The sequence below is a fragment of the Melospiza melodia genome, chromosome 3, assembly GCF_035770615.1.
Source record: "Melospiza melodia melodia isolate bMelMel2 chromosome 3, bMelMel2.pri, whole genome shotgun sequence".
In the NCBI taxonomy this organism is placed as follows: Eukaryota; Metazoa; Chordata; class Aves; order Passeriformes; family Passerellidae; genus Melospiza; species Melospiza melodia.
The window spans coordinates 22,418,506-22,523,429 of NC_086196.1; the positions used below are offsets into that span (position 1 = coordinate 22,418,506).

A 104,924-nucleotide genomic window follows, 5' to 3' on the forward strand; every position below is an offset into this window, starting at 1 on the left:
TTTCTAATCATCAGCATCCAGGTCGCTCTGAATCAGGCACAAAGCCTATTGCCTGTTGCCCAGTCTGTGTTTAAAGGACACAGTAGGGAACTGCGGGAAGAACAAAAACACATAAAGGGAGCCACTCTCTCACGGTGTGACTGGGAGGGGCACACAGGGTTATTGCAGGGATCAAACCGCTCAGGGACCAGGCTGCAGGTGCCTCACAAAACAACCCCTGATATGCTTGTTTGTGTGAGGTCCACGCAGACAATGCAGCTGTTGTTTAACGTAAGTGCAATATAACATTCATTTACTGAGCGGCAGTACACTTCACAGGAGATGTCCATAATGCTGTACTGACAAGAAATTCCAGGTCTCCCAGCCCTCCATGCAACTTTATCTCCAACCCTGCTTCTGCAGTTAGGATATTTGTGTGAGAGGTGAAGCCAGAAACGTCACCTGCACTTCTCTAGCTGCCATGTGACTGTAACCCTGCCAGATCCATATAATGCAGACACCGTGATAGGCACAGGTTCCCCACATCAGCTTGAGCGGCCATAGTAGATAAAAGGAGAGGCAGATGCAGCCCTGCCCTAAAACACTTGCAGCCTAAGTAGGCAAAGTAAGTGAGCTGGTTTTCAAATGGCCTGAGGGCTGGCCTAACTTTATTCCTGTTGAAGTCAGTGATAAAACTCCCATAAATGGAGCCTTTTGGAAAATCCCACCCTTGGGGCATGAAAGTACTTAAAAGAGGAGACTGAAAATTGTGCAAGCTTTAGATTCAATTTTGATCGGTTTTTATGTGTATTTCAGAGGGCTAGCATGGAATCACAATGAGCAGAGCTCCTGTGTCTTTCTGTTTTGCTCATGCACTTTTCATAAGCAAAATGTGTAGGAAAAATTATACTGTGGTTTTAATTACGCCCCTAAACTGCATTATCACGGGCACACACGTGCTGCATGGAGCTGTGAAGAACTGGTATCATGACGTGTGATAAAGGTTATGTGGCTGATATACCAGTGAATTCTGAAGAAGACAGATAATCTTGCTCAAGGCTGGCACTCAGGTGATCCAGTTTTATTTCTCAGTTCTGGCATGGGCTTCCTGTATGACCTCAGTACAGTCATGTAATTGTTCAGTGCCTCAGTCCATCATCTTTTTAATAGGGTTGCTACTTACTTATTTCCTTTCTCCCGCCCTCTCCTGCCTCACTTAGACTGCAATTCTGCCAGGGAGTGGAGCATTTCTTACCACGTGCAGGGCCTTCATCCAGTACAGTGAGACCTAATAGCAGTGCCTGTAGAGTAATGCAATGCCAATTAAATAAATAAATGAAGATGATAATATCATTTAGGACTAGATTTGCTGCTTGCAACCCAGCCCAAGGTCAAAGTGTTATGCTTCCCTGGAACCTCAGGATGCGCTCCACGTGGAGGTTTCTGCAGGGGTCAAAATCAGCCCCAAGCAGTAGCTAGTTTTGGGAAAGGGCTGAGCAGCAGTCACGGTTCACAGGCAGCTTTCTATGGCTAACTGCTGAAAGCCACAAGGAAAGCCTCCTTGGAGATGTGATGTTGGACTAAGCATCTTCTCACCACGTCTTTTTGTCTGAACTTGGTTTCTGGCTCTTCAATGCCACTGTGGTTTTCCTCCCTACCAACTGCTAAATCATATACATGAATGCCAGTGTCACAATTGCAGAGTGGCTGCTGTCTTTTTGAGCTGCCTAGCATTCCTGTAGGGGCCATGTTACAACAAAAGCCATGGCAAGGCACTCAACATGGTGACCCAAAATGGAGTTGCAGCCATTATTTCCATTACTCGAACCTGCATTCATTCTGATTAATTCAGTGTCTCCTGGTACATTTAGATAACCAGGGGTTAATTGTATGCATACTGAAATGCTGTCCCTTGTAATAAAATCACACTAAATTATTCCTAACTTCAGTGGCGTTTGAATTCAAAACCTAACCAGACCCTTAGGCCCTACTTAGCAGCAGTGTAAGGCACTGACTACGGATCAGGGCCTTGATGTTTTCTAATAAAATGGAATGGTTTTCAAATCTCTCTACTTGTCTATAATGCAATACATCAGGAATAGTTTGATTTGTCTGCTAATTCTATCCAGCAAAGCTTCAGAAGCACACTGCTTCTCAGTCCATGCTATTGTATCTTGTCTCAGAGACAATGCTACTGTTGGACTAAATCTAGTCCACAGTCTAGGTCTCTATCAAGCCAGGTGAGAACTGATACACAGATGTTGCCATGTGAAGTATTTATAACTACATCCATATTAATAGCTTTTATGTTCCTTGGTTTTGTGGGTTATCCCTTTACTCAACCCACAATTAAAATCTTCAAGCAAGCTACTTTGGAGGGCTTTCTGCTAGGGCATGGCCTCCAAGGAGGAGGTACAGTGGCACTGTATTCACGTGTGGACATGTCTGAACATGTTCCTGGCATCACCCAACGGCACAGTCAAAGTTTTCAAAGAATTACTAAATTCGACTCTATATTTTAAAGTTCACCAGAACAGCTTGTACACCAATAATTTATGACCAGTGAAAACAAGTACAGAAAAGAAACAGGCCTAATACAACCCTCGCAGGGATTTACCGAGTACTTGGAGAGGCTTGAGCGCTTTCCCCTGGGCCGGCCGGACAGGGCTCTGCAGCCGCAGGGCGGGCGAGCAGAGAGGCGCTGCCCTCGCCAGGCGCCGGCAGCTCCTCCAGCCCGCCCCGCTCCGGCGGCTCCCCCCATCCCGGCGCTCCCGCCCCGTTGGGGCGGCTCCTGCGCGGCGCCGCCCGCCCGTGGGCGGGCCGTGCCGAGCCGTGCGGTTTGGTTGAGCCTCCTTGCGTGTGTCTATAACTTTGTGTTGCTGCCGGTGGTTGTTAGGAGGCGGGATGTGGAAGTCGGCGGCGAGCAGGGTGACAGGCTGCTCGGGCGGGCTGCGGCGGCGGACGGGCTGGGCGCGGGCGGATCGCTTGCCTCTCGCCGGCTGCTCGCAGGGGGAGCGGGCGCTCTGCCGTTTTCCCATCCTTCGCCTTTAAAGGGAAGGCTCTCTGGAGCTGAAGGCGCAGGAGCAGCAGGAACCATGCAGCAGCGCTGCTTCTTCCTCCCGTGAATTCGGATCTCGATTGCTGCCGGTTGTGGAGGTGGCTCTCGATCCAGCACCCCCCCGCCGCCTCCCGCCCCTCCCGATGTGGCTTTCCCTGCCTCGTCTTCCTGCGCTTTTTAAATGACTTAAGTGAAGGGGGGAAAAACTGTCAAGATGGCAGCAGCAGGAGCAAGGAGGTTATGAATGTGGTGTTGATGCTGGAACAAAACCTATTCTCTTTGGCAGCCCTAGGGAGGGCTTAAAGCTACTGGACCTGTTGGAAGACTGGCGATTTGATTTGTTCCCGTTGTGTTTGCTTTTTCCCTGCAAGAAGGAGGATTTATTACTATTTTTTTTTTTTGAACCGACCAGCCCCCAGGGTGGCCTTCTCCTGCCCCCTGCTCCGCCGGCTGTGAGATTTTGGGGGGTTGCTTGCGCGTGGCTTGGGGGCACCGCAAAGTGACAGGTTTACGCTAGTGTGCAGTTGGATGTATGCTAAGACTTCGGCTCCCTTTAGGGCGTTTTGAAGAAGGAAAAAGTCTTCGGCGTAACCCAAAGGACCGCTCTCCTTGCCTTCCTGCCGACGGAGGGCGCGAAGGACCACCCCCCCAAAAGGCAAGATATCTGCGGAAGCGACGAGGAGCGAGCTCGGAGGCGCCGGGGGCGTGAGGGGCTCCTCTCCCGGCTGGATACAGCGCGGTTCCCGCCGGAGCTACTTCTGCATCCGCATGGAGTGAAACATAAACAAACGCACACACGCACCGCGGGAGCGGCCGCCGCTCCGCCGCCGCGGAGGGCAGCGCCGCGGGCAACTCCGGCACCGCCCGGCCCGTGCTGCCGCCCTGCGCGGCCGCTCCGGCTCCTAATCTGATTTTTTTTTTTCCTCCCTCCCTCCCCTTCTCCCCCCGCCTCCCAGCCTCGGCGTGCGCATCGCCCGCGGGGAGCGGAGCTGGGAGCGCAGCGGAGAGGCGGCCAGCCCTTAGCGGAGCGCGGCATGCCCGCCCGGCAGCCTCCCGCCTGCTAGGCTCCCGTCGGCACCGAGGAGGCGGCGGAGGAGGAGCGGGGTCGGCGGCCGCCCGCCCGCCCCGTCGCAGCGCCCCGCAGCCGCCCGCGGGGGAGGCCAAGATGGCAGAGGCGTCGCCCCCCGCCCCGCTCTCGCCCCTGGACGTGGAGCTGGACCCCGAGTTCGAGCCGCAGAGCCGCCCCCGCTCCTGCACCTGGCCCCTGCAGAGGCCCGAGCTGCAGGCCAGCCCAGCCAAGCCCGCCGGCGAGTCGACCGCCGACGCCGCCTCCATGATCCCCGAGGAGGAGGACGACGAGGAGGAGGGGGGCGGCTCGGCCATGACCGTCGGCAGCGCGGCCCCCGCGGCCGGAGAAGCGGCGGCGGCGGCGGCGACCACCGTCGTGCCGGAGGAGGCGGCGCGGCTGCTGGCCCCGCTGCCCGGCGGCGGCCCGGAGGGACCGAGCCTCTCTCCGGGCGGAGCGGCGGCGGCGGCAGGCGGCGGGGGGCTGAGCGGGGGCCCGGCGGCGGCGCCGAGGAAGTGCTCGTCGCGGCGCAACGCGTGGGGCAACCTCTCCTACGCCGACCTCATCACCCGCGCCATCGAGAGCTCCCCGGAGAAGCGCCTCACTCTCTCCCAGATCTACGACTGGATGGTCCGCTGCGTGCCCTACTTCAAGGACAAGGGCGACAGCAACAGCTCGGCCGGGTGGAAGGTGAGGCGGGGTCCCGGGGCCGCGGCGCTCCCGCCGCGCCGCCCCGACCGACGGGCGGGCTGCCCCTGGAGGATGCGGCCGCGGAGCGGGGTGCTGGCGGCTCGCCCCGGCAGCAGCCCGCCGGGCGCTGGTGCTGGTCGTGCTGATGGTGGTCGTCCTGTCGGCTTTGGTTTTTTTTAAGAGAGAGATTATGGAAAGTTTTGTCTCTTTGCTGTTGCTGTGTACGGGCGGTGAGGGCTATTGACTCTGGGGGCAGAGTACACGCTGGAGCGGAGTTGAGTTTTGTGATGCACGAGCACATAAGCAGGGAAAGAGAGAGGAAGAGAGAGAAAGAAAAATGAAAAATATTTATAAAGTGTGTGGGTTTTGTTTTGCCTTTTTTTTTTTTTAAGTTATGGTAACAGCAGAGGTAACTCATGCTAGAAACGAGCAGAATTGCTTTTATGTATGGTCAGTCTGCGTCTCAAAGCTCAAATACAGAACGACTTTATTCTTTTTGTCAAGGAAACCCGCAGTTTTTTGCCCATGTGTTCCTCAAAAGCAGTAGAGGGAAATTCGGGTTTTTTCATTTCTTCATAAAGTTAATCAAAGCATGGAGTTATTGGCTGTTGAGCCCCTGGAATGCTTGGTTTGCGATTCCTGCCTTGCCAGTGTATGAGAGCACCGTCTACTGATAGCCCAGCATTTTCTGTCCAGCACTGCGACAGTGAGCAGCTAAGAGTACTACGGTTTTAATAAGTGAGGGGGAGAAAAAATTCTGGTTTTGTGGCTTGTTTACTCAGCGCGTGCAAAAGCACGTTGCAGGCAGGCAGAGTTTTACCCTCAAGAAAGAGTCTTATAAGGCCTACCAGGAGCCAGAACTGCACGTAAAGCACATTTGAAGTGATTTCCAGAGCTGCCTTTTTTTTTTTTTCTTCTCGTTTTCCTGTTCATCTGTCAGCGTCTGTTGGATGCCAAAATGTCACGTACTTGCAGCTGTACAGAAATGCAGGTGCTGCTTGACGGCGATACTGTTTGCAGAAGGAAATCCCGGCAAGGTTCAGTTGCTGCTGAGAGCCGATACTAGCGGCGTCTGACACTGAGTTTTTGTGTGCATGGCTGAAGGTGAATTTGCCAGCAAGTTCAATGCTTTTACAGAGAAATTAAATTTTGTAATTGAATCTATCCAGGTTGGATCAGGTGATAACTTTCAGTATACAAATTGGTCAGAAATACTGTACAGATTAAACATTTCTGGCAGTTTCTGTACTAGCAGCCCTGTCTTGTGTTTTGGTGCCTGAGTAGGACTTGCAGCTAGGAATTGAAGTGTGGCTGTATGATTTTTACCTTCCAAATGAAACACAGGAGAGGAAATATTTAGTTGACAGACTTGTCTCAGGCTTGGGAAAATACAAACACAAAGTTTATCTCTGGCATAGCTAGTTGAAGACAAGGCTTTTAAAACCACACATTCTATTTACAGCTTTTGTGTCTGTATTAGGTGTTGAATTTTGATCTGACTTTACAAGTGTGATGCAGAATGTGATAAAGGGTTACATCTTCCAATGACAGCCTGTGCCTTCATAAGTTGTTTGGTTCTGCACAGAAGCAGTGGCTTTAGATGTTAGCTGTGTTGACAAATCCAGCATTTTTATCTGGTACTTTGAATTTTCAGTAAATTCTCAGTATCTGATTCAAATGAAGATTTACCTAACAGTGAGGCTGGCACTGTTTTGAATTTGGTGGCAAAATTACTTTTCATTTTCGCAGAAGCAGAATCTGGGCCATAATATGAAAGTACTTGCATTGATTAGTATCCTTAATACCGTCACAATTTTTCTGACAATTTATACTGTTAATTTGATATTGATTCCTTTGCTAAGCAGCATTAACTGGTACTTGGAGCTAATTAAAATGTTAAAAACTTGGATCCCTTGAGATTCTTCTGTTATAATTTAGCTCAGAAGTTTCTCATAAGCCTTTGGGATGACCTTTCTCAGGAGATGCAGGCACACTGGTAGCAGCAAATTCTGTCTTTGATGATTGTGAGCTGTCTCTGAAGTTAGGGTAAGGCATTTGGTCACGTTAACGGTGGGTGCAGTTGTGTGTAGGTGGTAGGGGCATGCTGGAAGGGGCAAAGGGGAGGTCAGGAGCTAATAATAATAATTTGCCAGACATCTAAAACTGGAAAATGTAATTCCTTAGCAAGGCTAAGATTTCTTTTTCAAGTGCGTATATGTTCAGAAGAGGACTACTTCAGTTTCTTGGCTGGAGAGTAGCTTAATTTGTGCAGGGGCAACACTCTTACACGGGGACTCCATCTTAGTCTCCTGATGTTAAAATACATTATATCTTAATTATCATCTTTGTTTCCTTCACAGGTAATGAATACAACTCTTCAGGAACTAATGTCAGCTTTTCACATTAGACTTCTTCAGATCGCTAGTTACACCGAGACTTTAAATGAACAGAAGATAGTTCTGTGTTAGAAGGCTTTCATCTTAATTTAGAATATTTTTACACAGCTAAATTAATTGTTGAAGGCAGTAAGCCCATTTAACAATATTCTGCTCTGCCACTGAGTGGGAAAATTGTTATTTTAAACAAAGGGAAAAAGATCACTTGGTCTTATTACCTTATGTATTATTATATATGAAATATTAATACTGTTTCCAGTGAGATGTGCCAAACATCATAATCCGTAAACATAGCCAGGATTATTCTCCTCAAACAATTATTTTAAGAACTGTAAATTAAAGTTACAACTATCACTTTTTTTTTCTTCTTTTTTTATTTCCCTGGCTAGGGCATTAAAGCAGAAGTGAATCATTTCAGATGTGGTTAGGAAGGCATATCTTACGTTTCCGGTAATTCGGATAAGGTTTGCCCAACGCACCCCCCCCATCAATCTCCTTTGCTTCCCCCTCCCCCTGGCCCCGGTGGGACACTGGCTAAGCTAACAGTGCCTGAAGCTGACTGGGGCAGCAGTGTACGGTGCAGTGCTGCAGAGGTGCCGCGCTCCGACACTCCTGTGTGCCGCAGGCTGCCCCGGTTGGTACAATCCCACACACTTCCAGACCACTGGAGAGGGTTTCCATGCACATTCCGGTATTGGCTTCTGTCTTGAATACTTAGGGAAGGCCGGTATTTATGTTCGTCATCACCGGAGGGGGGAACAGATCCGAGGGTGAGCTGGTTTCACCCTTGTGAAATTCGCTGTGCCAGGTGACTGTTCCAGGTACTTCACAGAGCTCCTTGATGACTAGATCTTTCCTCATTCAGGTATCTGTTACCCAATCGAAGTCCTGCAGTCACAAAACTAATGTGCTGACTTAAAAACCAAGTTTTATCTTGCAGGTATTTAAGGTGAAGCACTCACTTCCCTCAGTAATCTTGAAATAAGAAACTGGAAAACCTTTCGTTCCATGTACATAGTAGAGATGCCCAGTTTCACTACAGTTTAAGTAATTCCGTACCTCTTCCCACAATGTTATTTTGTAATTTCTTGAGCACTATCTTGTGAAACAGTCTTTTCTACATGGAGAGTACACTAGGGGGACTATTTTCCTCTTTGTTAAGTGATATGGCAAGACTATGAATCTCATCCTATATACAGAGATACCAGCAGTTCCCAAATTTAAATGTAGCTGATTTGCTTTGAATTGTTTTTCATATCAGAAGCCTATTCTGTTTTCCACCTGTTGTATTCATCTTCCCCATAGAAGATAAACACTAGCTGCTGGGATATTTACTTTGAAGGGGAGGTTTTTGTAAACTTCGCAAATTTCTTACCATGTTTTATTGGCCAGTATGTACCAAAGGGCTGCAGTCCCTTTGGTGTACCAAATGCATGAGTCTCTTCTGTAATTACTGAGACTTGAAAAGGCTTGAGAAATTTGCCAGTGATGTAGACAGATGTCTAAATCTGTTAGCCAGATGCTGATATGCAAGATGTGTTGGACTCTTTTTATCATCTTCTTGCAAAGATGTGAGAAGGAAGTAACACCACTCTCTTTCTTCTTACTTCTCCTTCCTTGGACTGACACACAATGTCTTCATCAGGAGTGGCAACATAAAACTGGAGTCTGCGTCAGTTTCTTTTTTTCCTCTATTGACTTATAAACTTCTTTTTTATTTATTTTTGGGTTCTGTTTCCCAATTAGCTGCTAGCAGGAATATTTTTTTCAGCCTTCTGTTATTTTTTTAATATATTTTTGTGTTGCCTTATTCATTTGTACAGAAGGGTTTGAGTTACAAGCTGTAGCCTGATTATTTTAAGTTTTGACCTACCAAGGAGAGCATGGATTTAAGCACGTGAATGGATCCTTGGGACTTCACTGGGATTACTTGTGTGCTTAAACTTGCTGCTTAAGCATCTTACCTGATCAAAGCCTTACTATGTTGTGCTTTAACAAAATACTCAGAAACATTTGTAAGTGACTTTTGTGCTGAGCAGTGTAAGAGATGTGTGGTTCCAGCGGTTGAAACCACCAGATAACAAATGTCTTGCATCAAAGAGGAGTATACTGTAGTAGCACAGTAACAAATGACTTTTTAAACTTTCCAGCAGAAACCATATGTAGGTATTAGCACATATTGTTATTTCATACCTGTAATGTACATCAGAGATCTCACTTTTCCCCAGCTCATGCAGGCAGGTGACAGCTATTAGAGCAGTGAGAGAGAGACCAAGTAAATAGCTCTCCCAGAATCACTCTCATTGTTTGGTCCACAGTGTGACAGTGAGGAGCACCTCTGCTGAAGGATTTGTTAAATGCAGACAGAAACACATCACCTTGGTGAATGTGTTCAGCTGGTAAGAATCACAGGCTCTGATGAACTCAAATTTTGATGCGAATGGGAAACTTCCAATCAATGATGATGTAGTATTGCTGGATAGATATCACTGCCTGGTAGACCTGCATGATAAATGCTGGAATCGATGTCCCTCCATCATTCAGAGACAGAAGGTTACCTAAAACAGTCATGCAGCAATTGACATTGTCTGTAATAGATTGATTAGTGTCAATATTTGTACATATTTAAAATTTGCGCATATTTAAAATAGGAAGCTTGAGACTCAGAGGTTGGCTTCTCCTCTTACCTGTGTGTTTGAAAGTACGCAGTTAATGCCAGTAAAAATTAAATCACCTTATGGCAGCTATATCTGATGTATTGTACTGGCTTGAACAAACACTGTCTGAGACTGAGGCCAGGGAGGAGAAATGTCCTGGCACTGCTGCCCTGGGACATCCTGCCTCTGCTCGGTGTTGTCCTGGTGAAGCGAGCGGTGTCTTACTCTCGAGGCCATTTTGTATTCGGGTCATTTTGGTGGTGCTACACTACTTTGCTGTAATCCTGGGAGATTAGGGGAGGCTGGGCACGTGCTGGTGCATTTAGAAAGGCGAGTGATTAGGGTTAGCTGTGTGGTTTTGTGAAAGCTCTTTGTGCTGATGTGGACAAAGTAGCAGCCCAGAGTGGAAGGTAGGCAGCTCTGGGGCAGCCCCCCTGCACCCTCCCGCCATGGCTGGGTGGGTTTCAGCCAGCTCGCCTGGGGTGCGCGGGGTCAACAAGTGTGAAACCACCCCAGAAAACTACAGTGGGTGTGCTGGCTTCAGAGGGAGGCCGAAGGGATTGCCTTGGAGATAGGGAAAACTGAGGATAAGCAGCCAAAGCATTTCTCTAGGTGGCAGCCTCCTAAAGGTGCCCTGCTAGATTTTGGCAGCCAGCTATTTTGCATGGAAGTATGGAAAATCTTTTGTGAGGATTGTTTCTTATTTGCAATGCAATTAAACCCAGTCTTGGTGTAGTGGCGAATTGCCAAAGGAGAAACTGAAAGTGTTTCCTAATGCAAGTTGCTACTTAGACTAAAGTCTCTGCATGTTCTTGTTTCTCTCTCACTTTTTTCAGAAGCCTTACTTTACTACTCTGTCTGTCACAGAAAATGTGCCCAAGGGCAGCATTACAAAATGGCAATATTAGTTTGCTTTAGAGACAAGGAGCCCTCCTCTTTTGGAGGTACTCTGTCTGGAGAAATGCAAGCTGTGAGCATCCTCCCCGTTGCTGATCTGTTCCTCTTGCCATGGAAAACTGCTATTTTCAAATTGGCTCTGGAAAGGGGCACAGCTTGGCCAGGCCCTGGAACAGAAGGTGCGTTCAGGTCCTGCACACAGTGACAATCCCGATAAAGGCCTGGCCGATAGCAGCACTCAGGGAGTGCAGGGAATTTTTGATGTGGCTTTTCTTGGGACTGACAGTATGTGCGTAGCGCAGTGGTTCAGGAGCAAAATGAAGTGTTCGAGTAATGTGCATAGTCATGCAGTTTTCTGTACTGCTGGCTCAGCACACCATGAGTTAAGTGAAGATTATGCTTAACCTTTTATTTGCTCTTCTTTTTGTGCTTCTACAAACTTAGACTGTTCTGTTACAATTTCCTGAGCGTTGCCACACACCAAGCTTGGAAAATGAGGTGCGTTTAGCCAATTTATGGCCTGACATATGTTAATTAGCATTAATTACCTGCTTGAATAGTCCATTTAGCACTTATTATTAAAAAGTGGCTTGTTTACAGAAGGGGATTTTCCTTCAGAGTGAGATGTTTTGTTCTAACTTGCTTCAGGTGAAGTCAGGTTGGGGTATCCTGTGCTTCTCTGCATGACTGTACCAGTTTCCTGATGTTCTAGTTGTGCATGTGGGATACAGTTGTACCACTCATAGGCACCAACTCTTTACCCATGTGTATTTGGCATTTATTTGACAACAGTTTAGCTTCCCAAGCAAGCTAGCATGTTTCCAAGCATTTTCTGCTAGTGGTGGATACTGCTCTTGCTCATCTGGTTGAGGCAACAGAGAAAGAGCCGTGCTTCTCAGCCTGCCAGGAACTGCAGGGGCGTCTGGAGTCCTGTGGTGATGTGACCCCAGCACCTTTGGGGTGAAGGAGTAGGAAAAGCTCAGGTGTGCAAGGTGGAGAGGGTATGTAGGGGTTGCTGGGGCACACTGTGGTGCCTTGCAGGGAGGTCATCTGCTCTGTGTGGAGGAGGATGGTGGACCTTAGGGCTCCTGCAGCCATTGAGAACAGGACCCTGCTGGAGTGGAGCGTGATCTCCGACAACAGCAGGAGTCTTGCTGTATTCATCAACTACATTAGCCAAGTTATCTCCTGGGCAGTGTGTTGAGTCAAGGTTGTCACAGATCATTGGTCTAAAACCTGTGAGGGTAGTAAGAACCAGAGAGGACATGTTAGATTTCCAAATACCAATATTAAAAAAAAAAAAAAAAAAAAAAAAAATCTGTGCCTCAATTCCCCATATCCCAGTTTCTCATTCCTGTCTTTGGAGACTCCAGGGATGTTATGTCCTGCTTCACCTTCTCCATCCTTCCCACTTGTAACACCAGTGGGAGGGTTGCATGTTACACTTCTGTGGGAGGTAGAGGGCTGGCTTGTAGCTGGCAGTTTTGGCTGGGGATACAGCTAGGAGATGATTGGTCTACAGGACTGATGAAAAGCAAGGCCAGCACAGTGTGAGGAGTTGGGAACAACTGAGTGATTGCATCCATGCTCTGCCTCATCCCTGGGGTGGAATAGCAAGGGAGCTGCCTTCCAGCAGGGCTAGAGAAGAGCATTGCTTTCTGCCAGCGTGCAAAAAGCAGAGTTCTCCTGGTGGTGTGCTTGGCTGTGAAGTCCAGGAGGAGCCCCTCTTGCCCTGCAAAGCCAGAGTCCTTTCTTTGGGCCACCCACCTTGCACATTTGCTCAAGGATTGATATGCTTATAATGCTGTTTTGCCGGGAATTTGAGGGAGGTTGGGAATTAGTAGCATTGATGTGTTTTTAATAACTCTGTCTGTGTGTGTCCTACCTGGACTTTGCTTACAGGGCAATGTTCTGTATCTATATGCTGATACCTATTAAAAATCAAGGCTGTTTAAATACTTTTCAAATACCTTCTTAAGCTTTCACAGACAGAGAAATGCCCTTCTGTGGATTTGTACTAGTAAAGAAATGCCTTGTGAAAATTAGCTCTTATAACAGATTTGTGCTAACAAATTAAATGGATTGCTTGCTCTATCACAACATGCTGCATACTTTAGAGCTGAATTATGGAATGCTGGGTTCTCACATGAACATGTTTATTTGGCAGGGTATTATTTTGCTTTTCTTTATTATTTTTCCCCTGATGGTGAAGTTTCTACTCGCTGCATGTAAAGAGAGGTGTGAGGAGGGTGCATGCTGGTACAGAAGTGTAGAGGCAGCCCACGGACCATTGTTGGAGGAGCTGGTGGAGGAAGGACCACTTCGAAGCAAGGACAGCACTGTGTGGCACCGACAGCTTGTTGTCAGGGCCCCTGCAGTGGGTGCCCCCAGTTTTGGGGGTCAGGAGGCCGTGGGTGCAGGGCTGTGCCTGTGCAGCCCGGGGCTGCTGTACGCCCGGGTGCTGCCCTGGTCAGGTGCGCTTCCGTGGGTGACTCACTGGATCACGCCACTCCTGCGTCCCTTCACACACTGCCCCTGCCGGGCTCAAGGGTGGGTCCCTGCTGACGTCTCCACGCCAAAACCCAGTTGAGAGCTCTGGAATGAGGGCAGGAGGGAGGACTGCTGCCAAAGAAGCCATTTTCTTCCTTTGACAGCTACCTCTAAGGCTGCCTTCACACTGTGTCGGGCTGTGGGTCTGCCTGGGGTTCCTCACAAGCCAGCTCTCAGCCTTGCAGTGTCTTCAGGCCAGCCTGACTCCCCATCCCTGGCCTTCCAGTTCTTTGTCTCTCTCTAGGGAGCAGCGGAGGCCATGGCACTCCCGGGACTGTGATCAGTGGGTGGGACTCAGTCCTAGGAAAGAGTTTTCAGCAGGTTTGCTGGCTCCTGAGTCATGTGAGCAGAAAAGGGCGGGTCTGGCTGCTTGCCAGGACTTGAACAGGGAGGTAACATCTGCTTATCCCAGCCCTAGAGGAGTGGGAGACCACAGATAAGTCAGGAGACTGATGAGGACAGCGTGCTGTGGGAGGACAGATAGAGGAACACCCAAAAACATCAGGATGTGTCTGCTGGGGCTTCACTCTGTGTCATGGTGCCGCGACTGCTCAGCTGGGAGTGGGAACGAAGAAGCGTTGGCATGGATGTGGGTTTATGACCGTGCAGCGTTCATGGGTAGATGAAGTAAAGAGGGCAGGTCTGAGTCTCATCCCTGCTCAAGGCTGTGTCAAGGCAGGAGCACACATTTGCATTAGTGCTAGACAGACTCAAGCCAGCAGTGCCAAAAATCCTGGTTGCAGCTCAGCCTGAGCCCCGTGTGAGGACTGAGTATGACCAGGGAGCGTTAGTAACAGTGTCATACTTAAGTAAACCAAGCTTTGTTTAAAAATGTATTTATTACCTATCTAATACAAGCTGCTTTCCTAGTCTAGAGTCTGCTTTCCTCTCTGACTCTGGAGACCATTTGCCCTTATAACTTAGTGTTTTCTCATGCTATATCATGTTGGTTTCTATGCTTTTTTCCAAAATAGGTTGCAGAAGAATAAATGTATTATTCTAAAGAAATAATTTTAGGATATGGGCCGAACTCCAGGGCCATATTTGTTTTGTCTAGAATGTGGACTGAATTGTCTTGATATGTACTCACATAGCAGTTCTTTTAAATCCTGCTCTATCTAGGGTTTTTTCTCTCCACACTATCTCTTCAAACACCTATTGCAGTTCTCCAAAGACGCATTGTGACCAAGGTTAACTCCACTTTCTTACTTGAAATTTGCAGTGTAAACATACCTTTAAATGTGAGACTTAATCCAGATCAAAAGTTTCTGACTTTGTGTGAACCCCAGTCTTGTGTAAATATATTTGCTAATACTTCATGGAGGATTTATCAGTTTCATGTATTAAGTTCTAGATATGCTTTAGTAAATAAAATTTGGCATCTGACAAGTGAGAACAGTGCTCAAGAAAGAATGTCTTATTGTGAGTGTTTCACAAGCTCGCACATTATCACCACTTCTGCTGACTGGTTCTGTGCAGACAGCAGTGATGTGGTTTCCTGAAAGCCTATAACTTACTGTTTGTTCTGCACAACTGCTCTGAGCCTTGACTAATTTTCAGAGAATGTTTTTTTTCAGGAATTTGTACAAGAAGGTGATGCCAGTTCAAGTCGTGTCCTGAGATGCTTGTAAGCTGAGACATGTGGAGCTGCTGTCCCTGCTTTTGTGCAACATGATCTGTTGTGCCTGAGAGTTTCACTGTATGGGGGAACTCAAAACCGTTTGTGTGAGATGTCAGGTTTCAGGGTGAATGGTGCTTCTTTAAGTATGCATCAAGACCTACAATGGGAGGCTGCTGACCCTTCTATGCCTTTGTAGGACAAGAACCTTGGCACTGATAATGATGCTGCCACTGAGGAGCTGTAAAAACTCTGAAGCATTTTTTGAATTCGAAGCCTCAGCCGAGTATAAGTGGGCTAGATGTAAAATCTTCGATTTGCAAATGGCAGTCATGTCAGAGCTCTGCATGAATTGGGCCAGAGGTTTCCAGCCTAGTTTGTGCAGCAGCCAAAAGCTCTGACCTAGTATTATGTTCATCATGATGTTGACAGTGTGATTTTCACTTCCCATGGCATGTTGAGATTTATTTCTTGCCCCAGTAGCTCTTGCATCCTGATTCATGCATGGCAAAAATACTTCTGATTAAAATGTGCTAGAAGGTTTGCATGCTTGGGGTAGGAGAGAAATTTTTTATGAGGAACTGTACTATATAAAGCTATGGGGAGGGGAGCTGTGGTGCTTAGGAAGGTGTTTGAAAATCAGCAGTGAGGCCATTTTCCATACAAAGAAGAGGGGAAGTGTGTAGTCCATAAGGTAGTGGCATACGGGACTGGGAGGAGGAAGGATTCTCTGAGCTAGCAGTAGGGTGTAAATCAACCTGATGTATGTTCAGAGACATCTGATGTCTACTGGGCCTAGTGGGGTAGCTCAAAGCAGGTGGAAGAAGCATATTGTTTACCTAATTAGAAACATAAATAAAATCTTTCCAACGTTCTTCTAAATTAAAATGCATTTGAAGCATATGTTAGACTTCTCACATTCAGGAAAGATCTCTTAAAACCCCTCCGTTCCGTGGAGGCTGTTTCTAGCCCACTTTCTGCAGGGCTCTGCCAGGTAACAAGCGTTCTTGGTTTGGAGATGGAGTGGGATGTGCATTAGCAGCTGGAGAATGCTGGGGTTCTTCCTGAGTGTACCTGTACTCCTTTTTAATCAGAGGGAAAAGGCCTGCTGTTTGAGATGATAGACCAGGAAATTGGAATAACAAAAGAAAATTATCATTGTTGAAATACTTGAAGACAGGATTTCACCTTTGTATTTATTGAGGAGTCAGTGATGGTGGGAAGCAGGGCCTGGGCTGCAGTGCCGTCAGAGCAGCTTCGTATCTCCAGTGTATTTTAGACACCAAGGAGACAAAGATGATGCTAATTGCAAGAGAAACTACTTAACTGCTTTGTATTATGTGTGAAATGAAGGGGGAATAACGCTGATTGAATGACCTATTTTGACTTTCTCAGTATAATATGTTTAATGTTTTAGTCTTTTTCTGGACAGTGAATTATAATTTCATCAAATCCTGCTGGAAATTAATATGTTGCTGGGGAAAGTTATTTTATCCTCGCAGTTTCAACTGCAAAGTTACATCTTGCCACTTAACTCGGTGGCAGGAGTTTTCTCTTTCAGCTGGAAAGGGCTTTTGCCATGCAACACAGCGACAGTAGTACTTTTTGTTTTATACAAAATAGGGACCTGTCAGGAGGAATATAAAATAGGGCACTGAAGTAGTCCAATTTAGAAGGAGAAAGGGCATAAATCTCCACCTCTCTGATGACAGAAGGCCAAAGTACAGCAGAAATGTTTCCCTGCTTGTAAAATGCCAGATGCCAAATGTAAAATACCAGAGAGGTTGTGCTGTTAAAGGCACAGCTGTATCTAGCATCCTTACAAGTTTTTCAGCCTTATTTTCAATATGTAAGGGGGTTCTTAGACAATGAAGCAGCTCTGTTAGGGTCTTCTCAGCTTATTGTGCAATTACAGAAATTATTTGCTGTCTTGGACCAGTGTCAAGCAGAATAATACAGAATAAGTCCCAACTGAATGTGGGTGGTGAAAGGAGAAAAATAATTTCAAATAAAGAGGGGCATTATCAGCTGAGCAGCCAGTGTTGATCCTATGGTGCTGAAAAATGAAAGCAGGAAAAAGGCGCTTTCTTATGAAGAATGGAAATTTTCTGAAAAGTCTGCTCTGACCAGAGTTTGGTATTCTACTTAAACTTGCAGCAAATTAGCATTGGTGCAGCAGTGCTGTGAAGCACTGAGAGGGAGAACAGAAGTAGGAACTTCAAAAGTAGAAGCCTCCAGAACTTGAGAGAATCTTCAGATTCCTTGTCCATTTTGGACTACGTGACCTGTAGTGTCACTTGCAGCTGCTGAATCCAAGGGTATAAATAGTGAAAAGAACAGTGATTTGGCCAGGATAAAATGTTCATTTTGGGTTTTTCCAACAGCTGTGTTGGGACTTAACCCTGGCAAAAACTTCTCACGTGTCATTGCTGTTCAGGCTTGTAAGCATGTCAAATGACAATGTTCTCCAATTGAAAGTAAGAAAAGAGGGAAAAAGTAGTAAATTGAGAAATAGTGTGTATTTGGTATCTTCTCAGCCCGAAGGAAAAACACTGCTTGAATTGTATGATAGCAGTTGTTTGAGAAATTAAATATGGATTTCCTTCAATTGTAGTTGAATCATGACATCTTACTAAATTTATCCAGCTTTGAGTGCCTGCTTTCTGGTTTTACATTTTTGTTGGTGGCTGTTGGTTGTGTTTGGTTTAAAAAAAACCCAAAAAAACAACATTGTCACAGAGCTGATATTTTCCTTATTTTTTGCAGGAAATTGTATCAGGTATCAGACCACAAATTCTTCTAGGTAATTACAGACTTGTGGGGGTCAGCAGCTTTCTCCCTAGAAGTACCATGAGGCAGTGGGTGGATTTGAGCAATGCCAGTGATGGGCTCTCCTCATTTTCTAGGAGCTGCCAGGGAGATTTTGCATGGTATGACCACAAACTGTAGATCACTGGAGTATCTCTGTGGATAGTTCTCACTATCTTCTGCTTGGCCCTTCACTGTTCAGTGAAGGGCCAAGCAGAAGAACTAAATATGAGCATTCTTTATTTATCCAAAAATCTGCACAGAAAAAAAGTATCAATATAAAAGTCAAGTGCTTGGGAAGTACAAAATGTCAGAAATGAAGCTTCCTCTAGCACTTGAAATTACTTCTCATGCCGACTGTGATGCTGTTATTAGTAAGGAGCTCACAGGCTCCATCCATCCACCCCCGCTCTCCTTGGTGGGCTGGATCCTTCAAGGGGTGCTCAGTGTTTCAGCTCGTCCCCTGTGCTCTCTGTGTGGGCCCTGTGCCATGGCTGTTGCACTTGGCTCTGAGTAAAGAAATACGCCCTTCTGGGTGTGCTTGTCTGTGCCTTTTGCCTCCTCAGTATCCATAGGCTTCCCTGATGAGCCCTGTCCCAGCACCAGATATTCTCCCCTCCCCAAGCTCCTTACTATGTTCTCTCATCCCAGTCTCTTTCTCGTGTGATTCCCTGTCTTGCTCCAAGCATTCCTCCCTCCTTTTCCTGTGACCTTCCCCACCTCTGCCCACCACCACTAGTTTTCGTATCTGTTCTGCTTGTCCCTCTTGTCTGTTTTTTTTTCCCCAGCTCCCCATTCGACATTTCCCCCCTGCCCCAGGACTGTGTATTTCCTGTGTCTTGCTTGCCTATCCTAGACCACTTATTCTGTTCCTAATCCCAGTTTCAGTTCAGGTTTGTAAAGTTATTAGTGCTGAGGAACAAGCCGGGTTTTGTAGTAGGAAGTGTTGGACAATACAAGGTGTAGGTGGGGCTCACAGCACCACCTATAATTTAGAACACTGTTTATATTTTTAACTGATCCACCCTTAGGTAAGCAGTCCTAGTACTGTCAGTGTGCAAATCCTTAGTCATTGGGATAATCCTGTTTCTTCTGCCAGTACTGGGTACTGAGAGGTTGCTCATTTGTGTAAGAGATGGAGGGTTCTGTCTCAGAGAGACTTGGGTGTCTTCTCTGTGGCCTGACCTAGACACCAAACAGCATCTGAGATTCTGCAATTCATGGGGCTACTGAGCTGTCCCTAAAGTATTTAATGGTATAGGTAGTAATTGCTCTTATTTCCATGGTGTGACGGGCTGTTCCTTTTTCCTTCCTCATCTGTGAAAAGAGAGGAGACATTTGAGTACCTCACTAAAAATAGAAAAGATGGAAGGCATAGAAGTGCATGAAAGTGTACAGTCCATAGTCATAGCATATTCTGTGTCCTCCAGTAAGGACCCTCTGACTTGATGAATAGATTTAGACTTGAAAATATAATGATACAGCTGACCTTTTCTGATATTGCTTCATGGTTTCTTGTACCTTCTGCCTGTGATGCTGACTTCATGCCTGGTCTTCAGTGGTTCTGGTAAAATGCTTTCACATCTAGAGAAGCTGATGGCAGTGGTTTTGTTATCAGAATTAGATTGAGAAACTCATACTGAATTGTGGTGCTCGCTAGACCAAGTCATTTATTGGTATGAATAACCCTGTGTTGACCTGTTAAAGAGCTTGGGCATAGAGTGTGTCATCCATGAGACTCTTGTTCCTTCATGATAGAAGTTCAAAACTTTAATCAGGTTAACAGGGTGTCCTGTCCTCTTTCCATTGCAATAAAGTGTGTGCAAACACACATTGCAACAAATAGTGCAAAGGCAAATCTAGCACGCCCTGCTTTTTCTCCTGCAGTTTGTTCTCTGCCACTGCTCCCCGAGCCACTCTGGCAGGGTGGTTGGCTGAGGGGTTTACTTGTGGTAGCTGATGCCTTTCAGGTGCAGTGCTTCATTTTCCCAGGCTATAGATAATGGCTGTTTAGACACAGCTCTCTAGGTCACGATGTATGGGGATTTTCTGATGGTTGTGGTGACCTTGGGGGGAGAATTAGAGTGGATGTAATGTTCCCAAGGACTGGAGACGCCTGTGCCATTGCACTGGTGCACATTGCTGAATCAATTACTAGCATTGGTAGGATTTTGCTTTAGGGGAGCCTCACAGCTATATCACAGTCTTGTTATTAGTAGCATATTGTTAATATGTTTTAATGCAGAGCCAAATATTTGCAGGGAGAAGGAACCTCAGTAGTTGGTTTCTGTGAAGTATTTTACCTAAATGCAGCACTGTTGCAGTGCATACTCCAGCATTCTTTCTCACTTTAGTTTTTAGGAAATTTTTATTAGCTCCTGTGTGGAAATAAATTTGGTATAAAACCGTCATCCTCAGGTGAGGAATTGCAGCATGGTGTCCCTACGTCTTCCAAAGCCATTGATGACAACTAAAACTCTCAGCATGAAGATTTTCTAACTTATTTTGTTATGTGTGTCACTCTGGTGACTCAGTCTACTGAGACATAGGCTCTTGGTGAGCTTTTGCAGAAAGCCTTCCCAACAAACCTGTGCAGCCCTTGAACTAAATCCATATCACCAGCCTCTCCTGCACCCATTGCTATAAGTTTACTGTTTGTAATTGATTGTCAGAGTGTTGCATTTAATTCAGGGGCTGGTAGAGTTTTCCTCGAAATGCCTGTGTAGTGTTAAGCCAGTTAGAAGTTACAAATGTAAATATGTTTACAGAGAAAAGAGGAATGCATGAAAGCTGGCATTGCCTAAACAGCCAAAAGCAGTGTGATTTTATGCTAGAGGGACACTGGAAATGTAGGTTACTGGAGTGTGCTTCCAGAAGTAAATCCCAACCAGAAGCACTTGCAGTCCCTGCCTTCAAATGCACTGCCCATGTGCTGGAGCTGCTGAGGCACCATGGGGGAGAGGGCTCAGGAGTCCGTGGGCATCCTTGTGGAATTTTGTAGGGAAGCTTGAAATGCCAGAGGGAAGCGTCAGCTGTGTCTGAAGGGCTCCCTGTTTGAGATTTTCCCAGGCAGGAGCAGCACAGCTGGCAGTGAAGTGACGCCTGACGCCGGTGTTTCATAACTGAAAGTTCAGCATTTTTCACAAGCTGTCTTCTTTGGGGTTGTGAGCGCGGGCACACGCACACCCCTCGCACACCCCCCGCACGCCCCCCCAGCACATTGTTTACTTCCTCTCTAAGTTCTGGGACATTCAGTACTAAGGAGCATGATACGCTTGCATAAACACCCCAGCCAGATTTATCTCTCAAGCCTATCTTTCCTTTCCCGTCTTGGAAAGTGATTAATCTGCAGCACACATTTTGTTCTTTGATTGCAGGGCATTATTCTGTAATCATTTACAGTTTTGCAGAGCTCTGGCTTGATGGAGCATTTCTGTCATGTAGCCCCTGCTGTTGGCTGAAGCTTTAGCTGTGTAATGCCGGGGGAGCATTACCTTGTGTCTCTGTGTCATGTTACAACTGTTTTCTATTTACATTGCCTGGTTTCTGCCCATTCAGAAACATTCAAATGTACACATTTAAAGTGCAGATAAGTGTCTGCAGCAGCACATGCTGAGGACTGAGGTTTAGGAACAGCGTCAGTACTGCACTGTGCTGGCTGCCAGCTGAGGTTTTCCTTTGCCTTTGTGGAGAGTGGAGAAGTTTAAGTAACTTTTGTTTTTCATGCTGCTTGTCATCTATTGAGCCTGCACTAGTTAGAAGTGGGCAATTTATGTAGATACAAGAATTGTACATATTTCTTAGTGTCTGTGGAAAACAAGGAAGTGAAGAGATTGAAGTTGAATCAAAAATCTGTCCTGTCTGTACTGCAGTGAGGCTTCTCCATGTGCCCATTGTGTATTTTGTTTGTTTGCTAGTGTGCAAGGAAAGAAGATGGAAGAGGTAACAATCTTGAATTAGCGTGATGTGAATTTGAGATAAGGCTGTTGAGCAGAGTTTTGTTTGATGCAACTCTCCATGCTGTAAGCCTCTTGTTTCAGTAGAAAGATGTGAAAAGTAGGTAGAAAAAATTCAAAGAAAACAACGTTACTTTGGGTTCTGACATTGTGGTAATTCTCTTTTTTTGCAATGTATGTGCACCTTTCTGGCCTACAAAGGCCCTGAAATGGATAGGCCTGGTCTAGTCACCCGTGCCAATGAGTATCTTTTTCCAAAATCTCTCAGAAATCTGGCCCACAGCACATCAGATAAAGCATTTTTCTGTCACTTTATGGCAAACCAAAGCCCTGTAGTTACAAGACAGAGACCAGAACAGCGATGTATTGCATGCAGATACCAGGAAAAGCTGAAGGCCTTGCAGGTGCAGCATGTCTGTTAAATGAAATATCCAAACGATCCCATTGAGATCCCAGGAAAAGTTTTGTGTATTTTGCTGCTGAGAGGTCAGGACAAAAAAAAAATAATCTTCCAACAGCCTTCCTTGTCAGTCTGATTTTGAGGGCAGGACAAAGAAGAGGATTTTCTCTGACTGCAAATCCAGCAGTTGTTTTAAATGGGCAGGTGTCAAGAAGAGTACCCTCCTCTGCCTTGGGGATCTGGACCAGGGAGAGCAGCTGCTTCACTCCTCCAGCAATGGGCTGGGAGTAGGAAGAAGAGGAATCACAGACCAGTAATATCATGGTATTTTAGTTTAAACTCCTGTCCCCTGATTTCTGATGCATAGGGGTGTCTTGAACATCTAGTCACAAATGTCCTTTTCCCATCCTAGAAATGTAAATGCCTGAATTCTAAATAAAAGGGAACTTAAAAGCAAGGAGAAGGAGAGCTAGGGATCTTTGGAAGCAGCAGCTGTTTAGGGAAGCTACCAAATTGTGTAAGGGAAGGACAGATTCAGTGTGTGTGCACGTATGAAGGTATCCAACTGCTTGGGTTGTGCTAAAACCCGGGATTAAGGTTCAGTTGGTGCAGCCAGCTTTAGACACTGGTAAGTGAGGGGAGGTGACTCCAAGCAGGAGGCAGAATGGAGTGCAGTGCTGCTGAAGTGCAGCCTGGCAGCACTAGTGCTGTGCCCTTCTGGCATGGCTTGCAGGCCCAGCTTCTGGACCACTGGGAGCTTCCTCTTACTGCACTTGGATATGTTCCACCGGGTCATGCAGTCAGGGTTCAGCTTTGCTCACCCCAAATCCCTTATCACCTCAAAATGATTTGTAACAGTTGTATTTGTTTGTCTTTAACAGCGGGAGATGAACCCCTTTAATCTCTGTTGTTTATGTTACTGTTTATACAGAGTACAGCTGCCCACAGAAAGATTCCTGGGACATACTGGGTTCAGTACAAAGGAGCTTCACACTGAAAACTTGAGGCCCCATTCCATAAGGCAGAAAGGAGCCTCTGCCTCAGTGTGGGTTAATTATTTAATAGTTGGCTGAGTAGGCAGGATGATCATGGACAAGGAATGAGACTGGTCAACTGTGTCCAGCCTAATATTTCATGGAGTAGGATGGGTTTTGCTTGGCCCTCCAGAAGCACCAGAGCTAATGTCATGCTGAAGTTACGAATCGTGTAAAAGCTTGGGGAGGTAAAGAAGCTTTGGATTTCAACACGTTCAGTTATGGAAGAATACATGCACTGAAAGCAAGGTCCTCTTGAGTGGAACACATGCCTCTAAGGAAGGGTTTGGATAAGAACCAGGTGCTGAGAACATCTGTTGGAGCACCCCAACCACTCACAGAGCTTCTCCTTGGAGCTCAGTAAAACTTAGTCTGCTCCTGTGTACAGCCTCCTCCGCACTGTAACTGTGGCGCTGACGCTTTACCTCCCCTCTTGCCTGGTGCAAGGGTGGGTGAAAACAAGGTGTGTTTGCTTTTCCAATCCGTATGGGTGAGTTTAGAAGGTGATGCTGTAGGTATCAGTGCAAAGAGGCCATCTTCCAGATGCAGAGGAGCCACTGGCTCTTTTTCTTGCATTGCATCGCAGAGAACCCCTGAACCATGGAAGTGTCCCATAAGGGTGGAAAAGTGTGCTAAATTGCATGCCACCATTTTATCCTATTTCAGTGCAACTGAAAAGCATGTGTGGTGTTCTTTACCCAAGAAATTTGTCTTTAGACAGACTAAGCTCCACCATTGCCAAGTGCTGCTGTTGTGCACCTGCACAATTTTTGACAGCGATGGCTGCAGTTGGGGCAGATCTTTAGAGAGAACTCGGGCTGTGCTAGCCCTAGTAACATACGTAACAAACCCAGCAGAGACTGGAAAGGGGAGTGGTGGTACCTGAGGAACCACCAGATGACAGGCAGCTCCTCTCCACCACCAGCCCCTGGCTAATTGCTGACTTTCAGTCCTTTCTTTTCCCTAAACTGTGAGGCATCGGAGAAAAGCCCTGCTTATAGGTCACCCACAAGGGAAACTGGACACTAAATTCTAAACTTCTAACCAGGCTAACATTTTACTTCTTCATTTCATGCTAGAGGCTAGTTCTGGTCTTGAAAGCACCTCCTGTGCAATGTAAAACAGGGCCCAGGGAAAGGAAATGAAATCAGAAATGGAGAAAAGTTATTTTAATCATAAATAGCTGTGGTAGGAAGGTAGATGTTTGTATGTGCAATAGTACAGTACCTACTGTGTGTATTTTAGGAGAACCTGAGAATAGCAGCTGTGCTGAAATACTTGGCAGTGAAGTCAAATATAGTTTAGGTTAAAAAAAAAAAAAAAAAGAGGCTGGGGAGGGTGGATTTGCAGCGTGAAGCCTGTCGGTGCTATCTCTGCTGCGTGGCACAGAACAGCCTGTCACTCTGGCACTTGTTTGTGGACACACAGTTCCCGAAACGGGATCCGTCCCGCTCCTATCAGTGTGGTATTGTGCCTGGGTGAATGCCCCCCACCTCCCAAACTTCCCCAAGAGCCACAGTCAGATGGATGACAGCTTTGTTGCTCCAAAGGCTGCCTTTTCTCAAGTGTTGCTGGTTTTGCAGCCAGTGGACCTGTTGAGCTTTAAATCTATACAGCTCAGAAGAACTAAAGCTGCAGGCACTAAATCTGGAGCTCTTGCTAATGTGCCAAGGTCAAAAGGATCAAAACCTAAATTAAACTTGTCCCTGAAATTTGGCTGTGAATCACAAATTCAGGAAGTTGTACATGAAAATCGGTCTGGGCACTATTTCTTCCTTAAGAATCCTTTAGCTAAAAATAATGTATGGCGCTATAGTTATAAATAATACGGGCTTTTTTTTTTCTTCCCCTGTCTAATTAAATTGTTACTCTTGCCACAACGAAAGGAAAGGGAAAAGATAATAACATGAATCTGGTTGAACAAGTACGTAGCTTGCAGGTTTCAGCTAGAGTGTTTGCAGCTGCAGACGATGCTGAACTCTATGCTCATGCGTTTAATTGTCAAAATGAAAAGAGGATGCTCTGGAGGGATCAGCAGTGTTTTCCATGTGTCCATCGTTTGGGAACCCTTTTGAAAGTTCACACAAAGTGGGTTTTTCCTGTACTGTCAAAATACAGAAAAAAAGGAATTTTTATTTTATGGTGATGGGGTTTTCTTTGGTGTTTTTTTATTTTTTGCTAGTAACCGAGTGGATTTTGTAAAATTGTGGTTGAACTATATGGTAGGGTGTTTTGATGGACTATGGTGTCCTACTTAAATGACAAATAGTGGCTACAGACATCTCTGCCATTATACAGTGTGACACTTGGGCAGGTTTGCTGTGGGTAAGTAGTGGATAAAGCTGGATAAATGAACTTTTCTGCATATTAGTTATGGCATTGAGGTGCTCTTTGAAAGCCATGTGGGCAATCTGGCCGTGGCCTCCTGCCTGCTGAACAGTGGTGAAGGCCGGCAGCCTGGTGAGAGTACTTACCATACCTACTGCTGGTGCTGTGTTCACTCCAGGAAAGTTTTGTGTATCTTGCTGCTGAGATTTGCCAGTGACTTCTGGGGCCTTTTAGCAGTGTTCAGGTTTGTGGTGGATTGTAGAGGTTATTGGAGAGACTAACTCACTTGCTTCAGGGAGGGCAATGATAATGGCCAGTGAAAGCAAGTAATCCCAGGAGCCTACGGGACAACGACAGGCAATAACGTGTCTGCTAAACTTCAGGCTTAATCATGACATCTTTCAGGTGGTGAGAAAGTTATTTTCCTCAAATGAGGCTGTGCTGAAGGAGAAAGAAGGATCCTACGAAGCAGAGAAGCTTGCCTGTGTGAGCAGTAGAGCTGAGCACAGGCTCAGAGATTTATTGCACTGAAATTTGCTGTCACTTTAAAAAAAGGAAAAAAAAAAAAGCAGTGAGGCAGCTGCGTTATTTCACTGGCAGTGATGCAATGCTGGTGACACACCAGGACGGGAGGGACCAGCACGTTCTGTGACAGCACAGCATGTACATGGTGTCACCCGAGAGTGCCCCACCAGCCAACAGACCCAACCAAGTGCCAGCATGTCAGCTAGGACTTCATTTCCAAGCCAATATTTATACATAACAGCTGGAAGTATGTTTTTGGAAGTAACCCATCGTGACTGCACGTGTACAATTTCCAAAACAACCCCCTTTTGCCCTTCCTATATTCTGTGCTTTAGGGGGTTTTAGATTTTTTTCCTAAATTTATTTTATTGCAGTGCACTCTTTTTACTAATTTTTCATTCACTTGTCAACTGCTCTAAAAGACTGAAAATCTCATAGGAAAACACCATGCTTTGATAAGGTTGTAAACAGCAGAAATCTTGGTATTAATGTTTACTGCATAGTCCTGAAGATTTCTGCTACCCCCAAAAGTTAGTGATGGCACAATCAAAAAAGACTATTGTAATATTGAAAAGAAAGATCCAAAAAGAAGAAGCTTAAGGATTTTTTGAAGAAAAAAATGCAAAAGGGGTGAGGAAGAAAGCTGCTGGTATATTAAGTGTGTGTGTTTGGTTAAGGAATTGAATGGGTAGCAAATACTTTTCCATGTGTGTGGAAAATATGAGTTGGCTTTTGCAATAGCATTTTATGGGAAGAAAGATCAAGGGTTCAGGAGCTGAAATACTTATTCATAAAATGTAGGGAGCAAAGACAAGCTACTTGTTGTGCTTCTGCCCGTTTGCTGTAAGTCCAATCTAGCTGAATCATTTCTAGGAATGGAGTGGGTAACTGGATTTCCAGCCTCCTCTCTGTCCTTGGCTCCTCTCCTGCATGGCTGCTCCTGATTAGTACTTGTTGTACTGAGCTTTATATGAAGGGTATGTTCCTGTCCACTGCATGGCTAAAGCTTTTACCACCTTGGGATCTACACACAGTCCACTGGAAACTGGATTAAAACAGCCAGCTTGTTTCACAGAGGTTTTTTAACAGCTGTCAGACAGAAGCTGACCTGGGTAGGATTTTGGTCTGGTGCTGGGGAAATGAAAGGCCCTTCCCCATCACTGGTCCATTGCCACACTTTGTGGGTGGTTTCTGACAAAATCAAACCCAACCCAGGCGTTTCCCCTGGTGTTTGAGGTCTTCCAAAATGGCTGAAGACGGATCATCTGCCACATGAAGCCAAGCTTGCTGCAGGTGTAGCTTTTATTTGTTCAGTGAATGTGATTTTTTTATTTGTGTATCTGAAGAGATTTGGTGTTAGGCTGCAGAGACTGCTTGCCTGAAGGTTTTTGCTGTCTGCTCCCTGCACAATGCCCGGACGGTCTGAGCCCCACTCAGCTGCCAGGGTGTGCAGATAGGTGTGTGCCAGGTCAGCACAGCAACCTGGGCTTGGCCCCTGCACAGTCCCGTGCTTGCCTTTGTTTAATCTGGCACCTTCCCAGCTCACCTGAGACATGGCTGTGTGCCTCAGGGTGGGGTGGCTCTGCAAGGCTGCACTGCACAGGGTGGTGGTTTTCCCCTCTTTCCAGTAAGTGTAATGGGAGAGGGAATTAAAACAGCCATTCACAACATTTTTAAGAACTTTTGAGAGCCTCTGGGTTTTCCATGGGTTTCAGGAGAGGTTGATGCTGCATAAAGTTTATCTGCCTGTCAGGAGGCAAAGGGGCTGAGCTGGTGCCACACAGGGTGCATTTGGGTCACTTTGGTTAGGAAAAGCAGCTGTGGTTATCTTGGTGATGAATATAAACCCTTCTGGTTGTTAACTAGCGAGTTTTAGTATTCTGTATTTTTGCACTTCAGTTCTGAAAAAGGTGCAGTTTGGAGCTTCTGATCTTTTAACTCCAAAAGAAGCAAGTGGTTTTAGTAGTGGTCTTGATCCAAGGTGCAAATTATTTTTTAACAGCAAGTGAAGTAGCTTCCTAGACAAAAAAGGTTCTAGGTAAGACTGTCACCTCTGCGTTCTGCAGTTGCTGTGCATTTAATGAAGGTCTTGTGAGGGCTAAAAAAATTGATTAAAAGCACTTTGTTTACCTAAAGATAATCTATGTGAAAATGCCATATCTGGAGGAATTCAAAGCCCTCTGATGATTGAAAGTTTTTTTCATTTTTGTTGATGGTTTTAATCTTAAGCACGATTCCCTTTCACCCCTGGCTTTTCTAGCTGTGCACCCATTTGTGTGTGTGCACTTGTGTGGTTATCAGCACATGTGTGGCTCCAGGTCCCTCGGGGCAGCAGCCTTTCCCTAATGGCTCTGAAAGGGCTCTGCAGAGCCAGGAGGATCCTGAGGATTTGCAGTTCCCACCCTGTTTTTAATACAAGCCTTTCACGGGCCCTGCTGCTGAGGCAGGGCTGTGCCAGGTTGGAGACTGCTCTGCTCTTTGGAGCAGCTCTGGCAGCTCGGGGCTGACCCTGCTGCCCAGGCTGGTGGGGAGGATGCTGCCAGGCCAGGCAGAGCAGCTTTAGTCGGGAGGCTGCCAACTCTCCATCTCCTCTGATGGGGTCTCCCCACTTCTGCTAGGGAGAAAGAAAGAAGATCTGTACTCGCCAGCATGCTGTTGCTGGCACAGAGAGGGCCAGCTCACTCCTCTGTGTAGTGCTCCATTTTGGTGGTGTGTGGAATATCCACCTCCATTACCAGTTCCACAGGCACTTCCTTCCCTTGCTGGCTGCCTCCTGCCTAACCCTCTCATAGAGGTATTTTGGCAGTCATAGGTTCAGCAAGGTTAGGGGAGCACGCACTCAGGCTGAGGGTGTGCTGTCTCTTGCTACAGAGGGGGTTGAATTGTAAGGAGGAGATGGTGGTCGGCCTTTAGGGTGTGAGGAGAGAGACATCTTGGGCTGGCACACTCCCCGTGCAGTTACTGTGAGGCCAAGTTTCTTCTTCAAAGCCAAGAAAATACTCCTCACTGCTCTTACTGCTCACCATGGTGAGCGTGAGTCCTTCCCTGTTTAAAACGTGCATTAATGTTGCAACTGGGCAAATCAGTGGCAGAATGTTTAAGATGGCAAAATGATAATCTGCTCTTGCCTTTTCATGGGCAGAGGTGCCCCATGCTGAGCTGCCAGGAGAGCCTGGCCCCCTTGTGTGAAACATATCAGTGCTGCTATGCTGGAGTTAGGCTGGTTTCTTAGGATATGGGTACTGTGTCCACCAGGACTTCTGTAGGCATTTGGGGGATCCATTGGTGGAGACTTCGCCATCTTCCTCAGGACTCCCATTATCATGTGAGGAGATGTCTGAGTCAGGAACTAGAGAGCCAGAAAGGGAAGAGTGTAAATGCATGTGATATTTCAATCTGATAGCATGTCTGTGTTTAAATACCTTTTGGCTGCAAGAACTTGTCTTTCATACCTCATGCTGTCATTTGAAGAAATAAATAGCAAGAGATGGGACTGAATTGTTTTTTAAGTATCTTAAAGCTAGCCAAGATATAGATGTTTCCAAGACCTCTGGCAAAAAGAAATGAAATCGTTTTAATCTAGTGTATTAGGATCAGAGGCAACCTGTCTTTAGGAACCTTCTGCCTCTTCTTCCCCAGTTACCTGGGGAAAGCAAGCCTCTTTCTTTGGGAATAAATAGTTCTTTCCAGTGCTGGGACACAGTTGTCCAGCCTTCCTATCTTTGCCGCCTCCAGTCAGAACTTTACTGAGGGAGTTGTGTTTATTCTTTTCAGCCCGTGCTCGTTTCAAATTAGTGCTGTGTTTCCACATAGAGTCAACTCAGTTCCTTTGTTATTATCTCTAATATGTGAAGCAATTAAGCTTGTTGAATATTTGCAAGATGAGCGAAATCCAAAGATGTTCCCCTTTCTTCCAGCCTCTTCCACATTGTGCAAGTGGTTTCGCTCAGAAGAGGCTGCGCGTTTCGGGAGCTTTTCTGTCTTCCTTGCGTGTTGGGCCAGCAAAATTTTAATCCTAAAGGTTGTGAAGGCAACTGCCTATGTGCTGCTGGAAGTGTTGCCAGGTGTGGGGTGATCCTGCCAGGCTGTTTGAAGGTGGAGGATGTTGACATGGTCTGGTGGGGTGTGATTTACAGCTGTCCTCCCTCAGGTGGGAGGTACCAGGGACAGTCAAAGCCGTGGGACTCAAAGGCTCTGTTCACTGCAGAGTGCAGGCAGGTAACTCAAAAACCTGAATGTTTCCTTTGCAAGACCTTAAAAATTTAATTCTGTTGTAGACAGTTAGGTGTATTCGGAGCAAACAGTCAACAGACTGAGTGTTTTCTGCATTGTTTACCTGTAGCAAATATTAGAGGGTTACAGTTATCATGGGATCACTGTTTTTGTCAGGATACTTGTCAGCCGCTTCTCTGTACCAGGATGAAGATGTATTGATAATTATATTGGTGCATAATATGCTAGGTGAACTAATTCCTGCTCAACAGAAATAATTCAAAAATCATATTTAATGGAATGGTTTTGAGAACGCTTTTGTAATCCTTTACTTATTTTAGGTACTTCTCAGTGATCTGGTTTTTTTACCTTCCAGTAGCCTCTCTCTTTTCTTTGTCTCCAGAGATTATTTTTCTGGGAGGTTGTTTCATTAGCCCAGTGTGTGTGGGGTCATAGTTGTCTACCCAACAGTAGTTACTTGGATTCTAAGCAGGAAAAAAAGAAAATTAATTTGAAATTTCATAGTTGTCATTTTTATTTAATCTAAATACAGCTGCAGGATTATGACAGAAGTCTTATATGAAGCTAATATTCCACATATTTTTGGTTTAATGCAAGATGTACTTCTGTCTTCTGACTCAGAAAAGAGGGAATGAAAGTTGATTTAATGTCATAATGTGACATCAGTTTTGGACTACATCTCTGTTTTTTCACAGAAGACTGAGAAGTTCTTAAGGAACAGTATGAACAACTTTCCCAGACAATAAAAGTACATACTGAGATTTTTCATTTACTGCATTTAGGCATCATTTCACAAACTCTTGCTTTAGATGATAGTTGCTCCTTCAGAGTCAGTGTGACTAGGCATGGGGAGTGATTTAGGCTGTGCTTTCAGGATGTTAAACACCTTCCCCAAAGCATCCTCTTCTTGAGACAGGAAGGGGCAAGATGAGAGGACATCACTGGGACATGGGGCAGTTTTGCAACCGAGCTGGACATGTCTGCCTTTGGCCAATGTTTGTGTTAAGGCAACACAAAAGCTGACTTATTTGGTGTCAAAAGGCTCTGCTGCCTGCCACTCTGCGTTGGGAGCCCTGGGCTCCAAAAGAATGCCACTTGGGAGTTGGTCTTCTATTATTATAGTTCTCAGTCTGGCTTGGCGGGCTGCTGAAAAGTGGCTCAGACCTTCAGTGAGTTATGACAAACCAACTGAAATTAATACCATATTTTACATTGTTTTAGAGAGTGACCTTTCCTCACTTGGGAAACATAAAAGAGCTCATCTTATTTCCCCAGCACTTCTTTCTGAGTCTGTGTTAATTTCCCCTTGGTTAGGCTGAATTTATAATGCTGGAAACAAAGACAAATGCAGAAGATTTAAAAGCGCTTGTTCATGAACTTTAAAAGTTCCCTTGAATAGACTGGCCGCTTCTAAATGTCTTCTTATTTACAGTTGGTTTCTATTTTCTTTTTTTTTTTTTTTTTCTTTTCCCTTTTGGAATTCCTGACTCAGATGAAGGAGATTTCCAGTATTACTGTGCTAGAAAATGCTGGAAATTTATCTGTGCTTTCCACAATACTTTAAACAGAAAGGATCACAAAAAAGCACCCTATGTCAAAGCTGTACTTCTTTCCTATTGCATTGTTAATCTAGTTACTCAAGTGTAATCTTAAAACACCTGATAATCAGATAGAATACACAAACTCACTTTGTTGGATTTTTTAAATTGCATTGCATTTCTCAATCACTGGCACCTAAATGAGGACAAAAGGGCAGACACCAGAGCAGTCACCTTCTGTCTTCCTTTGCATGAAGGATGGGTGGCAGCTTTAACCTTGTAGGCTGAGTCTTCTTCTCTAGAGACTTGTTATGATAGATTTGCAAGGTTCTCTTTATTTTCTAAGGGTTTTTTTTTTAGAAATTGCAAGCAGGGAAGTAGAACTGAGTCTAAGATGTCATATATTTTATCAGTTATTACCTGTGGATTTAAATGCGTTAAACAGTGATTAGGAAGTTCTTTTGTTCACTACTCAGTTGCTTCTCTCAGAGCTTTGATCAAAAGTTTTAGGGAGCAAGTTAGTAGATTTTTCTTAACAAAAGCACATAGTATCCTTCACATGTAACCCGGTATCTTTTCTCATCAGCAATTTTTCTCAGAATTTGTGTTGGATTGGACTATTGCATTTTTTTTTCTCTAGCAAGATTGACACGGTGGAGATGACAACTTGGAGGTTTTTTTCCCAGAGGAGTCCAAGCCTTTGGACACAAATCATCTTGATATGGATGTACTTCCTAGGAATCAAAGAGTGCTGCGAGGCTTTCAGGATCCCTGACAGCTGCTGGAGACCTCAGCTGTCTTTGTGCTGTGCATGCCCCATGCAGTGTGTTGTGCCCATATTTGCAGGTTTGTAAGCACTGTGAGCCCCAGCTCTGATGGACAGAAAGGTGAACTCTTGACTGATTTGTATAAGCCTGTAAGCTTTAGCTGTGGTCTTCAAGGGAAGTGTTCCATGGAGGGTTGAGATCCTCATGTAGCTGGTCTAGCAGCTTTTTGAACACAGTCAACCTTTGCCTTTATTAGCAGGTTAGTAGTTATCTCCTTATTGGTACCTTTCACGTTGTGTTTTGTAATTCACTTTTGGTAGGAGGACCTGTTAGGCACGACCCAGCTCTGTCATTGTCCCTCTGTACCCTTTGCATCTAGCTGGAGAGGACAGCCCCAGCCTGAACCACGTGCTCCAAACCACATTCCTTCTAGCTCCAAGGTCTTCTCCAGGTACTCTGAGTGACTGGACTTCTTACTGTTTTACTTTTTTCTGATGTTCTCAAGATTTCTGGCTTCCAGGGCTTTTATTTTTCCCCCCATCTTTCATTAATCCGTGTTGGAGGTAAGAGAGCAGTGGTTGTTGCGGACTGTGGACCCAGGCTCCTAGTCTCAAAAGATTCCCATTTGTTGAAGAAAACAAAAGCTGTGCTTCTCTTGCAGGACAGCAAATGGCTGAGCTGAGCAATTCTGCTCATTAGGTCTGTGACTTGCTTCATCTCCCTCCCATTCAATTATTTGCAGAGAGAAAAACTCCCATTGCATACTTTCTTTCACTTCAGCCAAGCTTGAGGACTTGGTCTAGAAAGATTAAACTCGTGTTCTGTGTTTCCTGCCAAGATGCTGCAATCCACTGGAGATAAAATTAATTCCTTTTTGCTGAGTGAGAATCCAAAGCTATTTATTAATAAGGAAAAGAAAGTGCCAGATCTTCTTCTCATCTCGTATGTGTGGGCATGGGAAGGGTACTTATTCTGCTTTTGACCCTCCATTCCCCCTTTCCACGGGACATTTTGTACAAATCAGCATTAGAATCATCAAGTTTCTGAAACCGGGTGTGACAGAAAAGACTTTAGTTTAAATGCCTTTTAATTTAAAGTCATTCATGCTTTCCAGATTTCAATTTGAAGAATAATGAGGAGATTTTCAGGTATACCAGGAGAATTAGTGTCTCAACTCCTGTTGGCTTTTACTGGTAGGATATGAAGAGAAGGCTGAGCTGTTGTCCTTGAAAGATCTCTTAGTAAATTGTCTAGCGTTTTGTGATGAGTTGGTGTTTCTCTCCAGGAGTCTTTGAAGCTAGTATTTTCCTGGATCCTTCTTACCAGAATTACCAAGCAAGGCTTTATATTCAAATCTTTAAAAGATTGTAATTGCTTTAATTAAAAAAAAAACATGCACCTACTTGCATTTGATTTATATTACAAATACCTGTATTATCAGGTTGTATTTGCCAGAGTAAATACCTGAAAGGTTTTAAGAACCTCATTACATTGAAGCTCATGGACTGAGCTGGCCTGTTTCACAGGTTTCACAAGGTTTTGTCCTATCTCCCTGTGTGTGTGCATGTTTATATGGGTGTATATATGTCCTTGTGTTTACCCTACCAAAAAGCTAGCAGCCTGAAGAGCCAAAGTCATCTGTGGTGAGGAGAAATACCCATTGCCAGGTTTTCTGAAACTCCTGCGAGCACTGGTGAAATTGCCTTGCATTGCAGGAAAAGGTTTGCTCTGCTCCTGTGGGTGCAATCTCAGTCTCTTCTGTGCAAACTAAAGCAAAGTAGAAAGCTTCACTATGAGTGAGAGCCACCATCCCTTTCTGCCCAGGTGTGTGTGTTCCCCTGGTAGTGTCACAGCTGTCACCTGAGAATCACTGGCAGGACTGAGTAATGTGCACATGATCTTCTGCTACCTTGAGATTTAATTTTATTTCTTTCCCCTGTATGGGGTTATATTGGTTTCTTACACTCCCACTTAAAAATGCGTGTTGGGAGAAAACATTAAGAGGGTCACAGCATTTTCTAACCTGTTTTGTAAGGGATTTTAGGCACACTATTCTGTAGGAGTTGTAATGCGCACTTGCACAATATATTGTACCACATAAACACTTTAGCATTTATTTAATGGTTCATCAAAATGCATCATGCTGGGGGGAATTTCTGCTTGTGTCACCAGGTGAGTTCGGGACCAGTGTGAGCCAAACTTATTTTAGGAGCCAAGGTCAAGGCAGGCACTTTTGAACTAAGCCTAACTTCAGAAAATCTCCGGAATTCAGAAGTTAAATTTCACTGAGAAGTAAGTTAAGTAAATTTAATGAAGGGCAAATACATTTTTTTCCCCAGAGCAATAAAACAGTCCAGCTGTATGTGCTTTAAATGTGAAAATAGCAAGGGAGGCTCCAAATAGGAAGGGTGAGAGATAAAGCAGGAAGTAGAAGAAAGGGAGTGGGAAGGTGGGAGCCTGTTTCTCCTCACCTTTGTCCAAGGAATGGTGCAGTAGTGGAGGATGTCACTGGATGTGTGATGGGGGTTGAAGGTACATGTGTAAAATCTGGAAAGAGCCTTCAGCTTTGAGCTCAAAAATGCCACCTTTGTTAGAAAGTGGTCTTGGGAAGAAGCAGAGCAAACAACACCATCATAATGCGTCTTCTCTTCCTTGGCGTGCAGTTGTCACGAGAGATTTGTAACTCTTTTCTTGGTTCATTGTTCCCCAGCTAGTGTGTATTCTCCATTCAGTAGTGCCAGAATTAAGATGAAGCCTGCCCGTTTCAATAAGGCGGCTTTGTTGTCCAAATGGCAGCACTTGTATAGAAATTGGATTGACTCCAGCAGAGCTTGCACGATACACTGCAAAACTGTTGTCATATGATCCTTTTTATTACTAAGAAATAGCCTGTTCTCAAAAAAAAATGGACTAGACCTTATTTTTTTTTTCTGTTTTGTTAGGGAGGGGAAAAAAATCACCATAAAGTTCTTTCCATTAATAATAAAATGCAAATTTGAAAACTATGCCTAATGTTTGAGTGAAAGAAAGAGATTGGATTAAGTAAAGTGGCATTAATATAGAAATATGATAGAGCCTCATCTACTTCATTTAATATATCAGAAGCTGTGATTAATCTACTCACAGGCCTAAGTAGGCATGTACTGTTCAACCTTAGTAAGAGGGGGTGGGAGCTGATGGCACAACGGGGAAGAGGGAGATGTTGGAGTGATGCAAAGTACAGCTGCAGTTTCCAGAAAGTACAGTTCTCTCACCTACCTTCTGCATTTCCTTGAGATATGGGGAAAAGGCAGCTTGCTCTAAACAAGCTGTTTGAAAGAGCAGACTTCCCTTGGTACTCTGTGTTCAGGTAGCACCCAGCACCGTGAGTCTTGTCCAGGCCAGCCACGAGGGAGGATGCATCCTTATGAGAAAGACATTAACTGCTAATGTGTTCTAGTGTTAATAATGGAAATTGCTGTTCCAATTCAAAGTATTTTTATTCTCCAAGATTTTTTTTCTCCATTCTGGAATGAAGCATCTGTAAAGAGAGCACTTCTTATCAACTAGGGTCCAGGTGGTGGATTTGAAAAGAGACTTTTCCTCCCCTTTAGTCGTGTTTGGTTTTTTTTTTTCTTCCAGTCAAGCAGCAGAAAATAGGTGAACACATTTTTTTATGATAATTGATACTACTTATTAACCATGAAATTTTACTAAAAAAATTGTGTTTTAACAATGGGGTAGCATGAGGAGGAATTGGCATAGGTCTAGATGAGTTTTATAAAGCACCTTTTTAAAAAAAACTTGATTTATTAATACACTTTCATCAAGATAAGAGGCCTCATTTTGCAGTGCTTTGTGATTTATGAACTGTTTCTTCTTTAGCTTGTCTTTTGCAGCAATGTGATAATATTTGTATAGGTTTTGATGGTTCCAAAATGTAATTGAGTTCCTAACACATATGGAATAGAATTAATAGATTTTAAAGCTGGAGGGACTGATTATGGTCGTGATCTGATGTCTGTGTGACATACAGGACATAAAATTTCATGTAATACTTCTTGCATAAAGGATGTGAATTCTGGCTGAGCTTGAGGTTACTCTTAAGGCATCCAGTTCTGATTTAAAGACTTAAGATGAAGCTTTTGGAATTCTTTTTCCCAGTGGATAATTACCTTCTTTTTTTTTTTCTTTTGTTATAAGCTTGATACTTCTTTTCTTCTCTGAACTTGTCAAGCCACTGTTTGGGCTTTTTGGTATTCCATTTTTGTGTGCTAACATCAGCTTAGTCTCATATCAGAGAACTTTGCACAGGGAAGGTACAAATGACCAGGTGTTCTCTTAGATAACCTGAATCCTTGGATTCTTCCTGCTCCTCCTGAAAGTTGTATCTTTTAGGGCTTTGCTCTGGTAGTCCTTTACTTTTCTTAATAAAATTTGTGTAAGTATTGCTACTTCAGCGCATCCTGAAATGTGCTTGCAAACACACTTCATATCATATGAGTCTCTTCATTTGCTCCACAGCATCTAGTTGGAGTCTCCAATAAAGTTCAGTTCTATTAGAAGCTGATTTTTTAGTCAATATCAGGGTTTGTGGGGGTTTTGATTATTTTTTTTCTTCTTTTAATTGAATTTAATTTGTGGATTTTTGTTTGTTTAGCATTGTAATTGAATATATTTCTGATGCTAGGGTTCCAAAATCCCCACTTCCCACTCTAGACCTCTGTGTTGGGAAAGATAGCTTTCTTTACCTGCCCAAATAGGTTAAGTGTTTTGTTTTAAGTAGAAATAATGTGCGTCTTCCATTCTGTATTCTTGATCCATTTCCCTATTATGTTCTGCATGTAATGAAGAATTTGGGCTTTTGTAGATGTAGGAGCTGCAGCTCTTCTGAAGCTACTGGAGCTCCTATCTCCGTTTCCTGCTGCTTTTTGTTTGCCTCTTACCTTGCACAGCAATTTGCAGGGACAAGCAGCATTGAAGCTGCTACTTCTTTAAAGGAAGAAAGGAAACTGTGAGTTCCAGCATCTCAGAGCCACTTGCAGGAGGCTAAATGCACTCTTACCACAGAGGTCAGCAGCATTTTGGGAAGCTTTTCTGCCTGCATGAGGGTGTAGAAAAAGTGTCATGTGAATTTTTTTTTTTTTTTCCCCCCAGATATTGAAAAGGGAGCTGCTATTTGTGTTGTACGTGGCTTCTGTTCCTTGAAAGTTAGCCATGGAGAGGGAGGTGCTTGTACCCACAAATGGTTACCAAAAAAAAAAACAAAAAAAGAAAAAGAAAGGCGCTGTCTCTGTGCAGGGAAGGTCACAGATGTCTTCTCTCAATGGCAGGCCACTGGAAGCTCCATGACAATTTTGGTTTGCTTCTGTGTAAATCCAAATCCACAGCTTTCCAAGTATGTGGCACAGGGGAGGTTACTACAGGTCATTTAGCAGTCTCCAAGTTTGGTGAAGCTGCTGTGTAGTGCTTATTAAAGGGATGGGAATATAACAGGTAAGCCAAGTAAATGGATTAGCTGTAAGCAGTCCTATTGTTGGCACTGCCTGGAGATAGGTTGTGAACCAGGCAGGCATGTCTTGCAAGAGATATTCTTTCATCCCCCGATTACAGAAGAGCAGCATAAATAGAGTGGCCTACATTGAAATGATTCCTGGAGGAAGGAGGCATTTAAAGCCAAGAATGGCTACGGGTACTCGGAGCAAACTGTTCAAACAGAATAGCATTTCCAAGAAGGAGGGGAGAGGGGAAAGAGCATTAAGCCAAGTGTCTCTCTGTCCATCTCTGTCTGAATGCCTGAAATGTTAGAGGACAAATGATTCCTTCGAGGCATGCAGCACTGCTGTCGTCTTTAGAACCTTCATGGAGCAGCTTTTACCTTTATTTTTAGTGGTTGGCAACTGTTGGCTTGAGGGGGAGTTAAGAGAAGAAGGTCGCTGAAGATGGTGCCTTTGTGTTTTATCAACAAGAATGGTTGTGGGGGGGCAGAAGCATTGTCCACTTCCAGTGGTGCATATCGACATGTTTGGAGAAAGCATTTGCTCCAGCACAGGGATTGCTAATGAAAGTCATGGCCTGTGCTTTTGTGCCTGTAGTCCCTGTCCAAGAAGGCATTTGACTTTTAAGTCTGCTTCCCCCAAGCAGAAGAGAGCATGGCTGTGCTGTGCCCGCTGGGCAGGCGGGGCGCCCACCCACGCTGTGCAGTGGCAGCTGGGGGGTGCATGGAATGGGAATGCCAGCTGCTGTTTGTCCCCAGGCAGAGCCCTGGCTGTGGAGGGCGTGCTCTCCTTTTCCTGCTCTGTGGTTTCTTTTTCAGCAGAGCAGACAGCACTGATCAGCTCTCAGAGGCGTGCTATTCTTGGTGGTGCATTTTTGGTGTCTCCCCCACCATCCTGGCAAGGTTTACAGCATTGCAAGTGCTTGACAGCATGGTTTGTTGAGATCAAAGGAGTTCAGGAGGCTTAAGGTTGTATATTTATGTGGTTTTTTATTACCTACTATTATCACTCATATTATCTAAGATTACTCAAACTGAAAAGCTCAGGCAAAACAGTTGCCTCTGCAGTGTTTCTTACTGTGCCTGCTGCACTGCAGGCTTCTTTCAGGGTGAATCTGTGTTACCTGGGGCTGCCTCCCCCCATCAGCTCCTGCAGGTGTTCCTGCAGTGGCTGTGTGTGCAGGCAAGGAGAGCTCACAACACAGCTCACACCTGCTGTGTTGAATTGTTCTCTTTAGGAAACCCACTATACTCCCCATATTACCATTATAGCATTTAGGTACCACAGGTATCTAAATTTGGTCTCTTTAGGTCAGAAAAAGACACTTACCCCATCGTAGCATCAGTCTAGGCTTTCTACCTAGGTACAAGCAAGCCCTTCCAGGTGGGCTGAAGGGGACTTCAGATACAAAAGAGGTCCTGGGCAGTTCTGTACTATCCTTGTTCTCGCCAACCTCACACTTTTTTCCCCCCTCCTTTTCTCCTCCTTTTATTTTATGAAGTTAATTGGAGTTTGAGCTGATAGCAACTTCTGATAAAGACAGAAGGACATTTTCTATTGTGTGCATTAGAAGTCACCTGTACGGTAAATGTCTTACATGCAGACTACGTTGTTTAAAGTGTCCTGCTGTTTCTGCCAGGTGGAGTTGCAGGAATTAACAGTTTTATCACTAAGAAGCAATCTTTCACTATCTGCAGGCAGAAAAAATACACTGGGAGATAGAATGAAAAATCAGGTGATTTGTATCTGGAGAATAGGGCTGTTGATAGAACATTCTTCCTCTGTACTTGGCACTGGTGAGGCCACACCTCAAATCCTGTGTTTGGTTCTGGGCCCCTCAGTGCAAGAAGGACATTGAGGGGCTGGAGCGAGTCCAGAGAAGGGCAGTGAAGCTGGTGAAGGGTCTGGAGCATCAGTCCTGTGAGGAGGAGGTAGGGGTGTTTAGCCTGGAGAAAAGGAGGCTCAGGGCTGACCTTATTGCTCTCTATGACTCCCTGAAGGGAGATGGTAGCCAAGTCTCTTCTCCCAGACAACCAGTAACAGGATGAGAGGAAATTACCTCAAGCTGTGCCAGGGGAGGATTAGTTTGGATGCCAGGAGGAATTTCTTCACAGAAATGGTGGTTAGATATTGGAATGGGCTGCCCAAGGAGGTGATAGAGTCACCACCCCTGGAGGTGTTCAAGGAAAGACTGGATGTGGCACTTAGTGCCATGGTCTGGTTAACAAGGGGTGGTGTCAGGTCATAGGTTGGCCTCAGTGATCTCAAAAGTCTTTACAACCTAATAGATTTTGTGATTCTGTGTAACATGTTAAATATTAAAGGATTGCAGGGACAGCTTCCCTCTGGGACTTATCATCTACCCACTGTAAACCTGCTATATCAGATGTGTATGTGTTGGAAATATTGCAGTTTTACAGAAAAAAAATCACTTTAAGCAATTGGTCTAAATAGGAATACTTATTTTCTGATGTGTTTGATTTTAAATCTTTGTATATCTCTGTATGGATCATTTCCCCCTCAAAAGTAATGGGTTTTTTTTTTCCATGTGAAGTAGTCTACAGTTGTGCCAAAGAGCATTAATATTTAGCATAGCATGGAAATCATGCAATTTGAGTATGTCCAATTTTCACTTGTGTTGTTTATTTAAAGGATTTCTATTAATGCAGCTCTACAAATATCATGCAACACTGTCTGCAAACAGAGGCTTGAAATCACTGTAATGCAGAGATCCCTGCAATTCTCCAGTGAGGCTGAAGAGCTTTCCTGCAGGCCAGAGGAAACTACTTCAGCTGCATTCTTCTACTGCCATTTCTGTGATTGCTTCCACTGTAGGAATGATAAAGTGATATTTCACATAACTTTGTTCTTTTGGCAGTTCTTCACAGAGAACTTTGCAAAGCAGCAATGATCCATTCGAGCTCCACTTCAGGCACTGAGTGTGTCAAAGAGTGGGTACATGCCATCACTTTTGGTCTCACTTTATGTGAAGAATCGATGAGTTTCATTTCAGGAATGTTAATTGAGCCATTTGAGTTCAGGTATGAGCTCTTTGCATAACTGCCTTCCATCGAGGGAGTGAATTCACGTGACTCTTGCCTGTCCCTCCTGCCTTGTGTTGTTTCATTTTTTCACCACAGCCCTGCTCCAAGTGCATTCCATAATCTAGATTATGGCCAAGGGCAAGACCTACATAAGCATATGGTGCACATTGCATGTTGCATTATCTGAAGTCATGAGGGTGTGATTAATGGGCTTAGGGTTTTAATTTGGCCTATCTTACTCTCGTGTCTCTTCCCAGTGAGGTTGCAGAGCTTGACCAGTCACTGTGACTGTGGGGTGTGTGCACAAAGTGGTGAGGTGACATTGATTTCCTTGAAGTGCTGGGCAGCTGCTGGAGGTAAAGCTGTGCTGCCAGGAGCAGGGGTGAGCCTGCTTCAAACTGGCTGACCTGGTTTGGATGGCACGGCTTTGCCAGATGCGAGTGTCTCAGGGCAGCTTGGGCTCAGCTGTCTGAGTGCTGCTGGGAAGAGTGGGTGATTTCATTCATGGCTCTCATCAGTGGTGATTCAGGTGTTGCTTGGCCTTGTGCAGTGGTGTGGATGCCTCAGATTTGTAGCGGGCTGCTGCTTCTGGTGCACTTTCTGTGATGGGGTTCAGCAGATGTGCAGGTCCTGTCAGGGAGGAGCTCAAACAAGCTGGATCAGAACTCTGATCTGCCTTGTGAATTTGTGATCTGGAGTGTGAAGGTTGTACCTTCATCCTCACATTTAGAGCATAAAATGGTTTGTTAGTGCAATACTTGGCTGTCCACGAAAACTGTGTTGGGTGTGTGTCCTGCACACTTGGCAAGAGGCACTGGCTGGCCTGTCAGCTCACCATGCTAGACAGACAGGGGCTTTACCTGCTGTGTGGCACAGTGGGGGAGGATGACTAGATCAAAGCAGCAGGTACAGAGGCTCCTGTATCTGCGCTATATTCAAACTGAACATTTTATGCCAGACTAGATTTTGTCTGGTCCTTTGGACTGAATGTCCCCACTACATGTGTGGGTTGAATCTGCCCAAAGCACTACTTGTTTCATACACTTCAATCTTAATTCAAAGATGTGAAGGCATTTGGTGTGTCCTGGAGCTGAATTTCCTTTTTAGTTTTTTCTGAAAAGAATTTAATTTTGACCCAGCAGAGCCACCCCGTGAAGAAAGCCATCTTGCAATGGGAGGGATGGCTAGGGGGGTTGCTTCAGAACTGCTTTTGACCACCCACGTGTGTGGACACAGCCAGGGTGATCCTAGCTGGAGGTTTAAGAAACCCAGGTTTCCTTTGCATCTGTGGTAGCAAAGGGAGCCATGTGGCTTATGGGAAGCCACTGCACCTCAGGCTTCCCCATCTGCTTCAGGAAGGGTGATGTGAGCTCTCCAGGTGAAACCTGCTTCATCCCAGCCAAATGGACACATCCTGCCTGCTGCGGTTCTCGTAAATGCTGCATGTGCCTTGTGCTGGGACTTGGGGACCTTGCACAGTGTTTGTCTTGCATGTTGTTGCCTTTGCTACTTTTGCAGTGAACCCCACACTTCATTCATAAAATAATCTTGAATGCATAGCAATGGAGCATGGTTGTCACCTTGATGATAATTCAAAGACTTGTATTTACTTGTAGTAAGACATCTTGGAAGGAAAATGAGGTAAAGCTTCAGTTTACAGCCAGCTTGCTTAATGTAGTGAAATTAACTTAGAAATACAAAAGTTGAAGTTGTATCTCTTTTATCCATGGTGTTGTGTTCAGACAAACTAAATTAGAAGCTTTGTTTGTGGACTGATAGTCAGAATTCTGAGTTTTTATTTATCTTGGAAAGATGTAATAGTTTGTTTTTAGTAATAACAATTCTGCTAATTTTTAAGTTAGACAGTCAAATGTTGTTGGCTTAGATATCCATGTCCTTCAGAACTTCTGTTTTTAATTTTTGGATTTGGAACAAACCCAACATCCTAAGTTAAAAGCAAAAGTTTTCTCAGCAGGTTGAGACAAAAAATAAAGCGATTTTATCGCAGAATATATGCACTTAACAGCCAAGGTTTTTGATTCCATGGTTACAACAACAAAACAAAAAAACCTCACACATATAGCCAGTTGGTGATTTTATTGTTCAAGTCAGATGGCCTTTCTTTAAATTAATTTTAATGGACAAAAAAGAATTTATTCCTGTACCTTGTGCAACTGAAGTTTATGAAATAGGATTGGAAAAATACACAGAATAATTGGGCACATCCTGTACTTAGTGAATCACCAAGCTAGTGCAATAAACATTGCTGCGTTTGGGAATTTAGATCTATACCCTACTCTTGCCAAGAACAATGGGAATTGCTTGGGATTACAGGCTACCTGAACTATTTCTTGTGCAAAGTGGTTCTTTTCTTTGGGTATTCTGTGTTCTGAGGTAATTTCTGATTTCATAAAATAGTTGTTAGTCCAGTTCTATGACACCTTAGACTGACTCAGTACTCAGTGGAGCCTAGGAGACAAACTAGGAGCTGTACATGGCAGGACCTCTGCAGACATTGGTCTTGGTAAAGGAAAGAGATTCCTGAGCAGGAAACTATGCAGTCTAACCAACATCTTCCTTCAGAGAAACAGTTTTGTCTTCAAAAGTAAAAACAAAAGCTACAGACACTTGATAATTTCAATCTTGTTTGCCAGATGAGAGGGATAAACTTGTGAACATATTTAAGAAATTACTAAGTTTCCAGAAAACAGACTGTTACTTAAGGGGCATGAGAACCATCATGAAGCCAGAAACAAAGACAACATCCAGATCTGCTCTTGAACACACACGTGGCTCTTGCAAATTATGAGAGCTGCACATGCACAGGCTTAATGGAATCCTGATGGAAACCATCCAGGGCTGAAGTCTGGCTCCTGGTGAAATTAGGACTGCTGTCTGGCTAGGACTGAAGTTCGGGTCTCAGGCAAACTGATTGAGATGTTTTCTTCCCTCAAGGAAATATGTGTTTAGTTGTCAGCCAGAAAGATGGGATGGCTTGTGTACAAGGTTTTTGTAGCATTGCTTAGTGTGAGCTCTGGACTTCTTCCATCCTATTTACTTACCCAAAACATGATCATCCTTCTAAGGAGAAACTTTACTGTTTTTCCCAGTAGCAGAAGGCAGTGAACCGTGTGTACACTGAACACTGTGCTCCTGTTGTTTCACCCTGTGAGGGCAACAGCCATCCAGCATTTCTGATACCACTGAGCTGAATGGCAGAATTTATGTATTCAGCCAAACCAACCAGTAGTTTCTTTGAGTGTCTGCAAATATGCATTGATAAGTCCCCAAAGGGTCTTTCACAGCTCTGCTCTATCTGAGGAACAAGAGCCAAGAAAGTAGGAATAGGCTGGAAAAGTCTCATTAGCCCCAGAGTAGTATTTCTGACTAGTATTTGAAGTAGTGGAACAGCAGAAAGAAATGGTCTTACCGAAATTTCTATGTTAGCACAATTTATGGATGTTAAACTTTAAAACATGTTTTCAACAAAACATGGCCTTTTTTGTTAAAGGTGTAGCTTCTCTTGGGGGAAGAGAGAAGTGGGTTCAGCAAGCAGAAAGCATTCCCTGGTCTTCTCGCCCTCCTGGATAAACACCATTAAAGGTTTAGGACATTTCTCGGGAAGGGAAATCAAATTTCTGCACTCCTCAGTTCAATGCAGATGCAGCTGTGGCCCTACAGTAAGTGACTCACTCTGTGGCCATCTTTTTAATGATGAAACTATTATGTGCTGCACTGCCCATTCAGGCATTTTGGTTTCTAATTCTCTACTCCTGGCTCCCAGAAATATGAATAATGATGCTTTTACCAGAGGTGTCAAATGCTCCCTGAGACACACCACCAGGGCAGGAGGTGCTGTTGGCTGGTGCCATGGATGGTATTAGGGATACGGGAGCGTAATTGGCTTGAACTTCTGCTCACCCCTAGACTTAAATCCAAAGCTTTTTTATCAAGTTCAGATAAGGTCCCTACCTCTATATGACTCCCATTAGAGCTCTGCCGTTCCGTGTAGTTCTGGTGGTGTCTCCTCCATTCTGTTTGGGGTTTCAGATGGGAATGCCAGCGTGTTGTGGATGTGTTGTGGATGCAATAGTTGAACCCTGGCCTACAAAACCCAGCCAGCTCAGATGATAAGGAAAGGCAGCTTATTACTCCAAGAGCTGCCTTTCCCACATCAGGTAGATCTGCATTAGGCAATTGCATGAATCAGATGCTGATCTTTATTACCATAAAATACAGCAAGGAAAATCCCATTTCTGAAAGTCTTTCTACTGTACACAGACCCAGATGTATAGTACTGCTCTGTGCAAAGCAAACGGGACTTGTATGTATTTTAATAATGTAAGTGTAATGTAATTATTCTCTTGTCCATCTGGCAGGTGGTGTTTTCATTAAGAAGTGAATAATCTAAGCTATAGGCTCTGTAGAGGGGGATGAGTATGGAGGAGATTCAGGTCATCTGCTGTGGGACCATAAATAGAAGCTAACAAGGGAGCCCTTGCTGTCCTTGTCCACTAAAACTGAAAATCTGTTGCTTTTATTTTTACTTTAGCAGACTGCTTGCAGGCTTAGGAGCTGGTCTATTAGTGCAAACTTCTCACCATCATGTAGTTTAATTCCTCATTTATGGCAGTGGCTAGAGGTGCAGTGTGAAAAAATAGGTTTTATATAAGAGAAAAAGCCCTAAGTCCTTACATAAACCACTATGCATAGGAAGATAAGATTAAAATCACACTTGTGGAGGTGCCCAGTATGTCTCTGGTACTGATTGAAAAAGAAACTTAGATTACTTTTTATTCATGTAGAATGTTAGAATGTTCTGATTACAAAAAAAAAGCAAACCAAAACACACTCAGAAGAACAACAAGCCTGAGCCATCCTCCAAAAAAAAAAAAGTTTTGGGAGGAGTGTTGTGTGTAGCTTTCTAAAGGAAGTCTGGTTGCTCTCTGACCATCTGTGTGGCATCTTCTGTTTTCCAGACAACGTTTTCTGATGTCCACATGGAAACGGGAGCAATTTCCTCTTTCCTTGTCCTAGCAGGACTTTTCTTGGCACAGCACAAGGCCTAGTTTGAGTTTTGCCCTGGAAAGATATAAATATCCTGGCCCTGTCCCAGGAACATTCAAGCAAGGATTAGGTTTTATTTTTTATCTTGTAGCATTCAGAGAAACCTATCAGGTTGACCAGGCTAGGAGGTGTTTTCATTCACTAAAGCTCGTAAATAAAGAAAACCGAGCTTTAAAGAAATTATTATAATTTTTAATCTATAATTTTTAATTTAGAAGGGGATCCTGAAATGTTGCTGAGCATCATTCATTCATTTTGTAGGCATCACCAGGCAGAAGGTTAGAGATTGTAATTGCCCTTTTGTGAAGGTGCAATTTCCATTCTGACAGGCTCGTTCTTTCACGGAGCACCCTGCTTACTTTGCTTCCCAGTGAAACTCAGGTTGAGTTCTGTTCAGCCAGGGTGGAACACAGAGGCTGTCGTACCACCACTTTCAAGGAAACGCTTCCTAGGGTGTTCGTTAGCCTGGCTGCAGATAATGGGAAACTAAAAACAAACCTGAGCAACAGCCCCTTGAAAACAGCTTTAGAGGCTGGGTGCCAAACTGTTTAGTGCTGTCTGGAGGTGCTAGTGTGTCTCTTCTCATTAAGGGTGCTGCTGAGCCTCTTTCTTTTGTGTGGGCACTGAGAATACTTGAAAGGAGATATTTAACTACTGCACAGCTTAGTACAAGGAGCAACGGGAGTAGGGACAGTAAATACAGCATCCCAGGCAAATGGTGAGCTAAAGCTTTGCCAGGCTGTAATAAAGCATGAGTGAGCCTTTGTCAGACATGCTTTTCTCTCTCTATTTAAAGATGTTATTTATCCCCCTGACTTCATGAAGTGTTATCTGGAAAGGTTTGCTGTGCAGATCAATCTTTATCCTAAGTCTCCTTTGATACACTCTGCTTTAGAGGGGGTTCTTTGGGTTCTGTAGGAGTCAGTGATCTCAATGTTTTGTGGTTTCAAGTGAGAACTCGTTTCTCTGAATGCATCAAGCCTCAGTTGTTTGTATATGTGTGTGAAGGTCAGTGGGCTTGTCAGATAACCAATTGTAAATCCTGTCACTAAATCAATTTCTTTTAATTAAAAAAATGTGCTGCTCTTCAGGAGAAGTGCACCCTTTCATCTGGACAAAATCCATTACATCCCAACACAAATATGATAGCCGTAAGCTCTCTGCTAGTCTCATGTTGGCTGCTTGTCTGAGCTGGTACATTGGAGGTTTGGAAATATTTGTAGTCAGAGAGGGGCTGTGTTTTCCCCCCCTCTGAAGGAAATGACTGTTGTTACGATTCTGACATCGCCTTACTTTGCAGCATTTGAAGCAGAAAACATTAATATCACAAAACAAGTAGCCACACCAACAGGTGAGAGATGTTCGAGTCCTGTTCTTGCTCCCTGTGGCGCCTGCGCCAGAAGCGGGGAGAAGTCTGTCACAAGGGCTAAGAGCAGAACAGGATTTCACATTCATTTAGTAATTCCCTTGGGGTTATACTCTTAGATGACTTAATGACTTGGTGTATAGCCTGTCTGGAAGATAAGCAGGCATAATTCATTGCAGACAGGTCGTTCATCCTTTGAGATAACCAGCAACTAGCCATAGGGAGCAGGGAGATAAAGACACTAGGCATCAGCAGCTGTAGTTCAAGGTTTCAACCCTTCCACCTCCTTCTGTGACCCAGAAGTCATTTACAGTTGATAATTCAGTCATTTGCTTTCTTTAGAGAGAAATACACTGGCCGTGGTTGGCTGAAGTGAGTGCATTTTCCGTTCTGCCCGTGCCTTTCTACACAGCCACAGCGTAGCTCTACCTGGAAGCAGGCATTCTTGTGTCACTTAGAGACTTCAGGGCTGTGTTAAATGCTGGTTTTGAAAACTTACTGTAAATTGATTCCAGTTTTTCTGGTGTTATTTAAGTGGAGACTGTTGTTCATGTACTGCTTGGCATGCTTACACAGTGTTAACTTTCAGTTCAAGTGAAGCTTTGAGGGGTCCAGTTTATGTGTTAGGTCCAAACTCAGGCACAAAGAGAGAGAGTATATTACATAATGTATACATAATATATTGTATTTGTTGATTTTCTTGTGAAAAGATATTTACTTTCAGTATCAGCAGGTCTGTTTCAAAACTGAACAAGTCCCACACAACCACGCTGCTCCAAAGCCAACAAATATTAGGATCAAACATATGACATGACTTCTCCCTAGTTAATATTCCCTCCTCCAAAAAATCTGTAGTCTGTAAACAGCAATCTACGTCTTGAGATCCCTTGCATGCAAAGATAAATGATTGCCTCAGTGGGCACTTTATGATGACTAGCTCTCAGTAAAACATTTTTATCTTGTCTGCGTGCACAGCACAAGAAATAACAAATACAAGGCTTTTGATATGGTCATATGATGGCCACAATGTGATTCACAGTCTGTGATGTTGCTTTATTTAAGGAGGGAGGGACAGAAGGAAAAGTCTATTTTTGTTTGTTTGTTTTCTAATTACTTGGGCTGGTTTTTCTTTGACTCAACAACTCTGAAGAGTACATACTGTACTACAGTAACCAGCAGTTAGGGCTGGGAAGTGGAGCGATGGTGATAATAGAAGTAAATATCCTGCATTCTCAGAGGGATTAGGAGGAGATGGAGGATTTAGTCTTGTTATGGTTTGGTGTGGTGTCACAATCCCTCTGCATCAGTGCTGTCTTGGACGTAATCTTTCAATCTCTTTTTCTCAAGTGAAGTATGGAGAACAGCCAAGCAATCAGAATAGTTTTATTTTCACTTTAGGTTTTTTTCATTTATGAAACGCATGTGTTTAGGTGATGGAAGCATTTGCCTTGCACAAGAAACCGTGCAACAAACAAAATGGGTGTCTTGTTTTCAGTTCTTCCCTTGACAAATACGGTGCTTATGGCCTGTCTGGAGTGTGTCCTAAGAGAGGAGAGTGATTTTGACTGCCATGAAATAATTTGATAATTGACATTAAAAAATTTGGGTGACATGGAACACCCTCTACCTTGTGATGCTTTTCTGTCAGTCTGCATCGCACACAGCAAGAGTTGTGCTCATCATGGCACACCATGTCACTCAAAATCATTTGAATCCCAACTTCCAAGATGAGCCATTACTACTTTTAAAGGTGCTAAATTACATTTGTGATTTCAAATAATGAAGATGCTCAAGGCTGTAATGGATTGCAGATGATTTTGTCTGCAAGGGAGGGGAAGAAGTGCAGCCTGTGGACTGCTTTGTGCAGGAAGGGATCCTCACTGAAGCACTTGTCATCTTTGTGTCCTGTGTCAACCTGCTCCGTTAATGCTGGACATTCACATGTCAGTGTATGTTAAATATAAAACTTCCTGGCTTCTTAGGGGAACAGCCTTACTTTAGTGAGACCTGTTCATTAGAGTTAGTTGTGAGCAAATTTTAAGTGAGATGTGAATTTTAAGCAGGATATCCAGGCAGAAGAGCTGGTGTTGATGGTGACTGGGGAGAAAATTCTGGAGACAGTCTTTCAGAGATGCATGGCTTTCAAGAACTGGGAATTGAAAACTACTTTTTTACTCTGTCTCATGGGCTAAAAGCCCTGCAAAGTGCATTCTTTCCCTCTGCAACGTGCTCCTCTGAGAAGTCGCAAGTCATGAGGAGGCTTTGTGGAAAGGCAGTGGGTTTCTTTAACAGGTAGCAGCTTCTATCTGGTTCCTTTCCAGAGACTGCTGTTACAGATTTTTTAATGCTTTTTTTCTATGTTCTTGCTTCTGATGTTTATCACAGTACTGAAAAACATAAATATGCCCCCTTGCAGCCTTTAATTATGTGATAAAAACCGTGTCCAATTTAAAGTCTGTTCTTTTACCAGAGAGGGTGACCTGATGATGGCATTCTCTTGTGAAGAAACAGGACTTCACACTTGCTGTTGTTGGCCTGCCCTCCTGCACTGTTCTTTACTGTATTTTTTTTCATTTATCTGATGATTGTAATTGCACTAAATGCATTTGATAATGCAGAATTGACCTATTTTGCGCTCGGTTCAGCTGATTCTGCAGTTGCCTGTAGGGTTTCCTAGCAATGTTCTTCAGCTGCTCCTTGGCTTACAAAAGCCTGGTAAGTTAGGCATGGCCAGCACAACATACTTGAGGCAAGGAAAGTTCCAGGTAATGGAGGACGATGAGCCACACAGGTGTGAACGCACTGGACTGAGTGTTAGTGAGGCAAGCTGGAGGAACAGATTGGGATGAGTAGAATAGATGTCATTAAACATATTAAACTGTTGGAGGCCCTTTGTACAAGTTTGTTAATATCCAGTGACATGGCCAAACATTGTGCCCCTGTAGGCTCAGCAGTTAATGTATGGTACCTCTGGCATCTGCAGTACCTACTGAACTATAAAAAAAATAGATGAGCTGGGACCCATTACCATAAACACTGTCTGCAGCACTAACCCTGGTAACAGATTGTTCTGTGCCTCATTAAAAAGGAGATAGCACTGTCAGAGGAGTCAGGGCTTCATTTTGCCATGTTTGCTACATAATCAGTTAATTTTGCCTAATAGTGCATTGCATCGCAGATGTGCAAAAGGGCAGAGCCGCTTCTTTTTCTGCATAAAACCTCCACTCTGGTGCAGCTGCAATTTTAATAGAGTGTGGTACAGGCAGTGAGCTAACCTTGGCCACTGTCCCTGCCTTGACCTGTCCTGGGCTCTCCCAACAGTCCTCTGGACAAGTGGCGTGCTTGTACGAGTTCAAGGTACAAGTTCCCGAGGAGTTAGACACGGATGTGTATGAGAGTGGTCATTCAGTGTCTGCTGTGCTTGTGCCTTTTTTTAGATCTTATACAACATACTGTCAAGGACTTCTACACATTTCAATGGAAAATACTTAGTACCTGTCTTTCATCCAAGCATTACTTAGAATGTGAAAGTTAGCATTACTGGGTTCCAACAAGATGAATCCAAATATGCCTATCTTAACATGGATCTTAACATTTTACTTTCCTTTCAGTGCTGCTTTTGGGCAGACAATTAACAAGTCAAATACAGTAAGACAAAACATACAGAGAAGCCAAGTTTAGACCCCAGTTTAGGGACAGATTATTAAACATTACTGTTCAAGGTTTTAGAAGATCAGTGTATTACACAGTAAAACAGCATATCCAACAATTAGTGCTAATCATATGCTGCCTAAATATGTAGTGAAACTGGGTATGTGTAAATGGTTTTCTTCAAATGAAAATTAATGTATTCCAAGTAAGTATATTTTGTACTCATGTATCTCAGTCTGAGAATATTATAAGGATATAAATATAACTGAGTTTATAAACTCTGAAGTGCAGTGTGAACATCTTCATTAAAAAAAAAAAAAACCTGTAAAAAGTAATGCTAGATGTCCAAAGGGCCCTTGTTTAGAAGAATAGGTACACATGTAATTAAGTTCATCTGCCTTCAGAAAAGCAGGCAGGCAAGCACCTACTTAAATCTACATGGGTTTAAGTTGTGTTTACTTCAAGAAATACTCAAGTATTGTAGTTAACCATCCACATAAAAGATTTTCCCCAATAAAGACTTGCACACATACAAAAGGAGAAAGGTATTTCAAACCTAGGTATGATTATAGGTGTAAGCACTGGGTTTGATTTTAGAAGAGCCTTGATTTAGAAAACGAATTGAAATTCTATGAGTCTGTCTTGGGTCCCTCTGAAAGCCGTGGCCTCTTTCAAATGCTAACAAGTGAGGGAGGTGCTGGCCCTTACAAACTGATTTCACATTAGCACACCCAACACCTTCCTGGATGTTTCTCCCCAGATGCTCAGTGTGAGGATGGAACCTTCTGCTCATGATTTCTCCATACTGCCAAATGTGCGTCACTTGGAATATTTTTGAACTGAAAATCCACATCAAAATGCCAGTGTGTTTACAAACTTCACTGTTTATCACCCAGGGAGATTTGCAGAAGATGAAGGGTGGGGTGGGATGATGGTTCAATTGCTGTGCTGTGAAGTGAAGAGCATAAGAACCTTTTGGAAGCTAGCAGGTTCAGGAGAGAACTTGAATTCATAGGTGCCTGACTTGGGTCCCCACCTGAGTCCAGGCATCCCACATAGGAAGATGAGATTTAAAGTTTGAATTGTGCTCTTTCTCTGCTTTTGAAAGATGAACCAAATCTTTTTTAAAAAATACTTGAATTTGCAGTGCTTGGTTGATTTCATCTGAAGCCATGTTTGTGAATTCTCAAGGTGGTCTCATGCTCACTGAGGCATGATGCAGAGCACAGAGAGGAGTGAAGAAGACTAAAAAAGAGACAAGTGGACTCTGGGAACCCTGTTTGGAGCAGTGCCACCCAACATGAGCCTTCAGCACATCTTGGTTGTGAAGCTGTGTGTAGGCAGGCAGCTCCCTAGACAAAGGAGCTGCTAAGGGTGGAAAACCATACGCTCATGCAACCACCTAATCATCTCCAGAAAATCCAGGGGGACAGTCCAGGGGCAGGCCTGGGCAGCAGGTCTGTTTCACAGCTGTAGCCATGGAGTTGCTGTGCTCCTCTAAACAGATGCATTGGGACATGGAGGTAAATTCCTTTAAAGAAAAGGAGGAAGATTTGGGGTTGACTGGGGTTAGATCTTAATACAGTAGACTGAAGTCTTGTTGGTGCTCTGTGCCTGGTAAATCCAGTTCTGATGGCTGAGCTGTGTGGCCCATGGGGTCCATGGCCGTGGGCAGGCAGTGGTACATGCTGCTTCCAAATTGCAGGTTGCTCAAATCAATGGTCTTGCATAATGGAGCATACAGAATCTCTGGAATGCCATTTTATTTTATTTTATTTTATTTTATTTTATTTTATTTTATTTTATTTTATTTTATTTTATTTTATTTTATTTTATTTTATTTTATTTTATTTTATTTTATTTTATTTTATTTTATTTTATTTTTTATTAAAATGACTGGCAGCAATATGCCCTTCTGAAGCTGGCATACTTCTCCATTAGCCCTTCCACTTGCATGTAGACACATACAGTCAAACTTGTGCAGCAGCATGTCACATGCAATTTGTATTCTTTGTTTGAGAAGCAGCCTATAGACAAAACTCGTTTGTTTCTCCCTTTTGTGGCATTAAGCTGTTACTGAGGGGATTTCAGAGGTGCGGATGGGTTAGGCACCTGATTTCTGCAGACTTGAGTAGGAATCAAGGCATGTGCTACTGCCTGTGGTGACTAAAAATTTCCCCAAAGGTTTTGGCTCACTGAAAGCTTCTTCATTTTGTTTAGAAAAGGATTAATAAGTATTAAAACAAGGAGTGTGTACTGTTTTGCTCTTTGGGGGTGAAGGCCTTGTCTCCTTAAAGCTCTTAGGACTGTACCTCTTTTCTTTTTTTTTTTTTTTTTTTTTTTTTTTTAATTTTAATTTCTTTTAATAGCTGCTTGTTTTCTCAAGTGCAACTTTGTCTTTCCCAGTGTTGACGAGGCGATTAATGGTCAGGCTTCCAGTGGTGCTGGGCTCTGCACCCGCTGCCTGGGGTGCTGGGCTGGGAGCAGTAGGTGCTGCCTGCTTTGCTCCCGCACGACACCTTCAAAGTTAATCTGCTTTTAGGCTTGTTTGCACTCCCTTCTTGAACAACGTATGCTGTGTGCATTGTTTGCTTTTCAGGCTTTTAGTCAAGCAGAAAGGCAACTTTTGCACTTACTCTGTGCCAAAAGCGATGGAGGTATTTTCCCCGTGTTCATATTTGGACTCAGTAATGAGCTTAACTGTTTAGTAGCTGCTGGAAAACAAGCTCAGGGAAGGAGTTAAAAATGACTGTAGTTTAGGCATGCGCTGAAATGTACTTCTGCTGTACTGGGAGGTGGACAGGTTTTTTTGTAGGGAAGGGCAGCATGAAGGCTCTTTCACTGGGGTTGCTAATGACAGGGCACAGTAGCCTCGCTGCTGCCTTATTAGCTGGGTGTTACAAACATGTTTCATGGAGTCCCCATCAATAGCACTGCCAGCTTTCAATATGTAGCAGGAGAAGCGAGGTCACCATTAAGGCCTTGACTCATGGAGTTGTGGGGCAGAGCTCACACCTTCTGCAGGCCGTGCGTGCTGTGCCAGGGAGGAGGCTCGCCCTGGAGCGAAGGCAGAGCAGCGCTGGTGCCACAGCCCTGAGGGCTGTGTCGGGGATAGACAGCTTTGTCTTGTGGATAAGGCAGGAGACACAGCCTGATCCTGTGGGTGGGGATTAGAGCCAGAGGCTGACAAAGGAGCATACTGAATGAGTTTGTATCTTGGCCGTGCACCTTGCTAGGTGGTGGCACCCTTTTGGGAGGTGCTGGTGAACCTCCCATGCTGACAGTCCTGGGCTACACTTGTGAAGTGCTGTCTGCCCCTTCCAGGCTGGCTTTTCATGCCCTCTTCACATAGATGATGCTGCTGTACCAGCCTGTTCTCTTTTGGAAGTACTGGCAGAGCCTTTCCCTTCCATCCTGCTAGACGGACAAGTTTCAGCGTCCCCCAGCCCTGCTGCATTAGCCTGGGCAGTGAGCCCTTTGGGGGGCTGGGATAGCACCAGGGTGGTGGGTGCACAGTCTGAGCCCTGGCCCCTTGGGCAGCCCCCTGACATGGTGTGAGCGTGGTCAGGTGACTCTGTTGTGGCTTGAACACTTGCTCACATCCCCTTGGGTCTGGGCTCTAATCCTGGCTTGAAATTTTATATTGACAGAGTTAATTCCTGACTGCTTCAGACTGCAGAAACTGGTCTCTGATAAGGCTGTGTTTAATAAGGATATTCGTGGTAAAGAGCTTTGTTGGCTAGACAGAGCTTTACCTTGCTGAGCTCTGCTCTGTCGGACGAGGAGAAGGTCCCTTCCCAGCTCGCTCCCTTCTTGCAGCCTGGCAGTGTGGCGGAGTAGGAGACACAAGGGAACTGGGGGGTGGTACCTCTTTCTTCCTGACAAAAAAATAGCCACTAAATATCTTTACACAGATGGCTGGAAGCAGTACACGGAGCCAGAGTAAATGTACTCTTGCAGTAAGCCTAAACTCTAAAGTAAATGCCAAAAATAAAGCAGCCTGCCTTACTTTTTCCACCTTACATAGCAGTTTCCAGCCACATCAAGTGAAAAGTCTAGGTGGGTGTACAGTGTTTATCATCACTGAGTAATACACATTGCATTAGCTGGGACATTTGTTTTGTACCTGACTACTGGTTTAAAAATAGTTTTAGTGAGGGCAGGAAAGATTATTTAAGTTTATATTGCCACCTAAGAGATAGGAGTGTGTTCCTGATTTGGGGAGGAAAGCTGGGAATGTAAGGAATACTTTTTAAATATTTTTTTTCCTTCCCCCTTCCACTACAACTGTAAGTGGGTTGAAAGACTGTGGAAGTGCAGTATCCAGCAGTCCAGCAGTGCAGTCTCCTTTTCTGTATGATCGTGTCAGAATGGTTTCTATGCCTACATCCATCTGCATCAACTGCATCCTCCAGTATTGGAAAGTTGTTTACATAGGTGGTAGCAAAATTTTATGTCCAGAGCAATAAAAAATTGTAAACAGTTTTACATCCAGAACTATACTGTCACTGATTCACGGCCAGAGATGGATTGAGGAGGTCCGTGAAATTAGGGTGAGAGGCTAAGTTCAAGTCTGCCCTTTCTTTACAGCCACTGAAAGTCAGAAATATACCAAACACAGACCCAGAGGATATGTGAGAGTTAGCAGAAGGGGAATGCTGGTGCATCTGGAAGTGGTGGACAAAGAAAACCTTGTTACCTTGTGGTGCCTTAGGCTTTGATGCATTCATTTCAGTCACAGGATGTTCAAGTTTAGCCAGGAGTTGGCAGCCAGATGGACCGCGAGGCAGTTCCCAGAGTGACTCAGTCTAGGCCAGCGTGAACACTCATTCACATAAAGGTAACCTGTTACAGTATTTTCTTAGGATTTTTTCCCTGGGTTTTCATGTTTTTGTGGTAGTGCTTGGGGTTTTGTTCATGGTAGTTTTCCAGTTGATCACTGCTTCCTGCCTTCTCTTCTACCTGGCCTCCACCTCAGTGGAATGCAGATAGAGGGCTTCTGTTGGCCTGGTCCAACGCCCGGCTGCTGTTGGTGGCCAGGTGGCCTTGCCTTCTACAGGACCTGTCAGGCAAAAGTATGGTCAATGTAAAAACTGTGACAGCATGCCTGTATTTCCTCCCCACCTCCCCACTCCTTTGCTGTCCCTGCTGGCATCATGGAGGATGGAGAAGCACCTGTGATGTGTGATTTAAGGCACTTGTCCTGCTGCGCATTGCTTGGTGCGATCTTGTTTCTGCAGTCAGGAAAGCTCTTTAGGAAGAACAGTTTCACTTGACCTTTCTTTCTAGAAAGCTGTGGTCTTGAGACTGTATCACATGATGGTGATGGTGGTTTTTTTCCTAAATGAGGAAGGTAGGAAAGCACTGTATTTATTTATGCCAGCTTTTCTCAAGAGAGAGCTGAATAGGAAGGTTTCTCCTGTGAGTCAGGGTAGACAGATTTCTCCTTTGGACTGAGATTTTTCGGTTTCTTCTCTCATCATTTGATGCCTGCTAAATTGCTGTGGAAGCACCAGAGTGAGGAGCTAGTGATCTTTTTTAGAAATAAAAGAAATTCTAAAAATGAAGGATTAAGTAGTTTATTCTCTGAGGCTTAAATTACAGATATTAAGTGCATTGTCTGTTTTATTGTTAGTCAAACCTTTATTGTTTGTTATAAGTTATTTATTTGAGAAGGGCAAGAAGAAAGTCTATAGCACCTTTTTGTTGGTGTTGGAATTATCATGTTGTTTCTATTACTAATTCCTTTTCCCATACCTTTCTGCCTGCCTGCCTTTCCCATCATTTGGGGCATAAGTGTTTGCCTCCAGTCTCACCTTAATAGAAACACCATGGTCTTGAGATAAATTTCTGCTTTTTCATATGCTATTATTATGATTTGGTTTATTCTTCTGGGTATGCAATGATGAGAACAGCTTCCACAGGCCTTGTAATCCCAGCAATGAAAAAGGAGAAACTCAAAGAAAAAATATCTTCAGAAAGAGGGAAGAGGAGAAAATCACTATGGTCAAGCTTCAGATGTCCTGTGCCTCGCATGAGCAGCAGGGCTGTTCTGATGCTGGGGCCTTTGAAAGAAGCCTCAAGTGTCAGGATGCCTCACTAGCCTCAGCTCCCAGCTTGGACATCCAGGATGCCTAAAGGTGTGCCATAGGGCTTGTCCCTCTCTTCCTTGCCCTCCATCCCCAGCATGGCATGCATCTCCAGCTGGAGATGGAGAGGGTGTATGCCCCAGTACTGGGATGGCTGCTTCAGGGATGTGTGTATTGTTGGTTTGGTATCAAAGTAGTTTTAAAAACAACCAGGCAGGCAAGACAGCAGGTGCTGGTAAAATAACTTTGGGAAGGTGCTGCAGGAGGGATTAAGATACAGTGCTGAAGCTATTAACTGAGAATATGCTACCTCCTCAGCTTCAGGTTTTTTTGCCAGTGTTAAGGAGGAACGGATCAAAGGAACTGCCAAGAGTTAAAAAAACTCTTCAGGCAGAAAGTAGGCAGTTGTTCGAGAGCCACTCACTGGGATCAGACACCTTGCTTGTAAGTTTGCAGGAATCTCAGCTTCTCAGCAGCTCCTGGAACATGTATTGGCATAGGACCAAGCTAGGAGAGACAATTTCCCTCTTTTGAGTCCGTTTTACAAAGCATTATGCTACCTACCTTCTGTTACTAGTAAATCGTATCTTGATTTGAGAAAGCTTTTTCATGGGGTCACTGTCATCAGCAGCCAACAGGACTCGAGGTCTCTGAGTGCTGCTCCTCAGAGCTGTGGTCACAGAGTCTCAGTGGGCACTTTTGGACAGGGAGAAAGGATGCAGCCATACTGGAGAGTGTGTCTGTTGCAGCTTGATACTCTGTTGTACACTGACCCTCTTTGTTCACTGAAAGGTTGGTCAGGCTGCCCAGGAATGTGGTGGAATCACCACCTCTGGAAGCATTTTAAAAATGTGTGGATGTGGCACTTAGGGACACGGTTTAGAGCTGAACATGCTGAGTTTAGGTTAGTGGTTGGACTTCATGATCTTAGGTCTTTTCCAGCCTTAAGGATTCTGTGATTCTATGACCCTTGCATACCCCAGGGGAAGCAGTAAATCCTTGCAGGCCCTTGAGAAGGAGGGTGCAGTGGGACTTGGGCAGATAAGGTCAGGCACCTCCCAGCCCTCCAGCAGCAGTGCTGCATCTTTTGTTCCAGGCAGTTACGGGCACAGCCTTCAGCTTAAGGCATGTAGCTCCAGGAGGCCGGAGCTTTTGCAGTGTACGTTGAAGTCTCTGCTGCCTTCTCTGAGGGTTTTTAAAAACCTACTTTTCCAGTGGACAAGTGTCTCAGGCTTTGCCCTTGTGCTTCCTCTCCTACCACACTCCAGAAAAAGGAGTTGCTTGGCCTCACTGGCAGACAGTCTCTCTGTGGGCCAGATGGTTCATAATTCATTGCCCACTTTACCCCACCAAATATTTTCACATTACTCCTGTTACTTGCTGGTCTGATTTTCCTATCTATTTTCCCATTCTTACCCAAAAATTTATCCAAGGCCTTTCACATACAAAAAATCCTCAATTTAGATGCATCAATTTTGAAGAAGTCTGTATTCTCTGCTTTGAGTATGGTTTGGGTATGGTTCCTTCTTGACTTGGGTATGGTTCCTTCTTGACTTCTCCCTAATAGAAATTGTTGTTGCAGAGAAATCTGTGGCTATTGGGTTGCCTCTTGCCTCTGCTCTCTTACTTGAAGCAAAAAGCCTCTGAATTTAGGACGCTTAAACCGTGTCCTTTCCTGGATCTCTTCTGCCACATGTCATTTCTTGTAAGTGAAGTTGTTTATTTGGCTAAATTGTGGCCGTCTCTGGCTTTTGCTATCTCTGCAGACACATACGGTCCTGCTGATAGAGTGGTGTGTGTCTGCCTCAGATTTGTGGGCGACAGTGGCATGTGCAGAGAGCAATGGGTGGAGCCGGCGGCGCTGCACGGTGTGCAAGGCCCTGCACAGCCCCTATCTGTGGGAATTCCTCCTCAGCTCTTACCAGTCACGTCCCGATGCAGTGAGTTGTAGAAATCAAATTAGCAGGCAAGTCAATTGCTTACGTCAGTCAGAAGTTTTGCGGTGGGGATGATGTGATAGCCCAGGGCCCTTCACTGGGTAGCCTTCCTGGCTTTGATTGCAAGGGCTCTAGCAGAGTGAAAACCTGACAGTGCAGTTTCACTGCTCTTCTGCTTTTTAGTTTTCCTTCCTTCTTGCTCAAAAGACTTTTTCTCACTGTTGTTTGGGGCAAGCAGAGCAGAGACTGTGTCTTTGCTATAAAAGTAGAGAAAGCTCTGCCCTGTTATTTTACAAAACAAGTTGTTGTGGCATTCTACATGGTTCCTCACATCACTCAGTAGTTTGTTAGTCTGTCACTGTACAAGCATACTAAATGACAAGCTAAAAAACAGAAGACAGTACGACAGTCCATTAAAATTCATATAGGATATCAAATATTCAAAGTAAGGGATGTAAAAAGAAGCTGTTTGCTGTAAATACTAACACCTGTAGCTGCATAAACATAAAGAAGTGCTGTGCACCACAAAGCAGTGGACTGCTGCTGACAATTCCACAACTGCCTGGGAATCCCTGTAGTTATTTATTTCCAGAGAGCTGCTACCACTTCAGGGAAAGGTCTCCTTCAGAAGATCCAGCCTGTCATGTGAGCCTCTTCTCCTAAACAAACACCTTGGCTATTTGAAATTGGAGGCAAGATCAATTACTTTCAAGCTCTCAGTGTCATGGAGTTATAAGAAATTATGTTATTCATTTCTTGTGTCCAGGGCAAAAGCAATGAACCTCAGGCTTAACATTTTGGAGAGCTTTTATTTTTTTTTTTTCCTGTACTGCTTTCTCTGGAGAGTTAACTTCATATGTCATTATATCTTCTGGTAATTCTTAATTTTCTTTGAAACTGCAAATGTCTATGTCAGCAAACTAGGACTTAACTTCCCAAGCACAGGCAACAAGCAGACTTTTAGGTTTTTTTAAGGGCAGGACTTCTGAGTAAAAGTATCAGAGCTTCCATCAGATCTTTCAACAACAAGTCCCAAATTCAGTTTCAGCTTCATCCCACTTTTTGGAAGAATATCCAGCCTTAAATGCAAAAGCTTAAGGCAATGGAGAATCCACTCCATCTTCAAGTGTGTTTTTTAGAAGGTTAATTACCTTTGCTGTTAATATGTACGTGCTATTCCTGCTGTGGTTTGGGTTCCAAATACTTGGGCCTTTTTAAGGCTTTGTCTGCTATTAATATAGTCCCCAGCCTCCTCTACCCAAATCTGTAATAAATTAGTTTTCAAGGCTTTTGTCTGTAGCGATTCTAAAAATAATTTCTTATTGGAATCCAATTGAATCTGAGGGAAGCGAGGTGATAATCAAATGATGTCACCCTCACGTCTTGCACTGCATCTCGCTGCCTGCCAAAACTAGCAACTGTTGCTATGTACCCAGGGGAAGATGATACTCCCAGCCTTTTCTTGGTGCTGGAAAGCTCTCCTTTCCACTGCTTGTCAGGCCTCTGGGAGCTGCTGACGTCTGTTCCAGGCTTTTCATTTTACCCTTATGTGTTGGGACGGTCATGGAGAAGCGTGCATTGTGTCCTGTAGGATGCTTGGGATTTTTCCTGTTCTTGAAGAAAACCATTTCTATCATCTACTGCAAATCTGGAGGACTGATGTGATTTAACCCATTAGGTGCTGTATTGCAGTGCTTGGGCTGTGGGGTGGAAACCTTGCTGCAGCATGTGTGGCAATGTCCAAAAATCCATCTGACAGGACAATGGCATGACACCATCATGTTTCCCAGACATTTTTCTTCTTTTTCTCAGTGACTTCCCTGAGAACTTGGCTCATGGGACTCCTCCCCCAGCTTTTCTTTAAGTACTTCCCGAAGTTAAAAATACCTCATCAGAAGAGCAGAGCTCATTGTCATTTGACACGTGGGGGTCCAGGAGATCTTTGATAACAAACCCAACTGTGTCCCCAGATGACTTCATGCATGTGGGGCTCAGGGTGGAAACCTGGGAATAAAACAAGTCAAATGTTCGTAAGGCTCCCTCTGGTTAGTGCCAGTGCATCTTGGCAGTCACTCCCTGCCCTGTCTGCATTTAAAAGGGGTTGCTTACAGTTTTAGTCTTCATTTGCTATAGTTGTTATCTAAACATGCAAACACTGCCTTTGTGGTTTTGGACAGCAGAAGGGGGCTGAATCTCAGGCAGCCTGAGGTACAATCCTGGACTTCATGTTTTATTTCAAACATGCATGGCTGCAAAAAGCATTGTGCTGAGTTCCAGCAATGTCCTAATTCCGTGGATGGAGTGGGGGACAGAGAGGGGCACGGCAGAAGAAAGCACTCTGTGTTCACTGGCTGGTGTACCAGAATGATGGGTAGGGTTGAAGCACCGAGGCGTTTCATGGTGTCACAATTCCCAGGGACTCTTTCCCAAGCATATACACTGTCCCTGTATATAGCAGCAATCCAGAACTAATTGACATGTAAGTGCCATGGGGGGAGTAAAGTTGTTTGAAGTTATTATTTTGTCTTTCACCAAGTGAAAAAATCCAAAGTTATCCAGGTGGAAAAAAGGAGAGGAGGAAAAAACCAGCCCAAACTGTGACTTGTTCAGACTAGCTTGTGAAAGTATCTTGAGGTCATCTATCCTGAAAACCTTTGAAATTCGAAGACTGTGGACTCTTGTCTCTTGGCACTCTGCCGATTCCTCCTCCTCCTCCTAGCACATTCTGCCTAACAGTTGCCCTTTTTTTCCACTTTTAAATACCCTGAATCACAGAGCTTGCTCATTTTCTTCATTGAGGTTTAAGGCCTTAAGGACTGTGTTGAAGTAATGAAGAGGACAGCATGTACTGGATACTGGAGCCAAGGGAGAGGGGGTGTGGGCAGAGGGAAGAGATGACCCTGCTTCCAGGCTTTGGTCCTAATCCTGCAAACTTTTTCTCATGTGAAGAGTCCTGCAGAGGTCAGCCAGACATTCTGCACGAACAGCGACTTATTTGCTATTTGGCATCATGCTTGAATTATGCTTAAAGTAGCCATAAAAACACGGTCAGAGTTTGTGATAAGGCGTGGATGGGGTGCTTTAAGCCAGCTCAACAGGGAGTCTGCTGGAGACATGCATGGGATTAATTAAATAGAAATTTTGTGTGTTTGGCAAGCGTGGCTGGGTTTGGCTAAGCTCTAGGACTCAGAGAAAGTGCCTCTCTAAAAAGAATATATAAATGCAGTGTCCAATGTGCACTCTCTGGCATTGCCCTCAAGAAGGAAGGGTTAGCACATGATAAATCTTGCCAGGATTTATCTGCCCAGGTGGCCCAGTTCCCTGCATGCCAGTATCTTGTGCACTCCCGTGTTTGGCTATCAGATCAGGAGGCAGTGTTCTGAACCACCCCATGATCATGTTGCATTTGTGATTACATTGTTGGCTCTTGCAGTGGGAACCATTTGTTGGGGCCTGAAGGTGCAAAAGCAGCTCTGCTGGTGCAGCCCTGATCCTGGGCTATTGCTGGCAAACATGACCTTGGGTAAGCAAGCGAACATTTCATCCCGTTGTGCTCTAAAACCTTGTGACTGTATATAGGGTCTCCTAACACAGAAGGCCTTGTCACTTGATTTTGTGGAGAATTAGCTTCAGTCCTTACTTTTCTGCTGAACAGATGTTTTCTAGAGTATGTATATATTTCTTAGCTACTTCACTAAAATGCAACTCACTAAAATGCAGCTTGAGACATGGAGTCCAAAGTGCCCAACACTTCTGTGGTGTTGGTAAAAAGATGCTCCTCTGTACACAGAGCCTTAAGGTTTCTTGCCATCCTGACTTTAATTGCTTTTGACACACTCATTTAAGGGCAGTGGGGCAGGGAGGAGACACAGCTCTTCGGTGTGAGTTGAACAAGGGGAGCCCAAGTGCTGCCTGCTCCGGCTCGTGCAGGCAGAGTGCCACGGGGGCAGCAGCTGATGGAGGTGGCAGCTGCTGCAGGTGCAGGGAGGGACCAGCACCCAGCTGCTCCCGCCTGCCGCCTTCCCCCCGCGCTGGCACCATCGCCGCTTGTCCTGCCGAGTCCTTGTGTCCTGAGTCTGCCCAAGACCACAGCGTGGTGAAAGACCAGGCTGCTCCCAGCCTCTCCTCCTTCTTTATGGGTCACAGGAGGAAAAAACCTAGATGGAGATAGGGTGTTGGGGGTCATCCTGTTGTAGTTCTGATGATGGCAACAATTCACAGCTGAAGCATTTGATTTGTTAACCTTATAAAAATATGCCATTAAATACTGTATTTAGCTCCTCAGGGGAAGTAGCCTAGTTTCTTTTTCATTTTCCTTTTCTTATCCCTGTTTTAGCATTAGTGACTCAGCTGTCACTCTCCTGCAGAAGGGCTGCTGGTGTCATAGCTGTGATTGGATGGCACCAAAAACCCATTTCTGCTGAAAATAATTAATGTGGTGCATTTTCACCTCAAAAAAAAACTGTTACAAAACTACTAGAAGGTTTTCATTAACTTTTGCAAGCTTTGAAACTTGCCTGTGAACAAAATTGGCAATTTCTGTATGTCTCCTTGTGTTTATCCTTGTCAACAAGGCAGAGTCTGGCAAAGGCTGGTGCACATCTACCCTACACATTGAGGGCATTGCTGTTGAAGCACACAAAGTAGTTCACATGCATTTAGGCATGCAAAAAAGCCTTTGCAGGTGAGAATCTCACTTTGCAACAGGCACATGAGCAGATCCTCATAAACAGAACTAATTTCCACTAGCTCTGAAAAAAGTCAAACTTGAGATGAGTGTGGACTCTTCCATCTCTTAATTTTTTTTATTCCCCTTTTCTTAACCTTAATCAGAAAGTGGGTGGTTCATTTATTTTTTTCTAGATACCCCATCTCCTCTAAACTTCAATCATGGGGGCAGGGGGAAAGAGAAGGAAATAAAAAGCACAAAGCTAGTAAGCCCATTTTATATTTTGCATATTGTCTCATATTGCAAAAGTATTAGCAGACCTGTCATAATGGATGTACATCTCAGGGTTCTTGGTGCAGTGGGTCCTTTCCTGTTCCAAAGGAGGGAAAATATCTCCATAAGTATTTGCCATTGCTCGTTCTTTTTGCCCTCATCTATTCAACTGCAACTTGAAGGTGCTTGTTTCTTGTGTACTTTGCTTATGAAAATGATACCTGGCATACTTAGAAGGCCTTGCATTCTTGAGCTATGAATGCTGTGAACAGTGTCATAAGAAAAAGATGATGTACAAAGGCATCATCATTCTTGGCATTGCCCTTTAAAATTGCCCTTTAAAATTTGCCCTATGTCTTGGACATGTAGGTGTTGAAAAAGAGCAGTGTAGTTCCACCAATAAAACTCATAATTTTTCCCCTAAAAACCAGATGTGGCCTGTGTCCACCCAACCCATGTGAGATCTGGGATAGTTTCTCTAAGAAGCAGAAAATTATCTGAGAGAGAATATATCTGGAGGAATTGTAAGGGCATCTCAGAGTCCATACATCTGCTGCAACCCCAAAATGCATAGATTTTGATTCAGCAGGTCAAAACTTTGAATTTTCCAGAGTCTAAGATGGTGTCTGTGAAGTTGGCTCAAGGCCTGTCCTGCAGGGCAGGGAAGACAAGGCTGGTTTGTGCTAGCAAATGAAAGCAAACAAGTGTCCTGATTTTATTTTCTGTGGAATCTTTATGGAGTTAGTGGTCCTTTGTCTGCCTGTTGATGCTGTAAACTTTCAGATGCAAGTGTCTTTCACTGGTGCAGTCCTTCCCACACCTGGAGCTCAACCAGACTGCATCCTACAGGGAAGATAATTCTTGTCATATTACCTTGTGAGGACTGTTGCTATTGACACAGTGAAGGTCCTGAAACCCATTGCCCTGTGGCTCCTCAGCTGCCTCTGAAAAAGGCATGTATGGAACAATACAAGGACCCCATCAAGGCCCAAGTGTTGGCCACAGTAGGGATTACTCATGTGTGCAGGTTCAAATCCAGAACATGAAAAGGCTCCTCCACTCATCATTCTGCTATTCAGGCTCTGGTGTTGGGGTGGGGCTTGAACAAAGCATTGAGTGCTGAAGCATTTTGACAGTCTTGCTTTAGGCTCAACATTCAGCACTTGGAATTATGATTGTATCGGTGATGGTGATCTTATTTTCTCAAACAGCTTTAAAAAAAATAATATTTTCATACTTGTGCATTTAGCTGGATTGTGAGGTTTCTGGGATGGTGCTGCCAGTTACATGTGAAACAGGAATGTCCTGCTTTCTGTAGCAAAGGGCTGATTCATTGGCATTGTAATAGGTGTCATATTCCCTTTTGTCAGCTCCTCGGGTATATTTTGCCCCTGCAGTAAACAGAAAATAAATTTTAAAAATCCAGTAGAACCAGTAACATGCAAGTCATCTGAGTGAGGTGAGGTTCAATGAAAACTAAAACAGTTCATAAGTGGGGTAGGTGAGGCTGGGATGAATCTAGAGTTTGGTTTGAGTGCTGAGGAGCTCTCTGAGGCTGCCATGCCCTGGGAGGCACTGGGAGTCACCATCCCAAAACCTGCCTGCCAGAGGATGAGATCTGCCCCCAGCCGCAGAGAGGGTCAGGCACTCTCAGACAAGAACAAGAAGACAGGCTGGTGGGCATGTTGGGTGGAGGTGCCCCTTTCTTCCCAGGCATCCTGAGGGTGGCTGGTGTCACTGGCTCCAGGTCTGACCTGGAGCTGCCCAGGTAGAAAAAGAACCAAGTGCTGTCAACTTGGAGATTACACCCAGGGCATCACAGCATGGAAAGTAACGTCATATGTCTTGGTGGTGGGTTTCTGGGCAGACCTGGTTTTGGGACTGAGTGCCCTGATGCAGTGTATCAGTAGAAGTCAGATCAAAGAATGGGCTGGGGAGAGACTGCTGGAATAAACCCACCTTGCTACTGTTCTTGTAAAAACAGTGTGGAGATGGATATTTTTGTCTACCCATGTCATCTGGCACAGCATGAGCTGTGTTTATGTATACAGAAAGCAAATCTGTAGGATTCTTCAAATATACTCTTAAGTGCAATGTTTAAAATATGTTCCCTAATGCCAGTGAGGGGAAATACAGGAATCTGTGTAACCAAGAGGCTGGAGAGGACTCATGTGTTATTCTCAGGACGAAAGCAGAATGAACGTCAGAATACATCAGAAAGAAAACTGATCACTTTCTACTTTCAAAAGGCATTAATATTTTACAGCTGCCATTACATTTTGAAGAGTGCTCAGGTATTTACTGGTAGCTATCCAGTCTGGAGTCATGAAGCAGATACCTGTTTTTCAAGTTGTTCTGTTCACTTATCCCTTGTCTCCTAATTCACGCCCTGTCCAGAGCAGTGCTGCAGTAACTGCAGTCACAGCTGTGTGTTCCCACACCAGCTGCCCTTTGGGAGGCTCCCAAGGGGTTTTTGCCTGTAAAAGTCAGTGGGTCACTGAGAGCCATGCTTAGATGCATCCCCAGCTTCCCCCAGAGCTCAGGTCTGTGGAGCAGGACCATTCCCTTTGCCACCTCAGCTGCCAACTGAAGCACATCATATTTTAAAATGCTGTTGTTTTTTTAAAAAATCAGATAGTATCATCTGGTTCAATAATAAAGTAATTATGTGCTTAAAATAGCACAGGAGAGGGGTCCTGTTTCAGATTAGCTGACAGAGCAGAAATGCTGGGGGCTGGTTTGGAGGTTGCTTGTGGGCTTTCTCGTGAGAAGGTCTCAGGTGCCTTTGCTGGCTTCTGAAGGGCTTGCTGAGGCCGGATCAAACTCAGTCAGGCGACGGTGCATCAGATCTGTTCCTCTCATCAGTCACATGTTCCTCTCATCAGTCACATGTTTGCTGTAACTGTCACCAGATTGACAATTTAGTGTGTGCAGCTCAACACTTGCAATTAATCCCGGCCGGGTGTTTAACAATCTATCATTTCAGAGCTAGCACTTCGCAGAGCTGCATGCAGGGCAGCCTTGAGCTTGGCTTCCAGAACCCTGGAATGCTGTGTCCACACAGATTTTATTCTTCCCCTGCTGCTGTGTGGTGGGAGATGTTGCTGGTTTACTTGCATTTCATAGAAAGTGTTAAAAAAATCAACCCATGACTGCAAAAGATTTCAAAAAATGAAGATTTATAATAGGTGATTCAGCAGTGAGAGGCTTTTATGATCTTCCATGGGAAGCTACTATTTTTAGTGAATTATTATAAGCAGTAGCATCACTCACATTTATTTATAAAGGCATGAAAAAACGCCCATACGTGTTTCTAAATAGTCAATGTATAGTAACAGCCATATGCTGAGAATGAGTAAAAATAGAATTGAGCACTCTGGCTTCCACAATGATGCGTGGATCTTTGCATCTAAGAAATGAAAAACAGAGGCTTTTTTTTTTTTTCTCCCTAGATCTTCTTTCTAGCAATACAAACCCAAGGCCTTCATGATGAAAGTCTGCCTTGCAGTAAAATTGCATTGTTTTCATTAAGATCTAACTGGGTGACCACTGAGGTTTGGGAGGACTCTTCCAGTAGCTTCAGCAGTGGTGGATTGGGGCTGTGCTGACAGGAGTAGCTGTTTTTGTGGGTGTTACTGTTATGTACAGTGTTCAGGTTGATTACTCCTGTGTGCTTGCCCTTCTCTGGGGGCTCTGTGGTGTGGAGGAGAAATGCAGCGATGCTGTGCTGAAGGAGCTCCACAAATAAAGCATGGTGTTATTTCCAAAGTTCTTACAGTGGAAGCACTTGAAATACTAGGGCTTGCCATTGAGAAACAGTAGGAGAAAAGAAAGATGTTACCTGCTGGTGATACCACTCCTGAACAGAAATTACAACTGTTTTGCTCTGTCTCTGTAAAGACCCAGCCCTGTGTGTCCATTGCAGCCTTTTTGTATGTAGCTCCTTGGGTTTAAGTTCAATAAGGGCAACATCTCCCATTTTCTTGCTGACTCTGTTCATGTCCCAGTCAAGCTTGTGATGAGTTCCCTTGGGATTTCACCTTACAAGAGCAATCCCTTGCAGTAAATTCTTGCTCTTAATTAACTTAAATCCTTTTATTTAAATCAACTGTGGTTTTGAGTTTTGGGTGGCTACAATATGAAGTGGGTGGAAGGGACTGGACCAGGTGCCTCTTGACAAGGTGCCCTAGCAACCTCAGTGGCAGTGCATGCCTCCTGATTCCCAGCTCCTATTCTGATGTGGAAAAGCATTGCCATAGCATGCAGAGGATAACACTTTATTTTTTAGGGGACTTCCTATGGCAAAGGGTGCTCAGGTACCTGGCTCCTGACACTGGCGGGGGGGTGGGGGGGTGGTGCTTGCTGGAGAGCCTGACCTTCCTGGTCCACAGCTGTGTTAAAATATCAGCATTTTCCTTGCACTCTGCTTCCCATCTCCCAACACCCAGTGTAAATGACAACCAGCGTGCTCTACTCACAGCAAAACAAATGTTATTTATTAGAGTCCTCATGTGGTCAGAGCGTGTCTGACTGTTAAATAACTGGAGATTTTTCTGCTAACTGGAATTGTGGTGCTCTGAGGCAATTTCCAGGCAGTGTATATTTTCAGCTAAGTTTTATTTACGTCAGCATAGCAATTTGCAATATCACTGTTTGCAATGAGTGAGGCAGTGGTTGTTTAAACTAGAATTAATTTTTTTAACTTTTCTTACTGTTTGTTTTTTTTTTTTTTTTTTTTTAAGGAAAAACTTTCAAGTCATGACTCAGTTCCCATAGGTCCATGCTTTGAGATGCTTTCCTTTTGGAAGAGGAGGGCACAAAGCCTGCGATGGGCAGGTGGCTGGGAGCCTGCCCTCGTGGCCAGCGCAGCTGGGGGAGCGTGCTGTGCGTGTCGGGGAGGGTTTGTTTCCCTCTGCTAATCACTTTCTCCTGCTGGAATTTGGCACAGTGCAGTGCCCCGCGTGCGGGACGCAGGAGGCAGATCCGTGTGCTGCTCTCCTGTCCCAGCACGTTTCAGGGCATAAACCTTGTCCTGACTTACTGGTCTCCCAAGGAGCTTAAATCCCTCAAGGCTCTGCTCTTCTGGGGTGGGCAGAGGTGCAGGCAGAGCTGATCACAGCAGAGGCCTCTTCTGGTGTTCTTCCCCTACCACCAAGGTCAGAAAACTCCTTTGAAGAGAGGATGAGGAGGGGAAACCACAGAGCCACCCTTCAGATGCAGAGCTGACTTTCTTAAATCTGTGGGATATTTTTTTTTCCATTTTCCTGAAGGAGGGTGTGCTTGGGTAGGGCTGAGCCTGTGTCACCCCACATATGCAGGAGTGTGAGGATGGTGCCTTTCCCAGCTGGGTGTGAAGGGCTGCACCCTGCAGGACTCTGGTGTGTGCTGGCTGGCTGCTTCTACTGAACAGCTGGTGGGATTTTTGGGAGCTGCCTTGGGAACATGCAGATGATGCTAAACATCAGACATCGAAACCACTTTGGGTGTCAGAAAAGATTTCTTTTCCTGTGTGTAATTTTCTTAATGCTTTTTTTGTCCCTGCAGCTTCCATACTTTAGGGAAAATATAACAATCTGAAACACATAATACTTGTTTTAATATGGAAAAGAGATATATCAGAACAACATGGCTGATAGATATTGTGGGAGAACTTTCTTTATATTTTAGTTCTTGATTTTTCTGTATCTGCAGAGCACCGTCACTACTTTATTAAATTATATACATTTTTCTGTTTTGCAAAAGCTCATGGGAAAGAGGAAGAAATTCTGAGGCCACTTTGGGACTTCAAAGTTCTTTGAGACATGTAGCCATGCAGCCTTTTGCAGCTAGGCAACAAGGGACTAGTGTATGGAACCACTAGATTGGTGCTTTCTAAAGATCAACTTCCCTAGGCTTGCAAATCCCTTTCACCAGGAATTCCTATGTACATGCACAATTGGCAACTTCAGCCACTGCATCTGTTTTCTTGATTACTTGCAACTGAATCTCCTTGGGGACTTTAAAGCAAACAAAATGTAAAATATGTGAAATGTGATTGTCCCACTGGGCTCTGCACTGATGCAGCATCGCCTTTAGTCCTGTGTGCAGTTTTGGGCACCACAGTATAAAATTGAGCTATTAGAGAGTGTCCAAAGGAGGGCCACAAGGATGGGGAAGGGCCTTGAGGAGAAGCCAAATGAGGAGCACTGAGGTCGCTTGTTCTGTTTAGCCTGGAGAAAAAAGAGACTGAGGGAAGAACTCCTTGCAGTCTGCAACATCCTTGTGAGAGGAGGGGCAGACACTGATCTCTTCTTTGTGGTGACCAGTGGCAGGACCCAAGAGAATGACATGAAGCTGTGCCAGGGGAGGGTTAGCTTAAATATCAGGAAAAGCTTTTTCATCTTGAGGGTGGTTGGGCTCCCTAGGTAAGTGGTCACAGCATCAAGTGTTCAGTGTTCAAACAATGCTCTCAGGCACATGGTGTGCCTCTTGGGGTGTCCTGGGCAGGGCTGGGTGTTGGACTTGATGATTCTGATGTGTCCCTTCAAAATCAGCATATTCTGTGATTCTATGATTCTATGAAGATTGGTAGTTGAAGCAAGTTTTGAGTTACTTTATGAGAAGGCACAGACACTGGTCTGAACAGGTGGGCAAAATGCGTTGAATTACTAACAGGCTCTGGTTTCGTCAACCACTGAATGCAAAAAAAAGTAGGGCTTTCTTAAAGAAAATAATTTTTTGGTGGAAGCTGTCTCTAGAGGTGTTCATCCCAAATGAGATCTGTGTGACAACATTTTGAGCAAGATGACATAAGCTGAAAACTGAAATTCAAGTGAGCAAGCAAAGCCATGGAGGAGCTCGACTCCCTCTGTTCAGCTGGAGGCTGATAAGCAGGAATTGTTTTCATGGCTTGTTTTTGTATTACATCTGATGCCTTTCTCTGCTTCATGGCTACCAGACAACTTCATATAGTGAAATAAAAACATCATATATGTTAATACAGGATAAAATAAAGTGTGATTCTCCCAAGTGAGCATTAGCAGCATTTATCGGTCTGCGATAGTGTTTGTTTTTCTCCCACCGTGTCTTAATATCCCACTTGTTAAACTTTACAGTTTAGGTGCCCATATCTGAAATTTCGAGTTTGCTACTCACTATAAAACACTGAAAGAAAAACAGACCAGTGTGTAACTTGGACTCATCAGCCACCAGCTGCACCTCATCTTGCTAATCTTCAGGCAAAAAAAAAAAAAAAAAAAAAAAAGGCAGGGACTTTTAAGAGTTAAGTTACACAACTCTCATTTTATTTTTAAAGCGAGTGGATTCCTTGTTGCGTTGTCGAGGATGATAAATTGATACCACATGTTGCTTCCAGACAAAAAAGACTCTGTGCTGCAGTGGAAGCACTTGCAGCTGGTGTCTGAGTTAGTGGACAGGCTCCACAAGGTAAACACTGCTCGGAAGAGGCTGAAATGGGCACAGGGAGGGGGAATTTTCTCCATTTTAAAAGCTCAAGCATTTGCTGCTGTTGTCTGACTGAGTCTGAGTGTTGAAATAACACACAGTCCTGGCCTGCTTGGGAGACTCATTCAGTTGTTTGTATCAGATTAGGGATAGGGCACTTTGGAAGTGTTTGAGTGTCCTCTCTGTCAGCTTGCCCGTTTGCAGTCTTAGCAAAATATTGAGAGAGACTCGTGTAATTAGGACATGCCAGCTGATCTCGGGGGATTTTCCTGAGAGCAAAATGTAGCTGGATCCCTCGAGGAGTATCAACCAAATAAAACACAGGGCAGTGGATCAAAATTTGTTGAAGCTGAGAGCATGTCCCAGAGTTTGGGGGAAGTGGTACAAGCCCCGGTGTTGCTGCCCTGGCTGTTCTGTCCCCCAGCTCACCCCTTCTCCTGGTGCCATCAGCCTAAGCCAAGGGAGGACAGCAGCACTGCTTCACTGCTTGCCTGTGGCACCACTGCACCAGCCTCTGCTCACACCAGTTCTGCCCTGAGTCTTCCTTGTCTCCAGGGACAGTCCCTCTTCTTGCAGGACCACTTTCAAAGGGGACTTCAATGCAGCTGGTCTGGCCTCAGGGCAGTACACGATGCTCTAGATGTTATCTGCAGGAACCTCAGTCCTCTGGCTTTCAGTGGAGCACACGACATTCTTCAAGCCTGGTATAAATAGCAACACTAATAAAGGGAGGAGCTCATCATATTTCTTTTTTGCTGTGCTCGAGTACAGCCCATATGTTGTACCCATCGGTGGTATCTGAGCTGTCTGCAGCCTGGCTAGCATCTCTCCCATCTACATATGGTCTCCAGGACAGATGATGGAAGTTCCTTTATGGATCTTTTAAAGTTTCTCATTTTGGCATGGAAAAATGTGTTAAGTTTCCATCATCATGGCCTAATTCATCTCCCACATAAGTCAAAGACAAATCCCCATTAATTTCATCAGCAGTGGGTTCAAATGATAAACTGTATTTTCTATGCTTCCCCACCTCCTTTGTGGTTTGTTGCATGGTCATATGTTAGTAATGCCCGTAGTTGTGAGCAGTGATTGTCCCCATATACTTTCCTGCCTTTTAAGCAGATAGGAATATTTTTTGACAGCTCAGAAAACAGGTAGAAAATACAGTTATTTCCATCCAGATTGCCACCTGGTAGCACAGTGCAACAGCCTTCACTGATGTGGATTGTCAATCCTGGTGGCTTCTGTAACAAAACTTGCATGAGAAAGGATAATAGGATCCAGCCCTGATTTGATTTGGCAGGGCACCCAACAGAAGGAGAAAGCAAAAACTCAGATACTGTTGCTGAAGAGGTTAGTGGGGGAGGTTACGTGAAAGTAGTGGGTTTTAAGGCAGTGTTTGAACAGAGGGTGGAGATGGGGTACACAAAAATAAATTAGCCCACAATTATGCCTAAGAAAATCTTCCTGCAGAGGAAAAGCAAAGAAAAACAGAAGCAGGATTATAAGTGGCATAGTGCTTAATGTAAAGGAAAACAAACTGCTTGGATTTTTTATAACTACCAATTTTCAATGCAGAAGGATTATTACATTCTTTTATTATTTGAGTAAAACCGACACTGAGCAAAAAGATATAATAAGAAAATTACACATGTCCATGTACGTATCCACACATGCAGCAGTCCTCATCCTGAAAGGTTCCTCAGTCTCACAGTTTTACCATTTAGGATTTTTCATGGTTTTAAGCCAAATACTTTCATACTACGGATACCAGCAGCAGAAATAACCCCTTTTATGAGAATACTGTAGGCTGAAAACTGTTAGCTGCTGGCACTTTGGCTGAGTTTTTTTATATCTGAAGCTGTGCATGGCACAGTGCACATGCCACCTCAGGTGTTTCTCCTCTTTGAGATTTATTTTTCATTAGCAAGAGTCATGATGCCATGTATTCTTTTACCCAGCATTTTTAGGTGGGGAGCAACATAGCTCCTGTGCCTTTTGAAGCCTGGCCTGGACTTTGCATGGAGAAATCCCCATACAGATGTTCTCATAAGTGGTTGTCCATGGACATTACAGGGACTGAGGGTGAGAGCTACCTGCAGAGATGCAGTATAAGCTGGAGTATCAAGAAAGGTTATTTTAAACAAAAAAAATCGGTTCTCCAGCCAGTTTTACAGGGAGAAACCTGAAAAAGTAAGGAGTGGTACCTAGTTATTAGAAGTTAGACTGTTGCCAGACTCAAAATATTGTAAAATGCCATCAGTTAAACAATAAAAAGCTTTTCCCCTCCTTAGGCTGAAGAATTATTATGATGCAACTCAATCCACTATATTTTGATGGCATGATAGTCGCTCAGAAATGGGCATGTTTATAGCTGAGGCACTGACCCAAACTTCTCTTGAGCATGTCAGAAAAGTCCGATCAGTTGCTGTGTGTAAATTGTTTAAAACAACAGTTGCTGTTTTGAAGCATGGTCCATATGATTTCTCTTTTTGTTAAGTGATAATCACAACCACGTCTGCTGTCTGCGTGCAAGAACTTCAGGCATGTTTTCCATTTCACAATCTGACAAAAACCACAAAACAGTGAGGAAAGAAAGGCATTTTATACTGAAAAGAATTGTTCTTAAAAAACAGCTGGGCTGTACTTCTTTATATGTATCTCCAGTTTATTTATGTCAAGCATCCATGTTTCCTTAGGATGCAAATATTGAGGTGAATGATTTCTTGATTGATTCATTCTTTGCCCATTTAAATCTGGAGTTTCTTCACTGTTTTGTAAATGAAGGGCACTTGTTCTGAATGGTTTTATTGTGTTATGGTCTTGCTGACTATGTGTTTTTAAAAGATGTTGATAGGACAAACATGATTTTATCCTTTTCATAGATACACCTGGTAATTGCCAAAATTTAGGAAAAAAAAACTCTTTAAACTTAGAGGAATAGCACAAGGGCTTTCTCAAAGGAATATGGGATCGCTCCAAAAATCTTTTGGATTTCCACATGGGAAAAAAATGTTGGTTTACCAAACGTGGGAGCATTCACACTAACAAATACTATTTGCTTTTCCTTTCTTTGATCCATATTTTAAGCACAAGATCAGCAGGATGACTGGAGTGGGATTTTCATCTCAGTTATTTTGGTTTAAATCTGGTGCCGTTTCTCTGGGGCTACCGTGGGCTGGTTTTCTCAGGCTCTTTCTGATTGTGAGGTGGTTATCTCCAGTTTGGGCTAACGTGGTGTTTGAGCAGTTTGATGCTGCTGACTAGTGCGAGCAGGTAGGGTGCAGGAGCAGGCTGTGTGCAGGCTCCCCTGAGAGCCCTGTATTCCATAGCATCCTGTACAGCACGGAGCATCCGGCTGTGTACAGCAGCTTCATACAGCTCTGCATCCAGCAGCTTACGGGGACAGGGATATCGTTGCACACTGTGTCACATCATGTTTTGAAGACGGTGAGGATACTATAGCGAGGGGACAGCTGGCCAGCTACTGCCGTATGGGCATAATTCTGGTGCCTCTAATCAAGAGAGAAAGTACAGCTTAGTCATGCACAGAGTGCCTGTGGGAGAGGAGCAACAGCACTTGCAGTTTTCTCAGGAATTATTATAACAAATATGCAGCACACGTGCCCATGAAGAATTAAAAAGACATTTGCAGAGGCTGCAATGAGTGTGACTACCCCTCCAGCCAGAGTTTTGTTGTGCCTTTGCAGTTTTTATTTCAAGGAACTGATAGCAAGATTACTGATAGTAATAGTTTGTCCTGAGTAAAAAGTAAGGGAGAAACATCTAGCTCCTTTCTAGCAGGAATGTCACTCTCTCAGCAATGTCACCTTTTCTTAGGATGAAGTTTTTAGGGGTGTGGAGATGGGCACAAGGAATGCACAGCTGGTGCAAGCTTGGGGCTTGCTTTTCAGCAGAACGCTGCCATGCCACAGTCACACTCCAGCCCTCCCATATCCAGCACCTGAGAAATTCACAAAGATGTCCAGGAGGGTCCAATGATTTTATTCGTGTTGCTCTTATCATGGGATGTTGGTTTAATGATTGAGATTTGGGTAGTAAAAGAAGTGGGGTGCTGGTCTTGACGCTTTGTTTTGTTCCTTTCCTGCAGAATTCGATCCGACACAACTTGTCACTCCACAGCCGATTCGTCAGGGTGCAGAATGAAGGCACCGGGAAAAGCTCTTGGTGGATGATCAATCCAGATGGTGGAAAAGGCGGCAAGGCGCCCCGGAGGCGCGCTGTGTCAATGGACAACAGCAACAAGTACACCAAGAGCAGAGGGCGGGCGGCGAAGAAAAAGGCAGCCCTGCAGACGGCCCAGGAGACGAGTGAGGACAGCCCTTCCCAGCTCTCCAAGTGGCCAGGGAGTCCCACCTCCCGCAGCAGCGACGAGCTGGATGCATGGACAGATTTTCGCTCCCGTACAAATTCGAACGCCAGTACGATCAGTGGCCGCTTGTCGCCAATTTTGGCAAGCACCGAGCTCGATGATGTTCAAGATGATGATGCTCCACTTTCTCCCATGCTGTACAGTAGTCCATCGAGCTTGTCCCCATCGGTAAACAAACCGTGCACTGTGGAGTTGCCTAGGTTGACTGATATGGCTGGGACAATGAACTTGAATGATGGACTGACTGATAACCTCATGGATGATCTCTTGGACAATATAACACTCCCTCCCTCCCAGCAGTCACCCACAGGAGGGATAATGCAGAGAAGCTCCAGTTTTCCTTATGGTTCCAAAGGTTCAGGGCTGGGCTCCCCATCAAGTAGTTTCAACAACGCTGTGTTTGGGCCGTCGTCCCTGAATTCCCTCCGCCAGTCGCCCATGCAGACGATTCAGGAGAACAAGCAGGCCACCTTCTCTTCCATTTCTCATTACAACAACCAGACGCTGCAGGATCTCCTCACCTCTGATGCGCTTAGTCACAGCGATGTCATGATGACACAGTCTGACCCACTCATGTCACAAGCCAGCACAGCTGTGTCCGCCCAGAATTCCCGCAGGAATATAATGCTCCGCAACGACCCCATGATGTCGTTTGCCGCGCAGTCCAGCCAGGGCGGTCTGGTCAGTCAGAACCTGTCCCATCACCAGCACCAGTCCCACAACTCCTCTCTTAGTGGCAGCCGTGCCTTGTCCAATTCCATCAGTAACATAGGCTTGAGTGACTCCAACAGCTTGGGATCCACCAAACATCAGCAGTCACCTGTCAATCAGTCTATGCAAACACTTTCTGACCCGCTGTCAGGCTCCTCTTTGTACTCCTCTAGCGTGAACCTCCCGGTCATGGGACACGAGAAGTTCCCCAGTGACTTGGACCTGGACATTTTCAATGGGAGCCTGGAGTGTGACATGGAGTCCATTATCCGCAGTGAACTCATGGATGCCGATGGGCTGGATTTTAACTTTGATTCCCTCATCTCAGCTCAGAACGTTGTCAGTCTGAATGTGGGGAACTTCACTGGTGCTAAACAGGCTTCATCACAGAGTTGGGTACCAGGCTGAAGGATCTTTGAGAACAGGGAAAACGGGCAAACAGGTCAGTGCCCCATAGATGTGGTAAAATAATTGGTTCCTTAGTTTTATTGGAGTTTGCACCGAACCCTTAATAGTTAGTGCTCACTAATAATAGTAATTTGGCTTGTGATGGCTTGCTATGTGTTGGTATGCAACAGGCACAACCAAGAAATGTGGAGGTGTGGAAGGAAACGAGGCTAAGCTATAAAAGCTGCTCCACTGCAACACTGTCGGCACGCATCTGGTGTTCAGCGCCCTTCTTAATTTAGGCATGAGAAATGTTAATGACAAATCAGGCAAACCAAGGTGGAATATTTGTGGTTTTTAGGAATCACAGAGCTCTAACTCGTCTTCTTTGAAGTCGCAACAGATGGATTCCCTCTTGCAGCTGATGCCACGTGTACCCAAGCTGTGTTACACAGGGATGGGGCGAGGGGCTCTGCAGTCAGTGGAGCAGAGTTGCTGTGGGGGAGGAGGAAGAGTGTCTTTGCAAGATCAGCGCACTCACTTGGGATCGGGTGTGTGGGACAGATCTGGACAGAATCAGAGTTGTGCCGCTGCTGTGGCTTAGCAACACTAGCAAAGTTGTTTGGGTTTGCTTTTTTGTAAAATTGTATTTCTTGGCCAAAAAAAGGTATCAAATGCAGGAATTATATATTGGTGGGATCCTGGTCTCAGGAATGTCCTGGCCTACTTAATGTTTTAAGTATGCAATAACTGTTTTCCTCCTCCCCGCTCCCTGAATGGGGTAGACATCTTTTTCTTTTGGACTCATCCAAGAGAATATCTGTAGATTGAGGTTCTGACATAGGTGTTTTTTAAATGTCAGCTTCTTCAGATTAATTTTTTTTCAAGATTGATGTGGTTTTTTCTGTTGCTTCTTTTCCACAGCTGGGGGCTTGTAATCATTGTTTCTGTCATTCTTTTGTGATTCTTCAGGATCCTGCCCATACCTCTGCCTGCTCACACATACATATTCCCTGACTCATAGGGCAGGTGCCACACAAAGTGCCCTTTCTCCTTTGTTTATTTATTAGTATAAGGGAGTAAATTTCAAAATGTAGTAGGATAAAAGGTTAGCTATAAATTATTGAAAGTGTTCTATTAACTTCAGAATAGTATGTAGAGCATCTCAGTGGTGAGGTTAAATGAGGCATTCATTCGGTTTACAGCTTACTTCCAGCTTTCTTATTTTCCAGGTGAAGGACAGAAAGAAGGAGTCGGTATCCTCTGACTTTACAGTGCATAATTTGCCCCTTTCATCTTTAATTGCGTTTTCATTCACTGTTTCACAGTTAGATGTTCAAGGGGAAGCTTTGTGGTAGGTGAGCAGCAGTGGTAAACCTGGAGAATGTTTTCCTGTTTCCTGTGCGTACAAAGCACCTCAGGACACGTGCTGTTATCTGCTCTCTGTGAGGGACAGCGAGGCTGCCAGGCAGCCTGCTCTCAGTCCACCTGCAAAGCTGCCCTGCTCTGATGGAGTTGTTGGTGTGCACAGTCCTTTGTCAGTGCAAGGATTTGCTCTGGTTCTCACACATCTTCTCGCTCTCAGCGAGAGCCTTGCAGTGCACAGCCAGGAGACGGGCTGCGGAGAAGGCCTGTAGAGGACACTGCATCCCACGAACCCTGAGCAAGGAAGCAATGTGGCAATGCCAGGGCCACAGATGAATTTTGGGGTTTCTTCAGTTCTGGTTGTGAAGAATTTAGGAAAAGAAAGGGGGGGGGAAAAGAGATTTGATTCAAAATTGAGGAAGCAGAAGTTCGCAGCAGGTTGTACTTGCTGACCACTTATCTCTTCCTTCAGGTGTGTGAGCTGCTTGGATTGAAAAAGCTTCATTGCATGATGTAAAAAAAAAGGCTGTAGGGACTTTATTGCTGTGCAACATCCAGCAGTACAATCTGTCAAATGGGGCCTGAAAAATAGATGTTATTGACAGTTTTGCTTGACACAAGCAAGTAGGGCAGCCTCTTGCTTCCATAGCTTCATGTGCTGCATGTAGGTAGCAGCCACCGAGGGGGACTTGTGTGAGCAGCATGGAGGAGACACAACACCCCACCTCCTCACTGATGCTCCCTGCTGCCTCTTCACCCTGGCCTCTGGCATCCATGGAAAGCGTAGCTGCCATGATCTTTTTCAGCCTGCTCCCTCTGAATAAAGGAGCTGACACATCTGTGTGAGCAGAGTCTCATTGCAGAGGACAGATTTATTAACGAGACAGCTCTCCTCGGTGGATTACTGTCCAGTCATCTGTGGAAGCCTCTCTCCCTCTCTCTGACAAGTGGACCGGCTGCTGTGGGGCGCCTCTGGTATCAGGTGCAAGCACAGATGATTTCTGCTGAGCTGGTTCATCATGCACCCTTCCTCATCTGTAAAGCAGCACTCTTTGAGAGTTTGCCTCCCTGTGAGCATCTCGCGTTTTGATAGGGGCTTCTCGCATGACATCAGATGCGGTCGTTCTGAATTGCTTTTCTTGGTTACTTCTCCACTGCAGCAGTAGGGATCCCTGAATTAAAATCTTCTCTCAGCAGTGTTCATGGCCCCAGTAATGAATCTTTACAAGTCCAAAGACTGGGGTACGTTTTTGGCAGAACAGCCTGGTAATTGCTTATGTTAAATCCGTTTCACTAGGACTGCCAGGTGTGCTTTGCAGGCAGGCAAAAGTGGTTACAATGGATTATTGTCATACCTAGGAATAGTGAGTGCTGTGTGTTCTATTAAAAATAAGAGAAACATTGGAGTCAGTTTTCAGGAAGAAAAGAAAGAAGGCAAATACACAGGTATTTAATTTATACATACTTAGGTATTGAGGGAGGTTTACTTTGGAAGAAAATCAACTACAGTTTCTTCATAGGGAAATTAAAAAACCCTGCAGGAGATGCCACTGTTGCAGGTTTAGTGGCTGTGCACATTTGCTGCACACAAGCCTGTGCATGGTCCCTGCAAAGAACCCTGGCCAGTCCCACCCCACCAACCCGTGCCCATGAGGCTGCCCAGGCCCAGCCTTTCAGGGGAGCCTCATTGAGGCATAAATGAATTTGGGTTCGGTTTGGTTTTTTTTTTTCCTCTTACAAGAAGGAATAGAGAAAATCAATTTTTTTTTTACTTGCTTTATTTGCTCAGTCAAAATTTCCCCCTCTTATACTGCCTGGGGCCTCTGTTCCTCTCTCTCTACCTACTTCCCAAAAGCAGTGGATAATGCCCTCCACCCACTCAGGTAATCATCACTTTGGTATTTCAGAGGGTTTAGCAATAAATAGGCATCACTATTCCTTCACCTGTCTCTAGAATACCTTTTATTTTGAAGTTAATGGGTTCTTGTCTTATAGTGGGATTCCCACAACTCTGCACTTTGCTCCAGGGTCTGTCTCACCTGGAAAGTTCAAAGGGACTTGGCTTTTGCTGAGGAATAATCCCAAAAGAAAGCATCAGGGAAGACTTCCGGACTTGTGCTGCTGCCTGGAAGGTCAGGAGCTGGTGAGCAGTTGCTGCATGAGCAAACATTTTCTCCAGCACTAAAACTCATCCAAGAAGTTGCTTTTGCCTGGATTGTTTCAGTGATCCAGTTTACAATGGCATCATGTAGGCAGCAATGCTGTCAGGGTTAGGCAAAGAGTGGAGAAGGGCTCAGCACGAGCAGGGCGGGAACTTCTTGAGTTAGTGTCATAGTCTGAAAAACTCATCTAAGCTGCATCTTCTGAAGGAGGTTTCAGTGTGTCATTTATCAGGGTGCCTCTGGGCTCTGTAACAGAGCTGTGCTGGACTCAGGTTGATTTATCTGAAAATTACATGTAAAATACTTGACAGATGAGTTAAAGTCACTCATTTTCCACTAGTATCATCTAGGTCCTACATCATCTTATTGCAGAATACACAAGCTGCAAATAGTCACGTAGCGTTCACACTTGATGATTAACATCTCTGGTGAAAAAAATCTTAGGAAACCTAACAAAATGTCTGTTAGTCATTCATTAGTCCATATCAGCTTGGACTACTTGCCAGTTTGTTAATTGGTGTTCAGCCAATTCTCTGTACAATTCATACCTAAGACAAATTGGTCTGAGGATGACTTCATGTTTACAGCACCACCTTAAAAGTGAAAATCGGTAGTCAAAGATCTCCATTTGGATGGAGTTTTGAATCAGAGAGTTGTGTGCAGTTTGCCACAAAGAAAATGATTTTTGTTTATTGCCAGAAAACTTCTGCCCATGAAAGCTGAATTACTTGACCTCTTACCTGATGACATGTGACTGCCTCAGGACCATAGCTGCACTTCCTTTTCTCTTATTTTGAAAAATGAGGTCTCAGGAATAGGACTGCCAGGTTTTTTACACAGAGCTAAGGTGGAGCTGTCCACCTTCAAAAAATCTAGAAGAAATTCAAGAGCAGCACATTCTTCTGCTCCGTTTCTAGTAGGCCAGTGGTTAAGGTGGTGGCACTTGTAACATTTAAATGTTGTTTCTGCCAGCCCAAGTTTTGAAAGGTGGTTTTGTGACTAGTTGAACTCAACACATGCCAAGTTTAGTCTTTGAACAAAAATATCTATGTAGAAAATGTATTTTGTGGGGAACAGGGATCCCTTCAACTCCAAGGAGGGCCTGCCCTGAGCAGGCTCCTCAGTGGCTGGGGAATATATCTGTGGCCAAGAAACAAACTCTGTGCTCGTGGCTGCTAGGGAGGAGGAGAGGGGATATTGTGGCAAACCCCATTGGGACTGTCCCCCATGAGGTCCCACTGAAGCTTATCAAAGCCCCTTGCATCCAGAGGCCAGTCCTGGGCTTGCAGGGATGCTGTGGCTTTTGCTGTGTGAAGAGAGCAGGAGCTGACACACAAATGAATTGCTCACTCCTTCTGGGAATAGGGCTTTTTTGTTCTGGTATGTTTTTAATCTGGGTTTATTGTTTGGGGTTTTATTAAGCCAGAGAAGAGATCTGTAAAAACCAGGATTGGCTCCACGGGCTTGTGTTGTGAGTGTAAAGCAGCTGAAGCCAGGACAGTGGTCTTATCCTGTGGTTTGGGTGTTCTTCTGGTGGTGTTTTATATAGATGTATTTTTTAGAACCTCATGCTTTGTCATGTGATTCAGCAGCAATAATTAGGCAGAAACTTGCTGTCCCTGCAGATGCTAAGATTACAGGATGACATACTCTCACCAGATGACAGCACAAACCGATATTTTTAGCACAGCCCGCATCAACTGGTCTCCCCAGTGCTTTCCTCCTTGGATCAGCAGTGCACAGGTTTTGCTACAGAATGAGTCTTTGCAAATCGTCTGTCTCGTGTGAATGATCCATAATGACTGTTTAGAGCTGCAGATCAGTGTTGGTCCCTCGGTATGTGGTTTGCCTGATAACTGGGCTGGTTACAGGTGGCTTTTCTTTGTTCATTCCTTCCTTTGAGCCAGACTTTTAAATACCCCCCATGAAAGCATGTTTTCTTGAAGAAGTGCGTAATAAGAGCTCCTTTTTAGAAACATAGCGTCATGCAGCTGAGGAAAGGTCGGGATCTTTTTTTCATATCAAATGGGCACTCAGCCCAGGTGATGAACTGACAGCTGGAGAGGTTTAAGTCTTGTGTTGATGCCAGCCAAAAAGCCCAGGTACAGTGTGGCAGTGGGAGTGCACGATGGAATAGTACTGATAGCCAGCCTTTCTGTCCTGGCCTGGGGAGGGGGGATGAAGAAAGGAGCCACGCTGGGCCCCTGGTGCCAATGGTGAAGGAGCTCCAGCAGGATGTTCCCATCAGCACTGTCCTCGATCAAATCCCGAGCGGTATGTGGGGATGCTGACCCCGTTAAATCAGGTGCCGGTGGCTGGGTGGTGGGAATGCCTGCTCTGGTCCAGTCTGCTGGGGATGTTTAATCAGCTTTTCCACTCAGATTGCTGCACAGGGTGGCAGTTATTGGAGTCTGGCAGAGGGACATCTGCTGAGCAGGAATCGGACAGGGACACAGCTCGGCTAGCGGAAGCTGCTGTGCAGCCACGGCTGTCTGCCATTCCTCCAGGAAAAAGGCCACTTTTCCCAGATGATGATGTGGAGAATGGCTTGTGCTTATGCACTTCTATAGCTGAGCTGAATGTCTTGCCCATTGTTTTTTCCTTGCACTGCCTGCATCTCCTGACTTGAACAGAAAGTTGGACCAGATCATGCTGATCTCTTCCAGCCTGGACTTGTATATGGTGCTGTAGAGCAGTGGATATCAGAATAACCTGCTTATAAATAGTCATGGCACCTCACTACAGTTCTGGCCTTTCCCAGGGCACTGGTACAGGATGAGAAAATGATCTGCTGTCTTAAATTACATTTACTTCCAAAATACTTGGTTGTCTCCTATGGTTTGCAGTGTTCCTTGGAAGAAGAGCGGCAACAGAAGGAAAAGAGATACTTTTGTGCCTTATGTGCCTGGTTCTGTGCTGGCGTTCTTCCTCTTTCCATCCTTCAACCCTTATTCTCTGCCCCCAGTTCTGAGCTGGGAAAAAATCTATTTTTATGAGCAGAATTTAAAGAGAAAAGGCGAAGTGGCAACATGCCTGAAAGTTCAGGAAATAAAGCCACATTAAGTTGCCAACTCTTTTTTTTGTCCTTGGGCTTTGTCCCCTGACCTCAGTGTTGTCCCTCAGCACTGGGCCATCCTGTGGCATCCTTGTGCAGCCTGTAGGGTGTCACTGTGGCATACCTGCTGTGGGCATTGGGATTTCCAGTTTTTATTGTGCTTGAAATATAAATCTCATGCTGTGGTTTTGTTGTTACAGAAAGACTGGCCACAGTAGCTATCTTCCTTACTTGTTTTTAAGCAAATTCTGTTTATTTTTCCATCTTCAGCTGTGAACCTCAGGCAGAATATTAACTTGTAACCAAACAAAATCAAGTCTTGCTTTTTGAGTCTATGCCCACTTCGGAGTAGAAGTTCAGTTGCTAGAAGCGATGACAAATTGGAGGGCAGAGGCACCAGAACGAATGCACATCTGTCACTAAAGGACACAAGTTTCCTTGAAAATGTTTGCATCCCAAGTGTCTAGACAGTAAAAGTAGTTACTGGGATTTCCTGTCCCTGGAGAGTTGTTGCAAAGTGGTACCCAGGGAGAATGCTTGTTTTACAGACCTCCAAAGGGTGATACTTTCCAAGATGAGATCCACTGAACAAGCCTTCCAGCCAAATCAGGAGATCCATGTTAGGCTGCCATAGAGAGGAGCTCTGTGTTGGCAGTGCAGATTCTCATACCATAATTGTGTAAAGGAGCACACAGCTTTTCTTCCAGCAGAAAACTTGATGTGCTGGTGGCTGTGCTGGCTCACTGATAATCCAGGGCACGTTATCTATGCCCTGCTCTGGGGAGCATCACCACGTCACCTTTCTGTTCTAAAGAAATTTCAAGTGCTTCATAATTGGCCCCACTGGGGATCAAAGGGAGAAATCAGCAGGTGGCAGATGATTCTTCAGAGTGCTCTGGTGGTGCACAAGCTGGCATGGAGCTTGGGAGTCCAGTTAAATGGTGGAATGATGGGAGACGGGTGAAGAAATGTTGTTTCTGGAGGGAGATCAGAACTGGTCAGCTTGGCCACAGAGTAAAATGAGAGTAGCATTTGTAACTGGTCAGTAGCAAGGTAGAGGATGGGGAGGCAGAGAATAGGACAGAAGAAAGGGGCATCTCATCTCCTGCATGACTGTTTGCAAAGCTTTTAGCAGGGCCTGTTCCAACAGGACAAGGGTAATGGTTTTAAACCAGAAGAGGGTAGATTTAGAAAAAATAAGAGGAAAGCGTTTTTTTTACAATGAGGGTGGTAAAACACCACAGCAGGTTCCCAGTGAGGTGGTGGGGTGGATGACCCATCCCTGAAACTGCTCCAGGCCAGCTTGGATGGGGCTCTGAGCAAACTGATCTAGTTGAAGATGTTCTTGCTTACTTCAGGGGGATTGGACTAGACAATCTATAAGGTCCCTGCCAGCCCAAACCATTCTATGACTCTGTGATAAATGAAGGCATAACTGGAGCACTTGTTTCCCTGCCTTGATACAGTTTTCATCGCTGTGGGGTAGCTGGCTGCTAACTCAGGGTAAATAGGCTTTTTGTGGTGAGACAGAAAGCAAGACTCCGTGAGTCTGTTACAGATGTTAACAGGGTAATTTGAAGGCAGGCAGGTTAAGACTTTGATCTAGCTCTTTTCATTTTTAATCCATTTGCAAAGTCCATGTAAGCAGAGGTGTGAAAATGGAACATAGTTTGGTTTTGTTATGTGATGCACACCTCAGCTGTGCATCTGTCTCCAAAATGTCGGCACTGTCTGAAGTACAGGTCCCATAAGAAAAAATATTTGGTAGTGCCACTTCCACAAAAGATGCTCAACTTAACCCATCCTCCAGTTTTTTTTCTCCTCACTTGGTTTCATAGTATAATGCTTCACATAGATTTTTAATTTTAACATTAGGCAGTACTCTGGTGCTTTATTGGGAGTTTCTGTACTGTTTTACTTTTAATCAATAGCTTTATTCAAAGTCAGCAAGACTTCTCACATGTGCCACAGTTAAATCCATGCTCAACATAACTGGCAGCTGCCTGAGAGGGAGCTGACTTGCTGGGCTGTGGCATTTGGGACACGAGCCTTGCCTTCAGAGGGTGTTGTGCTTTGGGAAGTCGCTCATTTCCAGCCCTCTCTGGTGCTCAGGCTTTAAGAAGTAGAGAAATGGGCTTGCACTTGCTTGAGCTGCTTGTGAGCCACTGGCCAGGTTTTACTGGGGGCTGCCAGGCCTGTCTGGGTATCTCCTGCTGACCTCGTTACGGCCATCGGGGCGCACCAAAGGGAGTCACTGGCAGGCAGTCACATTAACGAGAGGCCAGCCTTAATTTGCCCTTTGAAAATGAAGAAATCAATATGTTGATCCAGTCAGAAATCCCTTTATTCACAAAACAGTCTACCCCAAACCCCTCCACATAATTAAGGCTAAAGCCAAATTTTGTTTGGGTGAAATGCACAATCTGTCTGCTCCCTAAGCTGTGCTGAATGAAGTTCTCCCCTAATGGCACAGGGAGCAGCTGTCACACTGTTGCTTTAATAACCATGAGACAAAATGATTAAATTCCCATCAATCATTTAGCATTATCAGAATAGGTCATTTTAATAAATTGTTATCATAGGATCAGTGCCTGGCACCTTAGACAGGAGACAGTTTGAGTGATCCTCCTTGCAGGAGATGCCCATCCTGGTTAAAGCAGCAGTTCCACTAAATCCACCATTTTTCATGAGGCTGCCTGCTGTCAGGGTCTTTTCAAAGTACAGACATTCCTGTAATCGACTCAATGGCTTTTTGGTTTCAGTCAGTGTCCCCTTGTTCTTGCACTGTATAAAAAATTATCAATCTTTTGTCTTGGGGAAAATCCTCAAAAGGTAGTAAGTGTGAGGTGTGAGGGGACTAAACCCTGTTTTCAGAAGTGATTTCAGAGCCAGAAGCTACATGCCCAGCAATACTGATGTCTACCAAGTGAACTTTCTGAAAATGTGAGAGGATTTCATGGGAATGTTTAAATGTACATACTTTCCAAAACCCTATGTGGTGTTTGCCTGTATCTCTAAGCCACTGAATACCTTTAAAACTCTGTCCCCTTGCCCCCCGTGGTTGAAATGTTCATCTGTTTTCAGTGTTTTACCTACCTACCATGTTTCTTCATAGTCATCTCAGTGCTGTGTCCAAGGTGTCTTCCCCATGCTTCTCTCTCCTCAGAGAAGTTTCTTGGCTAGAGAATGAGATAGACCCTAACCCAGTTTTTAAAGCCATCTGGACCCTGTCTGTTGCTGGTGTATTGTGTGAGCAGGAAAATGGAAAACCCCAAAGTCCACACTGAAATTTGTGGCTCCTTACTGTTTGTCTTAAGCATCCTCTTCATCTGTCCTTCAAGGGTGGTGGTGGATGTCAAACACTTACAGAAGATTTATTCAGCTTTTTGGTGATGCTGAGAAAAGGTGATTGTGAAAAATGGAGAAAAGCTGGAAGATCCTTCATTGCTTCTACCTAGAAATATGTTTAACAAATCTACAGTGCACTGGGTTTCTGTAAATCAGACTTGACCATCATTTTTCATCACAGAAAAGGTTTTTCTGTCCTGTTTGGGAGCAGCTAAGCCATCAAAGAAACACATGAACCTTGGCAAGGGAAAAGTATTTTCAGGCAGGGTCATCTTATTCCATGCTATATGTTTGAAGTTCCTGGGTGCAAACATACCTGAAATGTTCCTCAGTGTAAGCTGTTGTTTTGTTTGGATGTTTGCTTGGTTGCTTTTTTTGTTGTGGTGGGTTTTCTGTTGTTGTTTTGGGGTTTTTGGTTTTGTTTTTGTTTTTCTACATGCAGTAATCTCACTGTCTTTTTTTTCCTTTTTTTCTCCAGGCCCTCAAACTGACACGAGATGTAGAGAGAGAACCCTTTGCCAAATCTGCTGTCAGCAAGTGGACAGTGATACTGTTTACAGCTTATGACCTTTGTGAACCCTGCATTATTTTCCTAATGAAGCAGACTGTTAATAGGCCCCTTACTGGAGTGAAGAATCTACTTTTTTTCCTCCCTCTTTTTCTTTTTTTTTTCTTTTTTTTGTTGAAAATTGAACTCATTCTGAAGTATGCAAAATCTTCCTTTTCTGGGATGGCCAAGCACCTGCTGTGGAGACAATGTTCAGCACCATCCTGTTGAGAACACACTGTGTAACCTTTACACTGGTTATTTGTCAATGAGTATGTGGTGTTTCAATATATTAATGGTTTATGGGATGTTTTAAGTTGGCTTTTCTTTTTGGAGGTTTCCCTATCTGCCCACCCTCCCCCTCCTACAGCCTCCAGTTTTATTTCCGTAGATTTTGAACCATTTTTGCTTTCTCTCCCTGGGAAATCTGAGGCACTGTGCACATTAATGGCAATGACTGTAACCCAGCACCGCTCAGGTGTCAGGGTTTTCTGAAGGTACAGCGTTTGTCAGTCCTGTCAGCCAGCTGGATTCCAGAGAGGGGATGTGCGTGCCCTGCTTGTTTGTCGGGTTGGTTGGTTTGTTTCTCTCTTATTCTTTCCTTAAGTTTAATGGTACACCCCTGTTTTCCGTAAGGGTCAGCCCAGAGCTGGTTGCAAAGCAGGGGAAGCTGGTGGGTGCCTCCTGGCTCACGAGGACAGACTGACAGCGGGTGCCACTGCCCTCACAGGCACCGAGGCAGGAGCCCCTCTCCTGCCCGCTGGAGCAGGCTCCCCTCCTGCCTTAGGTTAGCAAAGCTGCCCTCACTGCTCTGGGGAGCTGGTGAGGAGTTGCAGGCTGAGCTGCCACACGAGGTGGATGTAGTCACCTGTAGAGATGTGTTTGGAAGGACTTAAAGGAAACTGAGCGGCTGGGCGTCGGCAGGTGACTTGCAGTGACAATGCCAGATGCTGAGGCGCAGATCACTGCAGAGTGTGTTATGGCATTAGTGATCCTGTTTATTTTTGTTGTTGTTGTTGTTTTGGACATATCCTTGATTATTTTTTCCTTCTCATTATGTATAATCCAATGTGGCAGAAGAAGCAGGAGTGGGAATGGCACAGTATCATGCAAATGGCTTTTCATACGAGCATAGATTGTAGCAGGATAAATGACACTGAAAGACAAGGCAGTTTTATATATTTTGCTTCTAAGATTTTCTTTTGTAAAATGGATAATAATAATAATAATGAATAAAAGGTATGGTGCTGTATAGATCCTCTCTATAATCTGGAAAGTTTGATTACTTTTTATTAGTATCTGGGGGAGGGAGGGATACAAAAACAGAGGGGAAAACACCAATGGTACATAGGAATTTGGTATGAAGAGGTTCTGAATAGGACAGTGTATACATAATTCTCCAAAGCGATATATGAAGTTTTTTTTTCCTTTGAATTAAAGCATTATGCATATAAATATATAAATATATTTTATTATGTACAGAAATGGATCATTATGCATGGATGTTAGGAAAACAAAACTAGCATTTTAACCCAAGGTCTCAGTGCATGAGTTCCCACCGACCCGTGTCCCATGCAATGTGGAGTGACTCCCTCTCGCCACTGCCACCACACGTGCACAGTCATGCACCAACACTCACACACATTCGTGGGCCCTTCCTCACTCCTTACCTTCCAGGTCCCTGAGGTGATTTTGGTGAAACAATGGCTCCTAGTGTGATGGAAGTTTTGGTTTTTTACCGTAGCCCCCATGCTGTTCTCTCATAAAGATGCACCTCTTGGCTTCTCCCCCCAGTTACGACTGTGTAGGCTCTGTGCAGTTGTGGGTAGCATAGCCCTGTAGCATATCAACTCTTTCAAGCAACCAAGGGTTTATCATTTGCCTTTTAAAAAAACTTCTCTTTTCTTTTTACGCTGAGGGGTTCTATTTGTTAGCATGTGGCCTAGTTCATTACATTCATTGGAGCTGGCTGGTGCACATTGCCCATGTCTATCAGCAACCAGCTTCCCAGGATGCTTGTGTGGCACAGCTGGGCACCCTGCTTACCCGAGTCCAGTTGCAGGCACCTTTTACTGAAATTGGTCAAGAGTTCATCACTGGCCTCCCCTGAGCGTGTGCCATTCGCCCTTATCTTCCTGGTGCACCCCAAAATGTGAGTGTATGCTGAAGGACTTCCCTCTGGTGTTTCTTTCGCTGAGGCTTCTCTGCAGCTGCTGCCCTGAGGCTGGACTTGTGCCCCAGCCCCATGTTCTGGCTGTCAGCAGAGCTCACTCAGTAGCTCCCCGTGCTGAGGTGCAGCTTTTGATCCCTACACAGATGAGCCTCCAGTGAGACCCGTGGTGCTGCCCAAAGACCCATTGTCACTGACAGATCAGTAAAGCCTCACTCGATGGTATGGCCAAAGTCAGCAAACCCCATAATTTATTTTTTTCTTAATTCAGATTCAGTTCTTGTCAAAGGCAAGGGAAGGCCTGTTGAAAACTTGAATGAAAAGGCTGCAAATTCTGTTCTGTTCCAGCAACTTAGCCTGCTTGGGTTCAGAGGAACTGCTTTCCACTGGCAGAAATGAGAGATGAAGTGATGGCCTGCTCTGTTCAGAAAATGGAGAAAAACCACTTGGTTTAGAGACAGCCCATCAATGGCAGAAAAGTTTTTTTTAGAAGAAACAATAAAAGCATTAGTGGCTGAAAGGCTTAACCTGCCTCCCAGCAGTGTCAAGGGGAGCATTTCCATTGGCGTGGCTGGGACAGCTTGGGCCCCTGCTTTGGAGAACATCCCAGCATTCACTGAAGAGGGATGGACCTGGCCAGCCTCTTCAGTTTGGTTTGGTTTCTGTTGCTCAGTTTTGGGGCCAAAATTTTCAAGCAGCAGTGCCTGGTATCAGGCACCAAACGTTGGGGACTCCAGCGTGGCCGCAGGGGACAAGCTGCTCTGCCCTCATGGCTTCTTGAAGGACGGGGAGGGGACAGGTCCCCCCAGGCCCAGGGGAAGCTCATCACCCTCTTCACCTGCTGAGGTGCCCAGCAAAGGCCCTTTACTCCAGAGGTGCTAGGTAAATCTCCCTGAATTCAAAGGGCCAGTTATTAAGGTGTCAAATTAAGCCTTGAATAGTTAGTTTGAGGAACTTACATTTTGAAAATTTGGCCTTTGAGTCTTTGAACATGTTTATGCCTAGGAGTTGTCCTTGTGAAATCATGTCAAACAGATGAAGGTCAAGGTCACAATTACATGGTTGGCTTTTCGACACTTGGACTAAACAAAAGGTCTAAAAAGGTGTTATTTATGCAGTTTCTAGTCACAGGTTGGGGCTTGATTTAATGATTTTGTAAAAGAAATTTTCTTTGAAGAATAATCAGGTAGTTAAACACTGCTTAACTCCAGAAATTTTTGTGCCACTGCTTTAAAAAGTTACCTTTTAGGTCATGTATTTCTCCAAAATTATATCATTGCTTGGCAGTTGGTGTCCTGTAAGTGTTTCAAGTACACAGTATACCTTTGGAATTGCCAACAGATGCGAAGGGGGACCAGATACATTTCGTAACTATGGGTTGGAAAAAATGGATTGTACATTTGGCTTCACATGTTTAACTTTTTTTTTAAAAAGTTGCATGATTGGAAAAAATATGTATACAGTATCTGTAAAACTGTTTTATCTGTTTCTGTTTCAAGCCATGTAAATTGGAAGAATATTAAATCCACAGCCTTATCGCGCATGGCCGTCTTTACATACCGAAGAGCTGAACAGTTTATACTTTTCATTTGGGCTATCTTGTACTTTCATTTGAAAGCAGACACTCTCACGTTGCAGTCTTACTGAGGATTTTCTATTTAAAAAAAAAAACAACAAAAAACCAAAAAAAAAAAGGAAAACAAAGAAAAAAGATGCTGCCCTGGAGGAATATATTACCTTACTACTCAGAGGTTGGAAGGAAGTTTGTTTTGGAGCAAAACCTGCCCCTTTCCAAATGAAGTAGAGACGCAGTGCTTACTCCACTTGGTGTTAGTAGATATTGCCTTGTGTATTCCATTTTAAATTGTAATCTAGTTTGTAAAAGAGATGGTGACGCATGTAAATAAAGCATAATGGATCTCTGCATTGCACATTTGCCTTTGCTCTGTTTTATTGTGTCACAGACAGACATGTGTTTACACAGAACCTGGAGAAGGGGTGACTTTCAAGCAGCAAGTGAAAATGGCTGCTGGGGCACTTGTGGCTGGGCAGGGGTCCCCAGCCTGCATCCCCTAATATCTGTCAATGCATATTGACATGGGCCTCGGCCCTTCAATCCTTCAGCCAAGCCAGGTGGTGGTCAGATAACCCCCAGGAGGATCATTTACTGCTGCTAAAAAATCACAAGGTTCTCTTGAATCTGGGGACAGAGGGGAGTTGTCCCCAGGGGTGGCAGCTCGCCTGACCTGGGAGAGAGCCAGTCCGACCACAGGCCTGTCCAGAGAAGGGTTACACCCCCCACCAGGGGCTGGCTGGGTTTCAAACTGTCTTTGAAAAATGCCTGGAGTACTTGAAACCACTCGTTTGGGATTTGGGATAATAAAACCAGCAGCCTGACTCAGCAGAAAGTTATAGTGAGGGCTCTAGCTGAGGCCATGGGGACCGTGCTCAGAAATTAGAGACATGAAAACAAAAAAACTCTTCTCCCACCCTGATGAGAAGCCAGAGATGTATATGGTCTTTTTGAGTCGTTTTTCAGGAAGAAATGATGTTTTCAAGAAAGAAAATCTCACAGGAGGGAGGGGGTTTTCATTACTCCAGGAGGGCAAACCATGATGTTGTCTGTGCAGAGCCCACAGGAACACTACACTGAAGTACTGCAGCAATAAAGAGCAGCTTGGGGATATCCCTTGTTAAACACAGCAAGAACTGTTCAGGTTTTGCTCTAACTAGAGACAGCCTGGAACATCACAAGATCCAGACAGGGAGTAAATAGCCTTTGACCAGGAGAAAGTGTGCATTAAACTTGCCAGAGTGAGAGTGCGCTTGTCCTGCAGCAGCCACAGCTTCCCTTCACAAACAGGGCTGTTTTGCTTTTTTTCACAAGGCTTCTCCAACAAGGCTCTGCCAGGGAAGGACCCAGATGCCCTTGGCATTGCCCCGCTGATTTTTGGGACACTGATATTGTCACTGTTTGGCCTAGTGAGGTGCCAAGTCAAAGGGACTCAGCTTTAACCTGAATTTAGGCAGGAATGGCCACAGCAATGAAGATGAGCTGATCAACTCCTGAGCAAGTTTAGTGCTGAGCCTACTTGGGTCTATTGTGCAATGCCTCAGCTGTGACCTTCAGTTCACACGGCCTTGGAATAGATAATTCTTATCTTTCACAGTACTTTCAAAATAAGTCCAAACACTTTAAAACTTCTCCAAGTTGTCCCAGAAGGCAAAAGACTTTTCAAGTTGCTGCTGAGGCTGGCGAGGCAACAGAGAGCTATTTTAGGAGCTCCCCACCACATTTGCTGAGTCGTGAGTTCAGCCAGACCAGGGAAAACAGTATTTTACAGCTCTTGTTTGGTTACTGCTGCCAAGGAAGTTTGGGGTGCTTTCAAGAAGGCTGAGATAAGTAAATCTGGGAGGCTACCTCCTTTCCTGGTTGGAGCCATCATGGCTGGAATCTCACCCTTCAAAAGGAAGTCTTCCTGGATGAAGTGGAGCCCAAGCCAGATGGAGTAGATACTGCTCTTGCTGGTACACACATTCATCCCACTGCCAGCAGCTTCTGGGCTGTTTCATGGCATCTCTCTTTGCCCAACCCAGCCCAAGAGCTTTTTTTCCCACTGGGTCTGCCTGTGGATTTTTTAAAAATGAAAATGTATTTATCACATAAGTACAAAGCATAGAAAACAAACAAAAAAACAAGTAAGCTTTAATTTTTTTTTACTGTGATTTGAATCTTTGAAAAACTTTGGAATTATCTGATGAAATTCAGAATCTCCAGATGGGAATTTTTATTTTTGCACCTGGATTTTCTTTGCATACTCATGACATGAGCAGTTTTGCATATGTTAAAACATTTACTTGCTAGAACAAAGCGTCTCCTGCTTTTATTTTTTGATGGTTTGATGACATACCAAGGACCTGATTTAATCTAGAAAATGAGATAAAATGTCCCAATTCAGTAGGAGCAGCTGGCATAAATGAGGTTAACTGTTGTAACATTCTTTTAGTGTTACATTATGCCATGCAGGTTTAAAGATGCCTTTGTCCTATGAGTGACATGGTGAAATGGGAGGAAAACTGTAAAAATACATGACATCTCATAAAAATATTTCCAACTTCCAAGACAAATGTGCTGATCAGGAGTCTTTTCCCTCAATTTTCACTCATTTTGAGGCAATACCCTAAAACTTTGTCTTTGCTGGAATTTAAAGCACAGAGCAATTCCCACATGTCGCCCTTCCCTGGGGATCCGCCGTCCAGCAGCGCTCTCTGCAATGGGCATTGAGGGAAATGCTGCTGCTGGCACCTGTGCACCCTGGCACCACAGAATGTCAGACTTTGGCTCTACTTCATGCTCTGAGGGCCACTGTAAACCCTGAATTGTCCCATGGCTGGTGCAGCGAGGTCCAGTGCAGGAGGATGGGAAGGACATCAGTGGCAGCAAACACAGCAGGTGCCAGCACCTTGCTCTGGTGTGTGATAACCTCTCAAAGATTCACCTGCTGCATGGACAATGGTTCCTTCTGCTGCTCCCAACCCCCTTGGAAAAGGATGGCATTGGTTAGAAAGTGCTAGTTAAGAACTACAGGTGTACTCCACCTCTGACCTCCAAAGCAAAAGATGGAGAAAATGTGTGCATTGGCAGAGTCACCTCAGAGGTGACCCTGGAGAGCAGCAGAGGAAGCTGCTCCTGACGCCTTCCCCTCCAGGAGGGAGAGGTCCAGCCATTCCAAGCCTCTGCTGAGAGTGACTGGCCTAGTGTTTGTCTTGGATTTGTTGTTTCAGAAGAAAATTCATACTTCACCAGCATTTTATCTTAAATCTCTCAGGCTTCTCTCACTTAAGGTTAACCAGGCTTGTACACCATTAACTAATTCATGGATGAGTGTCCTGGAGAAAAGTCACTGCTTAGCAAGCAATAAAGCAATTAATAAAAGACATACAATAAAAAAACAAAGTCCTTTTACTCATTAAATTAAACCCATTGTCATTCACACTTCTCTGGAGAGTCATATTTGCAATATCAAATTGTGTTATCAACCTCAGTGGGCATCTGTTAGTCAGAATTTATGGCGAGGCTGCCTCATTTATACAGAAGTTTTTGCCATGCGCTGTCACTCAGCCTAGCAGAGTCCCATGGAAAAGCCACAACTGAAGCTAAAATTCTGCTCTGCCACAGCAGTTATAAAATTATAGTGGCTTCCAGAGCTGGATCCAAGTCTCTTCCTGAGGAAGGCAGCTACCTTTGAGTGTCTTCTCTGAAGCCTCTGGAGAAGGTATCAGAGGGGAGGTCAGGCATGGATGTGGATGTGGAGGGGATGTGCAGTGGAGCTGTGTTTGCTCTGCAGTCTGGATACAGTGGCTGTCACCACAGGGCCAGCACCAACCAAGTTACATGGACAGGAGAGGTCATGGGGGAAGTTTCCTTGGGGTAACACAAATGCAAAGCCTCTCCTCCCTTCTCCTCACCCATAACAAGCACTTCAGGTGAGCCCATTTCACTCAGTTTTTCACCAGAGGATGTCAAGGTGAGAAGTTGCCTGCAGAAGGTGCCCTGAATTGCTGGGTCCTGGGGGACATGGCTGCATTTCCAGCCTCTTAAATCTCCTACCAGAACATCTCTGCTTTTCCACAATGTCTTCACCTTCCCTTGCCAAAGCTTTGCTCCCTTATTAAGAAAGGGCCTCTGGGATGACAAGATGATGTTGCTGTTAGCAGGAGACTCTCAAGGTTTGGTTTTCCCCCACAAAGGGATGTTGAAGGAGCAGAGGGGTGGGCAGCTCCCACCTTACAGATCTCATGGACCATGCATCCAAAGGGGCTTCTCCTTGGGTGCAGAGAAAATGTCAAGAGATGTGAGCACATGGGAGTGAAAAACAAAGTGGAAAGGGTTTCATAAAATGCTACTCTTTAAATGATACAATGCCATGGGGGCATCTGAGCCACTTTTTCATTCCCTTTAGTCATTCTTCAATCCATATCTAAAGTCACCAGTGATTTTCGTTGCTGTCAGCAATGATCTTCCTATCTTTTAATCCTCATTAATCTTTTTTGGAAATAAATAATTTTTTCTCTTTTTTTTCCTTTTTTTTTCATTCTATGACTTTTTTACATTCTCTGTTTTTCTAAGGCCCATTGTTATAATATTTGTTGGGTCAATTTGAAGACAAAGTTTGCTGCTCTATCTGCATCTGCCACCCTTTCCTTACACAGGCTAAACCCTGAACATTGCTTCACTTGGAATAGCAAAGTTTGCAGCCAGTGTGGTCTGGTGGCTGTATTCACAGGTCTGCTAAGGTAAGGAGAGGTAGAGCTGAGAGTACAAATGGTTTGTGGGCCTCTTACCAGGTATGGCAGTTCAAAGGGACACCAGCCCAAGACTTCAAGCAAATTCCTATAGACAAATAAATGGCAAAGAAATCAACGCCTTGCTCTTTTAGGAAGTGTCTCTCTTTGTTCATGCTCTGCCAAGTTTTTCTGTGAGAAATGAATATTGTGAATAACTTTGTACAGTTCAGGTGCAGCCCTGAACAACCAGCTGCAGAGTTGACAGTGGTGTCTGCTCCCTGGCAGTGCTGGCACGTGTGACCTGCAATGCTTCCCTGGGCCATAATCTGCAAAATAAGATTGAAAATCTTAGATTCTCTCTATTCCAGTGAGTCAAGAATCTGCAAACTTTTCCAGCTGAAGGTTATCAGAATTTGATGCTGATCACCTCATCCATAAGCTAACAAAAGGCTTACCTGTTTCTTTTCCTCAATAACTGACAGCCCTCTCTAGGCACATGTTCAGCATTTCAAGACTAATTTAAAGGTCAAATTTACCATATGGGCAGATCAGGTGATCAGGTGAGCTCGTGGTTGAGGAAAGACCATCTAAAAGTGGCTTGTCTAGCATCTGCACACACAGACACACACAGACACACAGACACACAGACACACACACACACACACTCTCAGAGGTCACACACACATTTCTTTTCCATCTAGCCTTGTCCCAGACATGACCCATGTGCCGGAGTATCAGGACAAATCTGTACTAGAGATGTAAGATGTGGGCCAAATCTGGCACCTTAAACACAAGGTAATGATAAGAGTCTGACAAAAGAAATGTTTGAAGAAAGAGATGGAGCAGAATTACATTGTTCTGACCCCTCTTATCTGAAACCTGAATTATGGACAAACTTATGAAGTACTTTGTGTTTAAGCACTTACACCCAAATTTTCAGGGCCATTATGGGATGCAGACTCTCATGCTGGGAAACAATGACCAGTCCCTACATTCTGAGGATTTCTTCACCATGTCCCACAAACTTTTTGGCCAATTGACAATTTTCAGCCCCTCTACCTTCCACCTGGCAGAAAAACTACAGGTGCTTGACCAGAGAAGAGGAATTTGGAGATAGCAACTTCTTTTTCACCAAGACACAACTATTGGCTTGCTTGTGTGCATCTCTAAAAGTAGGACTTGTGTGCTATCTCCCCTTCCAGCTGTCCCTTCTATCCTCCTCCTATGAGCCTAATCTTGTGCCACACTTGTCCCCTGGTCCTCCTGCCACCTCCCCACCCAGCCTTGGCTGGATGCCGTGGATGTGGAGCCCTGGAAACCCAAAAGCTGGCAGCAGGCTCTGAGTGCTGGTGCAGGTCAGGCAGCCCAGCAGCAGCTGAAGGACACTGCCCAGTGCCCAGCAATGCCCAGGCACAGAATGGGCATGGCTGCCACGGGCCAGCATCGGGAGCTGGGAGGGAAAATCAGCCAGGTGAGGTTCAGCAGACAAAAGAGGAGAGAGACCAGCTACCAAATGCCAAGTGGGGCACGAGCAGCAGCCCTGGAAAAAAGGGCAGTGGGCAGTAAGGAGGTGGAAGCAGTCTAAGCTCCTGCTGTGGAATTGTGGCACTGGGGCCTCCTCAGATGTTTAAGCCAGGCTGAAGAGGAGCAAGAATGAGCAGGGGCAGTGGGAATGAGGACCAATGGGAGAAGGCTGATGTTATGTGTTAGAACAAGCTGAGAGGGGACACAAAATACCTTTTTATTTTTTAAGTAATTTTCTTCATTACTTCATGACGAAAATTACTTAAAACCCCCCACCCTTCATACCCACTAAGGAGAGGACACAGCCATGTTTCATCTACAGGAAATTTAGGTTATGTTCTCTTAGCTATGAAGATAATTAACACATTTCCTAGAGGTGTGGACTTTTCTTCATTAAGGGTGTTTTTTGGGAACAAAATGTTTGCCTGGATTTTCCACGGCCCTGCCTCAGAGCAGGAGGATCTCCTGAGGTCCCTTCTAACCTCACGCTCCTATGACTTGCCTTAAAGCAGCTTTAAAGCAAGACAAAAACATTTAAAAAAGCACAGAGTCTTCTGTCCTTTCCTACCTGAGGCACAGATCTCTGTGTACAGTAGCAAACTGTTATCTTTTCTGCTGGTTGGACTGTAGCAGGCATTGAGCAATGTCGTCCCATTGTGCTGACATGAGGCAGGCCCAGGGAGGTGTTGGTGTAGCACAGTCATGGAATTACAGAACCTGCTGAGCTGGAAGGGACCCTTCAGCATCATGGAGTCTGACTCCTTCTGGAGTATAAATACAGGTGAAAATATAGATATTCCTGCAGTGGGCCAGGTTTGTTCCAGAGGTGGCCTGCTTTCCCTGCTCAGGGCACGGGTTGGCCCTCCTGGCAGGGACAATGGGCCAGACCAGGAAAAGGTGCAAGCAGCAAAGCCCCACTGACTGTGGGCAGCAGGACTGAGTGGGCAGGACATGTCAGGGAGAGGCAGCTTTGGGTGAGCACCAGCTTATCAGAAAACCCAGGCCCTGGTGAGAGATGTAGCCTGAAACCTTTTGGGGTGTCCCCTGTCACTGTTGCCAGGCCACCAAGGCAAGTGTTTGGGAGGGTGTCTGTCTGAGACAGGAGGACCCAGACAGTCCGTAATCGAAAAGTGGGCAAAGTTCTGGTGTCTGAGCAGGCAAACTATGCCAGAGGAGAAGAAGATGCTCATGGCAGCAGCAGCCTCCTCTCCTGCTGGCGAACACCAGTGATGGCTGCCTCCATGCCCAGCAGTAACCTCACCAAACAAGGCCCAGCACCATCAGCCAGCAAACTGAACCAGACTTGGGCTCCCAGACAGAGAAAACAACCCCCTGCCTGTGTGATGTTTACATTAGAAGTTTATTTTACAGTTCATTTCACAATCCGTTTCTCCTCTCCCTTTGCTGGAAGGTGATTTATGGTGCTGCAGATCCTATCTGCCCGCCCTGCCCAGGGCACAGACCTGGGGAGAAACCTGCCAGGGCTCTGTCCTTGTCCTTGCTGCTCTCTCCTATACAACTGCCCTTGCCTATGAGTAAAACTAGAGCATTTCCTCCCAAATAATGATAAATTAGTCCCTTGCTCCCTTGTGCTGGTGTTGGTGTTTGGGGGGTGGGCAGCTCAGGGTCTCTGGGGAGAATGAGCAAACAAGCAAATGTGAACTTCCCTCTGGCTGCCTGCCCTCCTGGGCCCATGGTGGGGTGCTGAGGACTCCTGCCATGCTGTGGGATTGCAGACCCTGTGTCCCCAGGTGAGGAGGTGGCATTCCTGGCCGTGAAGCTGCTGGCATGATCCATGGCTTCGGGACATGGCTGCTCCCTGCCCGTCCTGTGCCGTAAGGGACTTTCAGGGGCTGCTGGGATTAACTGGGATTAGTTGCTCAGTGATACATTTAAATGCTGATTTTTGTGTTTCCGTGTTCTAGTGACATTCAGGGAGGTGGTTTAGCTTCACTGGTTTAATCAAGAGCTCCATAGCTGAGCATGCGAAAATGATGTGCTGCATTTTACTGAGAAAATAAGAGATCTGATCAGAAGATCTGGTGAGAAATCCCTGAGTAATACTTGACCTTCCTTGCTGTCTGTGTGCTTTGAAGGCAAAGGATTTAGTGCTTCCTTGTGCAGAGCCAAGTGTTCCCTATGAATAACTGGACCCAACCTAAAAGCAGGAGGAAGTGTATTTAAAAAAACAGAGGTGTGGTAATGACACTATCAAGCTGTTTGTGCGTTGTGCAATCCACGGCTCCTGAAGAGCCTGCTCCCCAGTCATGCCTAAATCATTCCATCAAAACAATGACAAAACCCTTGTAAATTGACTGGCAAGAGGGGTTTGTTCCTTTTCCTCAAGAAAATGCTGTTCACCTCACATAAATACGAAGTTCTGTGGACTGAATGCTCGTGTGACAGATACAGTGCCTCATAAACATCAAAGCCAAAAGTCTGAAAGAACTTTTCTCTTACAGTTTTCTTTATCACCACTAATTGCCCTGACGATGACAATGTGTGCAGATAGTAAGAAACAGAAGAGTTTCACATAGAGGGCACTGAGATTACCTATGATTGCCTAGATTAACAGCTAAATAAGTGTCTCTCCATAAATGTTAGCAATTTTCACCTTTTGAATTGTAGTTGTACCAAGTGGGGGAGGGTTAATATTAAGAACATTAAGAAATTGTTTTCTTGTTCAACCTAATGCAAACTAGAAGTCTAGAAAAAGGGCATAGATTTGGCAATACTTGTGTTTGGGTTTTAGGTGACTGGTTCAAATTTAGTCCATTCCTACAAGGGTAACAGTTCTTAAAGGCAATATAAAAATACCTGCTTTTTCCTCCTTTCCTACAAAAAGCACATGCAGTTTTATTTAACTGTGGAATGATTCTTTCCTGCGTGTAATAATTCTCCATACACTGGAGAATGATGTTGGAAATAGAGACGCAAAATGGCCAGGCAAGTACAAACTTCTCTGCTTTTGTGCACATGGCTAAATACTTGAAGGGAAAATCATTCCACCACTCATTTCACTATTTTATGTGTCAATAACACCACAAACAGTGCACTAAAATAATAAACTAACACTCTAGCTATAGAATTTGACCTTAGATTAGCGAGACTTCTGTCTGATAAGCATCAGTAAATTTAAACCATTTGCACCAGTACCATGAAGCTGAGCTGGGTGTTGGGGTTTCTTTTCCTCTTACTGAAAGTGCACATTTTAGGAAAGGCAGCAAAGCTGGCACTGCTCAGCAGCCTCGTGTGGAGACATTCTTAAAAGCTTGCAAGGAAGTCAAAGGTAGAACTGAAAAGCTGAGGGATGGCAGCAGCAGCAAGGGCAAGGATGATTTCTGCAGGGTGATCAGGAGGGGCATTTCGTAAGAGAGAAACCTTCTCCCTGGATAGTTTTTCATAGCTAGCAACCATGCATTGCAGTTTCTGTCTTGCAACACAAGCTGTCTGCAGAGATTGTGTCTCCCTACCTGACCTGCACGCCCTGAAAGAGGGCCATGAAGCCTCAGGGGAAAAACACAGCCCTGGGGTGTCCTGTGGACCCCAAGTAACCTCCCAAGCCTGGTACAAACTCTGCCCAAGAGGCATTTGCCGAAAACAGGCTTCCTCCTGGCAAACCTGCCTTCACGTGGAGCAAAAGTGGAGAGGTTGTCCCCTTCACCTCCTGCTAACCTCTCTGGCCATACCAAACTCAAAACCCCAAGGGAAAAGATTCAGCTGGTGTGTTGCAACATCCTTCCTCTGTTTTTGCCAATCCTATTTCTCAGTCTGTTGGCTAAGGTCCAGGATAATATCTCAAGGACACCCCAGTTCCATGGGGGAGAATAGGAGAGATGCAAACAGTTTTGAAAACACTTTTTTTACATTATTTTGTAGTTTTTTGGGCATCTTAAATTAAATTCAACCACCCATGAAATGAAAATAACCCAAGGGAAAATGTTAGTAAAGGGCTTGCCAATATATCCCATGAGGACTACAACATGGTAAACATGCTGCTACTAAAAGGAACAGAGGTATAGATGCCAAAGTCTGGGTTTCTCTGGTTTGTAAGTAGGATTTAATTCAACTCAAACTTAGTGCCCATTGAGGGTGTCCAGTTCCCAGTTCCTGAACAGTTTGACTTCTGAAGCTCTGCTTCTTGCAGTAGTCTCTGTAGGTTTGGGTCTCCACAGTTCTTATCTACAAAAATCCTGGCAGTTCATGGAGGAATGGTTTTCTAGCATTTTATTCCATCGCATCTCTCAAGAATGTAGTGTAGGATTAAGGCAAATCTATGATATATTTTCAGAGCAGTTTGCATTTAGCAGTGCAATGTATGTGTATGTGCAATACTTACACAGGTACACCTTCCCCTAAAGGTGTGTGCTGGACAAAGGGCAGAAGCCCAGGGCTCTCCCAGCCCTGCCACTGGAAGGAGCCCAGTGGGACAGACACAGGGACAGGGCTCCAGCAGCTGCATCCAGGGAAGGACAGCTTTCTGTGACACTGGCAGCTCAGGGAGCTGCCGTGGAGCAAGCTGGGGACCATGGGCATGCAGGCCAGATGTAAAGGAGCAAACTGCTGGCATTAAAAGAGCTCCTGCTCTTTATTTGGCATCCAGAAAGGGCCTATGATACTGGGAGGGGTGGATCAGAAATCTGTGGAGCCCTACTTTTTCATGCTGATTGAAGGGGACTGCATTAATAGGGCTGCTGAATGTTGATAAGGGCTGCTATAGTGAGAGAAGCCAACTGATATGATAAGACATGTATTTTTGTGTTATGTTTCCAGCCATTTAATAGCATTGGGTGGGGGTGGGGTGAACAGGAGCAAAAGTTGGGTTAAAAGATGTCCTTCATGTTAGAGAAACCTATTTGAACTTGCTTTCCTGTAGTTGAAATGGAAAACTGGGTTAAATTAGTTCTGATAAAGCACTAACTGCATGAATTATTGTTCATAGGCAGGAAAAGTGCAAATTTCTATCACTATTCTGCCCATGCATGCTTTTGGGTTTGGGGTGGTTTTTTTATCACCCCCCACAGGACAGTATTTGAAGCCTTTCCCAAATAATAGCATCAATTGCAAGAACCTGCATGTGAGGATTCTGCATTGCCACCAGCCCAGGGACAAGGATGCCAAATTTGCTTTCATTGTGGATGATTTGGTTAATCTTTTATTGAGTCCATGACAGGCTATTGAACTGACTCGGACATGGCTTCTGTGTTTCAGAGACCCAAGGTGGTTTTTTACCCAGTCCCTCCCCTTTCCCTCTGAGCCTGCAATTCCAGGCAGTTTTCAAGGATGGCAGCTTTTGCTGACAGCCAGGACTTGTTGGGGCACAGAGTGGAGGGACTGGATTGCACTTGGACCAGAATGAAAGCTATTTCAAATGGTGCCACTCAACCCCCCAGGGCTGGGACCTCCCCTCATTTCTGGGTGTGCAGGCTTGGAAGCCAGGAATTGGGCTTGGGAGCCAGGATTAGCCCTTGGAGCAGGCATGTCCCTTGATCCTCTGCTGTGGGGAGCAGACACCCAGTGAATCCATGTGCACTTCCCTGTCCTCTGCCAGCACCCCTAACTGCTCTGGTAATGCCTTCCTGTGCAGACCAGGAAAGGGCAGCTTTTGCATGAAAACTCTCAGGAACTGGTGATGGCAGAGATCCTCAGTCCTGCTGTGCTTGACCAAGAACAGGCAATGGTTCCAAGAGCTGCTGTAGGAGTGCCTCACCTTGTACCACTTGCTTGTGTAGAAAACCAAGCTTGAACAAATCTTGAGCTGGCCTGAGTGCCTTTGGAGAAGATGAGATTCATTAATTTGTCTGCTGTTGCCTGGAGCCCTCAGGAGTGGGGTCTGGGTCTTTCCATGACCTTTCCCGATCCTTACCTGAAGCATTTGAATGTGCTGGCAGCTGGAGTTTTTCCATCCAGAGGCTGTGGTAGTGTGGGCATGTGGCAGCACAGGTGAGGAGCACACAAAGGGCATTGCCAGAGGGAGAGGGAAGGGCACCATCTCTGAGCTCTGGTCTTCTCAATGAACCCCAGGATCCTCCATTAGAGGGTGGTGACCTGCTCCTAAAACTTCAGTGAAGCAGCTCCCTTTGTAGGACTCACCACCCTGCTCTGATGTATCTTGACCTACATTCAGATCTAGGTGTCCTGGTGGGTGCCTCACAGTGCCACATTTGTCTCTGGATGGGATCTGTTCCTGCAGACACCTCTGCCCTCTCAGCCTGCAGTTGAGGTATTTACATGATTTTTACAACAGTGCAGTGTGCTTGTAGAGGCAAGGCAATTTTTCCTCCTTGCAGAGGCAGTTCTGAGTCTTTCTGGCAGCTTTCTGTCTGGGCTCACAGGGTCATTAATGCTGTTAGTGGTTGTAAAATTACTGTACCCATTCCTAATATCAGTTGACTTTGGCCTTGAGAGACGGTGCTACCCTTTACACTTTAGCATTTCACAAAGACTTCAAATGCTGGCAGAGAGGGCTGGGCATGAACTAATCTGGGCAGCAAGTTACAGGTTGCTTCACTTAAACTTTTCCACGTGTTGACTTCAGGATCATAGTTACTGTTTGACTCCACTGATGTAAATGGGAGAGTTCATTTTTCCCCTGCACTTGTGACTGAGCTTGAAAAATTAGTTCCTCTGAAAGCCAGTGTGTTTCAGCATTTGCTAAAGTGAACGTTTCCTTCCAGGCAAGTGGAGTACTGGGCTAAGGCTGAGCTTTGTGATTCAATCCTACAACTTGCAGCCACTCCTCACCCTCGGCATGAGGTCGAGGTGACACAAGGTACAGATCATTTCCTTCAAATAAAAAGCAACATGTTCTTCTAAGAAGGCCTGAAATATCCATGGTCTGAAAGCTCCTTCAGGAATATCCTTCATGGTGCCTGTTTTGGGGTAGGGGTGTCAGGTAGACACATCCCATACATTTTAATCTGCACAACGTGCATGTTTCTTTCTATGATCCTTCACCCAGAACTGTATTTTAATGTTACAACTGAAGACACATATTTAATTATTGTGGTGCCTGTAAGAAACTCCAGGCTCCTCTGAAGTCCTCTGACAATGCAAAGTGTTTCACAATGTATGCAGAGGTAATTTGCATGGAGAATCAATATGCTAATTATTGCTGATTGTTTTGGTGTGTTTCTTGGCTCTTTGTCCCAGGGTGTACAGCCATGTATGGTCCCAATTCCTCTGTGAGGTGTAAGATCTGCCTTGGCTCTGCCACAGTCACAGGACTTGCTAAAAGAGATGCAAACCAAAGAAGACTGGCACAGCTTGTACTGTCTTATCCAGTCTAGCTTCATTCTGTCAGGGAACAGCAATTAAATCAGATGAAGAAATTAGGGAGCTTTTGTCTAGCTGGTGAGTTAAATAAATATTGATTAAAATAAAATGATTGCTAAGCAGATGAGTCAAAATAACCACCATACCAATTCGTATGTTTATATAAAGCCAAGTGGTGAGGGA

The 104,924-nt window shown here is 44.7% G+C and overlaps 1 protein-coding gene across 1 annotated transcript; it reads left to right on the top strand.

Moving 5' to 3' along the window:
* Positions 1–4,167: 4,167 nt before the first annotated feature.
* On the top strand, positions 4,168–91,585 carry FOXO3 (forkhead box O3). The gene is made up of 3 exons (XM_063150976.1): positions 4,168–4,793; positions 75,628–77,062; positions 87,416–91,585. The coding sequence occupies exons 1-2, from the start codon at positions 4,203–4,205 to the stop codon at positions 77,026–77,028; spliced, it is 1,992 nt and encodes a 663-aa protein (XP_063007046.1). The 5' UTR covers positions 4,168–4,202; the 3' UTR covers positions 77,029–77,062; positions 87,416–91,585.
* Positions 91,586–104,924: the final 13,339 nt, after the last annotated feature.

Excerpts from the sequence above, each read along its gene's own strand:
- FOXO3 (XM_063150976.1), top strand. The coding sequence starts at position 4,203 with ATGGCAGAGGCGTCGCCCCCCGCCCCGCTCTCGCCCCTGGACGTGGAG. Across the intron at positions 4,794-75,627 it reads ACAGCTCGGCCGGGTGGAAG|AATTCGATCCGACACAACTT; the intron begins GTGAGGCGGGGT and ends CCTTTCCTGCAG.